Below are 121,900 nucleotides of genomic sequence, written 5' to 3' on the forward strand. Positions count from 1 at the left end.
CCATATACAGCGGTTGGTGCTGTTCCCAGCACCTCAAAGCACTGGAGAGCTACCACCAACGCTGCCTCCGCAAGATCCTGCAAATCCATTGGCAGGATAGGCGCACCAACATCTGTGTTCTCACTCAGGCCAACATCCCCAGCATCGAAGCTTTGACCACGCTCAATCAGCAACGATGGATGGGTCACATCGTCCGCATGCCCAATACGAGACTCCGAAAACAAGCGCTCTACTCGGAGCTCCAACACGGCAAGAGAGCCCCAAGTGGGCAGAGGAAACGCTTCAAGGACACCCTCAAAGCCTCCTTGAAAAAGTGCAACATCCCCACCGACACCTGGGAATCCCTGGCCCAAGACCGTACAAAGTGGAGGAGAAGCATCCGGGAAGGCGCCGAACACCTCGAGTCTCTGCCGGGAGCAAGCGCAAGGAGCGCATGTCAACCCAAGCATCCCACCCACCCGCCGTCTGCCCCACCTGTGACAGAGACTGTAGGTCCCACATTGGACTCATCAGTCACCTGAGAACTCATTTTTAATGTGGAAGCAAGTCATCCTCGGTTCCGAGGGACTGCCTAAGGAGAAGAAGAACGAAAGAAATTACCACCCCCTTTTGTCTTTGTCTTTCCTGCCTTCCACCCTATCACAGACCTTGCCTTTTGTTCTTTCCTCCCATCCCCACTTTCATGCCTCTGATCTTGCTTAACACCTGTTGCTTCTGTATAGGCCCGGAATTTGCAGTGGGTAATAACAGCGGATGAATGGCTTATGCACATCCTAACGCAGAAATCCTTAAATTTCAGTCAGTCATTCTATCCTCTGACACTGGTTGCGCTGTGCATCGCCCCCACCACCCCCTGGCCCAAGCCGGCAATCAATGTAATCCGTGAAATCAAGGAAACTGACACAAACTTTGGCTTTTTTGCTGTTGAATACCCCATTAAAAGTTAGACCCTTTTGGATTAGGTGTTACTGGGGTATTAAAATCGTATTGACTGCTAAACAAAGGTTACGGTCCTGAAAAACTAATTTTAATTTTGAGGAGTGTCAAATTTATCTATTTTAATTAAAATTAAAAATTTTAAGAAACTTAAAAGAAAAGTTTGTTCATCTTTATTTCAGGATTATCTTTTCCCCATGTGGGAGCCCCCATCTTTGTTTTGCTCTGTGTAACATTTAAAAAAAGTTAGAATCAAAGGAGCTTACTCACTTCCTGGTTCTCGGTCAGTGAGAATTCTGCACTGTGATTGGCTGCTTAGACAGCTTGTTGACGTCACAGCAGCTCGCGCTATGGGATTCCCACTGAACTATGCTGATTTCAACTGCACGTCGGAAAAGCCAAACTTCTCGCCACAGAGATCGCGAGATCTTTGTGGGAAGCTCACTTCAGGGCCAGGGGCAAACGCCTTTGCTTCGCCGCTGACCGCAAATTACGTGCCGACATTTTCCAGTTCTGATGAAAGATCATCGACCAGAAACATTAACTCTGTTTCTCTCTCCACAGATGTTGTCTGACCTGCTGAGTGTTTCCAGGATTTTCTGCTTTTTTAGTGATGCTGGTCGAGGGATAAATGTTGGCCAGGACACCAGGGAGAACTCCTCTGCTCTTTGAAATAGTGCCATGGGATCTTTTACGTGCACCTGAGAGAGCAGTTTAATGTCTCATCCAACAGACGCCACCTCCGACAGTGCAGCACTCCCTCAGATCTGCACGGGAGTGTCAGCCTAGGTTTTTGTGCTCAAGTCCTTGGTGTGGGACTCGAACCTTTCTGACTCCGAGGTGGGGGTGCTACCAACTGAGCCATGGCTGACACTTAGGCTGGAATTTTGCCAGCACTCAGCAGATGGGATGGGTGGTGGGTCAGCTGTGAAATTTAAAATGATTGACGGCGGGTCAGGAACCCGCTGTCAAAACGCGCATGCCTGCATTTCCCAATGTCGGGTCTGCCGGCACTGAGCAGACCCGACGGGCAGCGGCGGGAGACCCAATTCAAATCATTAGTGGTTTGTTTACAGCCACTTAACAATGCTTTTTTCCCCATCTTTTTGAATTTGACAGGTTGCCCACCAGTTTCCTGCTCCTAGTCAGTGAAGCTGAGGTGGAAGGTCACTGGCCATTGAATCAGCTGATGAGTTGACAGCTTCAAATATCAGGTCAAAGCTCCCAGCTGATTTGAGAAATGTCCCTTAACCACAAGCTTCTCTAAACTGCATTTCCACTGCAGAATGCTGCAAGTCTTTACACAAGTCTCCATCCAGTCTGACTTCATTACCTCTCCCACCATTGACAGGTCGCTCCTGTCATCTCTACTTCACCTGTCATCTATTCCATCAGCATCGGTGCACTTTATACTCTCTCACCTTGGTCCTCAGAACCTGACCACGATCAGCCCCAACGCCAGCATCACCAACAACCACACCAACCTTCTCCGTAATTACCTGATGCTGCACAGGACAGAGGGCATCAGCACCCGACCACATTGCTGCCTGGGATGCCAGGGATAGCCTCACCATGGCCAGATTTACTTCACTTGACGCTGCACACCCTGGCTGCCACATGATGCACCAGGTTGGCACCACCCCACACTAACAATATAAAGCATCCCTACAATGCCCAAGCCATTCCTTTCACACGCCTCAGCATTATGTCTCACCATTCATTGCAACTCAGTAAGCCACTTCCGAAGGTGCACACAAATCTGTCCAAGATCGCAAAGTGTTGAAAATAAAGATTTCACACACATTAACAGAAACTTCACATGAACATTGGTTAAAAGCACACAAGTGCCTACCCTTGGGTGTTGTTAGTTGGTATGCTTGCAGTAGGATGAAGGTGAGTGTGAGGGGTGGCTAGTGAGATGGGGATGTGATAGTGTAGATAGAGAGGGATGGGTGGAGGTGCAAGGTAAGTTGGTGTGAGTAAACGTGCAGGAGTAGGGTAGGGAAGGCAGAGTGATGGGGATGCGATGAGTGGTACAGGAGGATGAGGTTGAGTGTGGCTTTGCAGTAACGTTTCATGATCTAATGAGATCATTGAAAGGTTTGCGCCACTGCAGCCTGGTCCTCCTGACGAAATCCCTGCTTGTGCCCTCCTGTGCAATGTGCAGCCGGGCTGCGTTGGTCTCCTGGGGAACTCTTCTGCCCAATGGAAGGGAAGAGAACCTCCCCGAGTGCTGTGACTCCCTTCATAAGCATATGGAGGGAGTCCTGGGATAGCCTGGGTACAGCTGTGCACCTCTGTGCAGCGCTCGTCAGTGTTTGCAGCACCTCAATGCTGTAGAACACTGACAGCACAAATGTCAACGTAAATTTGGACATGGTCCCTTTTAAGGAAACCGGCTGATGACACGTCATCAAATGATGTCATCAGACCTGCTTCCTTCAATTGGCCGAGAAACCCACTGGGTGGACTTAGCAAGCCCAATCAGGGGAAAGTCATGTCGGAGGCCGAATGGAGCCAGCAGCGAGACTGCGACCCGCCGAGGTAGGGAAACTTGCAGCCTGAGCCTTTTAAAAGGAACAATCAACAGATTCAAATAAAAACAGAAAATGCTGGAAACAGGCAGCATATGCTCTGGAACTCCCTCACTAAACCTCTCTACCTCTCCTCCTTTAAGATGCTCCTTAGAACCTACCTCTTTGACCAAGCTTTTGGTCGCTAGCCCGAATTTCTTATGTGGCTCAGTGTTAATTTTTTGTCTTATAACTCTCCTGTGGAGCACCTTGGGACGTTTTACTACATTAAAGGCACTATATAAATTGATTGTTGTTGTATATGTGGAGAGAGAAGCAGAGTTAACATTTCAGGTCGATGGCTTTTCATCAGAACTGGCAGAAGTTAGAGATATAATATTTATAAGCAAGTACAGTCCAAGGAAAAAGCAGGGAGGAGGTTGAAGAAAGGACAAAGGAAGAGGTTTGTGATCGGGTGGCGGGCAGGAGTGTTTAAATGGCAAAAGGGATGATGATGATGCAAAGCAAAAGGGAGTGGTAATGGGACGAGTAAAGAAACAAAAGATGAATCCAGAGGAGCTGTAAATGGTTACAGCTGAATCATTACCAGCACCCGCTGTCCAAGAAAATGGGCGCGTGGTTATGATCGAGTTGTTGAACTCAATGTTGAGTCCTAAAGGCTGTAAAATACCTAATCAAAAGATGAGGTGCTGTTCATTGAGCTTCTGTTGAGCTTCATTGGAACAGTGTAGGAGGCCGAGGTCAGATTGGGAGTGGGATCACATCTGTGAAGGGGACAATTAGACCCAATTATCTGCTGCTTAAGTGAATTTTGTGCGTACAGACTGCAAACTGACGATATGAAAATGACCCTTAATGTAATGCACTCAACAGAATAAGTTTCCACAGGGACCAATGCAGCGATGTTGTACGTAGTTAAGCAGCTGTGTTTATTTACTAATTTGCAGTTTACATTTTCTAAGTGCCATACGCTGAATCTGTATTTACCTACTGCTAACGTTCTATGATAGGCAATTTCCATGTATAAAAAACATTCTCCTTATCTTGTGTTGCGGTCTCAGCTATGGGAAGGCATTGAGCAGCTGACGGCCACTTCCATAAAGGAAGAAGGAAGGTGGAAAAAAAAGGAAGGGGAAAAAAAAAGGTGACACTTTGTGGTAAACCACTGTATTGTATATTGCCACCTCTGGGTGGCGCTGTGTATGGAGGCATGCCTCAGCTGACTCCACCCACCACTGTGTGGGTTTCGTTCAGACCTGTTCAGTCACTCACGAAGAAGCATGGTCTCTTCTTAGCTAATAAAAGCCTTATTCATCTCTTCTTTCGACTCATCACCTTTTATGAAGTAATTGATAAGCGTATCAATTTTATTAGCTAAAAGTTAAATGGCGACACCTGAGGAGCAACAACAGCAACGGATACAGCAGACATTGCTGAGAGCCCTCAGACCACCACGCCTGGACCTCGACCCTCAAGATGTGGGTGCATCAGCCAAGTTTGAACACTGGCTGAGCTGCTTTGAATCCTTCCTCGCAATCTCACAGGTTACAGAGGAGGATCACAAACTGAAAATTTTGACCGCCCAGGTGAGCCATCAAGTATATATGCTAATCCGGGACTCTAATACGTACGTGGCGGCCCTCGAGCTACTAAAAGGGCAATATACGCGCCCAGTGAACACAATTTACGCCCGACACCTCTTGGGATCCCGCAGGCAGCAACCGGGAGAATCGGTAGGGGCATTTGCACGGGCGCTACTGGCACTCTGCAGAGACTGCGATTGTAAAGCGGTAACGGCTGTGGAGTACGCGCAGGGACTCGCCTGTGATGCCTTCGTCAGGGGCCTCCAGTCAGACCACACCCGGCAGAGACTGCTAGAAAGCAAGGAACCCGACCTGAAGACGGCCATTGCCCTTGCGCTCTCGTTAGAGGAGGCCCACCGAAACCTCGAGGCATACCCCCGTAACGGCGCCGAGACATGGCAATCGAAACCGTGGGACACGGGACCGCCGCCCCCGGCACCAACCGCTGCAGCGACCCAACCGAGACAGCAGCCTCCGGTAAGAACTGCTTCGATGCCCAGTAACCAGGCCCAAAAATGCTATTTCTGTGGCCAGTTAAAACATCCCAGAGCGCACTGCCCAGCTAAGACAGCTACCTGCTCGGGCTGCGGGAAGAAAGGCCATTACGCTAACGCCTGCAAGGGGAAGCCAGCCAGCAGCGCAGCGTGCGGGCCGTGGGAGCAGCCATCTTATCCGCCATTTTGTGTACCCCCGGCCGCATGGCATCCGCCGCCATCGTATCCAACGCACTCAACCGCCATTTCGTCACCGGAACCGACCACCGTCTCGGCGGATGACTATAGTGACTCACTAAGCCACATACTGGCCTCCGTGACACTGGATCAAGGCCACCCTCACCATCTATCCAGCTCCATGATGGATATCGCGGTAAACGGCCGCGCCACCAGTTGCCTGATCGACAGCGGGAGCACAGAGAGTTTCGTCCACCCCGACACGGTACGTAGCCACTCCCTCACGATTCTGCCAACGCACCATCGCATTTCTATGGCGTCCAAGTCCCAGTCAATGGACATCAGCGGCTACTGTGTGGTGACCCTGTCAGTAGGGGGCACTGAATATCAAAAATTTAAACTGCTAGTCCTGCCCCGTCTTTGCGCTGCCGTCCTGCTAGGGTTGGATTTTCAGTGCCACCTTAAGAGTGTCACACTAGCATACGGTGGACCCCTCCCCCCACTCACAGTCTGCAACCAACAACTTTTAAATCGCCCGCTGCAAACCACCTGCAGCCTTTCCACATTAAAAGTCCCCCCCCCTCCCCTGTTCGCTAACCTCACCTGCGACTGTAAACCCATCGCTACCAAAAGCAGGCGGTACAGTGCCGGGGACAGAGCTTTTATCAGCTCTGAGGTGGAGCGGCTCTTGAAGGAGGGCATTATCGAAGGTAGCACTAGCCCCTGGCGAGCCCAGGTTGTAGTCGTTAAAACCACTGCAAAACGCCGCATGGTAATCGACTACAGCCAAACCATAAACCGGTACACCCAGCGGGACGCGTACCCCCTCCCTCGCATATCTGATATGGTCAATCAGATTGCGCAATACAAAGTATTCTCCACCATCGACCTTAAGTCAGCGTACCACCAGCTGCCCATCCGCCATGAGGACCGCCAGTATACTGCCTTCGAGGCAAACGGCCGCCTCTACCACTTCCTTAGGGTCCCCTTCGGCGTCACCAACGGGGTTTCGGTCTTCCAAAGGGAGATGGACCGAATGGTTGACCAGAACGCGCTGCGGGCAACCTTCCCCTATTTGGATAACGTCACCATCTGCGGCCACGACCAGCAGGACCACGACGTTAATCTAGCAAATTTCCTCCGTACGGCCCAACGGCTGAACCTAACGTACAATAAGGAAAAATGTATGTTTCACACCAAGCGCCTGGCCATCCTCGGCTGCGTGGTGGAGAACGGAGTCATCGGGCCCGACCCCGACAGAATGCGCCCCCTAATGGAGCTACCCCTTCCCCACTGCCAAAAAGCACTGAAGAGATGCCTGGGGTTTTTCTCCTACTACGCCCAGTGGGTGCCCCTCTATGCAGACAAAGCCAGGCCCCTCATCAAAGCCACCTCCTTCCCCCTGACACCAGAGGCGTGTGCAGCCTTCACTCTTATCAAGAACGATATCGCGAAGGCCGCAATGCACGCGGTGGATAGTCCATCCCCTTCCAAGTGGAGAGCGATGCCTCCGACTTCGCCCTAGCCGCGACCCTTAACCAGGCGGGCAGACCCGTGGCCTTTTTCTCAAGGACCCTCCAGGGCCCCGAGACGAGACACTCCTCCGTCGAAAAGGAGGCCCAGGCTATTGTAGAAGCGGTGCGTCACTGGAGGCATTACCTGGCCGGGAAACGATTTACCCTGCTCACTGACCAGCGTTCAGTAGCTTTTATGTTTAATAATAAGCAGAGGGGTAAAATCAAGAACGACAAGATCTTGAGGTGGAGAATCGAACTCTCCACCTACAATTATGATATCTTGTATCGGCCAGGGAAACTCAATGAGCCCCCAGATGCCCTATCACGTGGTACATGCGCCAACGCGCAGAGTGATAGGCTGCAGTCCCTCCACAATGACCTCTGCCACCCGGGGGTCACCAGGTTTTTCCATTTTATCAAATCCCGTAACCTGCCCTACTCCATCGAGGAGGTCAGGACCATGACCAAGAGCTGCCAAATCTGCGCCGAGTGCAAACCGCACTTCTATAGGCCGGACAGAGCAAGCCTGATCAAGGCCACCCGCCCCTTCGAACGCCTGAGCGTCGATTTTAAAGGGCCCCTCCCCTCCGCTGACCGCAATGTGTACTTCCTCAACATAGTTGATGAGTACTCCCGTTTCCCCTTTGCCATCCCTTGCCCAGACATGACCAGTACCACGGTCATCAAGTGTCTGAATGACATCTTCGCTCTGTTCGGGTTCCCCAGCTATATACATAGCGACAGGGGCTCATCGTTCATGAGCGACGAACTTCGGCAGTACCTGCTAACAAGAGGTATCGCCACGAGCAGGACCACCAGTTACAACCCCCGGGGGAACGGCCAGGTGGAAAGGGAGAACGCGACGGTTTGGAAGGCAGTCCTCTTAGCACTAAAATCTAAGGGCCTTCCGACCTCCCGCTGGCAGGAGGTCCTCCCTGCAGCGCTTCACTCCATTCGGTCACTGCTTTGTACTGCCACTAATGCGACCCCTCATGAGAAAATGTTCGTTTTCCCCCGGAAGTCTACATCGGGAACCTCGCTACCGGCATGGTTGACTTCTCCTGGGCCCGTCCTACTGCGGAGGCACGTGAGGACGCATAAAACGGACCCCCTGGTCGAGCGGGTGCACCTCCTACACGCCAACCCCCAGTATGCCTGGGTGACATACCCAGACGGGCGGGAGGACACGGTCTCCATACGAGATCTCGCACCCTCGGGTACCCCTGAATTACCACCGTTATCCCCCTTACCACCGTTATCCCCCTTACCACTGTTATCCCCCACCACCCCTCCCAACCCAACCCCTGCAGACGGCATGCCAAAGCCCCAGGAATCTTCGCCAACCACCCAGACACCAGACCCGACGTCGGATGCTGCAACACCACCGCCGCCACCACGACGATCAGGACGTCAGACAAGGCCTCCTGATAGACTTAACTTGTAGTACCCTTCACCCCGCCGGACTTCACATTAAACAAGGGGTGAATGTGGTAAACCACTGTATTGTATATTGCCACCTCTGGGTGGCGCTGTGTATGGAGGCATGCCTCAGCTGACTCCACCCACCACTGTGTGGGTTTCGTTCAGACCTGTTCAGTCACTCACGAAGAAGCATGGTCTCTTCTTAGCTAATAAAAGCCTTATTCATCTCTTCTTTCGACTCATCATCTCTTCTTCGACTCATCACCTTTTATGAAGTAATTGATAAGCGTATCACACTTCAGGCTTATTGCAGACCCCCGTAGCAACTGGTCCTGAAGTGGCAACAGCAGATGCCTAGCAGCAGGTTAGTAACTCCCTAGGTTGGCCAAGGTCATGGTGCAGTGGGCAACAAGAAGCCCACTTGCAGCGTGGTTTAGTGGTTAGGATTTGGCGCTTTCACCGCCGCGGCCCAGGTTCGATTCCCAGTCGGGGGACCTGACCTTTCTAATGGGCTCAAGGGGCTGAATTGCCTAATCCTGTTCCTGTGTTTTGCTGAGATCGATGTTTTTAAAAAAAAAAATACATTTCTACAATGGTGGCAAAAGAGGGTTTCACAGCCATTTCAGCGTATTCTGAAACTACGAACGAATAGTCATCAGAATACAGTTTAGTCCGAGATTGTGTGGATCAGGAAAGGGTCAAAACATTAGCATCAAAATGCCTTCTACAGAGGTTTAACAAAGAAAGTCTCTCCTATTGAAAGGGTGGGTGGAAGAAGATTCAGTAGAAACTTTCAAAAGGGGATTTGAATATATACATGAAAAGGAAAAATGTTCAGGGCTATAGGGAAAGAGCAGGGGAGTGGGACTAATTGGATAGCTCTTTCAAAGAGCCGGCAGAGGCACAATAGGCTGATTGACCACCTCCTGTGCCGTATGATTCTACTGCTGCCTTCTCAGTTTTTAGGAACTAGCTGATAAATGACCACACACCATTCACTGAATTATCTGAATCTCTCCTCTCTTGCTACATGGACATACCTTGTACATTTTCACCATGGACATCCAGTCTATCTACACCTCCACCCCCCCCATCAGGACGGCCTGCGGGATTTCCGCTTCTTCTTGAACGGAGGCCCAACCAGTCCCCATCCACCACCCTCCTCTGCCTGGCTAAATTTTTTCTTTGAACAATTTCTCCCTTGACTCCACTCACTTCTCCAAATGAGAATCCATGCCTGCCTTTTCGTGGGATACGTGGAACATTCATTGTTCCAGTCCCACTCAGGTCCCCCCCCTCTCACCTAGTTTTCCGGTACATTGCTGACTGCATCGGTACTGCTTCCTGCTCTTGCCCTGAACTGGAAAACTTCATTTAACTTGGCTCCCAATTTCCACCCCTCCCTCGCCTTCATATGGTCCATCTCTAACTCTTCCCTCGCCTTCTCTATCTTCATTGCTGGGGCTAGGCTGTCGACCAATTATCTACTATAAGCCCACCACTACCTTGATTACACTTCCTCCCATCCCACTTCCTGTTCAGGGCTCTATTTCATTCTCTGTTCTTTCCTGCCCCCCTGCCGCACCCCCCCCCCTTTCTCTGCCTCGGTACTTGCTTAAAAACTGTTACATCTCCAACTTCTTCCGGTTCTGACGAAAGGTCATCGACCTGAAATGTTAACTCTGTTTCTCTCTCCACAGATGCTGCCTGACCTGCTGAGTATTTCCAGCATTTTCTGGTTTTTATTATACCTTGTGCATAATTTGTTTCCTATTTAAACAATGCAAAGTCCTGTGGGACAAATCATTCCAGATAGCTCTGCCTTTGCCCAAAAAGAGAGACTCCTTTAGTAGAGATAAGTGGATACACAGTTGAGTTTGTGCAGTCACATGGTACGAACGTGGGCAGAGACAGTAGACTGAAATTAATTGTTGGATGCTCTATAAGATTTAAAACTAGCTGACGCAAATTGCTGGCTGTTAAATACCCGATGTGTTGTAAAGGAAATCCACTGGGACCCCGAATGTGCTGAAAAAGAAAATCTCACATTAACAAAATGAGTGGTCTGCATTTTCAGCCAGATTTTTTATTTTTTGCAAAAACGCAAAGTTTTCAAAATCAATTATCGTGTGAGTTTCAACCTTTTCATTTGACATTCAATATTTGATGCATTTTTGCAAGTACATATAATTATTGTCATTTAGTATTTTTTTCAGCAAGGATCAACCTTGGTAACATTCAAAGTGACAAGTTCCCACGTCAATTCAGCAAGTCCATAAAATTATTTTCAAACAAGACCTAAGTAGTAGTATGCAGCTGTTTTGTAAAAATAGCCTGGTATTGCACATTTTAAAAATTGCATATAAACATCTTACTCTGACAGTGTCGGACCATTACATTTTAAACAATGATGACACCTTAACTCATTCCCCTCTAATATAAAAACATCACCAGGGGGAAAATGTGCGACTATATTTTTTAAATTATTGCTAATTGGCAAACTAGCAGCAAAGACACCAGAATCCTGTGTAAAGGCATCCTGAGCGCCATAGCTGGTGTGGACTGCCTCATCCCTGAGTGCCCTGCCTTATATTGTTAAATGTATTCCATCCTAGGGCTAAAACATGCTACATCACTGACTGAAAACAGTGCTCGGTGGGCCGTTGGCCTCAGTTGAAGTTGGGTGCCACCAATAAAATGGAAGACACGTGTCAAGGTTCTCTTCTGGGATGATGCTTTTCCAGTAAGTGTACCCAAAGCAAATGATTCACAAGTACTGAAACTTCTTTGGTTGGGTGAATGTTGCAGCCAATATCACCCCATTGTGTGCTCTTTAGATTATGGTTTGTGGCTTTTTCTTGAAGGGGAGGTAAGATTGCAGAGGACATATGCGGTGGAGGTGGACATGGGCTGAAGGCCATTATCACACCAAGATCCAGATGGGCAATCCGTAGTAGAGCTAAAAGCCGCCTTTAGTTTCATTGATTGTAGCCCAAGGGTATAATAGAACAAATATTAACTACCAGATTTAAGCTGTAAAATGCTTTAAGCACTTTCCTTTGGGTTATTGAGTTGGCCTCTTCTCAAACTTTTAAAACAGTATATACAACACATATAGCTAAGTACAGAGTACCAATGATGGTCTGTGTTTTAACTTCACAAGCTAGGTAGACAATGGCAAAGTGGTAGCTTGGGATAGTCACTATTTGTAACATCTCAACTTCACATTACAATCAGTTAATAGACATGGGTCGTTTCTGACCTGGCACTGGCTACTTTTGCTAAATCTCTTGTTTAAATCAACTGGAAGTACATCAAAGTGAATTCCTCCCCAGAATATAATTAGTGTAATCCCACTGCTAATGCTAGTTATATGAGCCTAGTCATGCAAAGCTTGCTGTCCGAATCACACCAACAAGAAAGTGACTCCTGCCAGGACCGAAACCTTGGGTCATCTGATCTACTGCAGGCATTGAACAACCTCTGTGGCTCCTGTGTTAATGAAAATAGATTCTGGCATATTGATGCCGTGTAGGTAGTACTGCAGTATGATCACAGTTGGCTCAGCTGTTGGCATAGGCCCACAATACATAGACAAGCAGATTGACAGTAGTGTTCTGTGCATTTTAACGTCACAAACTAGATAGACACTGACGGGAGTGACATCTCATTCTGCCTTGTGGTTAGCAGCCTGGGTAAACAGGGCCTTTGATGCACTAGGCTGGATATCCCAGTCATCTGAAGAGCTGTCTTGTCACTATTGCCCTCACATTTTCCTTGTATATTTAACAGACTCTGTTAAAGGGCACTATCCTCCCTTGGAACGAGATCACTGTGCAAATTTGCCTTGCAGCATCCTACAAGATGTCATAAAGACGTGTAGCTGTTGAAAACTGCCTGAGGTGTTTCAAAACTAAGCCAGGTGTCTTAAATGAGCCCTAGACCAATAATGGGCCCTTCAAACAAAAAAATACTTCACACTTGCCAACCATTCAGAATTAATCTGAACAATCCAAGTTTAAAGTTACCCAAATGTGTCAAGTTTTTGAAAAGCGAGAAAACAGTTGGCAATGATGTAACGTGGCGTAATAAATGATCAAAGGCCTATAGTTGCCTTTTGTCCTACTGAACTGCAAAAGCCCATTAACTGCCTGATTGTCACCAGCCCCACTTTACAAAACAGCCATGATGACTTTTCCAGTATGGGCAATATAGAACTGTGGGGATGAGGTGAAAGAGTGCCAAGTCTGATGAAAAGAACTGAATTAATTGTATTTCATGTACTTATATGGAGCGCATTAAAGACAAGATGTCATGGCCTTGAGTCTTGTTCTGTATGTAATCTCAGGGCCTTGTTTTTCAGGGTTGGTGGTGCTGATTGTCTTATATGGCAAAATGTTGCACTTTATTTAGCTTTACATCTCTGATGTGAACAAAAAGGGGATAAGCAACACACCCTGAATGTTTGCTAACACAAGCCTTGCAGTAGAGTAGTGGCATTCATCATATGGTCCAAGAACCATTTGTGGCCGAACTCCTCCTCCGCTGTGACCTCTGGCTGACTTACTGCCCCCTATGTCTCGGGGCCTCTCCTCATGGCCTGAATGGCTATAGCGGATGGAGGTGGGAGTCAGTCCGCTCTCCCATTTCAAGAGGTAATCAGGAGCGTAACCGGAATCAGGAGACGACCGAATGTGGATTCAGATCCTTGGCTCATCACCTTTTGTGGGGCAGTTGGTTGGACCATGGGATCCCTGGAGCCCTCTAGTGGGATACTGCTTGGCTTTGTGGCGCTCAACGAAAGTTTAAATTTATAAATGGATTTCCGACTCCTTCACAGATCCATTTTAATTACCCCTCTCTGAAGATGCCCACTGCAATGATCACAGTTAGGGGTACCTATCACCTTGGATTGTTCCTGTTTCCCGTCATTGGTACGAGCTTGGACATTTACTCAGTTTTCAGACTAAGTGCGCATTTAAAAAAAAATGTTTCCTTATAAAAATGCTGATTGGTTATACCCCTTTCAAAAGACAACAGACTTCGCTGAAAATGACATGTAAAACTCTCACTCCTCAGTGGGCCTCGGTTTCTATGGTGCAGGTGTAACCTCTGCCACGGAAGAGCCAAAGGTCAAGCATATGCTCCGAATTCTTCCAAGCTTGCCTTTGTTATGTGAACCGAGCAGAATGACTGCAGTGAGCATCAGTAAATGAAGAATTCAGCATCAACAACAACTTGCAGAAGGAGACACACTTGAGCAGGTGACCAAAAGCTTGACCAAAGAGGTAGATTTTTTCCCTTAATCCCCCCTCCCCCACCCCACATAGACTTATCCATATTATGAAGTGTTTTCTTTAAATATAAATGCAAGGGAGATGAAGTGTTTGATTCTGCTACTTGTAGCTGGTTGTCTTACAGCTGTCCAATCCCTTTCTGCCAACTTCAGAAACAAAGAGAACTTCTCGACATTATCCACCAATTCACTGCCTAACTTACCATCATGTCCTTTCAAACATGTTGTGGCCATGGCTGTTCCGTCCAGTACAGTCACCATCAAAACAAATTCACTGCCCTGGGACAAATATTCATTTGTAGTTTGCGCCATACAACAATCAATAAAACCAGATTCCAATGTATTTTGGAGCATTAATTGATCAGATCAATGTGGGTTATCCAATGTGACTGCAGCACTGGAGCATTGCACAATTTAATAGACTCAATTGAACTGTTGACGTGTCAGACCTCTCGGTTCTATCGACCAGTTAAAGCTGTTAAAAGTGCAGGATGTGACGGCTATGCTGATCAGTACATTGGGTGCTCGAGGTATGAGGTCAGTGCTCCGTCAGTGCAGGCAAACCTGTAGAAAGCATTCACTGATGCTGTGACACTCAGCATATTAAACAGAAGACCAAATTGTCCGCATGGTGTATTAAAAACAAATAAAATGTCTTTGACAATTTGCGGACTTATGTGCTAAGCACAGTTTTAAAATTGTCTGGTGATAATAGAGAGGCATGATTTATTTTGCCTCTAGACACAAGGGCAGATTGCATTCAGTGAGCTGAAGATTTCAGAACACGTTATGTAAGTGAACAGGAAACAGCTAACCATATCCTGTGCCACTAAAATCATACTCGCCACAGCATAGCATGAATTATCCATTTCATTCAACTGTTTATCGATGATATTCTATGTGCTGCAATGGTAGGACAGGCCCATACACAACTCAGCTGTCCTCTCAGTAATAATACTTCCTATTGATCAAAGGAATCGATCAGAAGTGCAAGATCCCGATTTCTTTGTAGATTTTGTTTTACTTTCTTTTTTGAAAGGTCCTTTTTGTGCCTCCAACTTCCTTTTCGCTGCCATCCTGTCCGCTCTCTCTTTCTCCGCTTCTTCAGCTCTTATTTTCTCCTCTTCCTCCACTTTCTTTCTCTCCTCTTTCAATTCCTTGTACTTCCACTTGGGTAGTTCCAAGAAGTTACTGCCTGTCCCGCTGCTCTTTTGGCGTACACTCTCGGGATCATAAGTCGGGGTGGGCGCCTTGACCACGCGCACCTTGGGCACCACGATCCCAGGCTGCACGCTGCTCCACCTCAGCAAGGCCAAGGGCTTCAGGCTACCCCTCCTGGAGGAAGCGACGGTCACGTGTGTGGAGGGAGAGCTCTGTGACTGCAGGCTGGCTCTCCTTTCCTTCGTTTTGGGGACCATGACTAGCTGAGAGTTCTGAAATAATTTTTGGTGTTTAATATAATCCTTGTTCGGAGCTTTCACTTCCCGAGACTCCTGCTGCCTCAGGATCTCTTGCACCATGAACCTCCTCTTGCCCACACAAGGGGGGCTGCTCGGGCAGACTGTCCTGCACCCAGTCGCAACAAAAGGGCTGGAGATGGCGGTGGTCATCCTGACCATGTGGTCAAGCGGCCCGTCTTCTTCCGGATCATGGGGAAAGTTGATGGTCAAGGTTGACCTGATAGTCTCGCAGATTTTTTCCAAACAGTTCTTGGGCTCATTGGCTTTGGCTACGAGTTCTTTCAATTTAGGCCACTCGGGCTTGTACGTGTCACTGAATTGGACAGGACGAGGCTTGGCCAGGAGTTTGCGCATAAGAAAGATGGTCTCATACCGCCCTGTAAACTGTGCCCATTGTTGTGGGGTAAAACCCCTCCCTGGATCCGTGGCATTAATATCTGCACCTAGAGAGAAAATATATATGAATATAATGTATTTCTCCTTCTTTCAGAGTCTAACACCTAAAATAGAGTCTGAACCAATGAAGGAGGACCATCTGGAATTAATTATTTTCCAGAATTAGGTGTCAGCCTTGGCTCAGTGATGGCGCTCTCAACTCTGAGTCACAAGGTTGCGGGTTCAAGTCTCACTCCAGATTTTTGAGCACATAATCTAAGCTGACTCTCCAGTGCAGGACTGAGAGACCATTGCAGTGATGGAGGTGCCATCTTTCAGGTGAGACATTAAACCAAAGCACTGTCTGCCCGCTCAGGTGGACATAAAAATCCCATGGCACTATTTTGAAGAAGAGCAGGGGAGTTCTCCTGATGTCCTGACCAATATCTACCCCTCAACCAACATCATTAAAAACAGATTATCTGATAGATGGCACCCCATCTACCACCTTAAAAATTCACTCCCTCCACCACTGGCGCACCGTGGCTGCAGTGTGTACCATCTACAAGGTGCACTACAGCAACTCGCCAAGGCTTCTTCGGCAGCACCTCCCAAACCCGCGACCTCTTCCATCTAGGAGAAGGGAAGCAGGCGCATGGGAACACCGTTGCTGGAGTTTAACATCAGCAGAAACAAACATCAACTGTCGGAATGAACATGGTTCAGTCCTGGATGTGATTAACAGCAGTAGTAATAGCAGGATGAGACAATAGGACAGGTGGCCAAAAGCTTGGTGAAAGAGAAAGGTTTTAAGGAGCATCTTAAAGGAGAAGGGAGTGACGGAGAGGTTTGGGGAGGGAATTCCAGATCTTCAGGCTCAGGCAACTGAAGACATAGCTGCCAATGGTAGGATGGATAGAAACTGGGGATGTGCGAGAGGCCAGAGTTGGAGGAACGTAGAGTTCTCAGAGAGTTGTAGGGTTGGAGGAGGTTACAGAGATGGGGACAGTTTTGTACTGTGAATTTTCATCCACTCGGAGATGATTAGAAATTGCCCCAGGGCTTAGTCATGGGTGAGCTGCGGCCCATCCAATTAGTATCCAGGCCCATCCAAATCCGATGAGCTGGGTGTTTAAGAGGAGGCAAAGTTTAGGTTCCCGATCAGTAACTCGGGTAATGAGGTAAATAAGCCGTGCACAGAATTCTGTGGGATAGTCTCTTTCAAATATCCCTCAGTGCACCGTAAGAAAAGGCAGTACTGCTGTTACTGGTTGGTGAAGATAGCTGCATACAGTATTTGTTTTTCAGAGCAGCAGCAAAGAAAGTATCAGAGCAGCAGTGTAAACCAGAGCATTGTCCGACCACCATAAGTTGGGGCCTATCCAAAATTCCATTCCTAGCTATGCCACTGAGCTGCCCAGACTCATATTACATCCATGGGCCGAATGGTCTCTTTCTGTGCTGTAAGATTATATGATTCTATAACCATTCTATAGCCAGCAAAGAGAGGACACTTTCATCTTGGAAGCCCAGCCTAGATTGGAAATCAGATTGCCTGAGGTGTCCCTAGCATTATCCAGTCTTCAATGAGCTCGCCTTATTATGGAGCTGCCTATAGAATAGGACACTGGCATTGCTGTGCTAAAAGGGCATTATCTATCATTGGGTCGCTGGGTCAAAATCCTGGAACACTCTACCTAACAGCATTGTAGGAGAACTTTCACCACACGGACTGCAGCAGTTCAAGAAGGCGGCCCGCCACCACCTTCTCAAGGGCAACTAGGGATGGGCAATAAATGCCGGCCTTGCCAGCTATGCCCATATTCCCAGAATGAATTTTTTTTTAAATGTTAGTCAATGGCCAAGTATTTATTTTCTATTGCATTCTATGCCCATTGATGATGGTGTTCTATTGATGCCTCTGTAACTCGAGAACAACACAGCATAATATTTTTTTTCAATTAATTGGCCTGTACAGATCTCTGAACTCATTGGAAATTTAGGATCCCCTCGCAAAATTCATTAAGAGTGCCATCTATGAGGTCCTGCAGTGCATTGAACACCAGTTTCTAGCTCGACTGCAATTGTAGGGCGTGGTTCCAAGCACTTCCCTCCACGGATTTTGGCTATGCTATTGTGAGGAGTGCCCAGACCAGAGGTTAAGGAACTTGGCTCATTGTGCCTCAGCCTCTTCAACAGCACCTCCCAAACCCGTGACCTCTACCACCTTAGAAGGACAAGGGCAGCAGGCGCATGGGAACACCACCACCTCCAAGTCCCCCTCCACGTCACACATCATCCTGACTTGGAAATATATCACTCGCTGGGTCAAAATCCTGGAACTCCCTAACAGCACTGTGGGAGTACCTTCACCACACGGACTGCAGCAGTTCAAGAAGGCGACTCACCACCACCTTCTCGAGGGCAATTAGGGATGGTCAATAAATGCCGGCCTTGCCAGCAACGCCTACATCCAGTGAATGAATAAAAAAAAGTAGGGGAAAATAATTGATACCCGCTCTGACACAGAACCCAGGTGAGAAGTGCCCATCGCAGGTGAAATTACCATGTGTAGCCATACGCCAGAATTTCAAAGCTGCTTTGCCTTCTTGGCACGTCAAACCGCAAGCTGATTCGATTGCTGATCGAAATTGACGCCAACGAAAGCCCTTTCTGTAGGCCAAAGTTGAACTGTGATTGAAGGTTCAAGAAACACGACAGAGGGAGCTGTTCTACTGGGAGCTACACGTCCTGTAACTCATTCATTGCCACTGTCAGCTCACACTTTACAGGCTTCATCCACGCTACAATGCTGCAGAGGATCATTTGGTATCTGCCACTGCCTGGGATTAGAATCATAGAGCACAGAAGGAAGCAATTCATCTCAATGTGCCTCTGCCGGCTCTTTGAAATTAGTCCCACTCCCCTGCTCTTGCCCCATAGCCCTGCAAATTTTTCCTTTTCAAGTATATATCCAATTCTCTTTTGCAAGTTACTACTGAATCTGTTTCCACTGCGCTTCCAGGAAGTGCATTCCAGATCATAAATCACTGCGTAAAAAGAAATTCTCCTCATCTCCCCTTTGGTTCTTTTGCCAATCATCTTAAATCTGTGTCCTCTGGTTACCGAGCCTCCCACCAGTGGAAACAGTTTCTCCCTATGTATGCTATCAAAACCTTTCATAATTTTGAACACCTCTATTAAATCTCCTCTTAACATTCTCTGCTGTAAGGAGAATAATCCCACCTTCTCTAGTATCTCCACATAACTAAAGTCCCTCATCACTGGTACCATTCTAGTAAATCTCCTCTGCACCCTCTTCAAGGCCTGGACATCCTTCCGAAAGTGTGGTGCCCAGAATTGGACACAATACACCACTGATTTATATGGTTCAGCATAACTTCCTTGCTTTAGTACTCTATTCCTCTATTTATAAACCCAGGAATCCGTATGCTTTTTTAAACAGCCTGATCTACTTGTCCTGCCACCTTTACTGGGGATTGTATTAGGAACAGGGACAAGATGCCATTCACCGTCATCAATGACATCGTCAGTACCTACCCGCCAACATCAGGGCTCTGACACAATCCGTTCTCCCTTGCATTCCTGCTTTCATCAGCGCAGTGAACCCGTGGACGTTCCTCCTCTCGATGTTAATTCCGGGAAAATAGTTCAGCAAGTAATTTGTGATCATAATGTGTCCTGCAAAAAGTATGGTGCAATGGTGCTTAGAGACTGCAAATCACAAAGAAACATATGCACAGCAACCACATGCAGGGGAGTGGGTCTTAGTCTACACAGACAAATGTTGTAGAAAAAGTAAAGTGTTAAGGGGGGTTGCGAAAGAGCTCTTTCGCTTCTGGGACCTAAGTTTGAATCCATCACTGACTCATCCTCTGTCTCTCTCAGTGCTGTGAGATTTACACCATTTATCCCTGGAGATGTATTTGTTTTGAACAGTAGCATAGCGGTTATGTCACTGGGCTAGTAATCCAGAGGCCTGGACTAATGATCCAGAGACGTGAGTGCAAATCCCACCAGGACAGCTGAGGAATTTAAAATCAGTTAATTAAATAAATCTGGAATAAAAAGCTAGTATCAATAATGTTGACCACGAAACTATCGGATTGTCGTAAAAACCCAACTGGTTCACTAATGTCCTCTAGGGAAGGAAATCTGCCATCCTTACCTGGTCTGGCCGATATATGACTCCATCTCCACAGCAATGTGGTTTACTCTTAGCTGCCATCTGAAATGGCCACTAGCAAGCCACACTGTCATATCAAAAAAAACTGCTACGATGTACTGCAGTGGTTCAAGAAGGTGGCTCACCACCACCACCTTCTCAAGGGCAATTAGAGACAGGCAATAAATGTTTGCCTTGTAAAGGAATAAGCCATATAACCTATTCAGAAAAATACACTATCTTATGAAAGAATTCAGAAGAATGAGAGGCGATCTTATCGAAACATATAAGATTGTGGGGGGCTTGATCGGGTGGATGCGGTGAGGATGTTTCCACTGATGGGTGAGACTAGAACTAGGGGGCATAATCTTAGAATAAGGGGCTGCCCTTTCAAAACTGAGATGAGGAGAAACTTCTTCACTCAGAGGGTAGTAAATCTATGGAATTTGCTACCCCAGAGAGCTGTGGAAGCTGCGACATTCAATAAATTTAAAACGGAGATAGACAGTTTCCTAGCAGATAAGGGAATTAGGGGTTACGGGGAGCGGGCAGGGAAGTGGACGTGAGTCTAGGTTCGGATCAGCCATGATCCTACTGAATGGCGGAGCAGGCCCGAGGGGCCGGATGGCCGACTCCTGCTCCTACTTCTTATGTTCTTATTAATTCTAGCCTTATTGAAACATGACAAACTGGGTTTGGAAATTTAGAAACCTAACGATGAAATAGCTGTGAAAGAATTCTGGCTATTAGGATAAGACAGTTGTTGACCCTGAATAAATAACCTTATTGAAACAGAAGGTGCATGGCTCCGACAGGCTGACCTTTGGGAACAAAAACAATGGTTCACCCTGGATAAGGTGTTCTAATTTAAACTTCGTAAAGATGGCAAATAAGATAAGGAACATCTGTCCTCGTAAAGGTGACATAAAATAAGGAACAACTGCCTTTCACACCGTTCTATATGGTAAACTCAGAACACCTGGAGATGAGACAAGATTCTGGCTGATGTAGCAGTAAGAATTGCAGAGTTCAGCAGAAAGATGAATAGGGATAATTGACTTGCATCAGCAGAAACTTTAAAGGAAGTACCACTGGAAAAGGGTATAAATATTGAAGTTTCAAATGGGATATCAGACTCGCTTTAATTAGGCAAAGCGATTCTCGACTACAGAGGCAGCTCTGTAGTCTCCAACTCTTTGTACCTCGGGGATCAAAGGTACTTGATATTGATGGATATCCTGTATAGAAAATTTAAAGAACTGTAGCAAAGTTAAGATTTAAACATAATATTCCCTGTTAAAAAGATAGTATTTTTTCTCTTTTTAGAACTGTTAATGTTGCGATTGACTGATTCACCAACTGTAAATTGCATGTTGGTTCTTTTAATAAATCTCTATCTATTTTTAGAATTATCTCACATAAGTCTTCTGTATCAATAACTCGCGAGCTCAATTTCTGTACACTCTTTGGTGAAGAGTTACAGAATTCTGGAGGAGATCTCCGGACCCTCATAATATCCGGGACATTACAGTCTAGCTAAACTTATTAAAAGCGCTATCTGGAGGACGGTAACATTCTCGGGTTGTTCCTTTCCTTTAGGGAGAGATAGCCCGGACCTTTAGACCCAATTAAGCATCTTTAGGATTCGGCTACCTCAAACTTTAGTTGAAAGTGAACGTCTGAGAAATACACCTGATCCGGGGTAGCCCTAAAGGGGCTAGGACTAGTAAATATCCATGCAGCATTACCAGCGACGCCCATATCATGTGAATGAATACATTTTTTTAAACTAACCAGAAGAGGAGGTTCCATGAATATCTCCATCCTCAATGATGGCAGAACCTAACATGCAGGTGCACAAGACAAGGTTGAAGCGTTTGCAACCATCTTCAGCCAGAAGTGCTGAGTGGATGATCTATCTCAGCCTCCTCCTGAGGACCCCACCATCACAGAAGCCAGTCTTCAGCCAAGTCGATTCATTCCACGTGAGATCAAGAAATGGCTGAGCGCACTGGATACAGCAAAGGCTATGGTCCCCGACAACATCCCGGCTATTGCACTGAAGACTTGTGCTCCAGAACTGGCCGTGCCTCTAGCCAAACTGTTCCAGTACAGCTACAACACTGGTATCCACCCGACAATGTGGAAAACTGCCCAGGTATCTCCCGTGCACAAAAAGCAGGACAAATCCAATCCAGCCAATTACCGCCCCATCAGTCTACTCTCAATCATCAGCAAAGTGATGGAAGGTGTCATCGAGAGTGCTATCAAGTGGCACTTACTCACCAATAACCTGCTCACTGATGCTCAGTTTGGGTTCCGCCAGGACCACTCGACTCTAGACTTCATTACAGCCTTTGTCCAAACATGGACAAAAGAACTGAATTCCAGAGGTGAGGTGAGAGTAACTGCCCTTGACATCAAGGCAGCATTTGACCAAGTGTGGCATCAAGGAGCCCTAGTAAAATTGAAGTCAATGGGAATCAGGGGAAAAACTCTCCACTGGCTGGAGTCATACCTAGCACAAAGGAAGATGGTTGTTGTTGCTGGAGGTCAATCATCTCAGCCCCAGGACATCGCTGCAGGAGTTCCTCAGGGCAGTGTCCTCGGCCCAACCATCTTCAGCTGCTTCATCAATGTCCTTCTCTCCATCATGAGGTCAGAAGTGAGGATGTTCGCTGATGATTACAGTGTTCAGTTCCATTCGCAACTCCTCAGAAAATGAAGCAGTCCATGCCTGCATGCAGCAAGATCTGGATCACATTCAGGCTTGGGCTGATAAGTGGCAAGTAACATTCGCGCCACACAAGTGCCAAGCAATGACTATCTCCAACAAGCAAGAGTCTAACCACCTCCTCTTGATATTCAATGGCATTGGGGGTCACCATTGACCAGAAACTTAACTGGACCAGCCAATTAAATACTGTGGCTACAAGAGCAGGTCAGAGGCTGGGTATTCTGCGGCGAGTGGCTCATCTTCTGACTCCCCAAAGCCTTTCCACCATCTACAAGGCACAAGTCAGGAGTATGATGGAATACTCGCCACTTACCTGGATGAGTGTAACTCCAACAACACTCAACAAGCTCGACACCATCCAGGACAAAGCATGGTGGATGGGGTGCTTGATTGGCACCCCATCCACCACTTTAAACATTCACTCCCTCCACCACCGGTGTACCATGGCTGCAGTGTGTACCATCTACAAGATTGCACTGCAGCAACTCGCCAAGGCTTCTTCGGCAGCACCACTCAAACCCGCGACCTCTACTACATAGAAGGACAAGGGCAGCAGGCGCATGGAGGGGAACCTACAGATGGTGGTGTTCCCAAGTCGCACATCCTCCTGACTTGGAAATATATCGCTGGGTCAAAATCCTGGAACTCCCTCCCTAACAGCAATGTGGGAGTACCTTCACCACAAGGATTGCAGTGGTTCAAGAAGGCGGCTCACCACCACCTTCTCAAGGGCAATTAGGGATGGGCAATAAATGCTGGCCTTGCCAGCAATGCCCACATCCTGGAATGAATAAAAAAAGAGTCCTTTAACAAAAGAACTTGTATTTATATAACACCTTTCACAACCTCAGGATGTCCAAAGCGTTTCACAGCCAATGAAATAGTTTTTGAAGTGTAGTCAATGTAGTACTGCAGGAAACACAGCAGCCAATTTGCACACAGCATGGTCCCACAAACAACAATGTGATAATAGCTAGATAATCTGTTTTTGCCAGTTGATTGAGGGATAAATATTAGCCGGACACCAGGCAGAACTCCCCTGCTCTTCAAAATAGTGCCATGGGATCTTTTACATCCACCTGAGACTTTGACAGCAAGAGATATATGCAGTTAAGTTTGGACACACTCAATTTAAAGAGTATATTTTCCTTCATTTTCTAATGTTAGTGAATGAAAATCAGCACGAGTATAAAATGGGGAAAATCAGCTTTACAGTCTTACCAGTTTTATCACCAACATAGATGGAAATGAGGAAAAATATCCCCGCCCCCCTCCCCCCGCCATTCCTAACGGGCACAGATCCAGAGCACAAAGATGTCTATATTCGAAATCAAATTTACATTAAGTTACCAGCCTCACTCAGAAAAACCATAAGGATGGCAGATGTGGTGAATGGAAACAAAAACATCTCACATGGATGCATTACTTCTGATGCTGGGGTTGAGGCATATTGTTGATTTTTACTTTCGTTGGCATTTCTCCACAGAATATACAAGTTACATTATTGTTCTTGCAGTCACGTAGGCTGCTCGCCAAATTCCTCTCTTAGCACAGTGCTAATCGTTAACCCTACCCCAGCATGAGATGAAGAATGACACTTATATGTTCTGTTGTGGGTTGGATTCCTGGGTTTTTTTTGCTGTGAATTTCACACAGATGTCATCCTTGAGGAGTGGGTGGGGCCCATGTCCTTCTGTAGGAGCCATCATGAGGAGTGGGTGGGGCCCATGTCCTTCTGTAGGAGCCATAATGAGGAGAGGGTGGGGTCAATGTCCTTCTGTAGGAATCCGGTTGGCAACAGGGTAAGTGAACCTCCGAGGGCCCAATGACATATGACGTAGGATGCTTCGTACAGTACTGCTGAAAGTCCCAACCTCAGAAGGGAAAACTGCAGTGACCGGCAGATTTGAATCCCAAATCCTGATCTGATCCAAGCACTTCCCCGAAGTGTTGGTTGCCTGATCGGACACTCCTGACAAGCAGCAGCACTCGGTTGGAACAGTATTTGAGAAATTGTGGGCCTGCAGACCTTGACTTTCTCTCCATTTGAAGTATTGCCGAGAGTGCCCGATTGGGGGTACAGCTCTCAACTCTTCGGGTCGCAGCACTGGACCTTCAACCAGCTATTGTCATGCCAACCTTACGACCTTAACGGGCTGCATAGGCTTCTAGGGTGGCACAGGTACCACTGAATAATACACTAACCCTAAACTGGATTGAGTCGACTTAAGCTTTCTAAAGTACAGTATCTGTTATCTCACTGCTGGTATGTTGGCCTTCATTGCAAGAGGATTTGAGTACAGGAGCAAGGATGTCTTACTACAGTTATACAGGGCCTTGGTGAGACCACACCTGGAGTACATGTGCAGTTTTGGTCTCCTTACCTAAGGAAGGATATACTTGCCATAGAGAGAGTGCAGCGAAGGTTCACCAGACTGATTCCTGGGATAGCAGGACTGTTGTACGAGGAGAGATTGGATTGACTAGGCCTGTATTCACTAGAGTTTAGAAGAATGAGAGGGGATCTCATTGAAACATATAAAATTCTGACAGGGCTAGACAGACTGGATGCAGGGAGGATGTTACCCCTGGCTGGGGGGTCTAGAACCAGGGGTCACAGTCTCAGGATACGGGGTAGGACATTTAGGACTGAGATGAGGAGAAATTTCTTCACTCAGAGGGTGGTGAACCTGTGGAATTCTTTACCACAGAAGGCTGTGGAGGCCAAGTCACTGAATATATTTAAGAAGGAGATAGATAGATTTCTAGACACAAAAGGCATCAAGTGATATGGTATTGAGATAGAGGATCAGCCATGATCATATTGAATGGTGGAGCAGGCTCGAAGGGCCGAATGGCCTACTCCTGCTATTTTTCTATGCTCTCACCAGCTCAGCTTGATTAGGTTGGACCAGAATCCTCAGTTTACCCCTTCAATGCAGTAAGAGAATGGGAGATTACTGGAGGTGGTGGCTTTTAACAGTAGTGGTAAACATCGAGGATAAAAACTTAGCTAGTTTGCCAGATGGACCTCCTCCAGGCTGTTTGCTCAGGCATTATCCTCAATCAATATCCACCCAATGTATCTTTGATTACTTATAGTGCATATATGAAGGTGCTTGTTAACAACTGAACTGCAGTGATCTTTCTGTTATTAATTCTGAATTCCTTCTAGTTGTGAATGCCGAGATTTTCCAGTTGAATGCTTATCAAGGGATACTGTGTGCATGTGCTCATCACTGCAAGCAAATCCCAAGTAGCAATGATGGGCAGACATCTAACTTTGACCATCTCTCGATATAAAAACCGAGGAAAACGTGTCCCTATAATCATATCTCTAAATGGAGGGACCTGGAGTTTCTGCACAATTTCCACCCAGATATCAGTGTAATCTGGGCAGAATCGATTGAAATAGCGCTAAAGATTGCGGAATTTTAAGCATATATGAGTTGCGCTCATAACCACTTTAGGCTGGAGAATCCACGATCTTTTAGCCTGGTTCAAAAGTCCATTCCCTCGAAGCAGTCCCCGCCCACTAAACTGGCATAGCGAGTTTCTGCCAATTGCGCCCGTCCAGAGGAGTTCATCACATTGTGCCCAGGTTCTCGGGTGCACAGGCATCCGTGGTCACATGAATCCAGCGTTAGTCACCTGACCTGCAGAGACCAGCAGTCAATTGAAGCCAATTAAAAAGTAAGACCACCAATTAAAAAGTAAGACCAAGAGTATTGAATCAGTCAGTTGAAGAATGGCTCATTTCCTGGCAATCCCACTCCTCTTTGTGATGCTGGAGGGTGGTCTGTTCCAGTCACCAATTGATTAAGATCGATAACACTGCTTGATTGTGCGGATCTATGGGAAATGTCATGTTGGGGCTTTTGCTACTGAATTTACGCAGAAACTTGGCCGTAACTTCATCTTGGCAAAACCGGCGCAATGTCCAGCGTATTCTGCCGATTGCGTCCGCAGCGGAAACTCCACGCCAGGCTGTTGTGTTGACATTGTGAAACCTGCTTGCTGTTAATGGCGGCTTACTTACTCTTGTGTCTGGTCAAATCGTTTGGCCCACAACCCACTGGCCCATCACGGTTTGTTTTTAATTTCCTATAATCTGTCTCGCTGGGTGAAGCTATCCTATTAAATTCTGCACCTGTACCCCTTCTTGATGACCGCACATTTCCCACAATATAATACTGTTCTTGGGAGCCCAGGCTTTTCTCTGTTCTAGTGAGATGTGTGCTGTACTGGATGTTCCATCATCATATTGTGGGAATCAATCAAAGCACCAGGCATGTGTTTCAGTTAAAGTAGAAACATGTCTTTTTTCAATTTTTATGTTGCTCATCTATATTATTCTTATATGCTTTCTTGTAAATCTATGTAAATCCTTTGTAGATTTGTAAATTTACATACAGAGCAATAGATACATTTTAAGATAATTGGTAAAAGAACCAGGGTTTTTCTTTTACATAACGAGTTGTTATGATCTAGAATGCACTGCCTGAAAGAGTGGTGGAAGCAGATTCAATAGTAACGTTTGAAAGTGAGTGGGACAAATTCGATCGCTCTTTCAAAGAGCCGGCACAGGCACGATTGGCCGAATGGCCTCCTACTGCACTGTAAGATTCTATGATACCTATGGGTGGGTGGAGGGGCTATCGTAGAAAGAATGCTGAATCTCTGTCATACATTACAATGTACAAAACCAGTTATGGGAGAGTAGATGTTGTCATGGTCCTGAAAGACTAGACCACTGCCTCTATGTAAGTAACGGGCAAGAGGTTAGCAAATGATAAATACTTTGGTTTCAGTAGTGACAGCTTTTCTGCTGCTTTTATTCAACACAGTGCTGCGTGACCTAGAACCTCACGGGTTAGCTGCTGAACTGTACAAAAATTCACCATCCTTCCCATAATATTATTTACTGTAAACTGCCAGTAGGAACTGGGAAGAGATGTGAAGTTGACAATTGTGCCAATAGCACCGGCAGAACGACGGATGAAGGAGAAAAAAGAGTGATGACATTGGATTGAAGGATAATGTTAATCCTGCAAATCAGCACTGCGGTGTCATCACTTTCTGTCCTGCAGCAGTTGGCTGGTTTCTATCCCCGGGAGTGCCTTTCTCTTCCCTCCCTCCCCAGGGATTACAGAGTTGATATGAGCTGTTCCTTGTGGGTTCTGTTTTCATAGAAAAAACATAGTGGGCTACCAGATTGATCCCTAGGGAAAGTAATGAGAGGGAGCAGATCCCCAGGGAACAAAGTGAGAGTGAGCAGATCCTCAGGGAAAGTAGTGGGAGTGAGCAGATCCCCAGGGAACAAAGTGAGAGTGAGCAGATCCCCAGGGAAAGTAGTGAGAGTGAGCAGATCCCCAGGGAACAAAGTGAGAGTGAGCAGATCCCCGGGGAAAGTAGTGAGAGTGAGCAGATCCCCAGGGAACAAAGTGAGAGTGAGCAGATCCTCAGGGAAAGTAGTGGGAGTGAGCAGATCCCCGGGGAAAGAAGTGAGAGTGAGCAGATCCCCAGGGAAAGTAGTGAGAGTGAGCAGATCCCCAGGGAAAGAAGTGAGAGTGAGCAGATCCTCAGGGAAAGAAGTGAGAGTGAGCAGATCCCCGGGGAAAGTAGTGAGAGTGAGCAGATCCCCAGGGAACAAAGTGAGAGTGAGCAGATCCCCAGGGAAAGAAGTGAGAGTGAGCAGATCCCCGGGGAAAGTAGTGAGAGTGAGCAGATCCTCAGGGAAAGAAGTGAGAGTGAGCAGATCCCCAGGGAAAGAAGTGAGAGTGAGCAGATCCCCGGGGAAAGTAGTGAGAGTGAGCAGATCCCCAGGGAACAAAGTGAGAGTGAGCAGATCCCCGGGGAAAGTAGTGAGAGTGAGCAGATCCTCAGGGAAAGTAGTGAGAGTGAGCAGATCCTCAGGGAAAGAAGCGAGAGTGAGCAGATCCTCAGGGAAAGAAGTGAGAGTGAGCAGATCCCCAGGGAACAAAGTGAGAGTGAGCAGATCCCCGGGGAAAGTAGTGAGAGTGAGCAGATCCTCAGGGAAAGAAGTGAGAGTGAGCAGATCCCCGGGGAAAGAAGTGAGAGTGAGCAGATCCCCAGGGAAAGAAGTGAGAATGAGCAGATCCCCAGGGAAAGAAGTGAGAGTGAGCAGATCCTCAGGGAAAGAAGTGAGAGTGAGCAGATCCTCAGGGAAAGAAGTGAGAGTGAGCAGATCCCCAGGCAAAGAAGTGAGAGTGAGCAGATCCCCGGGGAAAGAAGTGAGAGTGAGCAGATCCCCAGGGAACAAAGTGAGAGTGAGCAGATCCCCGGGGAAAGTAGTGAGAGTGAGCAGATCCTCAGGGAAAGAAGTGAGAGTGAGCAGATCCCCGGGGAAAGTAGTGAGAGTGAGCAGATCCCCAAGCAAAGAAGTGAGAGTGAGCAGATCCTCAGGGAAAGAAGTGAGAGTGAGCAGATCCCCGGGGAAAGAAGTGAGAGTGAGCAGATCCCCGGGGAAAGAAGTGAGAGTGAGCAGATCCCCGGGGAAAGAAGTGAGAGTGAGCAGATCCCCAGGGAAAGAAGTGAGAATGAGCAGATCCCCAGGGAAAGAAGTGAGAGTGAGCAGATCCCCAGGGAACAAAGTGAGAGTGAGCAGATCCCCGGGGAAAGTAGTGAGAGTGAGCAGATCCTCAGGGAAAGAAGTGAGAGTGAGCAGATCCCCGGGGAAAGAAGTGAGAGTGAGCAGATCCCCAAGCAAAGAAGTGAGAGTGAGCAGATCCTCAGGGAAAGAAGTGAGAGTGAGCAGATCCCCGGGGAAAGAAGTGAGAGTGAGCAGATCCCCGGGGAAAGAAGTGAGAGTGAGCAGATCCCCGGGGAAAGAAGTGAGAGTGAGCAGATCCCCAGGGAAAGAAGTGAGAATGAGCAGATCCCCAGGGAAAGAAGTGAGAGTGAGCAGATCCCCGGGGAAAGAAGTGAGAGTGAGCAGATCCCCGGGGAAAGAAGTGAGAGTGAGCAGATCCCCAGGGAAAGAAGTGAGAATGAGCAGATCCCCAGGGAAAGAAGTGAGAGTGAGCAGATCCCCGGGGAAAGAAGTGAGAGTGAGCAGATCCTCAGGGAAAGAAGTGAGAGTGAGCAGATCCCCAGGCAAAGAAGTGAGAGTGAGCAGATCCCCGGGGAAAGAAGTGAGAGTGAGCAGATCCCCGGGCAAAGAAGTGAGAGTGAGCAGATCCCCAGGGAAAGAAGTGAGAGTGAGCAGATCCCCAGGGAAAGAAGTGAGAGTGAGCAGATCCCCGGGCAAAGAAGTGAGAGTGAGCAGATCCTCAGGGAAAGAAGTGAGAGTGAGCAGATCCTCAGGGAAAGAAGTGAGAGTGAGCAGATCCTCAGGGAAAGAAGTGAGAGTGAGCAGATCCTCAGGGAAAGAAGCGAGAGTGAGCAGATCCTCAGGGAAAGAAGTGAGAGTGAGCAGATCCTCAGGGAAAGAAGTGAGAGTGAGCAGATCCCCGGGGAAAGTAGTGAGAGTGAGCAGATCCCCAGGGAACAAAGTGAGAGTGAGCAGATCCCCAGGGAACAAAGTGAGAGTGAGCGGTACTGTAACAATGTTCTGGGGCCTTGCATTGTATTTTAAGTGACAGAGCAAAGGTGCATTTGCACCATAAATCCAGTTTAGTATCAATGCAATTGCAAAAGAGATTTTCTATATTAGTCAATCTCCCGTTGCACTGTACAAGGGCAGTCAAGACTCAGTGTGAAGCGGGGTTAGAAGTTGGGGGGGATAGTCGGACAAAGGCAATTCAATCCCCATTTTAAAATCACACATTCTGTCCTTATTTTTACATTCCTATGTGCACATTTTTAATGGAAATTGCCTATGTAAACTTATCATGCTGTAATTACACCCTCCTGCCAGTGGTGATGCTGCAGTGCTAGCGACACCCATATTCCAAAACTTGATAGTAGGTAGCCAGCTTATCCACTCAGCTCAGGCCTGCTGTGACAATATTAACTTTACAGTTGAGTACCATAGCTCATAATATGTCTCTGAAACCAATGACTTTAGAATATTTATGGTGCAAAATATTCCAATGTATTTTAAAATTGTTAGTTGAAATTCCATTTGAATTGTAATCTATGGCACATTTAAATCAATTATAATCGAATGGATAAAGCACCACTAATGAATATGCACAGGGATTTCACCATGACAACTAATAACTCAACACGATGCAACCTCAGGTGTGGCAAAGCTGTACCAACCTGCAAAGGCCCGTCATTCATTAATTTTATGGCAGGGTGGAGGTGGATCATCAGAATCATTAAGATCCTGCTCTGTCTAGTACTGTGACCCAAGCTGACTCCAGCCCTTCAAAACCAAAGCCAGATCCCAACTAGTGCACTGACCCTGCAGAATTAGTCAGTGACACAAGGCACAGCTCACTGTATAGTTAGTCTCAGGGATCATTCCCTTGGAAAATTCTGCCACATTTCACAGAACCTCCAAACTCACTCTGGTCCGTACCTGCTTGAAGGCCCAGTCCAATTGTCTTGGTTTGCATGGAGCTCACAGTTTGACCTTTCCAGAGACTTCAGCACATAATCTAGTGCAGTAACTGAGAGAGCACTGCACTGTCGGCGGTGTTGTCTTTCAGATGAGACATTAAACCGAGGTCCTGTCTGCCCTCTCAGGTGGACGTAAAAGATCCCATAGCACTATTTTGAAAAAGAGAAGGGGAGTTCTCCCCAGTGTCCTGGCCAATATTTATCCTTCAACCAATACTTAAAACAGATGAGCTGATTATTATCTCATTGCTGTTTGTGGGACCTTGCCGTGCACAAATTGGCTGTTGCTTTTCCTACATTAGAACAGTGACTACAATGTACTTCATTGGTTGTAAAGCGCTTTGGGATGTCCTGAGGTCATAAGAGGTGCTGTATAATTGCAAGTCTTTATTTTTCTTTGAAACTTGACACTCCATTAATACCATGCTGTGTTTTGATAGATGTAAGGTGGATAATTCAAATAAGGTGTAGTATATCTCTGCTGCAAAAGTCGTTATTCTATATGGTGCCTTGGGAGCTGAGGTATATGGCACTAGTTCCCATATCGTGGGTGGGGGCGTGCAGTGATCTACTACTGGGGGTAGGGGGGTGGGAGGTGGGGGCAGTGGTGGTGTAGGAGAGGGCACAGCACTGGTCGCTGTCAATTGACCGCAGTCCATGCCAATCTTGCTTCCCCCCACAATTCTGACTCTTCCCAGCTCCTCGCCGCATTCACTCTCTGTGGTGTATGTAACCTGTACCACCTTAAGAGACTACCTTAAGAGATGGACTACTTTCTCTTGGCTACTGTATATTGTAGTACCGGTGGTGACCACACCGGTATATAAACTCTGTGTAGTAATTTGCTAAGCAGTTCAGCCCTGACCTTCGATTAGTAAAGACCTGTTAAGTTATTCTTGTTGTCTGTGTCCAGTGATTTAGAATAAGCGGCCTAGAAATTAGGTTTGCCTCCGCTAGGGCTTTTGCGCCCGAAATTTTGCGCCCGCGATAATTGCCGCTGCGCCCGCCAAAAATTCAGCTGCCCCGCGCCCAGACGGCTGCGGGCGCTAATGGAGGGTTTCAGCGCCTCGCTATGGGCGCTGAATGCAGGTTTGCGGCGCTAATCCCCCGCTGTGGCACCCGATGCGGTGCGGCAGGCTGGGGTACTGCAGGCCGCCTCCTTCTGTTAAGGAGGAGCTGCCTGCAGCCGATCGCTGACCGGTCGATTCGCCCGACAAATGAGCCCGGCACCTCGGAGAAGTGCCGGGCTCGCGGGCCACACACATCAGTGCCGCGGGGGGGTGGTGGAGGAGTCCGGGGAGGGAGGTGCGGGCAGGCGGCCGCCGGGAAAGCGGCCGGCCGCCGCTCCACCTTAATGCGCCGGCGCTACGTGCTGCAACATCCCGTTGAACAATCGTTGGTTGCGGCTGCCACGGGCGAGGCGGCCGCAACTGAATTTGGGCGTCCGGCCGCGTTACCACGGCAACCGGGACGCTGCGCACACCGATGACGTCATCGGTGCCGGCGCAGCGCTACCGGCTAACGCCGATGGTAGGGCCCAACGCAATTTCGATCGCGGCTATAATTCCGGCGCAAGGCCCTCTAACGCCTCTAATTGGGCGCTAACCCCACCGAATTTCTAGGCCAGCATATCTGGGACACTCAGACTCAACAGTGGCGACGAGTCCGATCTTACCCTGCGGCAGTTTTGCATCCAAGGCAGCTTCGTCCTCAGAACGGGCGTCGAGAAGAGGCATCCACCCTCATCAGCCTGCTGAGCACCGCATCGCATGGGAGGCATCGAGAACCCGGGTTGAAATTACTGACCACGAAGTCCTCCATCAGCGACAGGCAGTGATCATCCTTCTACCACGGTGGTGGGTAAGCCGATCTAGCGACACGGGCAGAAAGCCGGCCGCGTTGTCAGTGGAGAAGGGGAGGGAAACCGGAGGAAAAAGGGCGGAGAACTCGACCGCAGCCGGTGTAAAGGGCCGGGCTGCAATCGGGGCTGAGAGGCGCAGCGACAAGGGCAGCGTTAATGCCACGAGAACCGCGGAGAACTCGACCGCAGCCGGTGTAAAGGGCCGGGCTGCAATCGGGGCCGAGAGGCGCAGCGACAAGGGCAGCGTTAATGCCACGAGAACCGCGGAGAACTCGACCGCAGCCGGTGTAAAGGGCCGGGCTGCAATCGGGGCTGAGAGGCGCAGCAACAAGGGAAGCGTTAATGCCCACGAGAACCACGGGGGAACAAAAGCAGCGTCGGGGAAATTAAGAACCGCTGGGAGGCGAGAACGGCAACAGCGTGGTAATCGCCATTGTAGCCAGCGGGGGAAGAAGACCAGCGCGGGAAGCCGCCATTGTAGTCGGCGGGGGAAGAAGACAAGCGCGGGAAAAGCCGCCAAGCGCGGGAAGCCGCCATTTTAGTAGGCGGGGGAAGAAGACAAGCGCGGGAAGCCGCCATTTTGGGAAAATAAAATATTTAAAGAAACTCTCAAGGATGCCTAAACACGGTAACATCACTGCTTTTGATAGCGATGTTGAAGATTGGGCCACGTATGTAGAACGCATTGGAGTTTATTGTACAGCAAATGAGGTACCAGATGATAAGAAAGCAATAACCTTATTAAACTCAATGGGTGCGAAGACATACGGGTTATTGAGGCACCTTGTAACACCAGATAAACCGGCGGATCAGACTTTCACAAATATTGTTACTATCCTGCAAGAACATTTAAACCCCACGCCGCTGCTGATAGCGGAACGATTTAAATTTTACAGAAGAACGCAGCTGAAAGAGGAAAGCAACGCTGAATTCTTAATTGAACTGCGCAAGCTATCAAAGTACTGTCAGTTTGGTACAGGACTAGCAGACACTCTGAGAGATAAATTCGTGTGTGGATTAATAAAAGAAGGAACTCAAAAGCGACTGCTAGAGGAAAAGGACCTTACACTTGATAAAGCTGTCACCATTGCAGCATCGCACGAGGCCGCAGCAAGAGGCACCGCGGAAATGCAGCTAAGGTCATCGGAACTCAGCACCAATCGAATGGCATTGGGTGCAGTAAAGTGTTATCGTTGCGGAAGGACAACGCACGATCAGAACCAGTGCTGGTTCAAAAATCAGGAATGCAGAAAATGTGGCAGGCTAGGTCACATAGCTAAAGTATACCGGTCAAGAAAGAAGACCAGCAACAAAAAGTCACCGCAGGAAAAGTGCAAAAAGGTACACAAGGTGATAGAGAACAGTTCGGATGAACAGAAGACGGATTCAGACTCCAGCAGTAAGGAACTGGGTTGTCTAAGAATACATAATGTGGGTAACACAGCAGACCACCAAACTATCTGGGTCACACTTCAGATAGCAGGAGTCCAAGTGAAGATGGAATTGGACACTGGATCGGCATTGACGGTCATGAATAAGCAAGATTACAAAAGGTTATTTCCACACATTCCCCTAAGGGATACGGAGATTGTATTGAAAACATACACGGGGCAAAGAGTATACCCCATCGGAAAGATAAAGGTAAAGGTGGTCCACAAGGGTAAAGAAAGCCGAGGAATGGACTTATATGTGTTACCTGAGGGAGGTCCACCACTACTGGGACGGGAATGGATCAGGAGAATAAATATGGACTGGCATTCCTTAAAAGCACTAACTGTAGATTCCGGTAAAAAGGACGATGTCAAACCTAAACGACTGTCCAGAATATTGGACGATGCTAAAGAGGTGTTCCAGCAGGGACTGGGAACACTGAAAGGAATTACGGCAAACATCAAGGTTGAAGAACATGCAAACCCGAAATTTTTCAAAGCTAGACCGGTACCTTATGCGATACGACCTGCTGTGGAAGCTGAGCTGGAGGGACTAGAACGTTCCAGAGTACTGTCAAAGGTGGACTGGAGTGAATGGGCTACGCCCATTGTTCCCGTCATGAAGCGTTCATCGAGTAACAAGCCGGGGGAACCGGGGAAGGTTCGCATCTGTGGCGATTTCAAGATCACTGTTAATCCGGTGCTTCACACGGTGCAATATCCGCTTCCATGGATTGAGGATATCTTCGCTTCGTTGTCTGGCGGGAAACACTTCACCATGATAGACCTGGCGCAAGCGTACTTACAGATGGAAGTTGATGAAGCGTCACGCCAGTATCTCACGATCAACACGCATAAGGGCTTATATCAGTATAATAGACTGGTTTTTGGAGTGGCATCGGCTCCAGCGATTTGGCAAAGGGCCATGGAGCAGGTATTACAGGGAATTCCAGGCACACAATGCTACCTGGACGACATTCTGATTACAGGAGATGATGATGAGGAACACCTTACAAATTTGGAACAGGTGCTCACCAGATTGAAAGAATATGGACTTCGAGTTAATCGCCAGAAATGTGAGTTCTTTCAGAAGCAAATCTCGTACTGTGGTCACGTCATTGACCAGGAGGGGCTTCACAAGTCACCTGACAAGATCGAAGCTGTTGTGAAGGCTCCCGCTCCGGAAAATGTATCCCAGTTGAGGTCGTTCCTAGGGTTGATTAACTATTACCATAAGTTTCTGCCAAATTTATCCACGGTGCTACACCCGCTGAACGCTCTTTTGCAGAAGGGAGTGCCATGGAAGTGGAGCGAGGACTGTAAGCGGGCCTTTCACAAAAGCAAGGCATTGATCACCTCTAAGGAAGTGTTGGCTCACTTTAACCCAACGCTGCCTATTCATTTAGCTTGTGATGCTTCTCCATATGGTATTGGGGCAGTGCTCTCACTAAGTTGCCAAATGGCTTGGAAAGACCAGTCGCGTTCGCATCCAGATCATTGACCTCCGCTGAGCGCAACTATGCTCAGATAGGGAGGCTCTCAGCCTTGTGTGGGGAGTAAAAAAAATTTAATCATTACCTGCAAGGGCAAAAGTTTACGCTGCTGACAAACCACCAGCCGTTGGTTTCCATTTTTAACCCTAAGAAGGGTGTTTCGGTGATGACAGCGCAGAGGCTCCAGAGATGGTCCCTTTTCCTAGGGGCACATCAATATCAGATCGAATTCAAAGGTACAAAGCAACATGGTAATGCTGATGGGCTGTCGCGCCTGCCACTACCTACAGCAGAAGAGGCACCGACAGTTGACCCTGTTGAGTTATTTCACTCGACCATCATCGAATGTTTACCAGTCACCAATGCAAGTATTGAGAGAGAAACCAGGAACGACCCGACACTGTCTCGGGTCTACGAATTGACAGTGAAGGGATGGCCAGCTCATGGTGAACCGCTGTTACCAGCATTCTCAGCCAGACGAGAACAGCTGTCCGTCTGTCAAGGAACATTGATGTATGGAACAAGGGTGATAATTCCTCCTAAATTAAGGGAGAGAGTTCTAAAGGAACTGCATGAAGGTCATCTGGGGGGAGTCAAGATGAAAAGCCTTGCTAGGGCTTATGTGTGGTGGCCAGGTATCGACCAACAAATAGAGGATCTGACTAAAAGCTGCTCAGGGTGCCAAAAAGTTCAAAATGCACCTCCAATTGCACCGCTGCATCCATGGGAATGGCCTTCAACCCCATGGCAACGTGTACATATTGACTTCGCAGGTCCATTCATGGACTCCATGTTTTTAATTGCGGTAGACGCACATTCTAAATGGCCAGAAGTGATTAAGATGGCGACCACTACCTCGGAAAAGACGATCGCAGTTCTAAGAACGATATTCGCAAGAAATGGATTGCCAGAACAAATATGTTCAGACAACGGACCGCAGTTCATGTCAGAAGAATTCCAGAAATTCATGAAGAAGAATGGGGTGAAACATTATACCTCTGCCCCATATCATCCGGCTACAAATGGGTTGGCCGAGAGATTTGTACAAACGTTCAAAAAGGCGATAAAGGCCATGAGCGAAGACCAGATTCCACTACAACACAAGGTGGACAATTTGCTAATGGCATATTGAAACGCCACTCATGCAGTGACAAATCAAAGCCCTGCCATGATGTTCTATAACAGGAGGTTGCGGTCCAGGTTGGACTTGTTAAAACCAAATGTGCGGAGGGAAGTCGAAAACAAACAGTTCCAGTATATAAGTAACAAGACCACTCGGAGTTTCGAAATAGGACAACCAGTGTTAGCCCGGGACTATAAGAATGAGAAATGGCAATCTGGAACAATTCGTGCCAGACAAGGACCCCTGATGTACACGGTGGATATTGGTGAAAACGTAATACGACGTCATGCTGACCAACTTGTAGAATCGAGAACAAGGGTCGAACCCATGACTACGACAGAGACACCAGTGGAAGAAGTTAGTGAACCTGAAGCATCTACCTCAGCCGCCAATGTACCTGATGATGTCCAATCCATAAGAGATCAACTAGATGAGTCACCCCAGCAACGAGAATCAGAGACCCCTGAAAGGCGTTATCCAACTCGGATCAGGAGGCCTCCTCAGAGACTGAATCTTTGAACAGTTTTGCATGAAGTTTTATATATGTTATCCATGTTATGTTTAAATTGGGATGTACACTGTTAAGCTAAAAAGGGAGGAATTGTGGTGTATGTAACCTGTACCACCTTAAGAGACTACCTTAAGAGATGGACTACTTTCTCTTGGCTACTGTATATTGTAGTACCGGTGGTGACCACACCGGTATATAAACTCTGTGTAGTAATTTGCTAAGCAGTTCAGCCCTAACCTTCGATTAGTAAAGACCTGTTAAGTTATTCTTGTTGTCTGTGTCCAGTGATTTAGAATAAGCATATCTGGGACACTCAGACTCAACACTCTCTGGCCCACTTCCTCCCTGTTCACATTCACTCTCTGGCCCACTTCGTCCCTGTTCACATTCACTCTCTGGCCCACTTCCTCCCTGTTCACATTCACTCTCTGGCCCACTTCCTCCCTGTTCACATTCACTCTCTGGCCCACTTCGTCCCTGTTCACATTCACTCTCTGGCCCACTTCCTCCCTGTTCACATTCACTCTCTGGCCCACTTCCTCCCTGTTCACATTCACTCTCTGGCCCACTTCCTCCCTGTTCACATTCACTCTCTGGCCCACTTCCTCCCTGTTCACATTCACTCTCTGGCCCACTTCCTCCCTGTTCACATTCACTCTCTGGCCCACTTCCTCCCTGATCACATTCACTCTCTGGTCCATTTCCTCCCTGTTCACATTCACTCTCTGGCCCACTTCCTCCCTGTTCACATTCACTCTCTGGCCCACTTCCTCCCTGTTCACATTCACTCTCTGGCCCACTTCCTCCCTGTTCACATTCACTCTCTGGCCCACTTCCTCCCTGTTCACATTCACTCTCTGGCCCACTTCCTCCCTGTTCACATTCACTCTCTGGCCCACTTCCTCCCTGTTCACATTCACTCTCTGGCCCACTTCCTCCCTGTTCACATTCACTCTCTGGCCCACTTCCTCTTGCTCACTGTTCACGTTCAGCTCTCTCTCCTGCTCCCCGTGCTGCTGCAGCTCAGCGGTCGTCTCTGGCCCATTCCTTAGACTTTTCCAGTCCAAAGTGGTGGAGGTTATGCTACAGTTGTACAGAGCTCTGGTTACACCTCACCTGGAGTACTGCAGCCAGTTCTGGGCACGGTACCTCAGGAAAGATATAGGGGACAAAATTGGGTCGCGCCCCCTTTGGGGCGCTAACTTCACCGGGGCGCTAACTTCACCGGGGCGCTACTTTTAGCGCCGTGAAAAAGTTAGCGCCGCTGCACCCGAAATTCACTGGTAGCGCCCCAAGAGGGAGGCGGGGCGCTACCGGAAGCACCCGCCTCCCTCTTGGGATGCTGCGAGTGAATATCGCGGTAAAGGGGAGCGGCCTAGCACAGCGCAACCCGGGGCCCAGCTGGGCTACCAGGGATCGGAGTGCCGGCAAAAGAGCCCGGCACTCAAGAGGAGTGCCAGGCTCACGGAGCGCAGCCAGCACCACGTGGGGGTGGAGGGGGGGGGGGGCTTCACAGGAGGCCGGGGACAGCAACGGAGGCAGGTGCTGGCAGGCGGCCAGCAACAAAAATGATCACCCGGCACCTCCTCTTTAATTTGCGCCGCCCCGGCCGCATGTATGCCCCCCTGACCCTGTCGGACATAGCGTCTGGCGGTAGGTCAAGGGGCGCTACTGAAGATCGTGGCTGGGGCGCTGCACACGGCAATGATGGCATCGCCGGAGGCGCAGCGCCGCGGGGCGCTAACAGTTACCGCCGCCGCTAAGCTCCCGCTGAATTTTGTGGGAGGCGTTAGCAGCGCCACGCCCGGGCACTAGTTGCTTTGCGCCCCATTAGCGCCCTCTTAGGGCACTAACGGGAGGCGCAATCAACCGAATTTTTCCCTCATATACTGTATTCCCTTGAGTATAGAAGATTAAGGGGTGATCTATTTGAGTGGTTTACGATGATTAAAGGATTTGCGAGGGCGGCTACAAATAAATTATTTCCTCGGGGGGGGGCGGGAAAGGGGGGGGAAGAGTCCAAAACAAGGGGTCATAACCTTAAAATTAGAGCTAGGTCGCTCAGGAGTGTTGTCAGGAAGCATTTTTTCGCACAAAGTGTAGTAGAAATCTTGAACTCTCTTCCCCAAAAAGCTGTTGAAGCTGGGGGGTCATTTGAAAATTTCAAAACTAAGCTTGATAGATTTTTGTTAGGTACGGGTATTAAGGGATATGGAACCAAGACGGGTAAATGCATTTCAGATACAGATCAGCCATGATCTAATTGAATGGCAGAACAAATTGAATGGCCTACTCCTGTTCATATGCGCCATTCCCTGGGCTTAATTAGCCCCTAGCACTAGTCTGACATTTTTCAGGCACCCCTTGAAAAACTGCTTTGTGTGTTTTAGAAACACTAACAGACGCCCAGCAGTGAAGATTAAGACCATAAATCAATCTCGGGGTTCTGCTGATGAACATAAACCACCTGAGCTTTGCTTCTGCAGTTTCCAATCTCAGCACAACTGCCAGATTGAATTACTGCTTTGTAGTTTGTTGCCAGGCTCCTATTAACCGATAGCTGTGGTTTACAATGCCACAGTTATATTCTTTCAGTTTACACTGCCTACCTTTAGCTGTCTCTAATATATAATATCTGTACAACAGAAGCAAAAGGTAGACTTTCAACCTTTACTAAGATGCTAGCCAGTGATGCACACTGAACAGTCATTGATTGCCATTGGTCAATATTGCTAGAAAACGACACGGACAGTCAGAATGGCCATGTGATTACTATTGATCAATGAGGTGTCCCCAAAGGGCACTCGGCAATTATTTTAACATAGATCAATGGGTGAATTAAGTGATCCCAGCAAAGATTTTCTGACTCGCACTCCCACTGAGCTCAGATTCCTGCTGGGATCACTGAATTTCTCCCAATGTGTCCCTTCCAGTATTGGAAGGAAGTCAGATTGGCTACTGTCACCATACACAGTGTGTGTGTGTGTGTGTGTGTGTGTGTGTGTATATGTGTACATGCGTGTGCTTCTGATTTTGCCTCCATCCTCACATAAATACGAAGCTGTGTGGTGTTGCTTTGTTTCCATGCTTCATTCCCACAGTGCACACTTCAGCAGGGAGAAGCTTCCCTAATTTTCTTTTCCCCTGAAGAAAATTAGCAATGCAGCCTTCTCAGAGCAGAGGTTGTTCAGCACAGACAAAATGATCCAGTGCGGCACTGTCGGAGGTGCTGTCTTTCGGATGAGTCGTTAAACCGAGACCCCGCCTGCCCTCTCAGGTGGACTTAAAATATCACAGAAATCACAGAAACCCCACAGTGCAGATAGAGGCCATTTCGGCCCATCGAGCCTGCACCGACACATATCCCACCCGATCCCCGTAACCCCTACACCAACACATATCCCACCCTATCCCCGTAACCCCACATATTTAATCCCCCTAACACTAAGGGTCAATTTATCATAGCCAATCAACCTAACCCGCACATCTTTGGACTGTGGGAGGAAACCGGAGCACCCGGAGGAAACCCACGCAAACACGGGGAGAATGTGCAAACTCCACACAGACAGTCACCCGAGGCCGGATTCGAACCCGGGTCCCTGGCGCTGTGAGGCAACAGTGCTAACCACTATGCCACCGTGCATCCTGTGGCAGTATTTCGAAGAAGAGCAGGGGAGTTCTCCCCGGTGTCCTGGCCAATATTTATCCCTCAATCAAGACCTAAAGCAGATTATCTGGTCTTTGCTGTTTGCAGCCTTGCTGTGGGCAAATTAGCTGTTGCTTTTCCCTATATTACAACAGTGACTACAGTTCAAAAGTATTTCATTGGCTGTAAAGCCCTTTGGGACGTCATGAAAGGAGCTATATAAATGCTAGTCTTTTTTTTTAGACAAAATTATTTTAACCTTCAGTTCTCCAAGTGGTCACATTAAGGAAAGTCAAAAATCGAGATCTCAGCTAATCCTGTCTGAGCATTATCACAAACAAGGGAGGTTTTTTTAACCGTAGTGTGATTTTGTATTTCCCAAGGACATTTACAGAAATCTGCTAGTGGTTGTAAAGATGGTCTTTACGGATGCTACGATCACCTCAAGTACAAGCTCACAGTCACATTTTACTTCACTTAGCATCTGTGGCATTTTTTAATACATAAAATGAGAATCCTGAATGTTATAAGCGAGTTGGAAATGCTGAGATCAACGCAATACACTGGAACCAACTCAAGCCAGCACAAGGCCCAAGGAGCTTAAAGGGGTTAGATGAAAATTGAAATTTGGACATTAAAACAGAACCTCGTCAGGCAGCAGAAGGGAAGGGGGGCCCCGCTTTGAGGGTGAGGCTGTCGAAATCTCACAGCAGAAGGTGCTGCACAAGTGGAACATACTAATTTTTCCCACTAACCCAGGAAGTGAATTCCACATCCTCAGAACATTGTGTTTGAAGAATTTGTATACTTAGCTTCTTAAAAAAAAAGTTACAAAAAAACTGGAGCGAACGGTGTTGATTAGGCCATTGTGCAAAAACAGGACAGGTTTATCGCAGCTGTTACCAACTCAAAAAACAGTCCGATTATTTTTAAGGTCAGTGAGCAATACTTTAAAAAAAAGTTATACATGAAGGAAATTTGTGCACTGAATCATGACATGCATCAATGCTGCCATTTATATATTTATAGATAGAAGGCTCTGGTTGGCACAGTTTGCACATATCTGCTCATACGTGAGGCACGCAGAATGCCCCGTGTGCATTACCACCATAACCTGCATTTAGATAATGCCTTTAATATAGTAAAACATCCCAAGATCCTTCACAGGAATGTAATCAGACAAAAATTGACACCGAGCCAAAGTAGGTGATATTAGGAAAGGTGGCAAAATGCTTGATCAAAGAAGTAGGCTTTAAGCAGCGTCTTAATGGAAAGAGAGGTGGAGAGGCCAAGAGGTTTAGGGAGGATATTCCAGAGTTTAGGGTCTAGACAGCTGAAAGCATGGCTGACCACGGTGGGGCGAAAGAAGTGGGGGATGCGCAAGAGGCCAGAGTTGGAGGAACACAGAGTTCTCGGAGGGTTGTGGGGCTGGAGGAGGTTACAGAGATAGGGAGGAGTGAGGCCATGGAGGGATTTGAACATGAGGATGAGAATTTTAAAATTGAGATGGACGGGGAGCCAATGTAGGTCGGTGAGCATGGCCTACTTAGGCCCATTAAGGAATGCTTTCCTCAGGAGTCAGAAATCGAGGCACGACCAAAGTAGACCTGTCGCACAAACTGGTACTCGCAGTGCGCGAGCGGAGGAATGACCTGTCCTATACTCAGCTTGTTATAACCAGGTCACCCCCCAGTACACCAACATACTACTTCCATTCTCCTACAGCAGGGACTGTTAGGCATTAATTATAAACGAGTGCACTCGCTTGAATTAATCATTTGAACTGATATAAAGCATCATTGATCACGAACCACCTCCATCATCGCAGGACTATAACATCAAAGGAGACAGAACTGAACGGGTTTCAGTGCATTGACTGCTGCTCCAACTAATTATTTTAACCTGAAGCTTTTAACTAAAAGGTTTTTGGTTCTGTGTCAAGGCTATTACTCTTCCCGTTGAGTGCTGAAGTCATTGATAAATTTCTCTTTGTTGCTCTGTCTGCAGTGTCACTGTGCTGTGACCCACCCTGCAGCTAAATTACTATCTTACTTTTCAGGATGCCTCAAGGAGCTGTCTTTGTTAGTCTGCGGAGTGACCCAAAGCTAGAAGCGTAAGTAAGCACACAGTAATTTGTGCATTCGCATTTACGTTCAGCGTGCTTTCACACTGGTGAACCAAAATATTATCAGAGCGGAAGCAGCCTTGAGCTGCGGTTGTCCCACGGCACTTTTGGGTGTGCCTTTTTTTTAATTAAAAAGGAAAGCAATGATCATTATCTTCGCCTGTATGTCAGCATTTCATGGGAGAAACAGAAATCAACTTTTTTCAATCGCGATCGGAGGTTGGTGCAATCGACCAATCGGATCATTTAGAAGGAGGAACTAGAGCCACTCAGGGCCAAGCAGATCAGTTGGATTGTGGGACTGGATGTGAGTGGAGAGAGTCACCAAGTACAAAATAAAAAGAGGGGTGGGGGGGGAGGGGGAATCTTCTCTTGCACTCCTGAAGCAGTCAATTGAAATGTGGCATTGCACTGGAAGAGGTCTGGGAGTAGGCTGTGAGGCCGTCTCCCTCCTCAACTACTGAGGAGATGCAAGGTGGAAAATAAATTTTAAAAGGAGGGGCAGGGCAGAAGCATTGGTGACAGAACGTATTGAACTAACAAACGTATTGGACATTCCAGTTCTTACCTGCTTGCGCTGCGATAATCAGAGCTGTGTTTCCTTCTTTGTCCTGCCAGTTGACATCAAGGTGAGGGCACTGGGCCAAGATGAAGACAATGTCCATGAACCCTTGGTAACAAGCCACCATCAGCCCAGTCTAGAAACAGAAACCATCCAGCAGTGTTAGAGAGAGTTCGATCTAGCAGAAATTGAGAATAAAACATACACTTGCAAAAATCTGACATAGAGATGAGCAGGTACAAAAGAAATGTACGGTCAACTAGCGCATTCCAATTTACTACTTAAGCTTAGATCACCTAACAGACCAGGGATTGCACCTAGGACCAAAAAGAAAATCAATGAAAAAACAAAACACTGCAGATGCTGGAAATCTGAAATAATAACAGAAAGAAAAATACTGCAAATGCTCAGCAGGTCAAGCGAGTATCTGTGGAGAGAGGAAGGGTAGGGTCAAACATTTCGGGGTCGATGACCTTTGATCAGAAGCAGAAGATGTCGCAGACGAACAGCTAATGAAGAGGAACGGAGCCAGGGAAAAAGAGGCAGAGGGGAGAAAAAAAATGGGGGAGGACAGGCGAGTATTTAATGACAGAACAGATGACAGTGCAAGACAAAGGAGGCGATAATGAGAGAAATTAGACAAACAAAAGATGTCGAGACTTAGGGCCTTTTGTTCTGTATGATGCAGTGCAAAACAAAACATCTTTAGCCTCTGAGTCACTGGAGAAGCCTAAAAAGGTTATCTGTCCTTTCACTCCCAAGCATGGCCCTATTTTGCTGAGCATTATTTAAAAATGAGCAATCTCTTTAATATTTGTGACCACAGAAGCTCATCAAAAATGGTGGCTTTATTGACATAGATTGGGCCATTCCTATTGGCCTTGCAGTTTTTGCATGGCTGTGCACCTTTGCCCAGAACAGAAGTAAATCAATACCTTCCCGGTAAATACTTTGCACAAGCGGAGTCTATAACAAACCCTCATATTTGGAGTCAGTGACCGAAGTTCTTTACTCAAGAGGATATTAGCCTTGTATCAATCATGTTTGGATCTCCACAGATCCCTCCTGTTGATAAATTATAAACGGCTGGTAAATGTTTTCAGTTATTTTCTGTAAACTTCCCCTGCTCTCCCACTGCTGTCCAATCATAACTAAACAATGGGATTGTTGAGAGAAGTCTGCATCTCCAAAATCTGTAGAGATTAGTCAGTGTAAAAGAACAAAAATGACAGAGTATTATAGTCAATGCCTTTCGTGTAAAAAGGATTAAGAGTATATCCAATTCAATCGCAGATTAACATGGCGGCTACGGGTCAGAAGGTTGTGCTCAAGTCCCACTCCAGAGACTTGAGCACAAAATTTAGGCTGACACTGCATGGATGTAAAAGATCTCATGGCACTATTTCGAAGAAGAGCAGAGGAATGGAATTTCCTGCGTATTAGTGCCCAGAAACGGGCACAATGTGGGTGCAAATCAAATACCGGCCAAGATCACGGAATATTGGGCACAAGCAAATTACGCCAAATCTCCTCGCTCTTTTACAATAGTCTATTGATTCCCCCTGCTTGAACGCATCTCTGTCCATAAAACTGGTCCTGTCCCCAAGTTACAGAGCCTGATATGCGAGTTTCCCTGCAATTGCATTTGCTCAGAAGCTCTCTTTAAATTATGAGCAGATTTTCAGGCGCAACAGGAAATAGAGTCATTTATCTGGTGTTTTATTGAAATTCTTTCAGCATTTTTCCTTTAATTTATCTTGACTGAGACCAGCACTGTATTTTCTGTTTCTTTTGAATGTATTTTTATGGCATCAGTATAAGTCACATTAAAAACGGAAAAGTTTCTCCAATTGCAGGTTCAAAAACATGCTGTGCCTGAAGGATGGTTGAATGAGTTGAAACTTTAATTTTCATACTTGAAGAAGAGAAATATATGGTGTGAGTTTGGCACTTTCCTCGGCCCGATTGTTTACTTTGATTTATGTTTGAGACTCGCAGGAAATTTGAGCGTAACTTGACATCGGCAGAATGGGCGTGTTTTCAGGTCTAACTTCCGGGTTGCGCCATTGAAGGAAACTCCAGGCCTAGGTGTACAATACTGGTGTTATAGCACAGCATGGTTTTAGTAGGATAGGGTTTAAAAACAGTCATCTATTTCATACTCATTTATTTAATAGACCATTTTCCTTTCAATACTGTACAGCCCAATATATACAGTGATCACAGGATTCCTTACTGTAAATTGTGGCTGTAAAAGTGTGCAGTAATGGTTCATCATGAAGATTATATTATTGGACATGTCACAGGTTGGCAGTAACACATCAATCACCACTGACAAAAAGAGGCCCTACTGAGTGAACACTAAGGCCGCAAATTTAATAGCGCTGAGAGGGCGGGTTTGGAGGCGGGTCCACTGTCCAAATAGCAAAGATTGACAGCAGGTAGGAAACCCGCTGTCAACCCGCCTCCACGTGAGTCTCCCAGGTGTCGGGTCTGTCAGCGCAGAACTGACCCAACACCAAGTGGCAGGGGAGACAATTCACATACAGGTAGACTACCCTTTATCCGAACTTCCGAAAACCGAAACCCTCTAAAAACCGAAGGTTTTTTCGGTCAGCGTAAGTCGTGCGCACGACATGACCAGAGTGGCGCACGACTTACGCTGAGCAGAGGGTCAGCGTAAGTCGTGCGCACGACCCCCCGCGGACCCCCCCGTCGACCCCGACCCCCGCCGACCCCCCCGCGGACCCCCGCCGACCCCGACCCCCACCGACCCCCGCCGACCCCGACCCCCGCCAACTTACGCCGAGCAGAGGGTCAGCGTAAGTCGTGCGCACGACCCCCCGCCGACCCCCCCGCGGAACCACCTGACTCTCTTCCAAAGGCTCGAAAGCAACGAGAGCTCTGAGCCCGCGGCGGTGCCGGCCCCTGTTCCGACCGAGCACGACGACCTGTTGGTGGAAATGCGGAACTTCATTGCATTCCAGGCTAGCAGCGACGGACAAGACACGACTGCGGACCCCCCCGCGGACGCTGACCCCCCCGGTCCCCGACCCCCGCCGACCCCCCCCGCGGACCCCCGCCGACCCACCTTCCGAAATCCGAAATTTTCCGAAAACCGAAACACGGCTGGTCCCGAGGTTTTCGGATAAAGGATAGTCTACCTGTACTTAAATAACTTGTTAAGAGCCAATTTAAAAGTATTTTGAGGCTTACTTCTAATTTTACCTTCTCCCCCACTGGTTACCCACTGTTCGGGGAACATGCCAGCTCAATCTGGCGTGTTGTGAGTCTGCTCTGAGGTTTGTGAAAAGCTGACAGCTGCAAAAGTGGTGTCAAGGATGCCATGTTGCAGATGGTGAGTTTCAGAGTACAGAAAATGTTGCTTACTGCATTTTTAATACATAGAGATTTGTTTAGCTTACAAGTTTTTAATTCCAACTGTATGTCCAGTACCACCTCATTGGGAGAACCTCTCTCACCAGTGACAGATCGTTTCTGTCATCTCACCTGCAGCTGCCATCTATTGCAACAACATCGGAACCAATGAAACAATCAGACCGTGGTCCTCCGAATCCTTCCACGATCATCCCCAACACCAACATCACCAACCTTCACCGCCATCACCTGATGCTGCACTGGACACAGGGCATCAGCCCCTGACAACATTGCTGCCCGGGAGGCCAGCGATGGCATCACCATGGCCAGATTTACTTCACTTGATGCTGTAAACCCTGGCTGCCACATGATGCGCCAGGTTGACACCATCCCACACCAGCACCGTGAAGCATCCCTTTAATGTCCAAGCAACTCCATGCACACACATCACTATAGCGGGGGTAGGAGGGGAGGGGGAGGGAAGGGTTATGACTGAACAATCACTGGAACTCAGTAAGACACTTTTCAAGGTGCGCTCAGATCTGTCCAATAAGGGGCACTTTTGGAAAAAGAGATTTCACTGTATGACAACACATTACCAGAAACTTCACATGGACATTGGCTAAAGCTCTCAAGTGCCTACCCTTACGTGTTGTTAGTTGGTATGCTTGCAGCAGGATGAGGATGAGTGTGAGGGGTGGCTAGTGAGATGGGAAAGTGATAAAGTAGATAGAGAGGGTTGGGTGGAGGTGCAAGGTAAGTTGGTGTCCTGGGGAGGTCTCTTCCACCCTTGGAAGGGAAGAGAACCTCCCTGCGTGCTGTGACTCCCTCCATAAGCATATGGAGGATGTCACTGGAGAGCCTGGGTGCAAGCATTCACCTTTGGACAGTGATTGTCAGTGTTTGCAGCACCTCAATGCTGTCAAACACTGACAGAACAACTGTCACACTCCATGTGGACGTGGTCCCTTTAAGGAAACCGGCTGATGACGTGTCATCAAATGACGTCATCAGACCTGCTTCCTGTTAATTGACCGGGGCTTAACAAGGCCAATCAAGGGAAAATCACGTTTGCAGAGCGGATGCAGCTGGGAGTGGGACTGGAACCCGGAAACCAGATGTCCCGCTCCCATCCCACCTCCTCCATTAAATTTGCGGTCTAAGGCAGTAATCTAATGTGTGGATTCAGATAATGGTTATAGTGCATTAGAAAGTTACTATTGCAGCTTTAAAAAAAAAACTGACGTGTCTCCCATCCTGTACCTTTGCTTTCCACACTTCATTGCCTGTCTAAAGTCAAACACACTCATTAACAGAGGTCACATGGGCATACCATAATTCCATCCAACCCATCAATGAATTGTGTAAGGCATTGGCAGAACTGATTTACCATGGGGGAATGTAGACAATTCTGTACCAAAAGTGTCATCTTTTACTAACTCCACATAGGACAGTTCCCTCAAAAATGTCAATCACAAACATGCAAAGATTAGCAGGCAAAGTACCAGGGATGAGGGACTTCAGTTATATGGAGAGACTGGAGAAGCTGGGATTGTTCTCCTTCGAGCAGAGAAGGTAAAGAAGAGATTTAACAGGTGTTCAAAAACATGAAGAGTTTTGATAGAGTAAATAAGGAGAAACTGTTTCCAATGGCAGAAAGGTCAGTAACTAGAGGACACAGAATTAAGATAATTGGCAAAAGAGCCAGAGGGGAGATGAGAAGAATTCTTTTTACGCAGCAAGTTACTATGATCTGGAATACACTGCCTGACAGGATGGTGGAAGCAGATTCAATAGTAACTTTCAAAATGGAATTGGATATATACTTGAAAAGGGAAACATTTGCAGGGCCATGGGGAAAGAGCAGGGGAGTGGGACTAATTGGATCGCTCTTTCAAAGAGCCAGCACAGGCATGATGGGCTGAATGGCCTCCTTCTGTGCTGTAAGATTCTATGATACAAAAGGAACCGCATACAGTATTCACACAATAAACTGCACTGCGCTCAAGTTCGAGTAGAGAATTTTATGACCCAATATGGGAGAGCTCAGTGTGCTATTACAGGAAGCACCAGAAATTTGGCAGAAAGTGCTTTAAATAAGGATGTTTAACAGCACTCGCTGCTCCCTCCTTTCTGTCATTTCCCCTCCAGATCCTGTTGATAGCATGACATATGTTAACAAGGCAATGGGACTTTTTGACAACAGACTTGTTGACAGTAGATTGGAATTCCCATCTGCAGGGGCTTTCTGGCAGGAGCCGTGGTTTCAGAATCTGACTCATTTACTTTGTTGTTTGTGTTTCCATTTTTTGCACACTCTTGCTCACAGGTAAACACTGTTTGGACAAAAGTATCGAGCAAAAGATACTGGTTACAGTCAAGCCCTATACATCCTGGGGGTCACCTTTGACAAGAAACTTAACTGGACCAGCCACATAAACAGTGTGGCAACACGAGCAGGTCAGAGGCTAGGCATTCTGCGGCGAGTGTCTCACCTCCTGACTCCCCAAAGCCTTTCCACCATCTACAAGGCACAAGTAAGGAGTGTGATAGAATACTCTCCCCTTGCCTGGATGAGTGCAGCTCCAACAACACTCAAGAATCTCGACACCATCCAGGACAAAGCAGCCTGCTTGATTGGCACCCCATCCACCACCTTCAACATTTATTCCCTCCACCACCAGCGCACCGTGGCTGCAGTGTGTACCATCTACAAGATGCACTGCAGCAACTCACCAAGGCTTCTTCGGCAGCTCCTCCCAAACCCACGACCTCTTCCACCTAGCAGGACAAGGGCGCATGGGAACACCACCACCTCCAAGTTCCCCTCCAAGTTACACATTATCCTGACTTGGAAATATATCGCCATTCCTTCATCATCGCTGGGTCAAAATCCTGGAATTCCCTAACTAACAGCACTGTGGGAGTATCTTCACCACACAGACTGCAGCGGTTCAAGAAGGCGGCTCACCACCACCTTCTTAAGGGTAATTAGGGATGGGCAATAAATGCTGGCCTTGCCAGCGACGCCCAAATCCCAGGAACGAATATTTTTTAAAAAACCTTTAGAGAACTGCAAATTTCACGACAGGAAATGCTCATTTGCAGGAGAAAGAAACCCAAAATAAAATAACAGACTTGTGAGAAGTAAACACTGTCTGAAGATCATTGGGTGGGGGTGTGGATGCAGGCTTTATGTCATAATGTTGCATAAACTTGGCTTGTATTCCCTTGAGTTTAGAAGATTGAGGAGTGATATAATTGAGGTGTTTAAAATGATAAAAGGATTTGATAGGGTAGATACAGAGAAACTATTTCCTCTGTCAGGGAAACCAAGAACGAGGGGGCACAATCTTAAAATTAGAGCCAGGCCATTCAGGAATAAAGTCAGGAAGCAATTTTTCACACAAAGGGTAGTGGATCTGGAATTCTCTCCACCAAAAGACTGTGGATGCTAGGACCATTGACTTTTTTGACAGATTTTTATTAAATAAGAGTATCAAGGGATATGGATCAAAGGCGGGTAAATTAATTTGAGGTACAGATCAGCCACGATCTAACTGAATGGCGAAACAGGCTTGAGAGGCTCCTGTTCCTACATTCAACAACGCATCCTGGAGTGAGTGGCATCTCTGAGAACTTCTGCATGCACCCCACAGAAGAAAGAGGCCTCCTAACACATAAGTATGGATGTATCAAAGAACTCTCTCCGTCTCTCACACACAGTGCCTGTCTCTCTCCCTCTCTCACACACACAGTGCCTGTCTCTCTCCCTCTCTCACACACACAGTGCCTGTCTCTCTCCCTCTCTCTCACACACAGTGCCTGTCTCTCTCCCTTTCTCACACACACAGTGCCTGTCTCTCTCCCTCTCTCACACACACAGTGCCTGTCTCTCTCCCTCTCTCACACACACAGTGCCTGTCTCTCTCCCTCTCTCACACACACAGTGCCTGTCTCTCTCCCTCTCACACACACAGTGCCTGTCTCTCTCCCTCTCTCACACACACAGTGCCTGTCTCTCTCCCTCTCTCACACACACAGTGCCTGTCTCTCTCCCTCTCTCTCACACACAGTGCCTGTCTCTCTCACTCCCTCACACACACAGTGCCTGTCTCTCTCCCTCTCTCTCACACACAGTGCCTGTCTCTCTCCCTCTCTCACACACACAGTTCCTGTCTCTCTCCCTCTCTCACACACACAGTGCCTGTCTCTCTCTCACACAGTGCCTGTCTCTCTCCCTCTCTCACACACACAGTGCCTGTCTCTCTCCCTCACACACACACACACAGTGCCTGTCTCTCTCCCTCTCTCACACACACAGTGCCCGTCTCTCTCCGTCTCTCACACACAGTGCCTGTCTCTCTCCCCCTCTCACACACACAGTGCCTGTCTCTCTCACTCTCTCACACACAGTGCCTGTCTCTCTCCCCCTCTCACACACACAGTGCCTGTCTCTCTCCCTCTCACACACACAGTTCCTGTCTCTCTCCCTCTCTCACACACAGTGCCTGTCTCTCCCTCTCTCACACACACAGTGCCTGTCTCTCTCCCTCTCTCACACACACAGTGCCTGTCTCTCTCACTCACACAGTACCTGTCTCTCTCCCTCTCTCACACACACAGTGCCTGTCTCTCTCACTCACACAGTGCCTGTCTCTCTTCCTCTCTCACACACAAACACTCCTCGCTGACTCACACACACACACACACACAAACAAACACGCCTCGCGTTCACACACACACATGGTGCCTGTCTCTCTCACATACACACAGTGCCTGTGTCTCTCCCATACACAGAGTATACATCATGCAGGAGCGGGAATTCATAACATTTATCTTGATCTTCATGTTATGATCAGTAACATGTCATTCTAGAATGGTACACTAGGTGGAGCTGTATGTTTAGTAGCGGGCTACCCAGAAGGCAGTAGTCAAGATGGATGCCTGTACACTAGTCCACATGGCTGAATAAATGACTAGCTCAAGCTAGCTGTTCATAATGAAAACGTCTATTTATTTATGAACATAACATGGTACCAGGATTGGTAATATCTGCTGAATATTGTGAAACGCAACATGGAGAATTTGAAGCCACCGGAGGGTTTGAAACTCACGAGGAATGTCGACTGCAATTGGCGGACTTTCAAACAACAATTCGAGCTCTACATTGCCGCCATCGGGTTCGGTACGATGCCAGACGCAAGGAAAATAGCGTTACTGCTCATGGTTGCAGGCCCGCAGGCGATAGAGGTATTTAATACGTTTGTATTTGATCAAGAGGAGGACAGAGAAAAGATGGACGATGTGCTAAAGAAGTTTGATACACATTGTTCTCCCAAAAAGAACGAGACCTATGAGAGGTACGTGTTCCGTTCACGGACACAGCAGCAAAATGAGACTTTTGATAGCTTTGTGACCGATCTGAAACTGAAAGCACAGACATGTAATTTCTCTGAACTGAAATCATCCATGATTCGTGACCAGATTGTGTTTGGTATTCATGATAAAAAAGTCAGGGAACGTTTGTTGAGAGAAACCGAACTAACATTGGAGGATGCTGTGAAAATATGCCATGCCAGTGAGCTAGCTCAGAAGCACGCGAAGACTTTCAGTGAAATTAATAATAATACAACTGTAATGAGTGACTATGCTGCTGTTGGTGCTGTGTTCTGCAAGGGGAAGAAACATGGGCAGAACAGAAATGCAAAGTAATTGGAGGATGGAATTTTTAATTGTAAACGCTGTGGTTACCAGCACCAGTCAAGACAATGCCCAGCGTTTGGAAAAATGTGCACAAAATGTAATGGAAAGAATCACTTTGCCAAACAATGCTTTTCAAAAGTAAAAACAAAGAAAGGGCAACAAGTCAATGTGATTGAGGACACTGATTTAAGTGAGACATTTTTTGTAGGAATGGTGTCATGTGACAATATAGAAAAGGATACAGAAAATTTGCAGCCCTCAGGAATGGACAATGCTGAACATAAAGTTAATGCAGTAAAAGAGGACAAATGGATAATGCCACTGCAGGTAAATGGAGCATTAGTTACACTGAAACTAGACACTGGGGCAAAAGTAAACTTAATCAGTATGAGTGACATTAAAAATATGAAAGAAAAGCCCAAAATACAGAAAAAGTCAGTACTACTGAAGAACTATAATGGACAGAAAATAGATAGCTTAGGTGTATGCAGACTTAAAGTGACAGTCAAAGACAAAGTGCATCATCTCATGTTTTCTGTTGTGGCTGAAGGACTTGATTCACTACTAGGTGACAAAGCTTGTGAGGACTTAGAACTGGTCAAGAGAGTCCACCGTATAAACTGTGCCATAAGCAGACCAGATGACTCAGTGGATTCTGTAGTGAGTAATTTCCAGGATGTGTTCAAAGGATTTGGAGTTCTACCATTCACTTACAAGATCCAGCTAAAGGAGGATACTCAGCCAGTGGTACATGCTCCACGGAGAGTTCCAGCACCCCTGCGTGACCGGCTCAAGAAAGAACTGGACAGAATGACCACACTAGGAGTCATCAGGAAAGTCGAAGAGCCAACAGACTGGGTTAACTCCATGGTATGTGTAAAGAAAAAGAACAATGATCTAAGAGTATGCATGGATCCAAAGGACTTAAATGCAAACATAAAACGTGAACACTACCAGATTCCCAAGCGAGAAGAAATCACCAGTGAAATGTCAGGTGCCAGGTACTTCACAAAACTCGATGCCTCACAAGGATTTTGGCAACTAAAACTGGATGAAGAGAGCACCAAATACTGTACCTTCAACACACCATTTGGCAGGTATTGTTTCCTCAGAATGCCTTTCGAGATAATATCTGCATCTGAAATCTTTCATAGAGCGATGGAACACATAATTGAAGGTCTGGAAGGAGTTCGGGTCTATGTTGATGACATCATCATCTGGGGCTCCACACTGAAAGAACACAATGAGAGACTGACTAAAGTGCTACAGAGCATACGCCGGAATGGACTGAAGCTCAGCAAAGCCAAGTGTCAGTTTGGCGTCCAGGAAGTCACTTTCCTAGGAGATAATCTATCTGGTAAAGGAATAGAGCCAGATATGGAAAATGTAAACGCCATACTCAACATGCCCCGACCCGCTGACAAAAAAGGAGTGCTACGCATCATGGGGATGATAAACTTCATTGGAAAGTTCATTCCTAACTTGTCAGCCAAGACAGCCTGTCTGCGAGACCTGCTACATAAAACAAATGAGTTCGCATGGACAGAAAGACATGAACAAGAGTGGATGAACCTCAAAACAGTGCTGACAACCACACCTGTACTCACCTTCTTTGACCCAACAAAGAGAATCAAAGTGTCAACGGATGCATCAAAAGATGGCCTAGGCACGGTTTTGCTACAAGCAGAGGGTGAAGATTGGAAGCCTGTTGCCTATGCCTCCAGGTCTATGACTGATTCTGAGTGTCGATACGCCCAGATTGAAAAGGAATGTCTAGGCTTGGTAGTTGGACTAGAAAAGTTCCATGGCTACATATATGGACTTCCCACCTTCACAGTTGAGACAGACCACTGCCCACTGGTTGCCATCATAAAAAAAAATCTGAATGAGATGTCTCCAAGGATTCAACGACTCATGATGAAGCTGCAAAGATATGACTTTGAACTGATCTACACACCAGGCAAACACATAGGCCTAGAAATTCAGTTCTGACGCTATTGCGGCGCTAAAGTCGGGCGCTCGTCAAATTTAGCGCCCGCCGGAAAGTGCAGGCGAGCTCGCCGAAATTCAGTAGATTTGGCCAACTTTTTGGCCGAGCGCTGCACAAGGCGTTGGAACCCTGTGTTCAGGCGCTAATCCGGCGATGCAGCCTAATAACGCCGATTCCGGGCGCAGCGCAGGTGCGATCACGTGGTGAGTGTCAGCAGACACCCTGACGCCGGCCAGCTCTTAAAGGGGGAAGGGTCAACTTTGACTGCAGCCACGCCCTGCATGCTGTAGCCCTGCAACTAGGCCTCAGGAGTGGTTGTGTGGCATATCAACGCCTGGAGGACATGGAGAGGGCCCGTGAAAGAGCCGAACGCTTCTCTGAGCATGCGCTGGGTGTGCTCCTTCATGGGGTGCGCAAAAGAAGGCGGGTCGTTTGCCCGGCTAGTGGCAGGAAAGCCAGTTCAGGGAGGCCTGGACCAAAATTGCCCGGAGGGTCTCCTCCAGCTCAGATGTTCCCAGGAGTGCGGACCAGTGCCGCAAGAAATACAACGACCTATGTCGGCTGGTCAAGGTGAGTACCCTTTCCAATGTCCCCCTCATCCTTGCATGTGCACCTCCCATTAGGGCCAAAGGGACATCCAAGGTCTAATGGCCAGCCCTGCTGCCGCTGCAATGGCACTTGCATGTTAATCAAGAGCTCTTTCTGCACTTACCACACTGTGCAAGCTATTCCACCATGGGAGGCCTCACACAGAGCTACAGGGCACCACACTGTGCAAGCTATTCCACCATGGGAGGCCTCACACAGAGCTACAGGGCACCACACTGTGCAAGCTATTCCACCATGGGAGGCCTCACACACAGCTACAGGGCACCACACTGTGCAAGCTATTCCACCATGGGAGGCCTCACACACAGCTACAGGGCACCACACTGTGCAAGCTATTCCACCATGGCAGGCCTCACACACAGCTACAGGGCACCACACTGTACTTAGACGCCCTCCTTTCTCTTGCAGGCCAAGCTGGCGAGGAACGCCAGGAGCCTCCATGTCACTGGTGGAGGCCCTCGCGAGTTCCAGGAGCTGACGCCTCTGGAAGAGAGGGTGGCCCGACTGCTGCGGCACCCGGTGATTGGGCCTGTGGCGATCGGCGACGCCGACCCTATACTGGAGCCCACTGGTAAGGACAGGACCGGCTGCACCTCTATCCTTGCCCTCGCGCATCAGATCTACATCCTTCCCCAGTGGCCGATAAATGCGCATAATGCACCAGTGCGGCCTCCCTCGCTGTCGGCCTGTCCTCACTCTAAAGCTACACTTGTGCCTTCCTGCTTTCAGCTGGTGAGGAGGAGGTGCTCCCTGAAGCCCACACAGCCAGGCCCTCGGAGGAGGAGGACGTGGAGGAGCAGCAGGAAGGCGCCACCTCGGGGGAACCCTCCTCCGCTCCAGGACATGCCAATGAAGGGGATACGTCTGGCGTGCCGGAGAGCCAGGGGGAGGCGGGGGAGGGGAGCCCCGAACCTGGTCCCAGTGGCATGGACGCCCGCGGCAAGGCTCCGGCGGCACGCGACCCTTCTGCCCAGAGGGGGGAGGCGGTGGAGGGGAGGGCAGAACCTGGTGTCAGTGGCGTGGCCGCACGCGGCAGCGCTCCGGCGGCACGCCAGCCTTCTGGCCAGAGGGTGGAGGCGCCCTCCAGTCCGGACTCGGACGTCGCCCAGGAGGTGCGCCTCCTGGACGAGATGTCGGCGGCGTCGGAGCGCCGCCACGTGGAAATCATGGAGGTGCTGGCACAGATGCCTCAGGCCATCGAAAGCCTCTCTCAAAGTGTGGTGGCTTTCGGCCAAGCCCAGGCCAGGGGCCTCGAGGTTTTCGCTGCAGCGCACGCCAGGGGGGTGGAGCTCCTTGTGGCAGCGCATGAGGGGGGTCGAGCAACTCGAGGCAGCGCAGCACGCCAGTCGCCAGCTGAGAGGTGCTGTCCAGACAATGGGACTGCAGATGCGGGGACATGCCGGCGCAGTTGGGGCACTGACTTCTGCGACCCTCGCACTGGCGGGGAGGCGTCGCCAGGCCAGGCGCCACCCTGCTGCCGCACACCGGTCTGGCCACCCACAGTTTGGCGCGCTTGCTCCCCGGCCAGGCCGCCCGAGTGCACGTGTGTCTGGCGACCAGCGCGCGCCTGGCATCACCCACCTTGTACCCATTGGTGCAGGCGAGCCTGCCACTCCCCCAGCCACGGTGCAAGGAGCTCCTGCAGCCACTGAAGAGGGCCACCCACAGCTGCAGCAGCCACCAGCCGGCCCCTCCCGGGCCCGCCCTCGTGTAGGCCGACCCCCAAGGGCATCTGGCGAGACGCCTTGTCGCCCTGAGGATCCTTCCCCCAGCCTCGGCACAGCCTCACGGCCCAGCTTGAGGCGCAGCAGCAGGACGGGCCGGGGCAAAAGACGCCTGTCCACACACTCGCCCTCTCGCCACACCCAATAGAGTGTGTTCACCGAGGGTTTGGGTGATGCGGGGGCTTCTGTTCTGGGGGGCATTATGTGTTTTTGTTTTATGGGGGTCTTTGTGTTGTTGGGGGGGCTTGTTTTTGTTAGGCCAGTGACGAGGCCATTTGGATGCTGATGTTATGTTAGTCCTCCCCAGGTTTTGGGAGTGACAGAAGTTTGTTACTGTTTTTTGGGGGTCTTCTCTGTTTTGCTCTTCCATGTGGGAAGGGCCCTGAGGTTTTCAAATAAAGATGTTTATTTATTCACCATGTGCAGGTGTCATGTTTCAAGTGGTTGTTGGGTTAACCGGCTGAGGGCTTGCGAAGCGGCTGCGTTCAGTGGGCCAGGCCATTCCCTGACAGGGGGCCTAGAAGTGTCGAGCAATAAGCCCCCGGCGGACGGCCCTTGGACCTTGTCGCTCCCTCCTGGCCTGGTGCTGCTCCTCCTCAGGGTCCTCCTGCTCGTCCTCCTGAGGTGGTGGCCCAATGTCAGGTGGCAGTGCCTGAGTCCTGCGGATAGCCAGGTTGTGGAGCATGCAGCAGACCACGACGAACTGGGAGACTCTATCCGGCGAATACTGAAGAGACCCGCCCGAACGATCCAGGCAACGGAACCGTTGCTTGAGGACGCCTATCGTTTGCTCTATTAGGTTCCTTGTGGCTTGATGGCTTTCGTTGTATGCCAGCTCCGCTGGGGTCCTGGGCGCGCGGAGCGGGGTCATGAGCCATGTGCACAAAGGGTGCCCTTGTCCCCGAGAAGCCATCCCCTTGGTTGAGGCTGTGCCTGGAACATGTCAGCCACAGTAGTCTGTCGCAGGATAAAGGCATCGTGGATGCTTCCTGGGAAGCGGGCATTGACAGCTAGGATGCGCTGCCTGTGGTCACACACCAGCTGCACATTTAGGGAATGGTAGCCCTTCCGGTTGTGGTCTTGCTCGGCATTGCGGATAGGTGGCCGCATAGCCACATGCGTGCAGTCAATGGCGCCCTGCACCATGGGGAAGGCCGCGATCCTGGCAAATCCGAATGCACGCTGCTCCTGCTTGTGTTGGGTCATGGGGAAGGAGATGAATTGGTGGCTCCTCGCGAAAAGTGCTTCGGTGACCTGTCGGATGCAGCGATACGCGGCGAACTGGGAGATGGTCGCGATGTCCCCAGCAGCGGCTTGGAAGGAGCCGCTTGCATAAAAGCTGAGAGCCACCGTGACCTTCACTTCCACCGAGAGAGACGCCCTGGACATGAGCTGTGGCTGCAAATCTGCATGAAGCCGCTGGCAGATCTCTTCAACCACCTCCCTTCTGAAGCGCAGCCTCTTAACACAATGCGCCGCTGTCATGGTGAGATATGAGACCTGCTCCCGGTATTGCCTGACTGGGTAAGGCCTACGTTGGCGACGCCTAATGGCCCCTCTGCGTCTAGCCATGCCTGGGCCTGTCTCAAAGCGTATGCCAGCCCTTCGCACAAAATGTCGCAACTGAGGGTTGGCCCCCCATGCAGCCCCCATTACAAAGTTCCAACCAGCAAAATCACAAGGATGCAAATGTCAAAGCACTGGCTAGAAGCCAAAAAGACCTCTCCTATGGTGTCCGAAATCAGTAATCTCTGTGCCTTGCTCTCTGTGCAGAAATCCAAACCAGTCAAGTCATTGCAGCGAAATGGCTAGCTTTTATGGGTGAGTGGATGTGCCCTTTAATTAGCGCTCCCCGAATCCCACAGGGCCTCTGTTGAGTTCCATTTCACAGTTCTTAGTAGCGCCACGCCAACATCGGCCGGGCGCCACTGAATTTCCGGTTTGGGGCGCACAAACGGCGTTGCACGACGGAATGACGTCATAAGATGCGCGCGCAGCTGACCGGGCGCTAACACTTTGCGCCGGCGCTAAAGCCCAGCTGAATTTCGGCGTAGGCGCAGATCCGGCGGTGCCCGGGCGCTAAGTGGATAGCGCCGGAAATCTGGCGCTAACGTCTGGCGCAAACAGCTGAATTTCTAGGCCATAGTGTTAGCAGATGCACTATCCCGAGCACCCACATGAGTCATGTGAGCTCTACTGAGGAAGACATGGATGTTCATGTGAGTATGGTCACTGCTGCGCTGCCCGTGTCAGACACAAAATCAAAGCAAATAGCAGAAGAAACAGTAAAAGATACAGTGTTACAAACAGTAATAGAGAACATTCATCATGGTTGGCCAAAAGGTTCCTGTCCAAAGTACTTTCACATCAGGTCAGAGTTAAGTGTCGCAAGTGGACTATTACTAAAACAGAACAGAATAGTAATTCCACAGGCTCTATGTCAAGACATGCTCAAAAGGATTCATGAGGGACACCTCGGAATTGAAAAATGCAAAAGGAGAGCAAGAGACACTGTTTATTGGCCTGGCATAAATAAGGACATTGAGAACATGATAGGCATATGTGAGACATGTCAGAAACACCAAAACAAACAAGCAAAGGAACCAATGATAGTAGCTGACTTACCAACAGCACCATGGCAAAAGGTTGGTATGGACCTCTTTCATTTGAATGGTAAAGATTATCTAATAGTGATTGACTACTATTCTAACTATCCTGAGATGGCGCTGCTCTCAAGCACATCAGCAAGCAGTGTCATAATGCATGTTAAATCCATCTTCGCCAGACATGGAATTCCCAGGATTGCCGTTAGCGACAATGGTCCGTGCTTCAACTGTAAGGAGTGGCAACAGTTTGCAGCACATTATGACTTTCAACACATCACATCCAGTCGAATGGTAAGGCAGAGAAAGGTGTTCAAGTTCTCAAACAGCTATTGAAGAAAGCAAGTCTGATCCTTATCTCGCCCTGCTGAGCTACCGAGCCTCCCCTTTAGACTGTGGTTCTTCACCTGCTGAACTCCTAATGGGTCGCAAGTTGCGCACAACGCTACCCTGCTGTGCAAAAGAAAAGCAGAGTAAGGAACTGAGACAGAGGCCTAGAAATTCAGTATAGCCACTTTTGGGGCGCTAAAGTCGGGCGGCCGCAAAAGTTTGCGCCCGGCGCAAAGTTGCGCCCCCTTCGCCGATATTCAGTCGCATCGCCCCAAGAGGTTGCTGCTGCGCTAAAGCAGGTGATGCACGACTATCTTTAGGCGCTAAGCCGGCGGTGCGGAGCGATAGCCCCGAGGCCGGGCGCAGCGAGTTCTTGATTGACGGCAGACACTCTGGCGCTGGTCAGCTCTTAAAGGGGGAGGGTCGATTTGTTTGCCTGCCACGCCCTGCACACTGCAGCCCTCAACCTAGGCCTGACCACTTCAGCTTCACCTGCACAATGCCCAGGGCTATGGAGAAGGCCAGGGAGAGAGCGCAGTGCTTCAGCGACGGTGACCTGAGGCTGCTGGTTGGCGGAGTGGAGCGCAGGCGCCATGTTCTGTTCCCAGAAGGTGGCAAGAGGCCGCTGCCCAGCGCCTACCGGAAAGCCTGGAGGGAGGTCTCCAACAGGGTGTCTTCCAACAGCGTGGTTGCCAGGACTCCTGTGCAATGCCGGAAGAAGTTCAACGACCTCACTCGGGTTGTCAGGGTGAGTACCCTTTCCAGTGTCCTCCTCATCCTTGCATGTGCACCTCACTTTATGGGCAAAGGGACCTGAAAGCCCTAATGGCCAGCCCTCATCCAGCAGCTATGGGACTGGCATGAAAATCACTTGCACATTCAGCACTTTACACACTGTACAAGCTCTTCGACCATGGGAGGCAGTGCAGACAAGATCAGGGCTACACACTGTACAAGCTATTCGACCATGGGAGGCAGTGCAGACAAGATCAGGGCTTCACACTGTACTTAGAGGCCGTCCTTTCTCTTGCAGGCCAAGGTGGCGCACAACCGGCGCAACCGAACTGAGACCGGGGGAGGCCGTCCTGACCTCAAAGAGCTCTCCGACCTCGACCAGCGTGTGGAGCGCATTATGGCAGGTCGGCTGATTGGCCCCGTCGCCAGCGGAGATGCCGACCCTGTTCTGGGCACCAATGGTAAGGGCATCACCTTTTGGACCTCTCTCGTTCCACTTGCGCATGAGATCACCATCCTTTGCCACTGTCCGACCAATGCGGTGAATGGCAGCACTCATGCCTCCCTCGCTACCGCCCTGTCCTCACTCTAAAGCTACTCTTGTGCCTTCCTGCTTTCAGATGGTGAATCGCCAGGTGAGGAGGCGGGCCCTCAAGCTGCCACTGTCAGCCCTTCAGAAGACGAGGAGGAGGAAGAGGAAGCCGGCCCATCAGTGCCACCCTCAGCCGCGCCAGCCCATGGCGATGTAGGGGACACGTCTTCCCTGGAGGGGAGCCGGGGGGAAGGGTCGGAGGAGAGTGAAGCTCCGGGGCCCAGCGGCCTGCAGCAACGCGGGAGGGGTGGGGAAGCTCGGCGGACTTCTCCCCAGAGGGTGAGTGCGGCCTCCAGTCCTGCGACGGTGAGCGCAGAGGAGGTGCGCCTCCTAGAGGAAATGGCCGTCCAGGCTGAGCGCAGGCACACTGAGCTCATGGCTGCAGTGGCAAGGATGCCTGACTCCATAGAGTCTCTGTCAAGGAGTGTGCAGCAATTCGGAGCAGCACAGGCCAGGAGTCTGCAACAATTCAGTGCAGCACAGGCCAGGAGTCTGGAACAATTCAGTGCAGCACAGGCCAGGAGTCTGCAGGACTTCGCGGCAGCACAGTCGGCTTCTAGCCAAGTGCTCAGTCGTGCCGTCCATTCACTGGCTGGTGTCATGCGGACACAGACCAGGGCCACACGGGCACTAACTGCTGCCACCCTCGCTGGATCAGCCAGGCATCGCCAGGGCACCCGCTGCGCAGCAGCAGCCCAGCAGTCTGTCCTTCAGCTGTTTGCTGCGCATGCTGCAGTGCTGGCCCGTGCGAGTGCCACTGTATCAGGCGGCCAGCGAGCACCTGCGATCTGCCAGGTTGGCACCATTCCTGCAGCCGACACTGCCACTCTGCCATTGCAGCTGCCACGAGCCGCTGGACAGACTGCTGCCGCCCAGCCAGAGTTGGAGCAGTCAGCAGCCGGCCACTCCAAGGCCAGAGCTGGTGCAGGCTGACCCCCAAGGGCATCTGCCGTCATGCCATCTGCCCCTCAGCAGCCTTCCCCCAGCCTTGCTGCAGCCACTGGGCTCCCATTGAGGAGGAGCTGCAGGGCGGGCAGGGGCCAGGCAAGGATGCGAAAGGCATCGCCCTTGCAGGGCAAAAAGTAGAAGGTATGCTCAAATGCCTGTTGTGTTTTTGTAAGGCCGAGACTGGTGTCTTTCTTTCTTTTTGTAAGGCCGAGACTGGTAGTTTTTTGTTTTTGGAGGGGGCTTCTCCACATGAGCATGTAATGTGGGAAGGGCAGAGGTTTTCAATAAATTATTGTTGTTAAATTGCAGTGTGCATGGTGTTTTGGTTAAGTCCTGGTTGCCCTGCTCGGCTGAGGGCTTGTGGAGCGGCTACATTCATCTGCTGACATTGGCACAAGCCATTCCCTGAGAGGGGGCCTAGAACCGACGTTCAATAAGCCGGCGACGGGTGGCCCTTGCACTTTGTGCCTCCCTCCTGTGCTGGTCCTCCTCCTCCTCCTCCTCCTCCTGAGGTGGTCCTCCAATCTCTGGTGGCAGTGCCTGAGTCCTGCGGATAGCCAGGTTGTGCAGCATGCAGCAAACGACCACAAAATGGGAGACTCGCTCCGGCGAATACTGTAGGGCTCCACCGGAACGATCCAGACAGCGGAACCGTTGCTTCAGGACGCCGATTGTTTGTTCGATGATGTTCCTGGTCGCTTGATGGCTCTCGTTGTATCCCTCTTCAGCAGGGGTGCTGGGCGCACGGAGCGGGGTCATCAGCCAGGTACACAAAGGATAGCCTTTGTCCCCGATAAGCCATCCTCGTGGGTGAGGCTGTGCATGGAACATGTCTGCCACAGAAGTCTGTCGCAGGATGAAGGCATCGTGGCTGCTGCCTGGAAAGCGGGCATTGACAGCTAGGATGAGCTGCCTGTGGTCACACACCAGCTGGACGTTCAGCGAATGGTAGCCCTTCCGGTTGCGGTAATCCTCGGCATTCTCCAGAGGTGCCCGCAAAGCCACATGCGTGCAGTCAATGGCGCCCTGCACCATGGGGAAGCCCGCGAATGCTGCAAAGCCCATTGCACGCTGTTGCTGCTTGGCAAGGGCCATGGAGAAGGAGATGAACTGACGTCTCCTTTTGAAAAGGGCATTGGTCACCTGGCGGATGCAGCAATGCACGGCGAACTGGGAGATGTTGGCAATGTCCCCAGTAGCGGATTGGAAGGAGCCGGTGGCATAGAAGTTGAGAGCCACCGTCACCTTCACTGCCACCGACAGAGACGTCCTGCACCTCAGCTGTGGCTGCAGATCACCGCCAAGCAGCTGGCAGATCTCTGTGACCACGTCCCTTCTGAATCGCAGCCTCCGAACACACTGCTCCTCAGACATGTTGAGATAGGAGAACTGCTGGCGGTATACCCTGGGTGGGTAAGGCCTCCTTTGCCGACGCCTGTTGCCCCCTCTCCGTCTAGCCAGGGCTGCCACTCTCTCACGGCGTCTGTGAGCCCTTTGGATGTAATTGAGAAAGCCAGCATTGACACCCATTGCAGCCCCCATAATATGCTGGCAAACAATGAGATGTCAATGAAGGCAAAAACTAGTGGAAAGCTGTGGCCTGAAGCCAGAAGTACCTGTCCGAGTGTTGGGCCAAAGCAGAAAGCTATCTACCTTGGTCTCTCTCCAAAGATCCGTTTCTCAAGAAGGAGTGCTGCAAAATGGCAGCCTTTTATAGTGCAGGAGGAGTGCCCTTTAATTTGCGCCCCCCGCGTCCCGCATCGGCTGAGCACCGTTCCACTCTAACAGTCGCTAGGGGCGCCAGGCGCACAATGGGGCGTTGCCACTGAAGTTCCGGCTGGGGGCGCACAAAGGGCGTTGCACGAGGAAATGACGTCATGATCTGCGCGCGCAGCTGAGTGCGCGCAAAGACTTTGCGCCGCCGCTAAATCTCGTGAAGTTGGAGCGAGGCGCAGATCGTGCTGCGCCCGGGCGCTAGCCGCCTAGCGCCCGACATCTACTCCTCCTAAGGCGCTAACGGCTGGCGCAACCAACTGAATTTCTAGGCCAGAGACTTCAACTGCTAAAGCTGAAACAGAAACCACACTATGACAAGTCATCCAAAACTCTGAAACCATTGACAAGGGATGATGTTGTCAGGATTGAGGATCCAGATGCATGGAACAGGAAAGCTACAGTTCTTGAGGAAGTAGGACCAAGGTCATACACTGATAGAACTGAGAAAGGACAGATTCTCAGGAGGAACCGCCGTTCCCTCCTGAAAACACAAGAAAGTATCCAAGAGCAAATCGATGACAATGCCGCAACTGAATCTTGTCACTCACCACCAGAACAATCTAACACAAACACACATACAGGCTCTGATGAAAACACATCAGACCTACCTGTGCTGAGAAGGTCCACACGTGAAGTACAAAAGCCTGATAGACTTAATCTTTGAGTATAAAGCAAACTATAATAAAAGAATGAAAAGCTTAGAATTCATAAAGTAAAGCTTTGAAAATGTGTTGACTGTTGTGAAGATGTTTATGTCGTTATGATTGATTGATATTGATTTTGTTTAACCTCTAAGGAAGGGGGATGTAATGATCAGTAACATGTCATTCTAGAATGGTACACTAGGTGGAGCTGTATGTTTAGTAGCAGGCTACCCACAAGGCAGTAGTCACGATGGATGCCTGTACACTAGTCCACATGGCTGAATAAATGACTAGCTCAAGCTAGTTGTTCATAATGAAACCGTCTATTTATTTATGAACATAACACTTCACGGTTTTTGATCCTTGAATTTTTTTTTTTTTAATTGTACATCTGAATAGTTAATCCAACATTCTGTGCACTCCCTTCTCTCCCCCCCCCCCCCCCTCCCTGCATCCAATTTTGGTCTGGAGAAAGGGTGGTAGCTGGGTTCACCATCTTTTGCTACGTCCAGAACCAGGCACAGGGCCAAGCTCAGGAGCACGGTTTACAGCAGATCATTTCCTCTGCTGTGTGGCCTCAACATTCAACCCGTTGTAGGGGATTTATTTATTTCAATGCAGTCTTTCTGTTATGACTTGTATTATTCTTTGTATTAGTATCAATTGCCTGGAAATGACAGTTGCTGCTGTTATTGTGAAAACACAACAACTGTATCAAATTCCTGCCTGCTATTTTAATGCAGGTGTTAACCCATTTAAGATAAATAGTGAATTCAATATGAGCAGTTTAAGTGTTCAAACAATAACATCACCAAGTCATTCTATATTCATACATATCTATTTCTCCTGCTTCCCAATTGTAAAATATTTATTTTGACTGTTTTTCTCTCTGTATTTTTTTATTAAATAGGTTCCTAGCCTGGAGTGCTGCTCCTCTTCCTGTTGGTGGTGATGAACTTAATTTCGAGATGCTGATTTCTGGAGAAATTTGCATATTCTGGATTGGGCTGGTTTTGATATTTCAATGTAGACCCTGGGCTAGTGAGCTGAAAAGGCTCCCAAAAAACTGGGCAAAACCTGCAACAACAGAAGACGGATTCTCGCCATCCCAATTACATTAAAAATTAAAAGCAGACACCCTGCTCCTGAAAGAGGCTGCCGAACCAAACATTGGACAACTGGCAAACCACACTGCACATTGTCTATCGTCAGGCCTGTCAGAACAGGGAGTCCCCCCCCTGTGTCCTAGACCCACAATCATCCTCCAACCAATATCACCAAAAAAAACAGATTAACTAATCAGTGATTCATTGCAGTGGTTTCTGTGGGAACTTGCTGTGCTTTCGCCTACATTATAAGTCACTGCACCTCAAAGTAATGTATTGTGCCTTTCAGACGTTTCTGAGAATGATGTGGTGCGATTCAATACTAACACGAGTATTTTCTTTTACCAACCGCCGGTAGATTTGGTGGGACTGTCCTGCGCGAGATCACACCCATGGAGGGCTGGTTTCTAGGCATGGTAAGACCTTTGTCTGCAGCACGTGCTGCTCTGCATTGTGGGACAACGCAACTCAGCGTATGTTCAAAAAGATCTCGGTGCACCAAAATGTACACACGCACAAATGTTGGTTCTTTGAACCAACTACACAGTTCCTCGAACTGACTGGGTCTGAGAGGGACGAGAGAAGGAAAGAACTTGTCCCAGGTTCACGGTCAATGAATGACTTTTGAAGTGTAGTCACTACTGTAGTCAAGCGCAGCAGCCAACTTGCACATAGCAAGGTCCCACAAACAGCAATGAGATAATCCACTTTTTGGTGGTGTTGGTTGAGGGATAAGTGTTGTCGAAGAGAAAGTGATCACTTCACAGGTGGCAAGTGGAAAAATATTCTTAGATCTGAACCAGCAGTAAAAAAACTGAAAGTAATTAATCCCAAAATAAAAATGTATATCTATGATAACCAAAAAGTTATATTTATTTATTGTGTAAAGGAGGTAAGTTAAAAAAAAAACATTTTTTAACAGCCCACCCAGGGCGAGATCTTTTGTTATATTTATACATGGAGTTTAATATTGTTGTTATTTATTCCCTCCCTATTGTTGCTTAGGAGAGATTTCAATGCTGTCTCAGGGTCTCTCTGACCACCCAAAACTATCAGTACTGTGTGGAGCCCAAACTCAGGACTCTTAATGCCAAGAATGAGTGGGGTGCCACAGGGATCAGTGCTGGGGCCTCAACTATTTTCAATCTATATTAATGACTTGGATGAAGGAAGTGAGTGTATTGTAGCCATATTTGCAGACGATAGGTGGGAAAGCAAGTTGTGAGGAGGACATAAAGGCCTAGAAATTCAGTTGTTTGCGCCAGCCGCTAGTGCCTTAGGAGGAGGAGATGTGGGGCGCTAGGCGGCTAGCGGCCGGGCACAGCGCGATCTGCGCCTCTCCCCAACTTCAGTAAAGATTTCGCGGCGGCGCAAAGCCTTTGTGCGCGCAGATCCTGACGTCATTTCATCGTGCAACGCCCTTTGTGCGCCCCGAACCGGAAAGTCAGTGGCGCCGCCCTTCTTTGCGCTTGGCGCCCCCAGCGACTGGTAGAGGGGAACGGTTCCCAGTCGCTGCGGGGCGCTATTTAAAGGGGACTCCTCCTGCAGTATAAGTGGCAGCCATTTTGTGCCAATCCCTCTGTGTGAGAGACGGATATTTGGAGATAGACAAAGGCAGAGAGCTTCCTGCTTTGACTCAGCGCTTGCACAGGTACTTGTGGCTTCAGGCCAGAGCTTTGCACTTGGATTTCACTTTCAGTGCCATAGCCTTGAGTCGCCACATATAATGGGGGCTGCAATGGGTGGAAACGTTGGCTTTCTGCATTGCATTCAAAGGGATCAGAGACGCCGTGAGAGAGTGCCAGTCATGGCCAGACGGAGATTGGCCAACAGGCGTCGGCAAAGGAGGCCTTACCCACCCAGGGTATACCGCCAGCAGTTCTCATATCTGAACATGTCTGAGGAGCAGTGTGTTCGGAGGATGCGATTCAGAAGGGAGGTGGTCACTGAGATCTGCCACCTGCTTCGCAGAGATCTGCAGCCACAGCTGAGGAGCAGGACGTCTCTGTCAGTGGCAGTGAAGGTGACGGTGGCTCTCAACTTCGATGCCACTGGCTCCTTCCAATCCGCTACTGGGGACATTGCCAACATCTCCCAGTTCGCGGTACATTGCTGCATCCGCCAGGTGAACAATGCCCTTTTCAGAAGGAGACGTCAGTACATCTCCTTCCCCATGACCCTGGACAAGCAGCAAGAGCGTGCAATCGGCTTTGGAAGAATAGCGGGCTTCCCCATGGTTGAGGGCGTAGAACTGATGAACCAGCAATGGTCAGGCCTTGCTTCAGGGCTGCAGTGTGCAGGGCATGGCAGCCAAACAAGTCGACCCTTCCCCTTTAAGAGCTGACCGGTGCCAGCGTGTCTGCCTTCATTGAGCAACTCGCCGCACCTGCGCTGCGCCCGTCCTCGGTGTTAGCGCCCCGGATCGCCAGCTTAGCGCCTAATGATAGTCGTGCATCGCCTGCTTTAGCGCAGCAGCAACCTCTTGGGGCGATGCCACTGAATATCGGCGAAGGTGGCGCGAAGTTGCGCCGGGTGCAAACTTTAGCGGCTGCCCGGCTGTAGCGCCCCAAACGTGGCTATACTGAATTTCTAGGCCAAAGAGTCTGCAAAGGGATATAGGTAGGTTAAGTGAGTGGGTGAGAATTTGGCAAATGGAGTATAATGTGGGGAAATGTGAAGTTATCCACTTTGGTAGGAAGAATAGAAAATAAAAATATTATTTAAATGGAGAAAGACTACATAATGTGGCGGTACAGAGGGATTTGGGTGTCCTCGTACATGAAACACAAAAAGTTAACATGCAGGTGCAGCAAGTAATTAGGAAGGCAAATGGAATGTTGGCCCTTATTGCTAGGGGGATGGAGTATAAAAGTAGGGAAGTCTTGCTACAACTGTACAGGGCGCTGGTGAGACCACACCTAGAGTACTGTGTACAGTTTTGGTCCCCTTATTTAACGAGGGATATACTTGCATTGGAGGCAGTTCAGAGGATGTTTCCCCTTGTCAGGGAATCTGGAACGAAGGGGCATAGTCTCAGAATAAGAGGTCGCCCAGTTAAGACAGAGATGAGGAGGAATTTTTTCTCTCAGAGGGTCGTGAATCTTTGGAATTCTTTACCCCAGAGAGCTGTGGAAGCTGAGTCATTGAATATATTCAAGGCTGAGATAGACAGATTTTTGAGCAACAGGGGAGTCAAGAGTTATGGGGAGCGGGCAGGAAAGTGGAGTTGAGGCCAAATTCGGATCAGCCACGATCTCATTAAATGGCAGCGCAGGCTCGAGGGGCCTATTTCTTATGTTCAAATGAGAAGGGAATAAAGAAAGAACAAACTTTCATACCCTCAGGACGTCCCAAAGCGCTTCACAGCCAAGCATTTAATTTTGAAGTGTTATCACAGATAAACACTGCTGCCAATTTGTGCACAGCAAGCTCCCACAAACAGCAATACAATGATGTAGGAGGACAACTCCCCTGCTCTTCTTTGAATAGTGCCATGGGATCTCATGCATCCACCTGAACAGGCACACGGTGACTTAGTTTAACAGCTCCGACAGTGCAGCGCTCCCTCAGTACTGCACTGAAGCGTCAGCCTAGATTATCTGTTCAAATCCTGGCGTGGGGCTTGAAACCGTGGCCTTCGGACTCAACAGGAAGCAGGCAAAGACGAGCAGCACATCGAACCGCCAACTCTGGGTGGACGCATTCCTGGGGGTTTCATCACATGACCTCCTGCCTCCAACTGTCCCACCCAGTTAATCAACCTTTTCCCAGCTCCAATATTTTATAACTATTAAACAAAAATGTTCAAAGAAAATAAATAATACACAATTTTCTTTTTAACGCTCTTATGATTTTTCTCCCGGGTTGCTCGCAACAGCGTCCTGGAGATTAATCGGTTACTCCTGGAGACTCCAGGACAATTCTGAAGGGTTGGAAACTCTAGCAGCACATCAACTACTTACATCACATCATTCACTGATAAACAAACCTTACAACCTTTGCCAGGTTACTAAAAACAGCTCTGCATGATGTAATCACCTTGCTCATTGTGTATCCTTAACTCTTAACAGACTCAAAAATTCTCCGGAGGACAGCTGACGCAGCACAAACTCTTCCTAGTGGGATGCATGGAGGAGTTCTTCTGCTGCAGATGGTTTCAGAAATTACTGATTAGGAGAGAGTTCAATGCTGCCTCAGGGTCTCTCTGACCATCCGAAACTATCAGTACTGTGTGGAACCCAAACTCAGGACGCTTAATGCCAAGAATGAGAAGGGAATAAAGAAAGAAGGAAAGAGCTTTCATGTCCACAGGGCGTTCCAAAGCACTTCGCAGTCAATTAATTACTACTCTCCAAGCAACATTGCAAGAGATAAATTTAAAAATGTAAATGTAAATAGTCCTCTCCTGACGGGAGAGACTCAGGCCTGCTGCCCTCCAGTAGCTAACTCAGTGACCATTTTTTCTGTGTGAACTTAAGCTACATGCATTCATGGTCTGACCGAAAGGTCATCGACCTGAAACTTTAACTCTGTTTCTCTCTCCACGGATGCTGAGTATTTCCAGCATTTTCTGTTTTTATTTCAGATTTACAGCATCTGCAGTATTTTGTTTTTTCATTCATGGTGTGTCTCTCACTCCTGGGATTTCACCCCTGACATTTCTCTACTGTTGACGACTGCATTATAAATCCAATAGATCTTCAGGCCTTGGGTCATAAAATCAATAATAGCCTTTGGCCTACTCAATGCTGTACTACTTTATCCTCAACTGCAGCATAATAATACCACTCAGTTGGTTTAAGGCAGTTCTCCAAATGACAAACAAGAAAGAAAAGGAAGGAAGGAAGAGAGAGAGAAAGAGAGAGATAGCTCACATAGAGCTAGATTTTATTTCACGAGAACTGTACAATCTGGAAAATGGCGTGCACTGTTAGGGATGGCACTATTTGCGATTACCAAAGGACCCTGAAAGGGCAGCAGTCACTTCTTTGCTGAGGCGCCAATGATTACCAATGATATTAAGTCAAGAACATCGGCAGGAGAGAGAGAAAGGGTCCTCAAGGTAGACTCAGACAATTGCAGTGACCTCTGGAAGCACATGACTGAAGCAAGCTGTCAGGTAGCTGACACACAGCATTGTGCAGACAGCAGGTCAGTGGAATTGCTCAGTTTTATCGACCAGCTGCGGGTAAATGGGAGATTTGTGCCCTTCTTCAGTTAAAATGTTGATAGTCATGAAGTGAGATCTACAGCAGAAGCGTTCAGGAAGCATGTGTCTCTTACGAAAAATTGCACAAGTGCCTGCTAATCGCTCCCTAATCACACTGCAGGAACCCAAATCTGGTTGTTCCTCGGGAAAAGTTAATTTGCTGACAAAGGGAATGGGGCGGTTGTTTCAGCTGTTACTCATCTGACCAGTAGAAAATCTACGCAAGAGATTGTAAGCGCAGACTGTGGTTACAACCCTCGCCATTGAGTCTCTTCGATTTTCTTTCCGTCTTCTCAATAATATGCACCACTTTCCATCACAGTGACATTATGGTTAAGTGGCATGGTGATGCTGTTATAATGCTATGGCATTAATTGAATCAGCACGTCATTACGCTGGCAGACAAAACAGATTTGCCAAAATGTATAGGCAATGTCTTCTAGAAGAGGCCACTACTGGACTAGCAGCGCACCTTCCTCTTGTTCCTTCATAGAAGGAAACAACTCTAATAGCCGAGTGCAGGAAGCTCTCTTTAACATCAAGCGGAGCCATGACTAGCTTCCTGTACATGCCAGATTGTAGATTAGTTCAGATGTTAGGAGTTCTGTGAATTCAGTCAGGTTACAGCAACTCAATTCTTCAAATTTAACTTTGATTTTCCAAGGGCAATGTTTAGTGAAGACACACATTTGCATGATACTGTAGTTAAATACCGAAAAAAACAAGATTTATGCACTGTGGTGGTTACTTCTAATCTTCAGCTGTTCTGGATGGTTACTGTCCTTCATGTTACAAGGATCAAGGACATATTTAAATAGTGGAATAGTGGAACTCCAAGACTATCAGCTAAACAGAACTATTTTTTCAAAACCCGAAAGACAAATGTTGCTTCACTCTGTCTTAATGCCTGATGTTTAATGAAAGCAGAGGAGACCAGATTTATAAAAGAGATCCCTACCACAGTCTGGAAGAAGCCAGACAAGAGCTTAGTGAAATATTTGCAGTAAAAGCAGACAGGAGCAATCAAAAAAATCAGATTAGCGATAAGGAAATCAGGATAATTTCAAGCCAGAAACACAATGGAAAAGTTGGCTGGCAATGCTCCGAGTGCTGAGATCGTGTACTTAGAAGTCTTGTGACATCAGTCTGGATGGGTTGAACATTTACTGGATGGATGGTTACCATGTAGACTCTTGCAGGAAAATAACACAGGGAGCTAGATTAAGTGGAGATCCGTGTAAAAGATATCTCAGACAGGGCAACTCCAGTCATGTCGCTGTTGCTATACGAAGTCAGACAGCACAGAAGGAAACGGTGAAAGAGAGGGCCTCAAACAATGGTTGGTGTCCATGTCCTGTCATAAGAGCCAGCTGTTTGATGTGGAAATGGTCCTTCAATTGGTGTCGGTAACTAAGATGACGACGGACAGTAAGGGATAGTTGGGATCGTCACTCACCATTTGATTTAAGACAGTTCACAAATGAGAAACTTCGATTATTGTACGGATAATAGGGTAATTTTATGAATTTCCACTCCTGACATGAAGCATCAGATATCAGGAGCACATATTGGATTTTGGGTACTGGCTATGCACTCTCCTCCCACCCTCCCCTCCCCTCCCATGATTTTCCATCCCTTAAAACTACCAGAGGGAAAGTCATTAGCTGGATGCCCTCTAAATTTCCAATATTTGCTCCCGGTGTGGCACTCCACACCAACAGTGTAAATTTACCCCCATGATCCAGCTCTTTACGGTGAAAGTTGGTAAAATACTATTTTCAGTAACCAGCCACTCAACCTCGCCCGCACATTCAATGAGTGGGAAGACATCCTATGTAAACACCGACCAAATGATAACGTTCTGCGTATTTTTTCCCCCTCTCTGTTTGGAAATGAAGCTTAGGTAACAGCCGTGGCGCAATGGTAGCACTCTCGCCTCTGAGTCAGAAGGTTGTGGGTTCAAGTCCCACTCCAGAGACTGGAGCACATAATCTAGGCTGGCACTCCAGTGCAGTACTGAGGGAGTGCTGCACTGTCGGAGGTGCCGCCTTTCGGAGGAGACGTTAAATCAAGGCCTTATCTGCTCTCTCAAGTGGATGTAAATGATCCCACGCCACTATTTTGAAGAAGAGTAGGGGAGTTCTCCCAGTGTCCTACCAATATTTATCCCTCAACCAACACCTAAAAACAAATTATCTGGTCGTTATCTCACTGCCGTTTGTGCGCAAATTGGCTGCCACGTTTCCTACATTACAAGTGACTACACTTTAAAAACAACTTCAGTGGCTGTAAAATGGTTTGGGATGTCCTGAGGTTGTGAAAGGTGCAATATAAATGCAAGTTCTTAAATGTTATGAATTAGCACTCCCAGCCACAGATTTGAAATACAAAAACACAAATCACAAATTCAGGGGCAGAGGTTAGAACTTCTGCCTCATGCTTGCTTGATTTTCAGTCCTTTCATTGCTGACCCCTACAATTGCAAAGCACGTTTCATTACACAAATCTCTTTGATGGGAGGACCGATTAATAAAACCTACTCCCATGTTTAATGTATAATCTGTTTGGTGTGTGTATTTGGTTTATAATGTTTTTAACAAAGATTTTTAGTTCCCAACATTTCTCTCAGATTTTTTTCATAAGCCAGTGCTAAAAGGGTTAAATTATGAGGACAGGTTGTATAGACTACGCTTGTATTTCTTTGAGTATAGAAGATTAAGGGGTGATCGAATTGAGGTGTTTAAGATGATTAAAGAATTTGATAGGGTAGATAGCGAGAAACTATTTCTTCAGGTGGGGGAGTCCAGAACAAGGGGGCATAACCTTAAAATTCGAGCTAGACCCTTCAGGGGTGATGTCAGGAAGCACACAAAGGGCAGTGGAAATATGGACCTCACTCCCCCAAAAAGCTGTTGAGGCTAGGTGAATTGAAATTTTCAAGACTGAGATTGATAGATTTCTGTTAGGTAAGAATATTAATGGATATGGAACCAAGGCGGGTAAATGGAGTTAAGGTACTGATCAGTCATCTATTCTATATATCTTTCCCTTGTCTCAAATAGTTATCAAGGCTTGAAAGATGTAAGCAACCTTGAAGTCATGTAAAAATGAACCTTTTCCACAGGGAATTCATGTTAGCTACTGCAAAGTCACTGATGTGGTTATTTTACTGTGTCCTAGGCCTAAAGCCTGCTACCTCCTGCAGAATGTCTTTTAATTTTGATCTAGCATTTGTGTTTTTGCTGTAAATTATTTTAGGAATGCATCCTAACCCAGAAATCCACATGAAAGGAAGGTTTCTGGCGACAGCCAAGAACAACGGCCCAGAAATTCGGGTCTCCACGGGTGAGTACGCACGGGGTACTCACCCGTAAGCCCAATGGAAGTGCCGGTTTCCTGCATGCACTGTGCATGCGCGGGAAACCGGCACTTCTGTTCCCCTGAAAGCAGGGGTTAAGAGGTCATACGCATGCACGGGAGAGGCTGCGTGTGCACATCGAACTTGCGTTTTTTTTTACAGGTTTTCCCAGGAGGGTAAGTCTCCAGAATTTACACATTTAAAAAGCAGGCGTAAGGCCTGCTTTTTACAAGGTAAGTGGTGAATTAATTAAAATTAAAACATTTTTTCCACAGGTTTATTATATTTAAATACTTTAAAGCAAGGTAAGTTTATTTTTAGCCCCGTTAGAAAATAAAATTATTTTTTTCAAAAATTTATATTATTGTTTAAAATAGTTATTTCATGTAATTTATAGTTTATTTAAAAAATGTGATTTTTAAAAAATTTATTTGAAGATTTAGTGATGTTTTGGGGCCCGTAGTATTTATAAGTTTTGACAGCCCTTCCTGTCAGACTTTTGACTGGAGCATTCCCTGCTCCGATTGGCTCCCCATGGCCCATGTGATCACAGGGGACGCATCAAACTAACTGCGCCCCTGGGATACGCAAGCACTGTGCGCCGGCAGTTGGAGCAGGCCCAGGATCGGAATCCCACATGGGCCCACAGCTCAACAGCCGGCGCGCTAGGTAAGTGCAGGTCGGGGGCTTGCACCCGCGGGAAGCCCCCGACCCGAATTTCTGGGCCAATATGTCAGCCTTGGCTCAGTTGGTACCACTCTCACCTCTGAGTTGGAAGGTTGTAGGTTCAAGTCCCACTCCAGAGACTGGAGCACAAAAATCTAGGCTGACTCTCCCAGTGGGGTGCTGAGGGAGTGCTGCATTGTCAGAGGTGCCGTCTTTCGTATGAGACGTTAAACTGAGGCTCCTTCTGCTCTCTCAGGTGGATGCAAAAGATCCCATGGCACTATTTCAAAGAAGAGCAGGGATGTTATTCTTAGTGTCCTGGCCAACATTTATCCCTTCATCAACATCACAAGATTATCTGGTCATTACCACATTGCTGTTTATGGGAGCTTGCTGCATGCAAATTGGCTGCAGCGTTTCCTACGTTGCAACAGTGACTACACTTCAAAAAAATGTACTTCATTGGCTGTGGGACGTCCGGTGGTCGTGAAAGACGCTGTATAAATGAGACTCTTTCTTTAACTGGCTTGTTGCTTTCATAAGAAAACATTATCCTATTCAAACAGAAAAATTAAATTGGGACACTCATCCATTTAAAATATTGCAGATTTAATTTTTCTTAACGAACAAATAATAGGAAAGATTCAGAGTTGCTAGACATAGCCTACCTTAAAGGCTACTTTTTATAGCGACAAACCCAAGTCTGTCCTAACAAACTAGGAGGTTACCTCTTGAAAAGAGAAGGCTGAGGAGAAATGTGATAGAGGTCTTTAAGAGTATGAAAGGGTTTGATAGAGTAGACATAGAGAAGATGTTTCCACTTGTGAGGAGACAAAAACTAGAGGCCATCAATATAAAATAGTCACTAATAAATCCAATAGGGTATTCAGGAAAATCTTCTTCACCCAGAGAGTGGCGAGAATGTGGAACTCGCTATCACAAGGTGTGGTTGAGGCGAATAGTATAGATGCATTTAAGGGGATGCTAGATAAACACACGAGGGAGAAAGGTTATGCTGATAGTTAGATGAAGAAAGGTGGGAGGAGCCTTGTGTGAAACATAAACATCCACATAGACCTGTTGGGCTGAATGGCCAGTTTCTGTGCTGTACACTCGATGTAATCCTATGTAAGAGATTGATGGAACAGGCTCGACGGGCTGAATGGCCTACTCCTGTTCCTATGTTGTTAACCAGAATGTTTCAAGTTAGTAACAGTCGTATAATAAGGTGCTGCTTAGATGGGGATACCAGGCAAAGTCCCGCTAAGCTGTGCGGTCGCCCGAGCAGGCCGCTTACCGGATTTTCTTTGGGAGATTTTGCGCAAGCATGAAATTTTGAATGGGCTGCGCAGCCCATTAAAGAACTGCACACCCAAAAAAAAATTAGGGGGAACATTGGTACAAGGTAGTGCTTGATTGGAGCCTGGTACCTGTGATTTCATTTTGCAGAAAAATATACAGGGACGTCATCCAAAAATACAGGAATAATTGGTAGCGAATGGGGGAAAATACAATTATGATCTGGGAACGTTGCCTAAACCTGGAGCAGTCTTTTCACATTTAATCTCTTGACAGTCAGAGCTTCCTACTATCAGGTCCAGGATAACACAAATTGCAATACTGGACTGGAGCTGTGCAGGAAAATTATCTAAAGTAGGAGCACGTGACTGTTTACAGGGCTAAGGTTAGGGATTAAGGGAGAATTAAGGATGACTGGTGTGGAGAAATGAACATTTACACTAGTGCAGCAAGGGTCAGCCATGGCTCAGTGGTAGCACTCTCACCTCTGAATCAGAAGGTTGTGGGTTCAAGTCCCACTCCAGCGACTTGAGCACATGATCTAGGCTGACACTCCAGTGCAGTACTGAGGGAGTGCTGCACTGTCGGAGGTGCCGTCTTTCGGATGAGAGATTAAACTGAAGCCCCATCTGCCCTCTCAGATGGATGCAAATTATCCCATGATACTATTTCAAAGACACGCAGGGGAATTCTCCCAGTTTTCTGTCCAATATTCCTGGCCAAGATTACTGAAACAGATTATCTGGACAAAGCAGCCCGCTTGATTGGCACCCCATCCACCACCTTAAACATTCACTTCCTCCACCACTGGCATACCATGGCTGCAGTGTGTATCATCTGCAAGATGCACTGCAGTAACTCGCCAAGGCTTCTTCAGCAACACCTCCCAAACCCGCAACCACTTCCACCTAGAAGGACAAGGACAGCAGGCGCATAGGAACACCACCACCTCCAAGTTCCCCTCCAAGTCACACACCATCCTGACTTAGAAGTATATCGCCGATCCTTCATCGTCGCTGGGTCAAAATCCTGGAACTCCCTACCTAACAGCACTGTGGGAGTATCTTCACGATATGGACTGCAGCGGTTCAAGAAGGTGGCTTACCACCATCTTCTCAAGGGCAATTAATGCTGGCCTTGCCAGCGACGCCCACTTCCCATATACGAATATAAAAAAAATAAGCTCTCCCTCACAAGTGTCCACCAATGATATCCCCACTGGCAAAAACTAAAAATGGAACGACACTAAGAAATCACCAGACCTGGATACATTATGTAGAATAGCACAGTCTGGAGTGATTTAATTCCAAGGTAGTAATGTATAAATACAAGTTGTTGATGTAATACAGAATGAAGTAGGCTTTGATAAACTTTGTGATTTATGATGGCATTTTAACCCCACAATATGTACCACATTGAGGATTGTATTAAGCTGCGAATGATGAATAAAGTTCACATGGAGTTTTGACTCTAACACGAATTGATACAGATAGAATGTCTTGCACCCACCCAGCTATACTGTTTTAGGTTTCCACTCTCTTGACCTTGTCACTTGCCAGTAACCTGGTTAGTCTTGCTTTTGGATATTTACTCATACCATGGCCTGCAATATTTAATTCACAAGATAACATCAATCACCAACAATTTCAATGGGGACTCCAGAACTTTTTTCAAACGAAATCATATAATCTTACAGCACAACCTGAGCCAGCTCCTTGAAAGAGCTATCCAATTAGTCCCACTCCCCTGCTCTTTCCCCATAACCCTATGTTGATTATGTATAGGTTTCATGTTTAATTGCTCAGTTTCCTTTCCTTTTCCCCCGCTCTCCCCTGAATGTTCTGATGGGGTGCAGTGCTAACCTTACTCAAGAAGCCATTTTTTCTTTGAGTGAGCCTGGACAGTATGGAGACAATTTTAGCCTAAAACCACTTGTCAGTCAGTAAACTGTCGGAATCAGGTGCAATGCTGGTTTGACACTCCGCCCAATTCTACTCTCCATTGATGTCAATGAAGGGTAATATTGGGCAGGGTGTAAAAGTCAATGAGTAATATTGGGTGCGGTGTAAAAGTCAATGAGTAATATTGGGCGGGGTGTAAAAGTCAATGAGTAATATTGGGTGGGGTGTTGAAGTCAATGAGTAATATTGGGCGGGGTGTAAAAGTCAATGAGTAATATTGGGTGCGGTGTAAAAGTCAATGAGTAATATTGGGCGGGGTGTAAAAGTCAATGAGTAATATTGGGTGGGGTGTTGAAGTCAATGAGTAATATTGGGCGGGGTGTAAAAGTCAATGAGTAATATTGGGCAGGGTGTAAAAGTCAATGAGTAATATTGGGTGCGGTGTAAAAGTCAATGAGTAATATTGGGTGGGGTGTTGAAGTCAATGAGTAATATTGGGCGGGGTGTAAAAGTCAATGAGTAATATTGGGCAGGGTGTAAAAGTCAATGAGTAATATTGGGCGGGGTGTAAAAGTCAATGAATAATATTGGGCGGGGCGTAAAAGTCAATGAGTAATATTGGGTGGGGTGTTGAAGTCAATGAGTAATATTGGGCATGGTGTAAAAGTCAATGAGTAATATTGGGCGCAGTGTAAAAGTCAATGAGTAATATTGGGTGGGGTGTAAAAGTCAATGAGTAATATTGGGTGGGTGTAAAAGTCAATGAGTAATATTGGGCGCGGTGTAAAAAATGGTTTTCCACCCAATCCCGTGGGTTTCCCACCCAGCGAGTTAGGTTAAAATTACCCTGAGCGTTAGTGGCTATTCAACAATTGGGGTATCACAGCCTCGCTGCTCCTGCCCCCTACACAAACCCCACACATGTTCTTTCCAATAGGGTCACCAAACAGTGAGCAAAGTTAATGACATGTTTTATCCCATCCCCCCTTCCCTAACCTGAAGGTGCTGAGGCCAAATGTAGCAACCCAACTATTGCCTGAGTCGAGATCAGCTGGGACCTGGGATCTCCCATGGCTGGATGTTTCAGTGCTAAACTGGGCAGTGCATTTTACCATAAGCCATGAGGGAATTCAATCCCTCTTAGGAGGCTAGTTCCCTTTCCAGTTCATCTAAATCCTACAAAGAATCACGTCATCAACAACAAACACTCTCTTTGAGATAAGGCTGCCAACAATGAATGTGCTAAAGACAGAAGACCCAAACTAACCGATTAAAATTCTCCTGCAATTACAGTAACATCACCAACTAAAAAATGCTAGTAACAACCTGTACAAGTGACTTTTTCGGTACCTTCTGCTATTTGGAAGACCGTGAATTGAAATGACCATTAGAAAGCTTTCGGACTATTTACTGACCAAGATGTATGATTGTTATAAAAGAAAAGAAAGACTTGCATTTATGTAGCACCTTCACAGAATGCCCCAAAGTGCTTTCTAACCAATGAGTACTTTTGAAGTGTAGTCACTTTTGTAATGTAGAAACGTGGTAGCCAATTTGCATCAAGCAAGCTCCCACAAACAGCAATGGGAAATGACCAGATAATCTGAGAGTGTGCCTGGCAGTGTGTGTGCCTGAGAGCGTGTGTGTGTGAGTGTGAGTGTGAGCCTGGCAGTGTGTGAGTGTGAGCCTGGCAGTGTGTGAGTGTGTGTGTGTGTGTGTGTGTGTGAGAGTGTGTGTGCCTGGCAGTGCGAGTGTGTGAGCCTGGCAGTGTGTGAGTGTGTGCCTGGCAGTGCGAGTGTGTGAGCCTGGCAGTGTGTGAGTGTGTGCCTGGCAGTGTGTGAGTGTGAGCCTGGCAGTGTGTGAGTGTGAGCCTGGCAGTGTGAGTGTGAGCCTGGCAGTGTGAGTGTGAGCCTGGCAGTGTGAGTGTGTGAGCCTGGCAGTGTGTGAGTGTGTGCCTGGCAGTGTGTGAGTGTGAGCCTGGCAGTGTGTGAGTGTGTGCCTGGCAGTGTGTGAGTGTGAGCCTGGCAGTGTGAGTGTGAGCCTGGCAGTGTGAGTGTGAGCCTGGCAGTGTGTGAGTGTGTGCCTGGCAGTGCGTGAGTGTGTGCCTGGCAGTGCGAGTGTGTGAGCCTGGCAGTGTGTGAGTGTGTGCCTGGCAGTGTGTGAGTGTGTGCCTGGCAGTGTGTGAGTGTGTGCCTGGCAGTGTGTGAGTGTGTGCCTGGCAGTGCGAGTGTGTGAGCCTGGCAGTGTGTGAGTGTGTGCCTGGCAGTGTGTGAGTGTGAGCTTGGCAGTGCGAGTGTGTGAGCCTGGCAGTGTGTGAGTGTGTGCCTGGCAGTGTGTGAGTGTGAGCCTGGCAGTGTGAGTGTGAGCCTGGCAGTGTGAGTGTGAGCCTGGCAGTGCGTGAGTGTGTGCCTGGCAGTGCGAGTGTGTGAGCCTGGCAGTGTGTGTGTGTGAGCCTGGCAGTGTGTGTGTGTGAGCCTGGCAGTGTGTGTGTGTGAGCCTGGCAGTGTGAGTGTGTGCCTGGCAGTGTGTGAGTGTGAGCCTGGCAGTGTGTGAGTGTGAGCCTGGCAGTGTGTGTGTGTGTGTGAGTGTGTGCCTGGCAGTGCGAGTGTGTAAGCCTGGCAGTGTGAGTGTGTGCCTGGCAGTGTGTGTGTGCCAGTTTGTTTACGAGTGTGTCTGGAACATTGGAACAGGAGTAGGTCATTCAGCCCCTCGAGCCTGTCCCACCATTCAATTACATCATGACTGATCAGTATCTAAACTCCATCTACCAGCCTTGGTTCCATAACCCTTAATACTCTTGTCTGACAAAAATCTATCAATCTCAGTTTTGAAATTTTCAATTGACTCCTAGCCTCAACAGCTTCTTGGAGGTGAGAGTTCCAGATTTCCACCACCCTTTGTGTGAAGAAGTGCTTTCTGACATCACCCCGAACGGCCTAGCTCTGGACTGCCCAACCACAGGCAATAGTTTCTCTCTATCTACCCTAGCAAATCCTTTTGATCATCTTAAACACTTCAATTAGATCACCCTTTAATCTTCTATATTCAAGGGAATGCTGTTGCGTCCGTGTATAATAAGACACAGACGGCGGAGAACGGTACAACAGGTGTTTACTCAACGTGGCTCACACTGCAACTGATCTGTACAGATTACTACTCAGGGCTATATACAGGTGTGGTCACTGCCGGTACTGCAGTATACATGAGCTGTAAAACATAGTTCCCCCCCTTAAAGGTATATACATTACAATTCCTCCCCTTTTAGGTTAACAGTACCATAACACTCATTTAACAATTAAATATCAAACTAATTACAATTAACACTTTTAACATGCAACATTAGCTGAAAATAGTCTATTTATATATTCAGTCTTTGAGGAGGCTTCCTGATCCTTTCTGGATAGCGCCTTTCCCGAATGTCTTGCTCTTGGTGCGGAGGTGATCTGGCCCCCTGTCGTCGGTTGGTTCATCAGCTCCCGATGCTACTGTTTCTGGGGTAGATGCGACCTGTACGTCGGGTTCATCACCAGGTACGTATGGGCGAGGCATGGGGTTGACTTGTTCCTGTGACTCTAGGATCTGGTCAGCATGGCATCTCACGATGCTCTCCCCAACGTCCACTGTGTACATTAGTGGGCCCTGCCGTGTGCATATCGTTCCTGGCTGCCATTTTTCTGTTCGGTAGTCGCGGGCCAAGACTGGTTGCCCTACATTGAAGCTCCTTGTTGGCTTCTCATGGATGTGCTGGAATTGCTTACTCTCAACATCTCTTCGTACGTTTGGTCTGAGCAAATCCAGGCGAGATCTTAACCTTCGGTTAAAGAACATCATGGCTGGGGCCTGGTTGGTGACTGCATGTGTCGCATTCCGGTAGGCGAACAGGAAATTGTCCACCTTGTGCTGCAGCGGAATGTTGTCATTGTACATAGCCTTTATTGCCTTCTTAAAGGTTTGTACGAACCTCTCAGCCAATCCATTTGTGGCTGGATGATACGGGGCGGATGTGTAATGCCTTACCCCATTCTTTTTCAAGAACCTCCGGAACTCTTCGGACAGAAACTGTGGTCCGTTGTCGGAGCAAATCTGTTCTGGCAAGCCATTCCTGGCAAAAATGGTCCGTAGGACTGCAATAGTTTTCTCCGTGCTGGTGGAGGACATTTTGATGACCTCAGGCCATTTCAAGTGCGCATCCACGGCTATTAAAAACATTGAGTCCATGAATGGACCAGCAAAGTCAATATGCACCCGTTGCCATGGAGATGAGGGCCACTCCCATGGGTGTAGAGGGGCCTGTGGTGGTGCATTTTGGACTTTCTGGCATCCTGAGCAGCTCTTGGTCAGGTCCTCGATTTGTTTATCGATTCCCGGCCACCACACATAAGCCCTGGCTAGGCTTTTCATTTTTACTCCTCCCAGATGACCCTCATGAAGCTCATTGAGCACTCTGTCCCTTAACTTGGGTGGAATTACCACTCGGGATCCACACATCAAGGTCCCCCGGCACACTGACAGCTGTTCTCTCCTTGTCGAGAATGCTGGCAACAGTGAGTCGCCATGTGCTGGCCATCCCTTCACCGTCAAATCATATACCCGAGACAGTGTCGGGTCATTTCGGGTTTCCTTTTCGATACAAGCGTTAGTTACCGGTAGGTATTCAACTATAGTCGAATGGAATATTTCGACAGGATCCACTGCTGGTACTTCCTCCGCAGTAGGCAGTGGCAGGCGTGATAGCCCATCTGCATTTCCATGCTGTTTCGTGCCCTTATATTCAATCTCATAGTGGTGCGCCCCTAGAAAAAGTGACCATCTTTGTAGTCATTGCGCAGTCATCACCGGAACGCCCTTCTTCGGATTAAAAATGGAGACAAGAGGCTGGTGATCAGTCAGCAAGGTGAATTTCTGCCTGTGCAGATAGTGATTGAACTTTTTCACTCCCCACGCTAGGCTGAGGGCCTCCCTGTCAATCTGGGTGTAGTTACGCTCGGCTGAGGTTAGTGATCGTGACGCAAAGGCTATTGGCCTCTCTGAGCCGTCCGAGAATTTGTGCGACAGCACCGCTCCAATGCCGTAGAGTGATGCATCACATGCCAACCGAATTGGTAATGCTGGGTTGTAATGGGCCAATACCTCTTTCGATGTGATTAGTGTTTTGCTCTTCTGGAAAGCTCGTCTACATTCGTCACTCCACTTCCATGGCACCCCAGTTTGCAGTAGGGTGTTCAGTGGGTGTAGTATTGTAGACAAATTTGGCAGGAACTTATGGTAGTAGTTTACCAGCCCGAGGAACGACCTCAGTTGTGACACATTTTCCGGTGCTGGAGCCTTGACTACTGCCTCAATCTTCTCTGGGGACTTATGTAACCCCTCTTTATTGCTAACGCGGCCACAATACGAGATCTGTTTTCTAAAAAACTCGCATTTGGGGCGGTTAGCTCGGAGCCCATATTCCTGCAATCTAGTGAGCACCTGCTCCAGGTTGGCAAGGTGATCACTGTCATTTTCGCCCGTGACCAGGATGTCGTCCAAATAACACTGGGTCCCTGGGATCCCTTGTAGGACTTGTTCCATTGCCCTATGCCAAATAGCCGGAGCTGATGCTACCCCGAATACCAGCCGGTTGTATTGGTAGAGACCTTTATGGGTGTTGATTGTGAGGTATTTTTTTAATGCTTTTTCTACCTCCATTTGCAGATACGCCTGGGCCAGATCAATCTTAGTGAAGCGTTTCCCTCCAGATAGCGAGGCGAAAATATCTTCAATCCACGGAAGTGGATATTGTACGGTGTGAAGGACCGGGTTCACTGTTACCTTAAAGTCCCCACAGATGCGAACCTTCCTTGGTTCCCCAGGCGTGCTGCTCAACGACTTTTTCATCACAGGGACGATGGGAGTAGCCCACTCACTCCAGTCTACCTTGGACAGTACACCTGAACGTTCCAGACTCTCCAGCTCTGCTTCGACAGCTGGGTGGATCGCATAAGGTACCGGTCTGGCCTTAAAAAATTTTGGGCTTGCGTTTTCTTCAATTTTAATCATCGCTGTCATGCCTTTTAGTGTTCCGAGTCCTTGCTGGAACACTTCTTTCGCGTCAGTTAGGATCTTTGACAATCGCCCAGGTGTGACGTCATCATCCTTTTTGTCAGCCACAGTCAGTGCCTGTATGGAATGCCAATCCAGTTGTATTTTCCGGATCCATTCAGGTCCCAGTAATGGTGGCCCTCCATCTTGCAATACATACAGGTCTAGTTTTGGTGTTTCCTTACCGTTATATATAACGGTCACCCTTATTTTTCCTTTGGGGTAGACTTTTTGCCCCGTGTACGTCTTCAAAATAATTTTTGTGTCTCTCAAGGGTATGTGTGAGAATAGCCGCTCGTAGTCCCGTCGGTTTATGACTGATCCTGTGTCCAATTCCATCTTTACCTGGACTCCTGCTATCTTGAGAGTGACCCAAATGGTTCGGTGATCCTCCGTTGTGATCACATTATGTAGTTTCAGACAACTCAGTTCCCTGCTTTCAGAGTCGTTATCACTCTTTTGTTCGTCTGAACTATTCTCCGTCATCTTATGTACCTTCTTGTACTTTTCTTTGATAGGTTTCTTATTGCTGGTTTTCTTTCCCGACCTGCAGACTCGTGCTATGTGTCCTACTTTTCCACACTGTCTGCACACTTTGTCTTTGAACCAGCAATCATTCTGGTCGTGTGTTGTTCTGCCGCAGCGATAGCACTTCTCTGTTCCATATGACATTTCGTTTGTGCCAGATTCTTGCGGTCTCTGTTGTATCTCTGCAGCGTCCCGTGCTGCTGCTTCATATGATACCGCAATGCTGAAAGCCTTTTCCAGTGTAAGGTCCTTTTCAGATAAAAGCCGTTTCTGGGTTCCTTCACTTTGAAGCCCACACACAAACTTGTCCCTTAAGGTATCTGCCAGTCCCGCTCCAAACTGGCAGTGTTTCGATAGTTTGCGCAGTTCTGTTAAATAATCAGCATTGCTTTCATCCTTATGCTGGTTCCGTTTGTGAAACTTGAATCTTTCTGCTATCAGCAGCGGTGTGGGGTTTAAATGTTCCTTTAGTATCGTTACTATGTCTTCAAAACTCTTTTCCATTGGCTTCGTTGGGGTTACTAGATTTCGTAATAAACCATACGTCTTTGCACCCATTAAATTTAACAATACCGACGCTTTCTTGTCATCTGACACCTCATTTGCCTTGCAGTACACCTCTATTCGTTCGACATATGTAGTCCAATCTTCGACTTCATTGTCAAATGCGGTGATACTGCCACTCTTCGGCATTTTGGGTGTGGTTTAAAATGGCGTCTCCCAATGGCTTAAAATGGCGTCTCCCGCGCTTTCCTTCCTCCCCCGCTGCTGCCAACGCCTCTCCCGGCAGTCCTCGTGGCAATGGCGGCGCCTCGCGGGTTTCTGCGCGTCTCTCTCTCCCTCTCTCTGACGCTGCTTGGCCCCTGAACACCGGCTGCGCCCTGTGCGCTCTGCCCTCTCTCTCTCTCCCCCGTCAACGCTGCTCGGCCCTTTGCTGTGCCGCTCGGTTGGGCTCTAGCCCGCCACTGTCCGGGAAGGGTCTGCGCACTACCTGTTGCCAGCCCGTTTCGCTGGACCACCTCGACTGGAATGCCAAGCCTGGCTCTCGACAGCCTCCCCCGCAATTCTCGAGTCTGCTGGATGACTGGGCGGTTGCCCGTGGTCGACGCCCGAGTCTCTGGCCTTGACCTCCAATCCACTGATCTCCAGGAACGAATCCCCGGGAGGTGATGCAGAGTTGCAGGTAGGTTCGAACTTGCCTCGTCGCTAATGTTGCGTCTGTGTATAATAAGACACAGACTGCAGGAGAACGGTACAACAGGTGTTTACTCAACGTGGCTCACACTGCAACTGATCTGTACAGATTACTACTCAGGGCTATATACAGGTGTGGTCACTGCCGGTACTGCAGTATACATGAGCTGTAAAAGATAGTTCCCCACTTAAAGGTACATACATTACAAATACAAGCCTAGTCTATGCAACCTGTCCTCATAATTTAGCCTTTTAGCCCCGGTATCAGTCTGGTGAATCTGTGGTGCACCCCCTCCAAGACCAGTATATCCTTGCTGAGGTGCAGTGCCCTGAACTGAATGCCGTACTCCAGATGGGGCCTAACCAGAGCTCTGTACAGCTGTAACATTACTTCTACCCCTTTGTTTTCCAGCCCCCTTGGGATAAAGGCCAACATTTAGTTCGTATTTTAAATTATTTTTTGGACCTGTCCACTAGCTTTTAGTGATTTCTGTACTTGGACTCCTAAATCTCTTTCCTCATCCACAGTTCCTAGCTTCTCACCATTCAGAATATAATCTGATCTATCTTTCTTAGTTCAAAGTGGATGACCTCACCCTTTCCCACATTAAACTCCATCTGCCACAGTTTTGCCCACTCACTTAATCTATCAATGTGCCTGTGCCACTTAAGTTACTGTTGTCAGCAAACTTAGATATATGGCTCTCTATTCCTTCATCCAAGTTATTTATACATATAGTGATAATTTCCTATCCAAACCAATAGGTTACCTACAATACCATGCGCTCTCATTTTTGTTAACTGTCTCCTATGTGGAACCTTGTCGAATGTCTTCTGAAAGTCAATAACATCCATAGACACTCCCTTATCTATTTCCTCAAAATGTTAACTAGCTTCGTTAGACATGCCTTACCCTTTACAAATTCATGCTGGCTCTCTCTGATCTCATATTTGTCCAAATTCTGAGTCACTCTGTCCCTAATAACTGATTCTGGTAACTTTCCCACAACTGATGCTAGACTAATAGGCCTATAATTTCCTAGTTTATTTGTCCTACCCTTCTTAAATAATGGAGTGATATTGGCTGTTTTTCAATCCAAGGGGACAATTCCTCAATCTAGAGAGTTTTGGAAGATCATGACTAACGCATCAACAATTTGCTCACCGACTTCTTTTAGTACCCTGGGGCGAAAACTATCTTTAATCTCATCAGTTTCTCCATCACCATTTTAAAAGGACTTTAAACCAATAAAAGTGGGGGGGGGGGGGGGGGGAGGGGCGGGGGGAGGGCTCAGGCAGAAATTAAAATAACCAAAACATTTTAAAAAGGAATGAGTGCGAAGTCCAGGTCATCAAGTGTTAAAGGTAAATACTTCAGGTTCAGAAACAAATATAGGTAGTAACGACAAAATACATAACTGATGATAAATATACAACAGAAGTGATAAAAAAAACAAGGAGTGTGATAAGTTAAAAATGTGTTAAAAACATCAGGGCATAAGAGCAGGACAGGATTTATTGTCCAATTAAAAGTTCTATACACTAATGCACGTAGCATAAGAAATAAAACAAGTGAATTCGAAGTGCAAATTCAGCTTAAACGGTATGACAGTGATCATCACTGAGACCTGGCTACAAGCTGGGCATGACTGGGAGATAAATATTCCAGGTTATAAGGTTTTTAGAAAGGACAGGAAAATTGGAAAAGGAGGAGTAGCAATATTGACAAGGGACACTATTACAGCATTAGGAGATCAGTAAGGCTGAGCCAGCAGTAGAAACACGATGGGTAGAATTGAGGAATAAAAAAAGGATGCAAGACTTTGGTGGGAGTTGTTTATAGACCTCGAGATAGCAGTGATAAAGTAGCAGGAGATCAAAGAAGATTATTGCAAAAACAGAGTAGTTGAGAGACTTTCATTTACACATAGACTGGGATAAGCAGCACAACTTGAGTCCCAAAGGCACCAAATTTCTCAAGTGTATTCGGGACAGTTTTCTGGAACGATATGTTCTTGAACCAACATGAGAACAAGCCATCTTAGATTTAGTAATGAGTAATGAGCCTGAATTAGTCAATAATCTAACGGTAAGGGAACACCTAGCTGACAGTGACCATAATATGATAGAATTCACTATTGGGTTTGAGAGGGAAAAGGGCGAGTCAAGAACCAAGGTTTTAGATTTAGGTAGGGCTGGCTTTGGAGGGATGAGGCAGGAATTGACCATAATAGACTGGGCAGAACTATTAACAGATAAAACTATGGATAAACACTGGGAGGTGTTCGACAAAGTATCTGGTACAATACAAGACCTGTACATGCCCTAAAAGGCAAGAGCTCTATGTGTGTAATTAAACAACCTTGGTCAACAACGAAAGTGAGAGATAGCATAAAACTAAAAGGGTTTATACGAAGGGAAAGAACAGTAGAGATCCCACGGATTGGTAGGAATATAAAGAACAGCAAAGGGATACAAAAAGTGGTAACAGCTGCAAAAAAAGGGATTACAGGAAAAAGCTTGCAAGGGTTATCAAGCACAACACTAAATGCTTTTACAAATATATTAAAGAGAAAGAGGGTGGCTAAGAATAATGTGGGCCCCTTAATGACAGATACAGGTGATACTGTAATTGAAAATCAGGAAATGGCATGGCAGACTTACTAAATACCTACTTTGTATCGGTCTTCACAGTAGAGGATGTGGATGAAGTACCAGAGATAAAAAGAAAACTAAAAATAAATCAAGAGGAGGAACTACCTAGATTCAACATATGTAAAAAAAAATGTCAGGCTGCGTGTGCGAGAACCTGGCAGTGCCAGTCCTTGCCCCAGTCCCTCACTTACCCTGCCGTTCCTGTCGCTCTCCATCACCTCCCGCTCACTCAGCTCCTGGCACATCAGTCCCTTGAGTCCGATGGCGTTGCTCGTGGTGCACGCCTGGTACAGGCTGAGCGGGCCACCTGTCACGCTCGCTGTCTCACTGACCAGGGACTGTAGATTGGGGGGGTAGAAGGAGTCATCCGACAAGATGCTGCAGGTGTCCGAATCCTGGTCCCCATCCTTGCCCTTGGACCTGCCAACCTCCCACTCCTCCTCCTCCTCAGGCAGCTGCAGGAGGCAGGCAGTGCTGGCGGGCACAGCAGCTGTCCCACTCCTCCTGCTGGCCTCTCCCACTCTCGTCTCTGTCATCAGCAGCATGTGGGCCCGTCAGCTGCTCACGGGGACCCCGGCACCAAAATGGGAGCCCGAGGAGGGACGGCCGGGAAATCCCCCTGAAACCTCCGACCTCGGACCCAAGGGCGGGATGGAGCAGAGTCTCCCGGGTTGGAACTCTAACAGGGGTTCCCTACCGGGGTGGGCAGAGGATCTGGGACCGAATGAGTGGGCGTCACAGGCCGGGTGAGTGGGGGTCACAGTTGAGGGTCCCGGTTTGCGTCGGGGCTAGGTCCTGGGATGTTGGAGCCGGAGTCCTGGGGCGAGTGGGGATTGAGGTTCTGGGGTGCGTGAGGTCAGTGTCCTGGGATGTGTGGGTGAGTGGGGTCAGTGTCCTGGGATGTGTGGGTGAGTGGGGTCAGGGTCCTGGGATGTGTGGGTGAGTGGGGTCAGGGTCCTGGGATGTGTGGGGGAGTGGGGCCGGGGTCAGGGTGATGCGATGAGTGGGGTCAGGGTCCTGGGATGAGTGGGGGAGTGGGATCAGGGTCCTGGGATGAGTGGGGTCAGGGTCCTGGGATAAGTGTGATCAGGGTCCTGGGATGAGTGGGGTCAGGGTCCTGGGATAAGTGTGGTCAGGGTCCTGGGATGTGTGGAGGAGTGGGGTCAGGATCCTGGGAGGAGTGGGGTCAGGGTCCTGGGAGGAGGGGAGGCTCCTTGTGTCGCTCGGTATCCCGCGGGCTCCTTCCTTTGCCCAGCTCCCTCTCAGCGCTCATCACTCAGCCCCATCGCCGTTAAGTCAGTCCCCAGCTCGGAGCCGCCGATGTCCCGAGTCTGTCCCGCTCCGCTCGGCACGGCTCCGGTGAGAATCCGCTCCGCTCTCACTCACTCCGCAGCCCGGGTCCGGGTCTCTCGCCCAGCCGCTTCCCTCCTCCGACTCCGGGTTAAAAGCATTGCCCCAAGCACATGGACACGGAGCACGGGCTGAGACGCCGAGAATGAGCTGAGGCTCCGCTTAATCCGATCACAGGAGATTGCAGCTCGGGTTTAAACATCAGCAGGGATTTGTCGCTGGTCAGGAAAAGCCTCCCGTGCACTGGGAGCCGGGACATGCGCCTCCCTCAAGGGGACTCCCCGCAACCAGTTCCCGGACTGGGACACTCAGACTGAGAGAGAGAGAGAGAGAGAGAGAGAGAGAGAGGGGAAAGCTGCGGGAATTCCCCGCCTGAAGCTCACCTCCTGAGGCCAGCGAGTCACTCAGCTTCTTCCGTTACCCCCTCCCCTTCTTCCCCGTTACCCCCTCCCGTGACTGTTACCCCCTCCGCGTTATCCCCCCCTCCCCTCCGCGTTACCCCCACCTCCCCTCCGCGTTACCCCCCCCCTCCCCTCCGCGTTACCCCTCCCCTCCCCTCCGCGTTACCCCCCCCTCCCCTCCGCGTTACCCCCCCCTCCCCTCCGCGTTACCCCCCCCTCCCCTCCGCGTTACCCCCCCCTCCCCTCCGCGTTACCCCCCCCCTCCCCTCCGCGTTACCCCCCCCTCCCCTCCGCGTTACCCCCCCTCCCCTCCGCGTTACCCCCCCTCCCCTCCGCGTTACTCCCCCCCTCCCCTCCGCGTTACCCCCCCCTCCCCTCCGCGTTACCCCCCCCTCCCCTCCGCGTTACCCCCCCCTCCCCTCCGCGTTACCCCCCCCTCCCCTCCGCGTTACCCCCCCCTCCCCTCCGCGTTACCCCCCCCCTCCCCTCCGCGTTACCCCCCCCCTCCCCTCCGCGTTACCCCCCCCCTCCCCTCCGCGTTACCCCCCCCTCCCCTCCGCGTTACCCCCCCCCTCCCCTCCGCGTTACCCCCCCCTCCCCTCCGCGTTACTCCCGTCCCCTTCCCGTTACCCCCGTCACCCCCCCTCCCCGTCACACCCCCTCCCGCCCCGTCACCCCCCCCTCCCAGTTACCACCTCCCCTCCCCTCCCCGTTACCCCCTTCCCTCCCTGTAACCCCCTCCCCTCCCCGTAACCCCCTCCCCTCCCCGTCGCCCCCTCCCCTCCCCGTCGCCCCCTCCCCGTAACCCCCTCCCCTCCCCGTCGCCCCCTCCCCTCCCCCCTCCCCGTCGCCCCCTCCCCTCCCCCCTCCCCGTCGCCCCCTCCCCTCCCCTCCCCGTCGCCCCCTCCCCTCCCCTCCCCGTCGCCCCCTCCCCTCCCCTCCCCGTCCCGTCGCCCCCTCCCCGTCGCCCCCTCCCCTCCCCTCCCCGTCGCCCCCTCCCCTCCCCTCCCCGTCGCCCCCGCCCCCTCCCGGTCGTCCCCGCCCCCTCCCGGTCGCTCCCGGTCGCCCCCTTCCCGCCCGGACGCCCCCCTCCCCGACCGCCCCCCCCTCCCCGTCCCCCCTCCCCGTCCCCCCTCCCCCCGTGTCCCCCCTCCCCCCCCTCCCCGTGTCCCCCCCCTCCCCGTGTCCCCCCTCCCCGTGTCCCCCCTCCCCGTGTACCCCCTCCCCCCCCGTCCCCGTGTACCCCTCCCCTCCCGCCCCCTCCCCCTCCCCTCCCCCCTTCCCTCCCCTCCCCCCCTTCCCTCCCCTCCCCCCTCCCCTTCCCTCCCTCTCCCTCTTCCCGGTCGCCCCCCTCCCCTCCCCGTCCGCCCCCCCTCCCCTCCCCGTCCGCCCCCCTCCCCCTCCCTTTCCCTCCCCTCCCCCTCCCCTTCCCTCCCCCTCCCCTTCCCTCCCCTTCCCTCCCCCTCCCCTTCCCTCCCCCTCCCCTTCCCTCCCCCTCCCCTCCCCTTCCCTTCCCTCCCCCTCCCCTTCCCTCCCCTTCCCTCCCCTCCCCCCGCTCCTCCCCCTCCCCCCCCACTTCCCCCCTCCCTCCCCTCCCCTCCTTCCTCCCCTCCCCTCCTCCCCTCCCCTCCTTCCTCCCCTCCCCTCCTCCCCTCCCCTCCTTCCTCCCCTCCCCCCCTTCCTCCCTCCCCCCCTTCCTCCCTCCCTCCCCTCCCTCCCTCCCCCCTCCCTCACCTCCCCCCTCCCTTCCCTCCCCTTCCCTTCCCCTCCCCTTCCCTCCCCCTCCCCTTCCCTCCCCCTCCCTCCCCTTCCCCTTCCCTCCCCTCCCCCCGCTCCTCCCCCTCCCCCCTCCCTCCCCTCCCCTCCCTCCCCTCCTTCCTCCCTCCCCTCCCTCCCTCCCCCCTCCCTCACCTCCCCCCTCCCTCACCTCCCCCCTCCCTTCCCTCCCCTTCCCTTCCCCTCCCCTTCCCTCCCCCTCCCCTTCCCTCCCCCTCCCCTTCCCTCCCCTCCCCTCCTTCCTCCCTCCCCTCCTTCCTCCCTCCCCTCCCCTCCTTCCTCCCTCCCCTCCCTCCCCCCCTTCCTCCCTCCCCCCCTTCCTCCTTCCCCCCCCCTCCCCTCCCCTCCCTCCCCTCCCCTCCCCCCCCTCCCCTCCCCCTCCCCTTCCCCCCTCCCCCTCCCCTCCTGCTTCCCCTCCCGCTCCCCCCTTCCCCTCCCGCTTCCCCCCTTCCCCTCCCGCTTCCCCCCCGCTTCCCCCCCTTCCCCTCCCACTTTTCCCCCCTTCCCCTCCCGCTTCCCCCCTTCACCCCCCCGCTTCCCCTCCCGCTTCCCCTCCCGCTTCCCCCCCTTCCCCTCCCGCTTCCCCCCCTTCCCCTCCCGCTTCCCCCCCTTCCCCTCCCGCTTCCCCCCCCTTCCCCTCCCGCTTCCCCTCCCGCTTCCCCCCCTTCCCCTCCCGCTTCCCCCCCCGCTTCCCCCCCTTCCCCTCCCGCTTCCCCCCTTCCCCTCCCGCTTCCCCCCCTTCCCCTCCCGCTTCCCCCCCTTCCCCTCCCGCTTCCCCCCCTTCCCCTCCCGCTTTTCCCCCCTTCCCCTCCCGCTTCCCCCCCCCGCTTCCCCCCTTCCCCTCCCGCTTCCCCCCCTTCCCCTCCCGCTTCCCCCCCTTCCCCTCCCGCTTCCCCCCCTTCCCCTCCCCCTTCCCCTCCCGCTTCCCCCCCCTCCCCTCCCGCTTCCCCCCTTCCCCTCCCGCTTCCCCCCTTCCCCTCCCGCTTCCCCCCTTCCCCTCCCGCTTCCCCCCCTTCCCTCCCGCTTCCCCCCTTCCCCTCCCGCTTCCCCCCCCTTCCCCCCCTTCCCCTCCCGCTTCCCCCCCTTCCCCTCCCGCTTCCCCCCCCTTCCCCTCCCGCTTCCCCCCCTTCCCTCCCGCTTCCCCCCTTCCCCTCCCGCTTCCCCCCTTCCCCTCCCGCTTCCCCCCTTCCCCTCCCGCTTCCCCCCTTCCCCTCCCGCTTCCCCCCCCTTCCCCTCCCGCTTCCCCCCTTCCCCTCCCGCTTCCCCCCTTCCCCTCCCGCTTCCCCCCCCTTCCCCTCCCGCTTCCCCCCCCTTCCCCTCCCGCTTCCCCCCCCTTCCCCTCCCGCTTCCCCCCCCTTCCCCTCACGCTTCCCCCCCCTTCCCCTCCCGCTTCCCCCCCCCTTCCCCTCCCGCTTCCCCCCTTCCCCTCCCGCTTCCCCCCTTCCCCTCCCGCTTCCCCCCTTCCCCTCCCGCTTCCCCCCCTTCCCCTCCCGCTTCCCCCCCTTCCCCTCCCGCTTCCCCCCTTCCCCTCCCGCTTCCCCCTTCCCCTCCCGCTTCCCCCCCTTCCCCTCCCGCTTCCCCCCTTCCCCTCCCGCTTCCCCCCCCTTCCCCTCCCGCTTCCCCCCCCTTCCCCTCCCGCTTCCCCCCCCTTCCCCTCCCGCTTCCCCCCCTTCCCCTCCCGCTTCCCCTCCCGCTTCCCCCCCTTCCCCTCCCGCTTCCCCCCCCTTCCCCTCCCGCTTCCCCCCCTTCCCCTCCCGCTTCACCCCCATCCCCTCCCGCTTCCCCCCCTTCCCCTCCCGCTTCCCCCCCTTCCCCTCCCGCTTCCCCCCTTCCCCTCCCGCTTCCCCCCCTTCCCCTCCCGCTTTCCCCCCTTCCCCTCCCGCTTCCCCCCCCTTCCCCTCCCGCTTCCCCCCCTTCCCCCTTCCCCTCCCGCTTCCCCCCCTTCCCCTCCCGCTTCCCCCCTTCCCCTCCCGCTTCCCCCCTTCCCCTCCCGCTTCCCCCCCCTTCCCCTCCCGCTTCCCCCCCCCTTCCCCCTCCCGCTTCCCCCCCCTTCCCCTCCCGCTTCCCCCCCTTCCCTTCCCGCTTCCCCTCCCGCTTCCCCCCCTTCCCCTCCCGCTTCCCCCCCCCTTCCCCCCTTCCCCCTTCCCCTCCCGCTTCCCCCCCTTCCCCTCCCGCTTCCCCCCCTTCCCCTCCCGCTTCCCCCCCTTCCCCTCCCGCTTCCCCCCTTCCCCTCCCGCTTCCCCCCCCTTCCCCTCCCGCTTCCCCCCTTCCCCTCCCGCTTCCCCCCTTCCCCTCCCGCTTCCCCCCCTTCCCCTCCCGCTTCCCCCCCTTCCCCTCCCGCTCTCCCGCTTCCCCCCCTTCCCCTCCCCCCCCTTCCCCTCCCGCTTCCCCCCCTTCCCCTCCCGCTTCCCCCCTTCCCCTCCCGCTTCCCCCCCCTTCCCCTCCCGCTTCCCCCCTTCCCCTCCCGCTTCCTCCCCTTCCCTCCCGCTTCCCCCCTTCCCCTCCCGCTACCCCCCCCTCCCCTCCCCCTTCCCCCCCCTCCCCCTCCCCCTTCCCCCTCCCCTCCCCCCTTCTCCCCCTCCCACTTCCCCTCCTCCCTCTTCCCTCCCCTCCTCTCCCCCTTCTCCCCTCCCACTTCCCCTCCTCCCTCTTCCCCTCCTCCCTCTTCCCTCCCCTCCTCTCCCCTTCCCTTCCCTCCCCTCCCCCCATTCCCTCCCCTTCCCTCCCCCCATTCCCTCCCCCGCCCCTTCCCTCCCCCGCTCCGCCCCTTCCCTCCCCCGCCCCGCCCCTTCCCTCCCCCGCCCCCTACCTCCCCTCCCCCGCCCCCTACCCTCCCCCCTCCTTCGCCCCTTCCCTCCCCCCCGCCCCTCCCCCTTCCCCTCTCCCCGTCCCGTTCCTCCCCTTCCCCGCTCCTCCTTCCCCCTTCCCCTTCTTTCCCCCTTCCCCCCTCCCCCTCCCCTCTTCGCCCCTCCCCTTCCCCCTTCCCCTCCCCCCCTCCCCTCCCCCCTCCCCCTTCCCCTCCCCCCTCCCCCTCTTCCACTTCTCCCCCTCCACCTTCCTTCCCCCTCCCCTCCCCCTCCACCTTCCTTCCCCCTCCCCCTTCCCTCCCCTCCCCCTCCCCTCCCCTCCTTCACCCCCCTCCCCTCCTTCACCCCCTCCCCTCCTTCACCCCCCTTCCCGCCCCTCCTCCTTCACCCCCCTTTCCCCCTCCTCCTTCACCCCCCTTCCCCCTCCTCCTTCACCCCCCTTCCCCGCTCCTCCTTCACCTCCCTTCCACGCTCCTCCTTCACCCCCCTTCCCCCCTCTTCCTTCCCCCCCCCTCCTTCCCCCCTCCTCCTTCCACCCATTCCCCCCTCCTCCTTCCCCCCTTCCCCCTCCTCCTTCCCTCAACTCCTCCTCCCCCCTCCCCTCCCCCGTTCTCCCCCCTCCCCTCCCCCCTTCTCCCCCCTCCCCTCTCCCCTTCTCCCCCATTTCCCCTTCTCCCCCATTTCCCCTTCTCCCCCATTTCCCCTTCTCCCCCCTTCCCCTTCTCCCCCCTTCCTCGTCTCCCCCATTTTCCCTTCTCCCCCTTCCCCTTCTCCCCATTTCCCCTTCTCCCCTCTTCCCCTTCTCCCCCCCTTCCCCTTCTCCCCCATTTCCCTTCTCCCCCTCCCCCGCCACCCCCTTCCCCTCCCCCTTCACCCCCATTTCCCCTTCTCCCCCTTCCCCTCCCGCTTCACCCCTTCACCCCCTCCCCCTTCACCCCTTCCCCCCTTCACCCCCTCCCCCTTCCCCTCCCCCTCCACCCCCTCCCCCTTCACACCCCTCCCCTCCACCCCCACCCCTTCCCCCTTCACCCCCTCCCCTTCCCCCTTCACCCCCTCCCCTTCCCCATTTCCTTCCCCCTTCCCTTCCTTCCCCCCTCCTTCCCCCCCCTTCCTTCCTTCCCCTCCTTCCCCCCCCCCTTCCTTCCTTCCCCCCTCCCCCTTCCCACTCCGTCCCCTCCCCCTCCCTTCCCCTCCCCGTCCCTTCCCCTCCCCTCCCCGCCCCTCCCCCTCCCCTCCCCGTCCCTTCCCCTCCCCTTCCCTTCCCCTCCCCGTCCCTTCCCCGTCCCTTCCCCTCCCCCTCCCCCCCCTCCCCTCCCCGTCCCCCCCTCCCCGTCCCCCCTCCCCTCCCCGTCCCCCCCTTCCCTAACCCCCCTCCCCTTGCGCCCCCCTCCCCCCCCCGCTTGACCCCCTCCCCTTGCGCCCCCCTCTCTCCCCTCCCCCCTCGCCCCCCTCTCCCCTCCCCTCGCCCCCCTCTCCCCTCCCCTCGCCCCCCTCCCCTCGCCCCCCCCTCCCCTCGCCCCCCCACTCCCCTCGCGCCCCCCACTCCCCTCGCCCCCCCACTACCCTCGCCCTCCCCTCCCTCCCCGCGCCCCCCTCGCGCCATCGCGCCCCCCCCTCGCGCCCCCCTCCCCCCCGCGCCCCCCTCGCGCCATCGCGCCCCCCCCTCGCGCCCCCCTCCCCCCCCTCGCGCCCCCTCCCCCTCCGCGCGCCCCCCCTCCCCCCTCACGCGCCCCCCCTCCCCCTCGCGCGCCCCCCCCTCCCCTCGCGCGCCCCCCCTCCCTCTCGCGCGCCCACCTTCCCTTGCGCCTCGCTCGCCCCCCTCCCCTCCCCTCCCCTCGCCCCCCTCCCTCCCCTTGCCTGCCCCTAGACACAATTAGTGCTCAGAAAGAACCCCGAGATTGCAAACATGCGGCTTCTTTATTCAAAAGGAACGTTCTGGAGAGTACAGAACAATGAGAACAAAAACCCAACCAAGATAACAAACCCAACCATTTATCTGCTGTGACAGCGCCACCGCAGGTGGGAGGAGAACACATAATACTAACATATTCCTCCCCTCTTAAATGAAATGTCCACATTATTCCTCAACAGGTAAGTTACTTCCAATGCACTCAACTAACCAAGGGTAGAGGTGGACTGCCTCAGACCCTGACTTTACCTTGGGGTTTATTCTGCCCCAGTCTTGTGGGTAAGTCACTAAGCCTACAGATCCAAGCATCTTGGAGGCCGCCGCTCTCTGACAGGATCCCGGCGGTCATCGCTGGCTTCCACAGCAGTAGGCATTGACACAGGCCTAGATAGAGAAGGTGCCTGTGTCAGTCGAAAGTCAGGAGCTTGCACAGGTGGAACAGTCTCTTTGACTTCCTGTGTTGGAGAAGAGCACTGTGGCAAAGGATGCTGGTTTGCGGTATCATCCGGAAACAGTTCAGGCCAACCAGCCATTGGAGCCTCTGTGGCTGTCTCTGCTCCTAGCAACAGTTGATCAGTATGTCTTCTCCAGACGACGTCCTCAGCAGTCTCAACCGTGTAAGACACAGGGCCTGCCTGCGTGATCACTGTAGCAGGAACCCATTTCGGTCCAGTGTTGTAGTTTCGAGCTAGGACGTGCTCTCCAGGATGAAACCGTCTCTCCTTGGCTCTTTTCTCTCTTCTTTCAAATTGAGCTTGTTGTCAACATTGGACAACCTGCTCTGCCCTTGGAGGTTTGAGTAAGTCAAAACTTGTCCGCAACTGCCTCTTCATCATGAGCGAAGCGGGGGAAGTTTTGGTTGTGGCATGCGGCTCGTTCCTGTAGGACAACAGGAAGCTGTTCAGACATTGGTGGATTGAGCCCTGACCTTGCGATGCCTTCAAGGCATGCTTCAAAGTTTGCACGAACCTTTCTGCCAGGCCGTTAGTAGAGGGATGATAGGGTGCAGACCTGATGTGTTGGACACCATTCACTTGCAGGAAGGTTGCAAACTCCTGTGATACAAATTGTGGACCGTTGTCACTTACGAGTTGTTCCGGTGAGCCATAACGGCTGAACATCTCACCAGGTTTCTCAATTGTTTTCTCTGCCGTGGTAGACCCCATCACAGCGACCTCCAGCCACTTGCTACGAGCGTCCACAACCACCATAAACATCTTCTCTTCGAAAGGACCGGCGAAGTCCACATGTACTCGCTGCCACACTGCTTCAGGCCAATCCCAGGGGTGTAGGGTTGCCAGCTGTGGAACATTCCGGACCCTTTGACACGGGGAACATGTTTTGGCTTTCTCCTCAATATTTCCATCGAGACCTGGCCACCAGAAGTAGCTTCTTGCCATTTCCTTCATCCGAACCATCCCACTGTGGCCTGTATGAAGTTGTTGCAGTATAGGTTCCCTCAGAGGTGGCGGAATGATGACACGGCATCCCCAAAGAAGACAACCTGCCTGGATGGAGAGCTCATTTCTGTTTGAAACGTAAGGTTTCAAACTAGGAGAATCTCCTAAAGCTCTCCCTCGAATGACATCGTCCATTACCTCAGACAGGACTGGATCGTTGCGGGTGTACCTTCGCACCTGAACTGCAGTGACAGGTGCTCCCTCCACTTGTCTAAAGTAGAAGATGTCTATCTGACGAGGCTCTGGGGGAGTAACAGGCAAGGGCAGCCTCGAGAGACCGTCTGCATTGCCGTGCAAGTCTGATTTGCGATATTTGATGTCATATGTGTGTCCTGACAACAGTAAAGCCCACCTTTGCATCCTGCTTGCAGCAAGAGACGGGGGGGCCCGAAGATTGAAGTCAATGGACGGTGGTCCGTCAGGAGTGTGAACCTTCTCCCAAACAGGTACTGATGAAATTTTCGAATTCCAAAAACGATTCCCAAGGCCTCGTGCTCAATCTGTGCATAGTTACTCTCGGCCTTGTTCAAGGTGCGTGATGCGAAGGCGATAGGTTTCTCTTCACCAGAAGGCATGATGTGGGATATGACTGCTCCCACACCATATGGTAATGCATCACATGCTAGCTGCACGGGTAGCTTTGGGTCGAAGTGTGTCAGGACCTCCGACTTCAGCAATGCTTTTTGCTTGGACGAAAGCTTCGTTGCACAGTTCAGTCCATTTCCATGTTTTGCCTTGACATAGCAACTGATGTAGCGGCTTCAGCAATGTTGCTAAGTCTGGAATAAACTTTCCATAGTAGTTAAGTAGCCCCAGGAATGAACGTAACTGGCTCACATTCTGGGGTGCTGGGGCCTCCACGATCGCCTTGACCTTTGACGGCGCCTTATGCAGGTCAGTAGCGTCAATCACATGCCCCAGGTACTCAACTGAAGACTGAAAAAATTCACATTTGTCCTTACGAACTCTGAGTCCATACTCTTTCAGTCGCTGTAGTGTCGCATCCAAGTTCAGAAGATGATCCTCCTCATTTGTCCAGTGACAAGGGCTCCTGACAGTCCACTCAAAATCTGATCCATTGCCCTTTGGAATAGAGCAGGGGCCGACGTAATTCCAAACGGAAGGCGGCAGTACCTGTATAGCCCCTTGTGTGTCACAATTGTCAGCAACTCCTTTGATTTGTCACCGACATGCATTTGTAGATAAGCCTGGCATAAGTCTATTTTGCTGAACTTTTGCCTTCCGGCCAGGCCCGTAAAAAGATCATCAATGAGGGGAAGAGGGTACTGTTCCGCAGACAGCACCGGGTTAATAGTCACTTTAAAATCCCCGCAGATTCGAATAGATCCATCCTTTTTCAGGACAGGAACAATGGGTGTGGCCCATTTGCTCACGCTCACAGGCTCCAGGACTCCATTTTCGACTAAGGCCTCCAAGTTAGCCTCAACTTTTGGCCTAATTGCATAGGGTACAGGTCGGGCTTTGTGAAACTTCGGCTTGCTGTCAGGTTTAATGTTCAGTCTCACGCTGATCTTTTTCATGTTCCCAAGTTCACCATTGAAGAGTTCTGCATGTTTGTTTAAAACTGCAGTCAGACCTGACTCCCCTTTTGACATCATGCGGACTGCAGGCCAGTCCAGCGTGATTTTCTCTAGCCACGCACGTCCCAGTAGAGATGGGTAATTTCCCTTTACCACATATAGTGGCAATTTCGCAGTCTGTCCGTTCAATTTAACTGTCACCTCAATGGCGCCTCTCATGGCCACAGGTTTGCCGGTATACGTCTTTAGCACAATGTTTGTTGGCTGAAGGGTAAGATGCTTTAGCATTTTGTTGCAGACAGTGTCTGAAACAAGGGACACAGCCACGCCTGTGACCACCTCCATCCGCACTGATTGTCCCTCCACCAGTGGTGACACCCAGTAGCCATTTGGACCACCTGCAACCGTCAGTATGTGCACCTCTTCCTCCTCAGAGATGTCGCTCCCCTCTGTTTTGCTTGTTCCATCATACTGCACTGAATGAACACTCTTTTTCTTCTCTTGTCCAAATACAGACATTTTGCTTTCATGCTTCCCAGCTCTGTCTGTTCTTTTTTTTACCTCTACAGGCACGTTCAATGTGACCCTTTTTACCACAATTTCGGCATTCCAGCTCCGTACACGAGCAGTCATTAGCGTGATGGCCCGTTTTCCCACAACGGTAACATGTGCCGTTCCACGCACCTTTAGGCTCAGACGACACCTTGTGAAGTCTCCCTGTTGAACTAAACTGGTGAGCCTCCTTTTCCACCATCTCCATGGAGACACTAACTTCAATGGCCTTTTCAAGAGTAAGGTTGTCCTCAGTAAGAAGGCGCTTCTGTGTAGCTGCATTTTACAGACCACACACAAGTCTGTCTCTAATGGTGTCATTCAGCACCTCCTTGAACCCGCAGTGTTCTGACAACCTTTTCAAAGCAGCAACAAACATGGTCACTGTTTTCCCCCTCCTCTTGATTCCGTTTGTGAAATCTAAATCTCTCAGCAATAACCAGAGGTTTCGGTGAAAAATGTGCTCCAAGAATTTCCACTAGTTGTTTATATGTTTTAGTTCCTGGCTTAACTGGCTGTACAAGGCTGTGCAGTAAATTGAATGTCTTTGCTCCCAATATACTCAAAGGCAGGCACGACCTTATCGTTTGCCACCGCATTCGCCAAAACAAAATAGTCTAAACGTTCCATATAAGCGCTCCATTGCTCAACATTTTCATCAAAATCACCGATGTTTCCGAATATAGTAGCCATCTCACGTTTCAAATTTTAATTTCTGTTTACTCACTGCACCCGCAACGTTAATGTAATGCTGCAATCTCTGTTCCGAGTGTTTTGTAGTCAAAAACAAGAAAGTTCCCACAATGCGGATTCATCCAATCCTCGTCGCCACTTTGTTGTGTCTGTACCTATGCCGTTATACCTAGACACAATTAGTGCTCAGAAAGAACCCGGAGATTGCAAACATGAGGCTTCTTTATTAAAAAGGAAAGTTCTGGAGAGTACAGAACAAAGAGAATAAAAACCCAGCCAAGAGAACAAGCCTAACGATTTATCTGCTGTGACAGCGCCACCGCAGGTGGGAGGAGAACACATAATACATAACGCCCCCCTCCCCTTGCCCCCATCCCTTTGCCCCCCTCCCCTCACCCCTTACTCTCCCCCCTCAGAGGAAGGCAGCAGCAGCCAACTTCCTGGCACCAGGGGTGGCTCTGCTGCACAGGATAGGAGGAAAAAGAGGGGTAGAGCTATAGTAATAGGGGATTCTATTGTAAGGGGAATAGATGGGCATTTCTGCAGCCGCAAATGAGACTCCAGGATGGTGTGTTGCCTCCCTGGTGCAAGGGTCAAGGATGTCTCAGAGCGGCTACAGAACATTTTGGAAGGGGAGGGTGAACAGCCAGTTGTCATGGTGCATATAGGTACCAACGATATAGGTAAAAAAACGGGACGAGGTCCTAAAAGCTGAATATAGGGAGTTAGGAGGTAAATTTAAAAAATAGGACCTCAAAGGTAGTAATCTCAAGATTGCTACCAGTGTCACGTGCTAGACAGAGTAGAAATAGAAGGATATTTCAGATGAATGCGTGGCTAGAGGAATGGTGCAAGGGGGAGGGATTCAAATTCCTGGGACATTGGAACCGGTTCTGGGGGAGGTGGGACCAGTACAAACTGGACGGTTTGCACCTGGGCAGGGCCGGGACCGATGTCCTAGGGGAAGTGTTTGCTAGTGCTTTGGGGGAGGGTTTAAACTAAAATGGCAGGGGGTTGGGAACCTGAGCAGGGAGACAGAGGAAAGGGAAATGAGGATAAAAGCAAACGATAGCAAGGAAAAAACCAAAAGTGGCAGTCAGAGAAATCAACGGTTTAAGTCAAACATGGCCACAGTAAATAATAATTCTAATAGGTCTAAGAGCATTAAAAAAACAAGCCTGGAGGTTTTGTGTCTTAATGCGAGGAGCATTCGTAATAAGGTGGATGAATTAGCTGCGCAAATAGAGGTAAACGAATATGATTTGATTGGGATTACGGAAACATGGCTCCAGGGTGGCCAGGCTGGGAACTCAACATCCAGGGCTATTCAATATTCAGGAAAGAGAGGCAAAAAGGAAAGGGAGGTGGGGTAGCATTGCTGGTTAAAGAGGGGATTAACACAATTGTAAGGAAGGATATTGGCTCTGATGATGTGGAATCTGTATGGGTAGAACTGAGAAATACCAAGGGGCAGAAAACATTAGTGGGAGTGGTATATAGACCTCCAAACAGTAATGCGGAGGTTGGGGATGGCATTAAAAGGGAAATTAGAGAAGTGTGCAATAAGGGCACAGCAGTCATCATGGGTGACTTTAATCTATATATAGATTGGGCTAACCAAATTAGTAACAATACTGTGGAGGAGGAATTCCTGGAGTGTTTACGGGATGGTTTCCTGGACCACGATGTCGAGGAACCAACTAGAGATCAGGCCATCTTAGACTGGGTATTATGTAATGAGAAAGGATTAATTAGCAATCTTGTTGTACAAGGCCCCTTGGGTCGGAGCGATCATAATATGATAGAATTCTTCATTAAGATGGAGAGTGAAGTAGTTGACTCAGAGATTAGGGTCCTGAATTTAAATAAAGGAAACTACGATGGTATGAGGCATGAGTTGGGTAAGATTGATTGGGGAATGTCACTCAAAGGGTTGATGGTGGATAGGCAATGGCAAACATTCAAAGACTGCATGGATGAACTACAGAATTTGTTCATCCCTGTTTGGCATAAAAATAAAACAAAAAAGGTGACTCACCCGTGGCTAACAAGGGAAATTAGGGATAGCATAAGATCCAAGGAGAGGACATATAAATTGGCCAGAAAAAGCAGCAAACCTGAGGATTGGGAGCAGTTTAGGATTCAGCAAAGGAGGACAAAGGGATTAATTAAGAGGCGGAAAATAGATTATGAGAGTAAGCTTGCAGGGAACATAAAAACTGACTGTAAAAGCTTTTATAGATATGTGAAGAGAAAAAGATTGGTGAAGTCAAGCGTAGGTCCCTTGCAGTCAGAATCAGGGGAATTTATAATGGGGAACAAAGAAATGGCAGACCAATTAAATACATATTTTGGTTCTGTCTTCACAAAGGAGGACACAAATAACCTCCCAGAGATGTCGGGGAACATAGGGTCTGATGAAAGGGAGGAACTGAAAGAAATCAGTATTTGTAGGGAAATGGTGTTAGGGAAATTGACAGGATTGAAGGCCAATAAATCCCTAGGGCCTGATAATCTACATCCTAGGGTACTTAAGGAAGTGGCCCTAGAAATAGTAGATGCATTGCTGATCATCTTCCAACATTCGATGGAATCTGGAACAATACCCATGGATTGGAGGGTAGCTAATGTTACCCCACTATTCAAAAAAGGTGGTAGAGAGAAAACGGGGAATTACAGACCGGTAATCCTGACATCGGTAGTGGGGAAAATGCTAGAGTCCATTATAAAAGATGTAATAGCAGAGCACTTGGAAAACAGTGACAGGATGGGACAAAGTCAACATGGATTTACAAAAGGTAAATTGTGCTTGACTAATCTACTGGAATTTTTTGAGGATGTAACTGGTAAAATAGATAAGGGAGAACCAGTGGATGTGGTGTATTTGGACTTTCAAAAGGCTTTCGATAAGGTCCCGCATAAGAGATTAGCATGTAAAGTTAAGGAACATAGGATTGGGGGCAAGGTGTTGACTTGGCTAGAGAACTGGTTGGCAGACAGAAAGCAAAGAGTTGGAATAAACAAGTCTTTTTCCGAGTGGCAGGCAGTGGCTAGTGGGGTACCGCAGGGATTGGTCCTTGGACCCCAGCTATTCACAATATATATTAATGATCTAGACAAGGGAACTAGATGTAATATCTCCAAGTTTGCAGACGACACAAAGCTGGGGGGGGCGTGTGTGCTGTGAGGAGGATGCCAAGAAACTCCAGGATGATTTGGACAGGTTGTGTGATTGGGCAGAAGTATGACAGATGCAATATAACGTGGATAAATGTGAGGTTATGCACTTTGGTGTTAAAAACAGGAAGGCAGATTATTATCTGAATGGCAATAGATTGGGAGAAGGGGAAGTGCAATGAGACCTGGGTGTCCTTGTGCACCAGTCGCTGAAGGTAAGCATGCAGGTGCAGCAGGCGGTTAAGAAGGCAAATGGTATGTTGGCCTTTGTAGCGAGAGGGTTTGAGTACAGGAACAAGAATGTCTTGCTGCAGTTGTACAGGGCCTTGGTGAGACCACATCTTGAGTATTGTGTGCAGTTTTGGTCGCCTTATCTGAGGAAGGATGTTCTTGCCATGGAAGGAGTGCAGCGAAGATTCACCAGGCTGATACCTGGGATGGCAGGAATGACGTATGAGGAGAGATTGGGTCGATTGGGCTTATACTCGCTGGAGTTTAGAAGCAGGAGAGGGGATCTCATTGAAACTTATAACATTCTGACAGGACTGGACAGACTAGATGCACGAAGAATGTTCCCGATGGTCGGGGAGTCCAGAACCAGGGGTCACAGTCTAAGGATAAGGGGTATTCCATTTAGGACAGAAATGAGGAGGAATTTCTTCACCCAGAGAGTGGTGAACCTATGGAATTCTCTACCACAGAAGGCAATAGAGGCCAATTCATTAAATATATTCAAGAAGGAGTTGGATATATTTCTTAAGGCTAAAGGGATCAAGGGATATGGGGAGAAAGCAGGGACAGGGTACTGAATTTGGATGATCAGCCATGATCTCGTTGAATGGTGGAGCAGGCTCGAAGGGCCGAATGGCCTACTCCTGCTCCTATCTTCTATGTTTCTATGTTTCTCTTAAAGGTACATACACAACAATTCCTCCCCTTTTAGATAAACAGTACATAACATTCATTTAACAACTAAATAATAACTAATTACAATTACAATTTTCTCTGCACTATATACATCAACTGAAATAATCATTTATAAGTTCAGTCTTTGAGGAGGCTTCCTGATCCTGACTGGATAGCGCCTTTCTCGAGTATCCTGTTCTTGTGGCGGAGTTGATTCTGGCTCATTGTCATTGGTTGGTTCGTCAGCTTCCAATACCACTGCTTCTGAGGTAGACGCAATCTGTACTTTGGGTTGATTACCAGGTGCACCTGCTCGTGGTATGGGTTTGGCTTGCTCCTGTGACTCTAGAATCTGGTCAGCATGGCGTCTCACGATGCTCTCTCCAACGTCCACTGTGTACATTAGTGGTCCCTGCTGTGTGCATATCGTTCCTGGCTGCCATTTTTCTGTTCGGTAGTCACGGGCCAAGACTGGTTGCCCTATCTTGAAGCTCCTGGTTGGCTTCTCATTTATGTGCTGGAATTGCTTATCCTCAACATCTCGTCTTCTGTTTGGTGTGAGCAAATCCAGGCGACATCTTAGCCTTCGGTTGAAGAACATTATAGCTGGAGCTTGGTTGGTGACTGCATGTGTCGCATTCCGGTAAGCAAACAAGAAATTATCCACCTTGTGTTGTAGTGATATGTCGTCATTATGCATTGCCTTTATGGCCTTTTTAAAGGTCTGCACAAACCTCTCAGCCAATCCATTTGTGGCTGGATGATATGGGGCAGATGTGTAATGTTTCACCCCATTATTCCTCAGAAACCTCCGGAAATCCTCGGACACAAACTGTGGCCCATTGTCGGAGCAAATCTGTTCTGGCAAGCCATTCCTGGCGAAGATGGTCCAGAGGACTGCAATAGTTTTCTCCGTGGTGGTGGAGGACATTTTGATGACCTCTGGCCATTTCGAATGGGCGTCCACAGCGATTAGGAACATTGAGTCCATAAATGGACCAGCAAAATCAATGTGTACCCGTTGCCATGGAGATGAGGGCCACTCCCATGGATGTAGCGGGGCCTGTGGTGGAGCGTTTTGGACTTTCTGGCATCCTGTGCATCTCTTGGTCATATCCTCGATTTCTTTATCGATTCCCGGCCACCACACAAATGCCCTGGCTAGGCTCTTCATTTTCACCCCTCCCAGATGACCCTCATGAAGCTCATTGAGCACTCTATCTCTCAACTTGTGTGGAATTACTACTCGGGATCCACACGTCAAGGTCCCCCGGCACACTGACAGCTGTTCTCTCCTTGGTGAGAATGCTGGCAACAGTGAGTCGCCATGTGCTGGCCATCCCTTCACCGTCAAATCATAGACCCGAGAGAGTGTCGGGTCATTTCGGGTTTCCTTCTCTATACTTGAATTTGTAACAGGTAGACATTCGACTATGGTCGCATGGAATATCTCAACAGGGTCCACTGCAGGTGCTTCCTCTACCGTAGGCAACGGTAGGCGCGACAGCCCATCAGCGTTTCCATGCTGTTTTGTACCCTTGTACACTATGTCGTACTGATGTGCCCCTAGAAAAAGTGACCATCTTTGCAGCCGTTGCGCCGTCATCACCGGAACGCCCTTCTTTGTGTTAAAAATGGAGACCAGGGGCTGATGATCAGTCAGTAGGGTGAATTTCTGCCCGTGCAGATAGTGATTGAACTTCTTCACCCCCCACACCAGGCTGAGGGCCTCCCTGTCAATCTGGGCATAGTTACGCTCGGCTGAGGTTAACGAGCGTGACGCAAAGCCTATTGGCCTCTCTGAACCGTCAAGGAATTTGTGTGACAGCAGCGCTCCGATGCCGTAGGGAGACGCATCACATGCTAACTGAATCGGTAGTGTTGGATTGTAGTGGGCCAATACTTCTTTTGAAGTGATTAGGCATTTACATTTCTGAAAGGCACGCTTACACTCATCACTCCATTTCCATGTTACTCCAGTTTGCAGTAGGGCGTTCAGTGGGTGCAGAATTGTAGATAAATTTGGCAAGAACTTATGGTAGTAGTTCACCAACCCGAGGAACGACCTCAGTTGCGACACATTTTCCGGTGCTGGAGCCTTGACTACAGCCACAATCTTGTCCGGCGACTTATGCAACCCTTCCTCATCAATCATGTGGCCACAATACGAGATTTGTCTCCTGAAGAACTCGCATTTGGGGCGGTTGGCTCGTAGCCCATATTCCTGTAATCTCGTGAGCACTTGCTCCAGGTTGGCAAGGTGTTCACTGTCATTTTCGCCCGTATCCAGGATGTCGTCCAAATAACACTGGGTCCCCGGGATCCCTTGCAGGACTTGTTCCATTGGCCTCTGCCAAATAGCCGGGGCTGATGCTACCCCGAATACCAGTCGATTGTACTGGTAAAGGCCTTTGTGAGTGTTTATCGTGAGGTATTTCCTAGATGCTTCTTCCACCTCCATTTGTAGATATGCTTGGGCCAGATCAATCTTTGTAAAGCGTTTCCCTCCAGATAGTGAGGCGAAAATATCTTCTATCCGTGGAAGTGGATATTGTACTGTGTGCAGGACTGGGTTCACAGTTACCTTGAAGTCCCCAGAGATGCGAACCTTCTTCGGTTCCCCAGGCGTGCTGCTCAATGATTTCTTCATTACAGGAACGATGGGTGTGGCCCACTCGCTCCAGTCCACCTTGGACAGCACACCTGAACGCTCCAAACTCTCCAGCTCTGCTTCAACGGCTGGGCGGATCGCGTAAGGTACCGGTCTGGCCTTAAAAAATTTTGGGTTTGCGTTATCTTCGATTTTTATCATTGCCGTTACAACTTTTAGAGTCCCAAGTCCTTGTTGGAACACCTCTTTCGCGTCAGTTAGAATTTTTGACAGTCGTCCAGGTGTGACGTCATCATCCTTTTTATCAGTCACAGTTAGCGCCTGAATGGAATACCAATCCAATTGTATTTTTCGGATCCATTCACTTCCCAATAATGGTGGTCCTCCATCTGGTAGTATATATAGATACAGTTTCTGTGTTTCCTTGCCATTGTATTCAACTGGCACCCTTATTTTTCCACTGGGGTAGACTTTTTGCCCCGTGTATGTCTTCAATACTATGGACGTGTCCTTCAAGGGTATGTGTGAGAATAGCCGCTCATAGTCTCGTCGATTCATGACAGTTAGGGCTGATCCTGTGTCCAATTCCATCTTTACTGGGGACCCTGCTATAATGAGGGTGACCCAAATGGTTCGGTGATCCTCCTTTGCGATCACGTTGTGTAACTTTAGACAACTTAGTCTCCTGCTCCCGGAGTCCTTATCACTCTCCTGATCTTCCGAACTACTGTCTGTCAATTTCTTTACTTTCTTGTACTTTTCCTTAGTAGTTCTTGTAGTGTTGGTTTTCTTTCCCGACCTGCAGACTCTTGCTATGTGTCCCATTTTCCCACATTGCCTGCATACTTTGTCCTTAAACCAGCAGTCCTTCTGATCATGGGTTGTTCTGCCGCAGCGATAGCACTTTTCTGCTCCATACGCCATTTTGTTAGCGCTGTATTCCTGTGGTTTCTGTTGTATTTCCGCAGCTCCCCGTGCTGCTGCTTTGTAGGATACTGCCACGCTGAAAGCCTGTTCTAGCGTCAGGTCCTTTTCCGAAAGTAGTCGTTTCTGGGTTCCTTCACTCTGGAGCCCGCAGACAAACTTATCCCGCAAGGTGTCTGCCAGTCCTGCTCCGAACTGGCAGTGCTTCGATAACTTGCGTAGTTCCGTAAGATAGTCAGCATTGCTCTCATCTTTGTGCTGGTTTCTTTTATGGAACTTGAATCTTTCTGCTATCAGCAGCGGTGTAGGGTTTAGATGTTCCTGTAAGATATTAACAATCTCCTCAAAACTTTTCTCCATTGGTTTAGCTGGGGTAATTAAATTCCGTAATAGGCCGTACGTTCTCGCGCCCATCAAATTTAATAATACCGATGCCTTCTTTCCATCGGCCACCTCATTTGCCTCGCAGTACACTTCAATTCTTTCCACATACGTGGTCCAGTCTTCTACCTCGTTGTCGAAAGCAGTGATACTGCCACTTTTCGGCATCTTGGGTGATTTAAAATGGCGCCTCCCATGCCTTTTCTTCTTCACCAATGAATTAAAATGACGCCTCCCGCGCTTTTCCTTCTTCCCCAATGGAATAAAATGGCGCCTCCCACGCTTTTCCTTCTTCTCCTTGCTGCAACGCTGCTCCTAGCGTTCTGCAGGGTAATGGCGGCGACCCGCGGCTTCGGCGCGTCTCACTTTTCCTTCCCCTTGTTTTATTTTCGCTACGCTGCCCGGTTCTTGAGCACCGACCGCGCCCTGTGCGCTCCACCCTCTCTCTCTCTCTCTCTCTTTTCCTCCCGACGACGCTGCACGGCCCCTTTGCAGAGCCGCTCGATCGAGCTCGAGCCCGCCGCAGTCCAGAAGGATCAGCGCACTACCTGCTACCAGCACGATTTGCTGGAACACCTTGACTGGGGAGCCAAGCCCAGCTCTCCACAGCCTCTCCTGCAACTCTCCGAACTCCGATGGATCCTTGGGCGGTTGCCCGCGGTCGACGCCTGTTGTTCTGACTTCGACCTCCAAGAAGCTTCTTCCCAGGGAAAGATCCCCGTGAGGTGATGCAGTACTGCAGGTGAGTTCGAACCTGCTCGTCGCCACTGTAGTGTCCGCACCTTAATAATACACGGACTGCGGAACAATAAAACAGGTATTTACTGAATGGGGGGGTAACTTAAGACTGAAATACAGAAGCCTGCTATGGCTTTATATACAGGGGTGGTCACTGCCGGTACTGCAGTATAGAATCAGTTCTTCTCTTAAAGGTACATACACAACACCCTTTAACCCCCTTACCCTTTAACCCTCCCCCCCTCACCCCTATCCATAACTCCCAGACGGACCCTCTCACAGTGAGGGGGGAGCATGTTTCCATCTCCCCGCCTGAAGCTCTCCTCCAGACCGGGGAGAGTTAGCCGCCGCCCCCCCAAGGTCACAGAGTGCAGCGGATCCCCCTGTAATTCAAAACAATGAATGAACTCTGGGCTGCTCGGTGTTCGGGGGGATTCCGCTGGGTTTCCAGACTCCTGTCCCACCCACACAGTCATGTTTCACTCGTTTCCCCGTGGTTTGACGCATGGCGGGGTGTTTCCAGTAAGTCTTTGAATGACAGAGTGGTGGTTTCTAAAGGACATTTGTATATATATTTTTTGCCTCTCTTTATTATCAGGGAGAAGTTGCTCTCTGGAGTCTGTGCAAATAAGGCGGAGGCAGCAGTCAGTGGCGGAGTGCCTGCGCTCGACCTCAATCTGTCACTGACAGGCTTTGCAAGGGCTGCATTGAGCAGATGGGTAATCGGATGCCCAGAAATTACTTTCCTAGTTAAATACTATAGTTTTGTTTCTCGTTTGTTCGGCAACCTTGCAATAAATTTAATTAATGTTTTACTTCGGTGTTGGCTGGATACTCTCCTGTTCATCCTGTTGCAAATTTTAAAATAAAGTTACGGGATATGAAACCAAACGGCGTTTGGCTAGCAGCTCGCAACATATTCTGGGTTTGGGTGTTGCACGATCTGATTTGCTGGATTTTCTTTTCCCGCACGATTTTCTGTAGTCAATTTAAGACGCACGTGTTATTCAATCCAATTGTGGTCCTCTCTTTAGCCATTTCTTCTAGCAAATCGCAATCATTGTAGGTGTATTCAAAAAACATCGTCACTAATGCAGTGTCTGTGGAATAATGTTGTGAGTAAATATTCTTTAAGATCACCGTCTCTGTCTTTATTCCTTCAGATCACGTGCGTCTGAGCTAGAACCTACACAGTTTACCTCTGTGATTATCCCCCTCTGTTGGAAACAATTATGTAATACAGCCTTAAAGAGTAGACAGTATATTTTCTGATCGGTGTTATTTCCAAAGCAGTTCAAAACTCTTGCACAGGAAGGGAGATTGATTCGGCACAGGGGTAGCTGTTTGTGGCGCGCAGTTTCTAACATCTTCATACATTGTCTATGCTTCCAAGTGGCAACATACAAACATAGGACTAGGACATGGTGGGGTATGTACCTTGAAGCAGCTGTCACAATTTGAGGAGGCCAAGGCCCTTTTGGGCGTGGGTCAGTGTTTGGTATAAGTAAGGATATGTTTGGAGGTATACCACCCAGCAAGTATCCTCCATTTTTAAAAATGATCCTTTGTACATTCACTCACTTTCTCAATTATCGTGGCAGGAGTGAACTTTACTCAACAGGGACATGATGTACAGCTTTCTCCCATCAACACTGACTGCCATGATTGAGCCTTTAAGCACAGTTGCACAAGTCTGTTGCTGCCATTTTGGGCAGGCTGGGTGATCGGTTGGAAAGAGCTATGTCAGCAGGTTTCATCCATACCATAACATAGACACCATCTGCTCTAATGCAGATTATTGGTCATCAACATTTTGAGAAATACATAAAATAAATCTGGGCCCTGAGATTCCTTGGGCTGGATAGGGTGGAAAGCCTGGGGGCTGGGGCACAGCGATTTGGGATGGAAGCTGGTTATGCCAGGATTACATCCGAATCGGACTGACTCTGTAAATTCTGGCAAGAGTGGCCATGGAAGATTTTACCACCTGTGCCACCCCCCCACCCTGGCCCCCGCCGTCATGTCAAGGGGAAACAGCTGTGGGAGTTGAGGGTTTCCCTGGGAAATTCCACTCAGTCTGGCTCCTGATAGATTCAATGGAACCTACGCCTGTTCACCCCCGAGTATGTTAATGACCCAGTCCCTGGGATTTGGGACCTGGCCTACGGTTTCTGGCATAGGTGGGCAGGAGTTCCATGGACCTCCAGAAATTTCATGGCCATGACCGTTTTATTGCTTTTCAGTGCTTGCTGGGAAGGACCCTGGAAATGTAATAAATTATGGTTCGGAACAGTTTCAGTAGAGGGGGGAATGCCCGCCATTTTCTTTGGGCAGGGGAGCACAATGTTTTCATTACAACAACATAGTTGTTCGGTGGCAAGATGTGGCAATTAATGGGTGCAGTTCCTGATCACAGAACGCTGCACTGATCTCCCAGACTGTTCATGAATTTCCTCCAAGTCACCCTTCTCCTCTTCCTGTGGGCCAGCAGCCCCTTGGGCCTTCTCATCATCTTGCTGAATGCTCATTCCTGGGTACAAAGCTGTGCAGCATGCAGCAAATAGAGATGATTTTGGAAGCCGTGGCAGTAGAACACTGTTGAATCCGTGAATCTTTAGGTAGTGTGTCCTTCAAATAATCGACAGAGACTGCAGAGGAACAATCAACAGGTGTTTACTGGATGAGGGTTGCTCTAAAACTAAACAGTACAGATCCCTACTCAGGGTTATATACAGGTGTGGTCACTGCCGGTACTACAGTATACAGGAGCTGTAAAAAGTAGTTCTCCCCTTAAAGGCACATACACTACAATTCCTCCCCTTTTAGATTAACAGTACCATAACATTTAACAATTAACACTTTTAACATGCAACATTAACTGAAAATAGTCCATTTATAAATTCAGTCTTTGGGGCGGCTTCCTGATCCTTTCTGGATAGCGCCTTTCCTGAGTGTCTTGCTCTTGGTGCGGAGGCGATTCTGGCCCCCTGTCGTCGGTTGGTTCATCAGCTTCCGATACTACTGTTTCTGGGGTAGATGCTACCTGTATGTCGGGTTCATTACCAGGTACGCGAGACATGGGGTTGACTCGTTCCTGTGACGCTAGGATCTGGTCGACATGGCGTCTCACAATGTTCTCCCCAACATTCACTGTGTACATTAGTGGCCCCTGCCGTGTGCATATCGTTCCTGGTTGCCATTTCTCTGTTCGGTAGTCGCAGGCCAAGACTGGTTGCCCTACATTGAAGCTCCTTGTCGGCTTCTCATTGATGTGCTGGAATTGCTTATTCTCAACATTTCTTCGTACATTTGGTCTGAGCAAATCCAGACGAGAGCTCAACCTTCGGTTAAAGAACATCATGGCCGGGGTCTGGTTGGTAACTGCATGTGTCGCATTTCTGTAGGCTAACAGGAAATTGTCCACCTTATGCTGCAGTGGAATGTCGTTATCGCACATGGCCCTTACGGCCTTTTTAAAGGTTTGTACGAACCTCTCAGCCAATCTATTTGTGGCTGGATGATACGGGACGGATGTGTAATGCCTTACCCCATTCCTTTTCATAAATTTCTGAAACTCTTCGGACACAAACTGTGGTCCGTTATCAGAGCAAATCTGCTCTGGCAAGCCGTTCCTGGCAAATATGGTCCGTAGGACTGCAATCGTTTTCTCCGTGGTGGTGGAGGACATTTTGATCACCTCAGGCCATTTCGAGTGCGCATCCACGGCTATTAAGAACATTGAGGCCATGAATGGACCAGCAAAATCAATATGCACCCGTTGCCATGGAGAGGAGGGCCACTCCCATGGGTGTAGAGGGGCATGTGGTGGTGCATTTTGGACCTTCTGGCATCCTGAGCAGCTCTTTGTCAGGTCCTCGATTTGCTGATCGATCCCCGGCCACCACACATAAGCCCTAGCAAGGCTTTTCATTTTCACCCCTCCCAGATGGCCTTCGTGAAGCTCATTGAGCACTCTCTCCCTTAACTTGGGTGGAATTACCACTCGGGATCCACACATCAAAGTCCCCTGGCATACTGACAGCTGTTCTCTTCTGGATGAGAATGCTGGCAACAGTGAGTCGCCATGTGTTGGCCATCCCTTCACCGTCAAATCATATACCCGAGACAGTGTTGGGTCATTTCGGGTCTCCTTCTCTATATCCGCGTTAGTTACTGGCAAGCGTTCAATTATAGTCGAATAAAATATTTCGACAGGGTCCACTGCTGGTGCTTCCTCCGCAGTAGGCAGTGGCAGGCGTGATAGCCCATCAGCGTTTCCATGCTGTTTCGTGCCCTTATACTCTATTTCATATTGGTTCGCCCCTAGAAAAAGGGACCATCTTTGTAGCCGTTGCGCAGTCATCACCGGAACGCCCTTCTTTGGATTAAAGATGGAGACAAGTGGTTGGTGGTCAGTCAGCAAGGTGAACTTCTGCCCGTGCAGATAATGGTTGAACTTTTTCACTCCCCACACTAGGCTGAGGGCCTCCCTGTCAATCTGGGCGTAGTTACACTCGGCTGAGGTTAGTGACCGAAACGCAAAGGCTACTGGCCTCTCCAAGCCGTCCGGGAATTTGTGCGACAGCACCGCTCCAATACCATAGGGTGATGCATCACACGCCAACCGAATTGGTAGTGCTGGGTTGAAATGAGCCAACACCTCTTTTGATGTGATCAATTCTTTGCACTTCTGGAAAGCTCGTTTACATTCGTCATTCCACTTCCAAGGTACCCCCGTTTGCAGTAGGGTGTTCAGTGGGTGTAGTAACGTAGACAAATTCGACAAGAACTTATGGTAGTAGTTCACCAGCCCGAGGAACGACCTCAGTTGTGACACATTTTCCGGTGCTGGAGCCTTGACTACTGCCTCAATCTTTTCAGGGGACTTATGTAACCCCTCTTCATCAATAACATGGCCACAATCTGCTTCTGGAAAAACTCGCATTTGTGGCGATTAGCTCGGAGCCCATATTCCTTCAATCTAGTGAGCACCTGCTCCAGGTTGGCGAGGTGATCACTGTCATTTTTGCCCGTGACCAGGATGTCGTCCAAATAACACTGGGTCCCTGGAATCCCTTGCAGGACTTGATCCATTGCCCTTTGCCAAATAGCTGGAGCTGATGCTACCCCGAACACCAGCCGGTTGTATTGGTAGAGACCTTTGTGAGTGTTGATTGTGAGGTACTGTTTCGAGGCTTCTTCTACCTCCATTTGCAGGTATGCCTGGGCCAGATCAATCTTAGTGAAGCGTTTTCCTCCAGATAGCGAGGCGAAAATATCTTCAATCCTCGGAAGCGGATATTGTACCGTGTGAAGGACTGGGTTCACTGTCACCTTAAAGTCCCCACAGATGCGAATCTTCTTTGGTTCCCCAGGCGTATTACTCAACGACCTCTTCATTACAAGAACGATGGGTGTAGCCCACTCGCTCCAGTCCACTTTGGACAGTACTGCAGAACGTTCCAAACCTTCCAGCTCTGTTTTGACGGCTGGGCGGATCACATAAGGCTGGCCTTAAAAAACTTAGGGCTTGCATTTTCCTCTATTTTGATCGTCACTGTTATGCCTTTTAGTGTTCCGAGTCCCTCCTGGAACACTTCTTGTGCGTCAGTTAGCATTTTTGACAGTCGTCCAGGTGTGACGTCGTCATCCTTTTTGGCATCTACCGTCAGTGCTTGTATGGCATGCCAATCTAACTGTATCTTCCGGATCCATTCACGTCCTAGTAGTGGTGGTCCTCCATCTGGCAATACATATTGTTAAGTCTGTGTGTTCTAGTTATTGTTAATAAGAATCACTGCACACAGACCACAAGAATAAATTCAACAGGTCTTTACTAGTCGAAGGTCAGGCTGAACTGCCCAATAAATCATTACACAGCACTTATATACCGGTGTGGTCACCACCGGTATTACAGTATACAGCAGCCAAGATAAAGTAGTGCATCTCTTAAAATAGTTCTCTTAAAGGTGGAACGGTTACATACACCACACATATAAGTCCATTTTTGGTGTTTCCTTGCCATTGTATATCACGTTCACCCTTATTTTTCCTTTGGGGTAGACTTTTTGCCCCGTGTACGTCTTCAAGATAATCTCTATCTCTCAAGGGTATATGTGAGAATAGCCGCTTGTAGTCCCTTTGGTTTATGACTGTTAGGGCTGATCCTGTGTCCAATTCCATTTTCACTTGGACTCCGTCTATCTTGAGCGTGACCCAGATAGTTTGGTGATCCTCCATTTTGGTTACATTATGTAGTTTCAGACAACCCAGCTCCTTGCTTCCGGAGTCTGTATCACTTTTCTGTTCGTCTGAACTACTCTCTGTCACCTTATGTACCTTTTTGTACTTCTCCTGTGGAGGTTTCTTGCTGCTGGTTTTCTTTCCCGACCTGCAGACTCTTATTATGTGTCCTACTTTTCCACACTGTCTGCACACTTGGTCCTTGAACCAACAATCCTTATGGTCGTGTGTTGTTCTGCCGCAGCGATAACACTTCACTGCTCCATATGACATTTCATTTGTGCCATATTCTTGCGGTCTCCATTGTATCTCTGCAGCGCCCCGTGCGGCTGCTTCATGTGATACTGCCATGTTGAAAGCCTTGTCCAGCGTAAGATCCTTTTCTGATAGAAGCCGTTTCTGGGTTCCTTCACTTTGAAGCCCACACACAAACTTGTCCCTTAAAGTATCTGCTAGTCCCGTTCCAAACTGGCAGTGTTTTGATAGCTTGCGCAGTTCCGTTAAATACTCAGCATTACTTTTGTCTTTATGCTGGTTCCTTTTGTGAAACTTAAATCTTTCTGCTATCAGCAGCGGTGTGGGGTTTAAGTGGTCCTGTAGGATTGCCACTATGCTTTCAAAATCCTTTTCCACTGGCTTCTCTGGGGTGACTAGGTTTCGCAGTAAGCCGTACATTTTTGCAGCCATGGAATTCAACAATACCAGTGCTTTCCTGGCATCTGGCACTTCATTCGCTTTGCAGTACACCTCTATGCGTTCTACATATGTCGCCCAATCTTCGACTTCATTGCTGAACGCTGTGACCCTGCCACTCTTCTGCATCCCTGGGTGTGGTTAGACTGGCTAAAAATGGCGTCTCCCGCGCTCTCCCTTCTTCTCCGCTGGCTCAAAATGGCGTCTCCCACGCTTCCCTTTCTTCTCCGCTGCGGCCCAAATGGCGTCTCCCACGCTTTCTTTTCTTCCCCCGCGGTCGCTGCTCAGCCCCTTGAACACCGACCGCGCTCTGCGTGTTTTCCTGCGCGCTTCTCTCGTTGACGCCACTCGGTCTTTAACCCCGGCTGCGCCCTGCGCGCTTCACCCTCTCTCGTTGACGCCGCTCGGTCTTCAACCCCGGCTGCGCCCTGTGCGCTTTACCCTCTCTCTTACTCGTCGACGCTGCTCGGCCTTTTTCTGTGCCGTCGGTCGGCTCCCGCCACCGCTGTCCGGGAAGGGTCTGCGCCGTACCTGCTGCCAGCCCGCTGTGCTGGATCGTCGCGGCTGGAGAACCAAGCCCAGCTCTCCACAGCCTCCTCTGCCTGCTCAAGTCCTCTCAGGATGGTCGACGCCCGCACTGATGGAATCGGCCTTCTTCTGCAGAGTTGCAGGTAGGTTCGAATCACCTCGTCGCCAATGTTGAATCCGTGAATCTTTAGGTAGTGTGTCCTTCAAATAATCGACAGAGACTGCAGAGGAACAATCAACAGGTGTTTACTGGATGAGGGTTGCTCTAAAACTAAACAGTACAGATCCCTACTCAGGGTTATATACAGGTGTGGTCACTGCCGGTACTACAGTATACAGGAGCTGTAAAAAGTAGTTCTCCCCTTAAAGGCACATACACTACAAACACCTTTACTACTTTAGTACCTGTATGGTGTGCTTGACAGTAAGAAAGAAGAAAAGAAATAACTTGCATTTATATAAGCGCCTTTCACCACCTCAGGAAGTCCCAATGCATTTGACAGCCAATTAAGTACTTTTTGAAGCATTTTTATAATGTAGGAAACGTGGCAGCAATGTGATAATGACTAGATAATCTGTTTTTTAGTGCTGTTGGTTGAGGGATAAAAGTCGGCCAGGAAACCGGGGAGAACTCCCCCATTCTCATGGTATTTGCACTCGTCTGCTCAGTGGAGGCTTCTAAATGAGGTCATCAGCCATGGACACAAAGGTCCTGCTCTTGAAACAGGCTTCCATTCATTTTCTTATGATGCTTCCATTTGAAGGTCCTTCAGTCTTCCTCATTAACGTGCAGTATCAACTTTCACATTAATGGAGTGGTATCCTTTCCTGTTAAGTGTGCATTACGGTTGACATGTGGCCACATGGATTCCACCTAGAAGGATCTGGACTGCTGGGAATCCTGCGGCCAGTAAAAATTCTTTGCCCTCTTCAGTTGATGTCTTTCCATTGGGAATGTTATAAAAGTGTTTCCTGGGGCAAGTGTGGTATCAGATACTCGCTTCATAGTGGAATGAACAGCAGACGGGCTTCTCTGGCACTCGTGCCCTGGAAGAATCCTGTACCATTGGAGCCTTAATGCCATTTGTTACCTTCAGAATCATGGGAAGAGCAGTCTCACCCTTTATGTTTTATGCAAGAAAGAATGCAGCAGATGGCACAGTTTGATTGATGACACTGCAGTGGGGTGAAGACAGTTGTCCTCTGACATACTCAGGTAGGAGTGCTGCCGTCTATAAATACAGCTCCTTAGTTATTAATGGAAGCAAACATTCTGCTTGCGGCACCATTTTACCATGTATGAAAGCGTCCTCCTTATGTAATTTATGAAGCACAATGTTCCCACCTTAAGCGATTCCCACCCTCGCAGCTTTTTAACTGCAACTTGTAATGTAGGAGCAATTAAAAAAAAACTGTAGAACAGTCTTGTTGTGCAAGGTGAAGGATATTGTAAAAATGCACAAGCAAAAAATGCTATACAAAATTTTAAATGTTCAGCATAGATTCACTAAGCTGCTGCCTGGAGCCTAGTGCTGCACTTGTGCATCTCCGATATCCTTCGGCCATTTGGCGGCCCTGATTTCAGGTGCCTCGGCCACAAGCTCTGCAATTCCTTCCCTAAACCTCACTGCCTCTCATCCTCTCCCTCCTCCTTTAAGATGTTCCTTAAAACCTACCTCTTTGACCAAGCTTTTGGTCACCTGTCCTACTGTCGCCACCTTTGGCTCAGTCAATTTTTGTTTGAAATCGTTCCTGTGAAGTGCCTTGGGATGTTTTAATACATTAAAGGCGCTATATAAATGCAAGCTGTTGTTGCCTGATATGAGGAATCCAAATTTGAAGAATGGTGGCTTGTTACTGGTAGGCCAGCAGAGATTTAATTTGATGGAGGTATTTAAAGGTATGAAGGGATGGGATAGAATAGAGACAAACAGACTGTTTCCAATGATTGAGGGGTCTAGAACAAAGGGACATAGATATAAGATTAAGGGGGGGGGAAATTGGCTCGCGCCCCCTTTGGGGCGATAACTTTGCCGGTGCGCTACTTTTAGCGCCCTGAAAAAGTTAGCACCCCTGCGCCCGAAATTCAATGGTAGCACCCCAAGCAAGAGGCGGGGCATGACTGGAAGCGCTCCCCCTCCCCCTCTTGGGGCGCTCCCATTGAATATTGCGGCGCTACGTGCAGCAGCGCCATGTGCACTGGGCCTCCCTCCCCTGATTAAAGGGGAGGGGCCTAGCACAGCGCGCACCGGGGCCCTGCTGGTCCACCAGGGAGCAGGATGCCAGCAAAAGAGCCCGGCAGTCAAGAGGAGTGCCGGGCTCACCGATTGCGGCCGGCACCCCGCAGGAGTAGGCCAGAGGGGGCGGGTGCTGGCAAGCAGCTCAAAAAAAATGGCTGCCTAACACCTGCCCTTTAATTATCGCCATCCCGGCCGCAACCCCCCCCCCCCGTCGGACACAGCGTCCGGTGGTAGGTCAGGGGGCGCGAGCCAAGTTTGCAGCCAGGGCGCGAGCAGGATGCTGCGCACGGCGATGATGTCATCGCTGGAGGCGCAGTGCTGTGGGGCACTACCAGCTACCACCGTCGCTAACCTCCCGCTAAATTCCGCGGGAGGCATCAATGGCGCCGTGCCCGGGCGCTAGTTGCTTTGCGCCTACCCCTCGGGACAGAGAGGGGGAGAAACCTTTTTTTACACAGAGGGTTGTGAGGCTGTGGAATGCACTATCGGTGTTAATGATTAAAGGAGAGACTTTTGTCAACTTTTGTAAGAATAGGTAGTTGAAGATAGAATGGTATAGGAACACAGCTGGCACATGGGATTAGGTCGACTGTGGTGTGTTGGATCAACACCAACAGGAACGGCCTGTTTCTCTGTTGTAATTTCTATTTTATTCGTTGTAAAAATAGATAAATGCTCGCTGCCAGAAAAATGGCAACAGTTCGCCTTCGAGAGCAATAACAATACTTCTGCTTTAAGGATTATACTAAAGCAGGTCAGGCATTTAGAGTCGTCATGTGCCCATTTTATTCGGGCAAGGTGTGTGCTGTTTGTGGAGTTTGGCTGAAACTCTTGGCATTTGGCATGGGACCTTCTTTAAATAATTCTTCCATTTAAACAAGCCTTTTGCTTACCCGAGCCACAGCCCCATTTTGGCCAGCAAAATTGCACCCTGTAGAATTTGCTACAGTGCTCATGCAACATACAAGATCCCGTGCCTGTAAAAATGGCCCTTTGTGTATTTCTGAAAGCCTAAAATACTCTATTACATCATACTGAATGCTCGTGCCTCCCCTTGAGTGAAGGGAGGCAGGTAAAGTTACTAATGGGAAGTGTCATGCATTGGAACTCGGGAGAACCCATGCTCTGACTCAGAGAGACTGGGTGGTATTTCCAATTAAACAGGAGGAGGGAAGTTATAGTGCACTTGCTTCCAGAGCTAGGAGATAGAAGCAAAAAAGCAACAGATTGAAATCAAGCAACCTCTTGGGCCTCAAGTTGGGAATAGATCAACCTTTGACAGCATTCTAATAAAACTGTCCCAAGATGGATGTGGCCCTGGGATCATGGCAGGGGCCAGTTACAGCTGATTGACAGCTGAGTGGAAGCTTAGGGAGGATCAAGAGCTTAAAGACGGTTACAGAACAACGAGTGATACACAGAAAAATGCGACACAGTTGGAAGACAGCATTAATTTACTGTACAGTTGAGTAAATAAATAGAGATATTCAGAAACTATTTGTCAGGGAATGTGGCAAAAGAACATAACTTCAAACGGAAAATGAACTGGAGGTCTGAATTGTCAAGTAAGGTGTGAAGGCCAAATGTGCTAATTTATAGAAATCCAGAAGTAAACCTATTGTGGTAACACTAATGCAGGGACATTAAGCTAGGTGCCATAATGGCATTTAGTAGAGAGTGTCTGCCAGTTCAAGTACATATACATAGAATTTCATAGAATTCACAGCGCAGAAACAGGCCATTTGTCCCAACTGGTCTGTGCCGGTGTTTTTGCGCCACTCGAGCCTCCTCCCACACCCTACTCCATCTAACATTTAATTTAGGAGTCAGGAGTAAGTGATTGTGACAAGTGGGCTTGCATTTGAGCTAAGAGGAGATAAAGAGGATAGTTAAAGCCTGAATATGGTGTGGAGTAAGTAAGACCACGAGACAAAAGACCTT

General features: G+C 49.5%; 1 protein-coding gene across 1 annotated transcript; it reads right to left on the bottom strand.

Annotated features, from left to right (window-relative positions):
* Positions 1 to 10,280: 10,280 nt before the first annotated feature.
* On the bottom strand, positions 10,281 to 90,707 carry LOC147117756 (ankyrin repeat domain-containing protein 33B-like). The gene is made up of 4 exons (XM_085988997.1): positions 89,221 to 90,707; positions 44,004 to 44,133; positions 19,356 to 19,496; positions 10,281 to 15,862 (listed from the first exon to the last, which is right to left on the bottom strand). Exons 1-4 carry the CDS (start codon positions 89,572 to 89,574, stop codon positions 14,928 to 14,930), a joined length of 1,560 nt encoding a protein of 519 aa, XP_085845123.1. The 5' UTR covers positions 89,575 to 90,707; the 3' UTR covers positions 10,281 to 14,927.
* Between the last annotated feature and the right edge of the window lie 31,193 nt (positions 90,708 to 121,900).

Source organism: Somniosus microcephalus, chromosome 5 (genome assembly GCF_052327205.1).
Source record: "Somniosus microcephalus isolate GS21.2 chromosome 5, FLI_Smic_1.0, whole genome shotgun sequence".
NCBI lineage: Eukaryota > Metazoa > Chordata > Chondrichthyes > Squaliformes > Somniosidae > Somniosus > Somniosus microcephalus.

What these genes read in the sequence shown, in the direction of transcription:
- LOC147117756 (XM_085988997.1), bottom strand. Translation starts at nt 89,574, where the DNA reads ATGCTGCTGATGACAGAGACGAGAGTGGGAGAGGCCAGCAGGAGGAGT. An exon ending in AGAGCGACAGGAACGGCAGG is followed by an intron (nt 44,134 to 89,220) that starts GTAAGTGAGGGA and finishes TTCTGTTTCTAG; the next exon opens with ACTGGGCTGATGGTGGCTTG. An exon ending in GATTATCGCAGCGCAAGCAG is followed by an intron (nt 19,497 to 44,003) that starts GTAAGAACTGGA and finishes TACTTTTTGCAG; the next exon opens with GACACATTATGATCACAAAT.